We start from the raw sequence: 144,179 nt of genomic DNA, 5'->3' as shown, positions 1-144,179 counted from the left end.
TATCACATTATATTCCAAATGAAAACGGACATGGGCTCCTGTTTGATTCCTAAAACACAAAACAACAAAGCTTTTTAATAGCCATCCATCAAGAAAAACTTCTTCTTAAACTTACTTAAACTAGGCCTTAAATTATCGTGTAATGAGCAATAAAATATTAAATGGACTTTGTGTTGAATCTCACCTAAATCACAAACAAGGCTTTTCTCTTTAGGAAGGACATTAAAGCCACATATTTATATAGCTAATGGTAATGTGCTGGGATGTAACTGTGCACACAGCTATCTTTGACCTAAGGCACAACATTAAATGAACCAGTATGTTCATAATTTGGGTTTAAAAAAACATCAACAGAATAACTTAAATCCCCCCAAAATGGTATTCAAAGCAAAAACTTTAGGCTTTATTTTGCACCTCCTAGAAAAACTATCATGCACCCAGTAAAGAGCTCACTGTGGATTTACTACCCGTTTTTGAAATATTAAGAAAATGAATGCTATGCACCTTCATTAGAATTTAAGTAAATGTTTGCATAATCTTGTGTTGTCCTCCGAGTTGTTCATTGAGCTCACGGTCACTCTCGTCTGCTCTCTGAAATGTTTGTGTGACCTTTTCCAAGCTACGAGGACTGTGGGTCATCTTGGGCTTTGCCAAAATTTGCTTTCGTCCCCAAAAAATGAAGAAAACGCTGTTTTATATAAATAAGTCAGGGCAAATTGATCTAATTGATAATGATTATCCAAATGTAAAATATTAGTTAAATATCAGACTTTCCTATAATGAGACAAATTCTGCTTTGTGGGTAAGACGTGATCAGGCCAATAAGAGGAAACGGAGGATTGGGAAGGCTTTGGGAAATAAGCCTCTGACAAGTTCTGCAATTGCAGTGGATGTATGCAGTACTAATCTCTGTTCAGCTTTGGTTCACCCCAGCACTATAAAACACCCTACAGAGCTCAGGTCATATAATTCTCCTAAAAAAATCCCTCCCTGGGACCCAGAACATGAGTTTAATAGTTATTCTTATTAGCTTGTACAACTGCTGGGAGCCTGCAAAATAAAATAGCTGTTTTTCTGTTGATCTGTTTACGCTCGCCTGAGGAACTTTACAACCAAAAGAGCCAAGCAAAAAAAAAAACCTTTCTCTCTCTCCCTCACAGCCAAAGTGGACTTATTATGTTACTGATGGCAGAATTCCCAGTGTGGAATTAGGACTTTGAGCTCCGATAACGTTCCTGAATCCCAGCATGGCACTGCTTTTACTGGTGGTGGTCACACACTGCTTTCTGTCTTGCCCTGAGCCAAACCAGCCGAGGAATTAGTCATTAATAGGGGGACAACTTCAGGCAGCTACTGTTTCCCATACTGATGAAGAAAGAATATAATTGTACAATGATCTTTGTGATGTGGGGGGTTCAGAAATGTTTCCCTCTGTGTTTTTGAGTGTGTGTGTGTGGTAGGTGAATGTTCTTAATCATATCTCTGCCCCTTTTGAGATATTTTGCATTAGTTTATGTGTGCCTTGGTTCCTGTCTGTCTGTTCCCCTGTCTCACACTGCTTCTATACCAGAAGAGACACCAGCTTTAGCTTTCAGTAACCTCCTTGCCCATTAAAAGCTTCCCTTCGTACCTCTTGTTCCTCGCCATTAGCAGTGTAGCCTCTGTGCCCCTATGTTGCCATGGTAAAACAATAGAGTGCAAATCTTCCAATCTCCTTAATGTTCACTAATCTAATGAGTGCGGTGGGGATATTAAGCAGATTGCTGAGCATTACGTTTTACCATTAGAGACACAGCCACTAGCAATTTCAGCACTTTTGGGCTGTTTTCCTCGAAAGCCCCCCCAAAAAATCTGATTTTACCGTTATTTCTCCAGTTTGATCCTATCGGCCTGCTGCGTCTTGGGTAGATTATGATTTGGCATAATGGAGAGTGTGGTTACTGCTGAGTGTGGGAGAAAGTGAGTGGGAGTATGTGTGACCGTACGTGTGTGTGTGTGTGTGTGTGTGTGTGTGTGTGTGTGTGTGTTTGTTTGACAGTGAGAGAGAAAGAAAATGGCATAATAACAAGCCAAGTTAATAAAGGGAAACAATTAGGACATAAAGGATTGACATGGCCCACAGATTTTAATGTTCTTGTCTGTCCTAATGAAATCCCCTCGACTATATCTGCTTCACACACACATACACACACACACCCACACACACACACACACACACACACACACACACACACACACACACACATATATAGATATGTACACACTCATTATAGTGGTCTCATTGCTTCCCTCAGGCTCTCTTGCCAGGTGTGGCTCCCACACACAGCCACACACAGATAAACATTCGCAAACACACACTCTCAGTCACACACGCAAACCAGGCCCTACAGGGCATTTTCCCTATCCTGGGACTGCACAATGGGCACTTTGTACACTCCCCCCACACCCCCAACTCCCCACCCCAGCCCTTACCATCAACCCCCCACCGGCTTCCAGCACATCCCTCTTTAAATGGGAGATTATGCAAATGAGCTCACACCACTGCGGCTCCCCACATATAAGTGATGTGCATTCAGTGAAATCTATAGTCTGTTTATGGGAGCATGTATGGGAGTCAGCACATGAATGTTTCTACTCACTGAGAGATGGATGTGGCCTTAATACACAGTCGACAACGTCCCAGGTGTTTGAACCATAGAATATTTCTCCTGACAATCACAAGCTGCAGCGATTTATTGCTCCTTCATGTTCTGCCTTTTTCTAAACTTCAAATACATATATATATTGCATATTTCTGCTTATGCCACAAAAAATATTCCTTAAGCTTGCAGGCTGATCTCTAGACTCACGACTGAGGAAATAAAAGAAATTTCTCTGATCTGCAGCAGCTGTGAGTGGACTGAGTGGAAAAGCACTTACAACATGGTGCTCGGAGCAAATTAATTGAACAAGAAGTCAAAAATGTATCATAGCCAAAAGACTATTATTGGTCTTAGAAGTGTTCAGATCCTTTAATGAAGTAAAAGTAGGAACACCACACCATACAAATACTTCATTACAAGTAAAAGTCCTGCATTAAAAATATTTCTTAGATAAAAATAGGCCACAGAAGTAGCCCCATTATTGTCAAAATATATTAAACTAAACCTATCACAAGTAAAAGTACTCATTAAGCAGATAAAAGCCTACGTCAATTATTATGGTACTGGATCATTATTATTGATCAGTTAAGATGTAAATGCTACTGGTTGAGATGGAACCCACTTAATTACTTCATATAGTAGTTAATTCTATGATAATACATCATATTTTATAAGCTGAACATTTGTTTTGCATGTAAAATTTGAATCCAAAAAATATAAGAAGTATAGCAGCTAATTGAAGGAAGTTTACAATATTTCCCTGTGAAATGTAGTGGAGTTGAAGTAGAAAGTAGTAAGATCAATACAAACACAGTTATTTAAGTAAAAGAAAATATAAATATAAGCACTAAAATGTACTTAAAGTATAACAAAAAACATACTCCTTAAGCAGAAAAATTGCTCCTGTCAGTTTTATATATTTATGAATCATATTATTGGATTATGATGAGTGATGCATTGAGGTACAGATCTAATTTGAATGTACATTCTACTAATGTATTTTATAAGCTCATATAAAGCGTTCATTTGCAATTTCATTTTGCAACTACAGCTGTTAAATAAATGTATTGGAGTATGATGAATACTCAAGTAAATACAAGTACCTCAACAAAGAACCTGAGTTAATGTATACTTAGTTAAATTCCACTAATTAATGAATTAATTATTTTGTTATTTACCAGGGACAAGGCACATTAATCAACATGGCAGTTTACACTTCAATGGAAATGTGCCTGAGTTAGTTAATTAGCTGATTTTCATTGCATAGTCCCTGGGCAGGTTATAATAAATTAGGCCCTAACGTCATCAATACAATGCTTCAACAAGTACTACAAAGATAGTGTAAAGGCACTGCCATAGATGAGGTGGTTTGGTTTTCCTTAAGCTATGTCTTACATTTATGTTTAAAGGTTAAGTAATCAGAGCTCTCTCTTAATTCAATAACTAGACAATTCCAGCAGTGGGTGGCTCTGACTGAGAGCACTGTCTGCCCAGACTTGCTACGTATGCGCTGTACAACACTGTGCCCCCGGGCAGATCTGCCATACATATCACTTTGATTGATCATTGATTCATCTTGTAGGCAGAAATAAAAAAATTTGAGGGAGAGATTTTGAGTAATATCTGGGTCCTCCGGTGAAGCCAGGTTAATTTAAGAAGGCGAGTAGGAACCACCCTCACTCCAAACATGAGAACATCTCTGTCAGGTAAAGCACAAGAGATGCAGCACGAGTGTGTGCAGTACAAACACAGAGAGAGACCACTGATACTCACTTAGGGTGCCGATTAAATTAGTGTGTAGACAGAGAAACACTAGAGATGAACATGCGTGTGTACACACAAACACACACCGCAGGCTTGTTACATACAGCAGTTAGGTTCGGGGTCAGGCTGGGACACAGGTTACCACAGGGTTAAAGCCTCGTGCACATGAGAAAAACAGCAGAAACAGATTTAAGAGAGAGGTGGATGCCAAGAGTGCCATCTGCTTTAGTTACCCCCCTTTCCAGTTTCCTCTCTCTCTCTCTCCTCTCCCATCCCTCCCCGGCTTTCTCCATCTTTGTTTCTCTGCTACATTCCCTTGTTCCCATCTCCCACTAAAGCCACATACATATTTTGTCAACAGCTAAATATTACCATTCATTATTTGTTTTCTACACTGCTGAAGCACTGATAATAAACTAAGATTGTATAGATACAAGGACGTGTGTGGGGGTGGGGAGAGGGGGGGTAAGATAAGTCCAAATCTGGCAACCGTCTCAAGTGTAATGACACCTCCATCTCTATGGAAAACCATCCCCTTTTGTCTTCACTTGCATGGGAGCTCTTTCTTTTTACTGTTTTGTTCCCAGAAAAACCCATGGAACATTTGCCAACATTTTTAAGAGCTGCGAAAAGCAGGATTTTTTTTTTCTGCTGGTTTTTTAAGTCTTCCACCTCGCAGGTGTTTCTTTTTAAGGCGTGCTCGACAATGCCAAGCTCGTCTTGGCTCGTCTTGAATGCCGCAGGCCTCAGGGGGGAGAGGAAAAAAAAAACAAGGTTGGAGAAATCTTATTGATTAGCAGTTGTCGCTTCCCTTTTCTTTATCTCACTATGGCTCTTCTTTTCTGCCTCACTCACTCTCAATCTCCAGACCACTTTTTAAGTTTTGATAGCAAAACGAGAAGCCTTTGTAGGACAGGCCAAGAAAAAAAAAAGAAGAGAAAAATAAGTCTTAACTATAACTTAAAACCCTCTGCTCTCTCACAGGAAGTGAATGGACTTGTGTCACAGATCAAAGCTGCAGCTTTAACTGAGAATTTTAAAATATTATATAAAGAGTGTTTATGCATTTGAGTGCGTGTACGTGTTTGTGAAGTCCAACTTGCTTGAGGCCTGAATGTGAGGCTTTTATTAAGTAGTGTCTAATTTCCCTCAGACCTTTAGGCTAAACATTAGTTTCATAAATGCTGTCAAAACTGATTTATGATGCACGCCTACATGTGATACAGGAAATGAAAAGAATAATCAATCTTATCTCATTCTGATGTTCTCATGTTTGTCTGATTAGTATTCTGTGGGTAATTGACACAATTGCAGCCAAAGCTCGGTTCATTAATGTTAAGACAGATTGCTGCTCGTTAGAGCCACCATGTGGTGCAAACACAAACAGCAGCCATCTTGCTGAAAGTGGAGTTGATGACTGTGTAAGCCATGTTTAGTCTTAACAAAATGTCATGTAAAAGTAATAACTACAATAAGTAATAATAAAACCTTGTTATTGCCCTTGAGAGAGAGGGAAAATGATTCAGGTTTATAAATTAGTGAGGGGGGGGGGCCAGAATAAACAGGTGGACTGCCAGTTAGGATCAGTGATACGCCGGCTGGATGGAAAGAAACACAGGACAAGAGGGAAGGGAGGGGGGCTCAGAGAGAAGGATGAAAAGAGGGAGCCGGGAAAGAAGTACCATCTGTTTTTTAGACACAAGGAAGATAAAAATGTGAGTAGCGCTCAGAGGCAGAATGTTAGTATAGGCTCAGGGTGTGAGAGGACTCCGCGTACAGGGGGAGGAAACTACAAGGGGCACAGAGAGGTAAGGGAGAGAGGGCAGATAAGAGGGAGGCGGACAGATGGAAGACAGGAAGATGAGAGAGGGAGAAAGAGTGAGTGAGAGAGGAGGAGAGGGGACCAGAGATTGGGTCTGGCAGCGGTGTGAGCGCACTGGGCACACTCACATCAGGAGGGGACATGACTCGACATGCCGGCTCAGCCCAGCTGGGTCAACGCTCTGCACTGCCATGTTGTTTTGGCTTGGCGCTCACTTCTCCTGCAAACACACACACACACACACACACACACACACACACACACACACACACAAGAGCACAAACTGACAAACACATCCAGTTACCCCAAGCTCGCTCCCTCATTCTCCCTCTCCCTGTCTCATATCTAGACACACACTCACTCACAAGCAAACACACACAAGCTCACACCCAAAATGCCATGGTTTTGGCTAGAGCCGGCCGGGCGGGCGAGGGCCCTGGACTAATGGAAACGCCAAACTCGTTACTCTAACGCTGGGTGACAAGGGCACCTTGGGCTGCAGATGTTCCTGCTGATGACAGATGGAGCCTGGCACTGCCAGGGGACAGTGGGCCAGGCCTGCGCCAGCTCCATGCCACCTGCACCCCTCCTCTGTACCCCTCTACACAAACTCAAACATGCACACACTCCCTCGCTTTCTCACTTGGCCTATCTCTCTTGAACACTGGTGCACTGCTCCCCCTCCCTCCCTTTTCTACCCCCACCTCCGATGTGTGTGTCTGTCTGTCTCTCTCTCAATCACTCTTCCTCTTTCTCTCTCACACACACTGGCATGCTACTCTTCCTCTCCTGCCCACTGTGAGGATGACTGTTTGTGGACAGATATCTATGACACTGGCAGAATGTGTTGGATAAATTGTGTCTCTATTGGTATTGATTCTATTAACAGACAGAGCACAAATCAGTATTTCATGACCATAATTCAAGATGAGGAAATTAGAAAACTGTTTTGTTGTGAAATGTCCACTGCAGCATCCTGATGAGCGCTGTGGCAAAATGAGTTAGCAATGTTTGCCGCACATTCTGTCAGTGCTATCTGATGACTGAGAGTAATCCATAGCCATTTCCACTTTTGAGCAGAAAGTGGATTCCAGATCAGCTAATGCATGATGGAGACTGTTTAATGATACCATTTATCTTCATGGAAGTGGTGACAGGCTTCTGGAGGTGATTTGCCGGCCTGGCTCAAAGAGACAGTCCACCAGGATAATTTGCTTGATGCTGCTGGTCGCCAGATTACCAAAGTGTGCTCAGCTGTAATTTTGATGATGGTGGTTTTCACGAGGCTTCTGAAAAACTGTCTCGAATGTCACTAGTGACGCTTTTCACAGTGTCACTATGTGAGGGACAGAAAATTAATGCAGTTTATCCTGCAAAAAGGTTTTATGGTTTAGTTTCACACATATTTAGTAATGTTTTATAACGAGCCACAACTGCATTTCTCAACGTAAGCTTCTGGTCGAGACAAATGCAGAATTGCAGACAAATAAAAGGGAAATGGGATGGAGTGAATGGACACATGGGGAAAACAGAGGGAGGTAAACCCAGGGTTCACATCAAAGACTTTTTCTCACAGAAAATATGATGAGATTCTGGAAAAGTGTTTGTACTACCATGCCAACTACAAATCCAGGAACATTGACTGTCAGTCTGGGAATCCAAGTGTTGAAAGAACACCAAGACACCAGAGATTCATATGTTTGCCGTTTCATAAATTTTGATAAATCTGACCAGGCCTGGTAGCCAAAGTTGTGTCTCCAGCTTGGCCCGGTGTGGTCTTTCCCACTGTTGGAATTTGTGGACTGTGATATTGAACTACTCTGTGATTAATGTGTATTTTGACATTGAAATCTTCTCAAGGTACTGTGAGTGGAGGACAACAATGTGCATAACCACCAAACCACTTAGCAAATTCCAGTGTTGCGTTGTTGTGGCTGAAGCTTTTTGGAGCCTTTTTCTGTGTTACATATGTCCCCCCCCCCCACATACACACACGCGGCACACACACACACACACACACACACACACACACACACACACACACACACACACACACACACACACACTTTCCCCACTTTTGCATCAATCCCTCCCCCGTTTTGCCCACTTCATCCAAAAACCATGTGTGGTGTGTCATTTCAACTCCCTCCACACTGAAGAAGGGCCCCTAACAAAACAAAACAATTATCTCTCCCCTCGTTAGGACCTGGCTCGTATCCGCTCTCTCTATTTAACTCCCCTCTTTCTCCTGCCGGACCCGGCCTTCGCTCTTTCCCTTCCATAGCTGTCTCTGTGACAATAAGTTGAGCTGAGGGTCTCTTAAGTGCTTCTGGAGTGGAGCAGTTAGCAGATTTTAGGCTTCATGTTTCTTTTAAAGGCCTCAGCAGGAGCAGAGGTGCAGGGTGGTTGTGGCATGAAGGGGAGGGTGAGGTGCCCATGAGAGGAAGATTAAGGGAAGGCAGGAGAGCGAAGTAGAGCAATGGATGATGGCATGTAGTGGTACGAGGTGGGCGATGTGTACTGGTGAAGAGGAAGAGGAATGGATGGGTTGGCAGCAGGCGGGTGAGCAGGTTTCTCCGTGCCAGCTCTTAATTACTTTAATTGGAGTCATTAGCTAAGTGAGCATGAGAGACATCACCTGCATGGCATGCAGGACCGCACCTGCCACAGCGACATTGCTATCATCATCACCCTCCAGCAGAGGGTTTACTGACAGCTCAACACTCACACACTGATGCTTCCATGCTGAGGCTACAGTCAGTACAAGTACAGTCGGACACACGACTGAACTGAACAAATGAATATACAAATATCGTTATATATACATTTGTTATCAAGGCAAGTGGTCAGAAAGTCAAATATCTGCCTCCTAAACTGCCAGACCATTCCTTTGGAAGCATCAGGAAATTTGAATATATAACCCCCAAAGAAAACATACTGTTCACAGTTAAATAATGGTATGTGCATTTAGTGTACTTTTTTGGTTTGGTTTATTGACATCTTTTTAATATAATTATAATAATACAACATATCAGACTCATCAGGGATAGACCAATACAGTCCTGGACTTATTTTCCTTGTTATCTCTATTGTTTACACAGTCCTCCAACCTTTATCAAGACAGAGAGAGGCATTCAAACTCTGATATTAATATTTATTTGAAAATAAGAACTAAGGACCCAGAAAACCTAATCAAACAACTGATAATATTTATATACGGTATTTTAGAAAACACACATGGTAAAAGGTATCATAGATTTAAAAAAAAATTGGATATCTTTTCCAAAGTTATTATTTATTATAAGATTCCCTTTAAAAATACATTGAAAGAAAACTGGATTCATATAACTCTGTTGACGCCTCATATTAGCTGTGGATTGTGGATTTTGTCTCCCATCACTTACACTGAGTGCATTAAGGAATCTTTTAATGACCAGTATAAACGCATGGAATAATTACAGTCAGCAAAGTATGTGAAGTATGTAAAGTAAAGTATGAGGCTCAAGTCAGTCATGAGAAATAACACAATATATTAATCTAAAGTTCCATAACATTTTTCAAACAACTGTAAAAAAGTACAATAAAATTCACAACAACATGCTCTGATTTATCTTTCTTTTTTAACAAAGTGCTTCCTTTAAAGGACCAGTGCGTAAGATTTAGTGGCATCTGGAAATGAAGTTGCAACCAAGTGAATACAGCTTGCCTTCCAAGCGTGTAGGAGAAAAAGGCAAAAAATGTGAACACTCGGATCCACAGCTATTGTTTGCTTTGTCCCTTCTGGGCTACTGTGGAAACATGGCGGTTTAATATGGAGGACGCCACAGAGGAGGACCCACGACCTCTGTGATAAAAATGGCTGATTATTTTATTCAGGTGATTATACACAAATAACAACATATTTATGAATATTATGTTTCATTTCTGCCAATAGATCCTCCTAAATGTAACACACTAGACCTTTAACACATGTTATCAAAGTCCATGTCAAATCTCCAGAGGTTCAACGTCTGGTTATTTATTTCACTCTGTTACGAAAGATAAAATCCACCTTCACCTGATGTAACCTCACATTAAGCAGCGTAGGAGGTGGATAGCCCGGGGGAGACGGAGAGTGGAAGATCGCTGTACGCATATGGATCTACAGGAGAACATCTGTTGTCTTCATTATAGCTGTGATGTGACTGCCAGTGTCCAGTCAGCAAACATCTAACTCACACAAAGACAAAAAGGTATACACACACACACACACACACACACACACACACACACACACACATAGGCCTTAACATTGATCTATTTAATTCTAAACACACTAGTCGTAGTGGTAGTGATAGGACCAGATACTAAAACCACTGTAGGATTATTTCCAATGACAAACTTTGATGTTGTCCGCAGGCTACACCTTTCTCTGTCCTCCTCAGCACCCAACAGACAGCCTGGCAGGCGAGCTGGCAGCCAAGCAGAATGGCAGTAGACTGGCAGGCTTAGCCCGGGGCAGCATCTCCTGCAGAGCCAACTCTGACCAGCTGGTCCAGACTAACACCACAGAGTGGGCATGTACCACCGTATCAGTGGGGAGGTAGATGTTAGCTGTGGTCCAGACACCCTCACACCTAGAGCCTGACACCTACAGCAGTAAACCTGTATCAGTGGGATTTAGGTGAGAAGACTCTGTCTGGTCTATGACTTAACAGGTCGTCACATTTCTCCTGGCGTACCCTGTCACCATCCCAATTTCTTTCCAGGGAGTGCATTATGGACCCCTGTTCGCTCTCACATGCTAATGCCAGATCTAGGAGCCTGATCCGCAGTCCAGTCTGGTCCAATCTACCATGACGGTTTAGCTCCAGCAGAGCCCCAAGCGGCTGGGGAAAATCTGGTGGCCCTTCCTCTTCCAGCACTGTTCAGCTAGTAAGTTAGCTTAGCACTGTTTGGTCCACTTAGCCGTAGCTATAGATACAGAGGGACTCACAGGAAGTCAGGAATGAGAGGTGTACAGCATCAAGATGATGTAGCCTAGGATATTTGTTTTCAAGCCAATTAAGCCACAAAGAACCACAGTAAGCACTTCTCACGGTTAATTAACCGTATTTACCAGTCTAGAAAAAACATTTTTCAAAGAAAAACTTCTAAGGAAATATGCAAATATCTTCATCATACATCCATCATCATTTCAGTTTCCCCTTGATACACCTTGATTGACCTGATATCATTTGAGTCCACTCCCCCCACCTCCATCATGCACACCTCCCAACCATTTCTATGTCAGTTAAAAGGCCTACACACACAGAGAAAGAGCAGGCAGCTCATTGTGCGTTTTAAAGCGCTAACTAGGCCACTTAGCACCCCGTGACGCTGATCTGATCCCCGAGGCGCTGAACTTGGCAGCGGGCCCTCCTCCTTTCGCTCTTTCCTTTACCCTCGCCATGGGAACCAGGCCATCCTTAATGACGCAGGAGTGCTCCGCCGGATCCCACAATGCAAAGGGGGCTGACATCTGTCTTGCTAAGTGGTGCACTCTCTTGTGCACCTTGTTTGTTCAATCAACAACCCCCCCTCCCAACCCCCTCCACTATGCCCATTTTCTTTTTTTAACTCCTTTTTTTCAGAAAAAAAGACAAAAGATTGGAAAAAGAGAGGTACAGAGTTTGGAAAGAATAGACAGTGAGATAGTGAGAACATGACACTCCCTTCTCAGCCATCATCACACGCACAACAGCACAGTGGGTAGATTATTACAGATAGCAAATGCACCATTGTATAATGGCAGAGATGGATGATGAAAAACAGTACAGTTTTACTTATGAATTACTCAGATATTGGTATTTTGCAAACAACTTTCTTCACTATGAGGAACAGGAATTTAAAAAGCAGTCAGCCTGGCTGTATAAGCCTCCCAACCTCTCCACCTTCTGCATATTTAGAAAAAACAAGTGCCTGATTAAAAGTGGCCCCTAATTCCTCATAGTTAAGACCGGGCAAATATTTGTCCCATCAATCTTGGAAAATATAGCCATCAACCCAAGATGTTAATCACATGCTAATGGAATCCAAGGGACTCAATGCACCCCCGTAGCGCAATGAACGCTTTCACTTTTTCAGAAAGCCCACGTGAATGCAAATAGCCATCTAAACAGTCATTTTGACAGCATGCCAAGGCAACGTAAAGAGCCCCCTTCTTTATGCTCCTCTGGGAATGTATGTAGGGATGTGTGGGATGAGTTCACTTTACCAGGCCCAGGTGCCAGGGTATAAATGAATAATAGGTTTTATGGGCCCTAACTGAAAAAAAAGCACATACACACATAATCACACATGCCCACTCGCTCAAGTGCATCTGTGGTGAAGGATGTTCAAATTCCCACAACTACACTGAAAAGAGATTGGGCATGAGAATAGGTGGTTCCTATACATAATTCAGGGGTCCATGCTGAAACAATTATGTTTGCTTACTGCTAAGTACCCGTGCTCAATAGCTCGTTTGCTCTCTAGTTTGGTGCTTTCAGATGTAAGTGCTATGTGCTAAAAGTCGGTGGAACATGGCTTTTTAATAAAATATAGAAGCTGACACTTGAGCGCTTGAATACAAGAGTGGGTTGAAAAAAAACAACAAATGCTCTTCATGTTTTTACTTGAGCTTTGCATGCAAACTAAATTGCACTTGTAAATCTAACAGTGTTGGTAGAAAACTAATTAGCAAGCCAGGCAAAAGGAATGTGGACAAATAGGACATTTTAATGACGGTTTTACAGATTACAATATTTCTGTTTAGATTCATTCATTCAACACATTAACACAAGTCCAATGTGGACATTTCCATCTGTTGCAACAGAAAATTGCATGACTAATATATAGCTCATTTTGTCATCAATCAATGGTGGAAAAACACCAGAAAGTTTTACTCTGAATAAACGCAAATTCAGCCTCAAATACAAATTTAAATACACATACAACTTCATATGTAATACTGGTTACAAGTGTCTAAATAATTATCACACGTCCATATCTTGACAGTGAAGTCAGTCCAAATGGTGTCTCTCTATTCTGTTATTTAAACTGTAGCAAATCACGGAAGGAAATAAATATATCATGTATTTTTGTTACAACAGGTGTGTGGAAGCTCCAGCCTCAGCTCTCTTTTCCTCGCGACTCGTCTCACACTTGCACTCCTCCACCACCATCACTCGTCTCTCCCTGACCTCGGCTCCACAGCGCAGGGGCACGACCACAGTGTGAGCTTTGGATGGGGCGCAGCGGGAGCAGGGGGCCCGGTGGTTAAGGGCCCCCATCCCAGTACTACCCAGACCTGCAAACTCCCCTTCGGATGGGACAAACAGGGAGCTGCACTGGCCGAAACACAGCTTGTTGTGCACTGTTACTGTGTCGCATCCATCGGCTGTTACACGCTGGGAGGGGAACAGAGAGGGGCAAGATTAGACTAAACATCACAGCAATATTGTCAGTCTTAATTTACGTGAGGATGTAAAAATCAACACTTTGTGTTTATGTAATACTATGCCATCACAGCGAATCCTCCAACAGAGCCATGATGAGCTTTATGAGTGAACAGACATGTCTCTTATTGTCAATGAAACAGTTCCTAACATTGCTGTGTAAAGAATCACTCTTTTTAATGGTCTTGCTCATGCATTGCACAGACATCTATTTGGCAGAGAATGGAATTGAAATCCTGGCATTAAACATGATAGAAAAATCTTAGCCTCTTACCTGAATGAAAGGTACCGCAGAGCACGTCTGCTTAGTGTCCTTCAGGTTGACTGGCAGAGACATGGTCATCTTCTCTCCTTTATGTATTGCTTTCTGCCACATCTGCAGGCCTTGCCTGTTCTTTAGTTCCATCTCAGTGGGGCTTTTAGGGTGCAGGTGGTGCAGTGGACTCACTGGGGTCTTGGGGGCAGAGGCTGGACCTGGACGCCCATGAGACAAGAAAGCAGGGAAGGACAATCTGGAGCTGAGGGAGGGGGCTCTTCTTGGGGTCAGTCCCCTTCTGAAGAACCCTGACTGGGCCAGGGCACGAGGGTCCAGCTGCACAACCTTAACTATTCCCCGGACCTGTTCATCCGGTCCGACGCCAGATGATTCAAATTCGATTTTTGACCCTTTCACAATGTTGTCAAAAATATTATGAGGGAATGTAAAAGCTACAGCTGCCCAACTTGACAAAAAGACAAGGCTGACAACGAATGCCATTCTTTGACACAGAAAGGGATGCTTCTCAGAACAAAAAATAGAAATTATGCAATGGATTTTCAAACCCCGATTAAACAATTAAAGAAGTTACAGCAAAAGTTAACAAAAATTTGTTTTGAAAAAATCTCTGGCTGTTGGTATGGTCCAAGGTTCCAAATGGCAACCTTGCTGTCAGTGCTTTGTCAGTCTGATGGAGGGAGTCTTTTATATTGGCAGCTGCCAGTTCTCACCTGTGCCTTAATGCAAAGAAGGTGTCGCAATTCCCACACCAGACCAGACATCACACCAAGCTTATAACTCCAGGTCGTGGATGGTCGCCAGACTGAGAGGATTTCAGTTTCAAGGTGAGCGTTAAAAAAAATGGTCATAAAAAATATATCTGAAGAAGGAATTTGATCCTTGGAGTTCAAAATAATGTCATCCGGGGCTAATTCCATGGATACTGATTACTTGTAGCTATGGATTTTAGTTATCTAGATCACTTTCATTTATTATTTATTTATTTTATTCATTACGTTTTTTAAATCTAGAGTAAATTTTTGAAAAACAGGAAATGAAAAAAAAATGTCAGCCGCCAGAACAGCTTGAGTGCTCCTTTACCTAGATTCTTCCTGTCCCTGCACTACAGGAGGTCTGAACACCATTCTTCCAAAAGATTTTTCCTCATTTGATGTTTTGATGATATTTGTGGAGAGCGCTGCACAACATTTCATCTCCCATTAGTGTTGGTTGAGCTCCTGTGACTTTGAAGACCATAGCATATAATTCACATCCTATTCCATTATATTCATTTCAAGTCACAATCAACAAGCAAACTTTGATTTCTTTTGCATCCTGCTAGTAATTAAAGATTATTTGAAATTTGTTTTCAGCAATGTCATAAAAAAGTAGAATATGCTCAAAACATGCACAGAGGAAATGTTTTACTAAATTAAAACAATTTTGCTATAGCTTGAGGAAGACTGATACTATCTAGTCAACAGCTTCTTATTAAGCAGGTGTTTTTATTACCTTCGGCTGTAAAACAATAATGAGTTTATGTTCTCTGTGTAAACAAGCCATCTCCTGTCCATTTATTCCCACAAGCATCTTCTCAGCCTCCCCCTTGACATCCCATCATTACACCATTAGACTTCAGTGTGCTCTGTCACCCGTGACCTGATCACACACTCGCTACTGGCCGACTGGCTGACAATGTTATAATAGAAAGGGTGTTTGACTTTCTCATAGAGACCTTGATGTTAAGAGGCACTTTTCCTCATTGCCTCTTTCTCCAGGTCTGTTTCCCATCAACCACTTAACATTATGGTCGAGATAGCTGCAAGGATGGGAAACGTAAATGACTCATCGTCTCTAATCTGAAGACTTCCTCATCTACTCTGACCTGGGACATTGACACACTGGTTGCTGAGGCCTCTTCCAGCTTTACTGAGTAATAACAATATTTGTAGTAATGTGCTGAATGCATGTGAGCATTGTGAAAATTACTTTCTCTAGCTGCAGAATAAATGTTTTCCACAAGAGGGCAGAGTTGACAAAGTATTATCTCCCCTGCCTGAATAAATACCACCTTACAGGATTCTTACAGGACAGGTTGTTTCAAAAAAAGACTGTACTGTAATGTTGACTTTTTTCTTTTTACATTGCAAAGCCTCGGTGATAACTTTGGAAACATGAATGTTCCTGCTGCAGTTTCACACTGGGATTTAACACAATTTAATTTGGCAGTTTAAAGGCAGCCTTCAAAATTATGATGAATCCTTCTTTCAGAAAAAGGAAACTCAGTTTATTCAGTCAAATAGTTTGTGAAAAACTAAAAAAGGGTCAAAAACCTTCTTCCTCTCAGAATTATTGACCAGTTTTGCAGAACTACCTGCTTCTGCTTCTGTAGCCAAGAGAAATAAAGTAAATAAAACCAGATAAAAAGCATGCATGGTGTAAAGTATACATTAGTATAAAGGTATATCAGTACAAAACTGATCAGGAAACTATTGTGTGCTGAGCCCCCATTGTCAAAACAGCTGAATGCCAGGCTGAACCTGTGCCACACCTCCATCCAGGAGGTATATTTGGTAATCTATCTGGCCTCCTTCCAACCCATTACTGATAGTCCGGTAGCCTCTGGACAGGGTATGGCTCTTCAGCACACTGCTTTGCAATTATCATTAAGTGGCCCAACAACTAAGAGACAGCAAAGAACCGCAGGGCCATATTTGGAGTACTGTTGCTGACAAGCTGGGCATGTTCTGTGGATATATTGCATTTAAAGGTCGGTTTTGCTCTGGCAAGATGTTCTCATCCTGGGCAGACAGTAAACGGCTGTGAGAATACAACTGATTTCATCAGTCATATTATCTTCACTTCACTTTTACAACACTGCCCACAAACAACCCGACAGTAACACTGCCTAACCCAGAAAAACAATATGACACATAGTCACATGTTCACACTGTTTTATGATGACAGCAAGAGAGACAATATTTCCAGCTTATGACGCCACTGGGGTTACTCATCAGATATGGCACAGCATGTGACGAGAGAACCTGCTGCTTCAGCAGCCAGCAGTGAGCACACATTAAACTTCACTAACTAGACTCCACTAAACATACACACACATGCTGACACACACAATGCACTCTGATGTTAACCTGTTGAAATTATTTTCTTACACTGCATAAGGGAAATTAATCTGACCATATGGGTGGACCATATGGATCACACTCACCTTTCCATTCGCCCACATAGTTTAATAGCTGTTCATTCATATTATTTATTATTGAGGCGTAACCCTATGAACTTTGCAAACTGTACTTATGACCTGTCACGCCTGCAGCAAGCCACTGTAGAAGTATCCCACAGCACACAGGGTGATTTGAAGGAAATAAAACAATCAACAAAAATGAGCCTGTTTGTGATTGGAAGGGTTTATGTGGAAAAAATTGACGGACTCAGGCCATTATTCTTGACCAGAGTTCAGTTTCCACCTTTAAACCTACATTAACATAGTTCACTTCATAACATTTGGAATACTTGCAAATGTCTCTGTGTTGAAAGTCCAGTGTGTAACATATAAACATATATTATTCATAGTTTTCATTAGTGTAGAATCACCTGAATATTTGATATCATTATGATTCTGCTACCTGAGAATGAACCGTTTTTATCTACAGACGCCGCGGGTCGCCTTTCAAGGAACACCCTTTTTCCTACGGCAACCTAGAACAGACAAACTAAACACCGGCTCCAGTTAGGGCCTTTTTTGCGGTTTTTGCGAGTTTCAAGGCCACCGTAGTTTCTCCAACATTTCACATTTTCCTTGTCAAATACAGATGTGAGCAGTGTTCAGTTAGTGGCAACCTGAAACTTCACTGCTGGATGACATTATATTCCACTGGTCCTTTAAGGGTTTATCAAAATCTTAATATAATATTTAGCAACTCAAAAATCCTTTTGTACACATTTACTGGTTCTGAACGCTATATTGTGTAGGAAATCCCAGAGAAAAGCAGTTATAGCCCACTGAAAATGTATGTTTAGTATAGTTTTGAATGCACTTCTTCCAATCAATCAGTCCTAGTGACTTGTAGTTAATACACAGTATATAGGTTCATATAATACAAACATGAAGCTGGAGTGAGTGAATGTATTTTTATTCTTGATGTTGAAATACATTTTCCAGTGGTGTGATTGTTCAGTGCTTAATTAAAATCAAAATGTTTTTGAATTATCATCTACTCACTACAGTTTAAAATTCAGAATAATTCTCATATGTGGTGCTTTTGTTATTTGGTTCATGCTTTATTCAGCTTTGAATCCATTTTTTTGTGGGTAATACATTTACCATTATCATCTGACATAGTTTTACTAAACAAGCATGCATTTGAATATCACATGATGATGTTTACCAAATGAACATATGGAAGCATGCCTGTGAAAATAGGCAGAATCAATGCATAAATAAAAGTCTGATATTTATGATCAAACATACAAAAATAAAATGATTATATTACTGCAGTGAATGTGAGGGACATAAACAACTGACACAACTCATGCAGATTGTTTCTGACCTGTGCATCATTACACACTAGCTATACAGTATGTATCAGCACATACAATTTTACAACAGCCCTTCTTAAAACATAAATATTTCACAGTATAAATGTGTACAGATACAGTTTTGAAACTAAGAACACATCAGCTCCATTGATGAACTTTCTGTCTTTGATTTTAATGCTCATGCCAGTAATGTAGAGCACATCTTAAATCTTAACCTGTCTGTTTTGAATCAAATAAAAAAACCTTATACATAAAAATCTGCTCACAAGTATTTTTTCTTCTTCAATTTCTTCACCTATTACAATTATCTCATCTCAAACAGGAAACATTACGCCTTGTTGCCAATGTTCTTGTAGAGAACCATCGAAACCACCATGGCAGCAATCTGTAAAGACAAAAATTCATCAACACATCATCTAAACACAGTGTAATGGATCTGAAATGTTGCTTATAGACTTTACAAGTTAATACAATTCTGTGAGAAATACTGTATTCTGTAGAATTACAAATTTCTGAAAAGCCATGCACTGTGTCACTACTGAATTATTTTCATGTTTATTAGTTAAATAAATTAAAATTATATTGATGTTAGATTGAAATGTAGGGTTCCAGAGATGATAACTGGACTATTCTTTATTATTCTGCTGTGTTTGGTGGCATTATGACCAATTATAGGTAAAATTGCTGATATGACAACAAAAACAATTTATGGCTTGCCGTTAATTAATATCACTGAAACTCTTTCCCATTCCTCTAGAAGTTAATTCACACTTGAGTTAACACAAGTGGTGTGAATCAAAATCATGATTTGAAGCAATGAAACTTAGTTATGCTTTTATATTTGGCTATAGTATAAACAGGCCATAGTATATAGTCTCTAACAGTGTCTGTCTGCTGTTTGGCGTTGGACAGCTAAACAATGAGCTGAAACTCACTATACAGCTCCGTAAAGGTGATCATTTTCTGTATTGTTGTTGTTAGGATTATAAAAATATGAATTATTGCTACATTAAAGCGCTGATGACAATTCTTAAGATATTTTGTTCAAATACCACTCTATAAAAACAAACTATGTGGCCAGAGTACCCAGCACTCTTCTCGACTGGTGGCTTAAAAAAGTGTTAACAACTTGGGCTGTTTGGCATGGTTTTCTGTACCTCGAGAGCAGCAATTGCTAGAGCCACAGCTGCAATGATGACAGCGTTATCCTCTATCAGGTGCAGCAGCTTTTCAAAGCAGCCATCAATATCCTGGAAGAGAAACAACAGGTTTTAGCAAAGATATAGAATTACTGTTGTACTCACAGTTAACGGTTTTGTTGCATGAAGTTAAACCAAAGGTAACTTAGTCTCATACCGAATGCAATGCGCCTTTTTCACTGCATACATTATCAATGTAGGTTGCATTGCAACAGATGGGTGGATAAGCATTCCCTCCATGTTCAATGTTATAAGGGGATCCTTCAAAGTCTGTGAAGTTCCTGTATCCACAGCACTTAAACTAGAACAGAACCACAAAGTGTTAATCCCAAATCTTACCAAAAACAGCTCAATGGTCTTATCAGCACAAACACATACCTGCTCCATTGTGGCGTTCCAGAGAGAGGTCAGACTTTCACTGCTTCCATAGTCTTTTTGAATGCTTCTTTTAACTTCATCCTCCAGACTTCCAAGAAGCTGATCAGCCTGAGAAGAACAAGTTGACAATCATTGTACTTGTGTGGTACAATTTCAGAAAAGTTCTTTTGGGCTTTTCAAATTTCCAGATCTGACCACTGGCAATTATTGCTGAGTAGATATTGTTTTGCTTTTGAGAGCCACTTACCACATCCTGGAAGACGAGCAGCACCACAGCCCCTGCAACCTCGACGAGGAAGATAATCAGCACGATGCTGAAGAACTGAATGGGGAGAAAATGATAAATGTAAAAGTCACTCACTGTATCCCTACCTAAGTAAATAACAATAACAACAATATATAATAATAATAATAATAATAATAATAATGTTCTGCACATTTGTTCCAAAAATTAAATGGCGTGCTTTATTAAATGAATTAAAAACTCACTGCTTTTAACACGTGATTCATGTTGTGTGTTGTATATTTTTAGTGCGTTGTTTGATAAGGATTTTAACTTATGTAAAGAGTCTTTTTGAGTATCATGAAAAGCACTCTATAAATACAATGTATTATTATTTATTATTAATTTCTTCAGTCTGTTGAGCTCTTGAGCTGAAGCTGACATATCAAACATGGCTTACCGTTAGCAGCATACACCTGCTCTCCCTGACCGCTCCGCAGCAGCCCAGGAAGCCAATTACCAACAACACAGCACCCACTGCAATGAGCAGGTAGCTGACGTTGACCAGCTGGGATAACCCAGATGGAATGTCTTCCACGTTATCCAGTAAACCCAGCAGAGAACCACTGTCCACCTTCACCCACACTCCCACACCCAGGATGGCTGCACCTGCCACCTGCATGATGGATGAGGAAAGAATGGAGAGAATAAAGTAGAGAATGGAAATTGCATTAAAGCGTGCACAAATAATGGTATAATATATCAAATATTGATGATATAGTACGGGTGACATGGTGAAAGGAGCTAAGAGAGATTCTTAAAAGTCATTCTGACACTAAAGTTGCTAAAAAACATACTGATGAAAGTTTGAACCACAGATTTGAGAATTCATTTGCAGGTGAGCAGGAGTTCAGCCGGAGAATTATTTAGAATATGTTGTGGAAATATGCTTCTTAGCTTTCTATCCAAGAATTAGATAAGAAGATTAATATCCTAATATCCGTATGTCTGTACGTTAAATATGAAGCTACAGACAGATGCCAGTTAGCTTAGCTTAGCATAAAGAGAGGAAATAGGACAAAACAGCTAGCTTGGATCTTTTCAAATGTAGTAAAATGCACCTAGCCTCACCTCTAAAGCTCATTAATTGATATGTTATATCTTGCTTGTTTCATCTGTACAAAAACCAAAGTGTAAAAATGATTCATATAAACTAAGTTAAACTATCTGTCTCCTGGTTATAGCTTGATCTCAAGCATGTATATATATAGTCTGTTTTCTTGTGGAACCATACAAGAAATACAGAAAATAAGTAGCTTTCTTTTTTCCAACTTACAAAGATGCCGCCATTGAAGATAAACATCATAATTTTGAGAAAGCTGGAGCAACACATCTTGGCTGTTTTTGTTTTCCACACTGTTGAAAAAGAGAACACATTTTTTTATTAGTTTAGCAGCGAACTAAATTACTGTATAATTATTCACACTTCCTTCTTTATTCGCTATAGGGATTTTAGTAAAATGGACAGGTTTGCATTTTGCCTCATAGGAAAATCAATGGCATGGGGATGGCTTACAACACAAGCAACATGGGTCGAAAGGTATTTGCTTTGGTTAGTCATTAACCACAGTAACTGGCAGGAAAACAGAAGGGGTCTTAATCTCCTTTAAATAAATAAAAAGTGTTTCAAGCTGACGTAATACAAGGTTTCGGTTGGTGTGTTGCTAGTTCATATCCACACTTTAGTTTTTATTTTAATCTTGCCTGAAAGTTATTTAAAGGATTATCCATCCCACATTTGAGTCACATGACACGTTTGCAGGTTTAAACTCATGGGACTACACCTGGTACAGACAGGAAAAATTCACTTCCTCCAGCTCTGAACTGTACAAAGAGTTCAATAGTACTGTGCCAGTTTCACCATAAATGTATAACCCATATCAGTATGAGTGTTCACAACTTAAATTTGCAGTATGCCATAAAATTTATGAAATACAGGTTTAAAAGGAGCCATGTATGTAGGTCATGGACATGTTGCCATAATCTGGCTCCAATTAATCAAATGTCCTCTGATGAGTTCAGGCCTGAACGGTAAAGTCAAGGTAAGGTATCTTATCTACTTACTGTTAATCACAAAAGAAGTAGCCAAGAAGAACAATAAAAAAAACACCTTGTGCCTATCATTGCACAACCTTGCTACTGTCTGTTCTTTGTATAACAGACATGAGTTTACTTTTATAGCTATTGATCTTAGTTGTCTTCCTTATTGCAGCTCTGACTATATCAGTCAGTGGGAACAAACTAGGCAACTGTTACCTTGTTTCCAAAAAGCAATAAAATGCTTCCATAACACCAGCAAAATCACATGATGTTTATTTGAATGCAGTTAATGGAAGCCATGAGGAAGCAAAACAGGACAAATAATAATGCAATTTCAAAAGTCAGAGAAAAGCAGTTCACAGTTCCTTAATCACCTCTGTTACTTGAAATGTAACCACTAAAGGAGCTGGTTTGCTCTGCTGTATAAAGCTTGTATAAAGTTTTTTTTACATGATGGTAAAGAGAACTGAGTTGGATGATATTTGGTTTATTCAGTCTTTTGGTTGTTATAATACAGTGATATTATTACAAGTGACATTACATATAAATATGACAACTACTCAGTGGAATGTAAGTAAATACTTTCAGGTCATTCAAGGTACTTTACATGAGAATTTCCATTTAATGCTATACTTGTGCTCCATTACATCTCAGAGGCAAATATTTTACTTTTTACTCCACTGCATTTATCTGACAGCTTTAGTTACTAATTACCTTTTAGATTACACATTTTCATACCCTCAACATTTGATGATTTTGAAAGGGATTTTTTTCTGATAAACTGAAGGATGGAGTGAGTTGAGAAAATTCTTCTACTTATAAATAAATAAATATCACAAAGCTGAAAACAGGCCTGTTTTTCTGAGCTCTGAGAAGTGGATTTTTTAGAGATAAGTGGCTCTCACAGAACAGCAACGTTACAAAAATATGACGATCTTATAGAATTATGATCCATTGCAGTAAATTAACACTACCCAACACTACCCAACACTACCCAACAGTAAAGAAGTTAAAATTAGTTCATTCTGACACGTTGCTCATAATACACATACTTTGGCTTTAGTAAGGTGCTGAATGCAGGACTTTTACTTGCAGGGAAGTATTTTCACAATGTGGTATTAGTACTTTTAGTTAAGCAAAGTATCTGAATACTACTTCCACCACTGCAACTATATACAAAATGACAATACTGACATGACTGAGTAATGGACATCAGGTAAGCAATTACTACTAAGAACATTAATTATTAAAGATGAACTTCATCACACCTTTGTTAACTTACTTTTCTCTCAGGAAAAAAACATACCACATCATGTCATATGTACATTTGCTGTAATGTGTTTTAGGTGTGTTAAAATTAAAAGTAAAAGGTTTTTAGTTGTTGATCATGTAGTTAATTAAAACTACAAAAAAAGGATGAAGCTCCTACCTGTAGTGCACTGAAGTCTGTCTGTCCGCTGAGGTCTGATCAATCAGGAGTGTCTGCTCAACAAGGCTTGCATGCCCCTTTATCTTCTCACAGGTTTCACACACACACACACACACACACACACACACACACACACACACACACACACACACACACACACACACACACACACACACACACACACACACACACACACACACACACACACACACACGGGAAGGAAAAAGGGTAGTTCATGCCCTACACGTCACTAACTTTGCTCTTCGGGTAAGCGGCACTTCCTGGTGACCAAAGTCCCTTTTAAAAATAGAGCAGAACCTTGTTATGACCCGGAACTTTACAGACAATTCCTGATCAAAATAATAATAAAAATTATGTTCACTAATGACTTACTTTTAGAAAAAAGCTCAAAACATAGAACAATTCAAAAAGAGGAGCCAATCCAAGCATATGAACAATTTAATGTTGGGAACAACTTATTTCCTAATGAATGGAAAAACACTTAGGGAATAAAACGTATGACGTCAGTGATTACTTCAATCAAATGTTATTTAACTATTATTTAAAAGTGCTGTTTAATACAGAAAAATAACATTTAATTACTTCCCACAAATAAAAACCAATAGACATAATGTACAGATCCACATCTTTAATCTCAACTTTTAGAGGAACAGCGTTAACCATTAAAGGTAAAAAAAAAAAAAAGAAGAAAAAAACAACAGAAAAATATAAATTAAAAGCAAATAAGAATATCCCTCCAAAACAGTAATAACAAGTCTGTACTACACACATAGACCTGGAATGACACAGCACCTTTCAGGTATGTTTGACTTTGAACCAAACAGTTTACGAACCTTCTTCCTCAGCAGGATTACATGGGGCAAATTAACAGGAAACACAGTGAGGCAACAAATCAGTGGTGCATTTTCATGCAACACCCACAAGGGGTCAGCATGACTCAAGTAAAATCACAGTGATCCCCTCACCATGCTGATTTGGTTCATTGCTTTTCATTTGCCCCCTCACCTGCAACAGGTGCCGTTCACCCATTAGACAAGAGAGAATAAAGCGGAGGTGTCGGGCAAAAGGCACAGCTGCTCGGTGCAGCTCTTTGGCATCTCAGTGTAACAGTCATATTCAAATTACAATGAAGAGTTGCCACCAATTTGGGAGAAGATCAAATGGGAAAAAAAGGGAGCCAAGCATCCATGATAGTATTGCAGTAACATATGGTAAAGTACATTCACAATGATAGATCTTTGACAATTCAGTTAATCTGTATATGTGTGTCTATGTGTGTGTGTGTGTGTGTGTGTGTGTGTGTGTGTGTGTGTGGGCCTATGAAACCCGCTTTCTATGAATCTCCATTGCCGGCTATCAGCACGCGCAGCCACCCTGGCTGCTGCGGGGCACCTCCTTCAGGTCAGCTCCTTTGTTATTGGCTGACAGACCGGCGTCACCGTTAGGGCTCTCGCTCATCTTTTCACAGATGACATCCACCAGCTTATCAAAAACCTGCTTCACATTGATGTTGTCTTTGGCACTGGCCTCGAAGAACTGGAAGCCTGGAGAGAGCAGAGAGAGAGAGAGAGAGAGTTATGAGTGATTATAAAGTGATGTTTGGTTGTGTGTGTGTGTGTGTGTGTGTGTGTGTGTGTGTGTGTGTGTGTGTGTGTGTGTGTGTGTGTGTACTGACCAAGCTCTGTAGCCAGTCTTTGGGCATCTTCAGTGGGGACCTGCCTGTCTTCTTCCAAGTCCAGCTTATTTCCTACCAGCGCTACTTGAGCATTTCCCCATGAGTACGTCTTGATCTGGGTTGCCCTAGGAAACACCAACATTTTCACAACCAGTTTTAGTTATAGTATTTACATTTTATACTAGTTTAAATAATGCACTTTTTACTACTGCTACATTTATAAGGTAAAGTTACTTTGCAAATGGTAATTTTACATACAAAACATATGATCAACAAAACATGATGCATCCTGCAGCGCAACGTACAATAACAGATCATCAGTGAAGCACAAGCTCATGTTTCTCACTAAATTGTAAGTGCAACTTCAAAAACACATCAATGCTGAGTTAGTGTTATTGCAGGATGACAAAAAAATTGCCAATGGATTCTAAACATTTGAAATGAAGCATTTAAGTGTTTTACAAAATGAATCAGACAATGATGGCCAGCACTGTATTGTACCTTTAGGTATTTTGTTTCTACTAAAAATGTTGTGCGATCATCAGGGGGTACTTGGCTGAAAAACATATTTAAAAAGGGGGAAATTATTGAAAAAGAGTTTGAGAACCACTAATTTTTATAGATTTCACTACCCCCAAGTTAAGGCTAATAGTGATGATTGTAAGAATGAACTCCAGCTAAGACAGTTAAAATGCTGCTTTCTTGTTCATGCATCAGTAATAATATTCCAATAATATGAGGTATATAATCATATACACACTATGTAAGGGGCCATTCTGCCCAACAACTACTTTTACTTTTGACACTTTAAGTATATTTTGCTGATAACACTTCTGCTAATTTCAACTTTTCAAATCCATCACTGTATATGTAGAGCTGTGAGCTGTATATATATTCTATGTATATCTATATATATTTTTAATTAGCTCTTTATACTTTTAACTACAGTAAATGCTTTACAATGACTGAGGTAAATTGTGTGTCTTTACATGAAAAACTGTTAAATGTGTCTGTGGTTATTTGCTATTTTTCTTTTTTGATGTATCCTGTTACTGCAGCAGTGGAACAAGTATTGTCTTGTGTATTAAACACATAGGAAAGGGGCAGCTTGTCTCCAGGTCATAGACACCAACAAAAGCCTACTGGTTTAACAGCATGACGTCACATCTGGAGGTCTACCCACCAGTCCTGTACAGCACAGAACGACTCCTGGCTTGTGATATCGTACATTAGCAGGAATCCCATGGCTCCTCTGTAGTAAGCGGTGGTGATAGTCCGGTAGCGCTCCTGTCCTGCTGTGTCCTGTATAAAACACAACACACCTGAGAAATGCTGTTTTTTTTTTTTTTTTTTTTTTAAACCACATCTCAATCTCAAGGGAACAACATAATCCCAGTTGTTGTTGTTGTTGCTGTTAAAGACAAAATTAAATTCACACAACACATACAGTATAATCCTCGTAACCAACAACAAGAACTTATTCCTTAAACATAAAAGACATGGAAGGAAACAAATGGTTAACCTGGTTGTCCTAAGAAGGGAAGGTAAATCATTAACTCTCTTGCAACAGAAGTTAATCCCTCCCATCATGTGTTGATTGTTGCCACACCCTTAAATACACCAGGATGTGCTCTCTGCTTTGCGGTTACGCCTTAAGGGACAAAAATAAGTTCTAAAGATGTTACCTTTCTTCTTTATGCTCTTGGCTGATTGTAGGAAAACTGTTACAGCACTGAAAGATGACTGATGTGGATACATTTAAATTTAAATAAAAAAAGAAATAAGCCTTTAACTAATCTTTAACAGATCTTCTTTAGCCTTTAACAGTTTAATAGATTTAAATGTCAGCCAGCAGCTGTCAGGTACAATATTAACATCATGCACTCTGAAGATGGAGATATGACAGAAGAGGCCATACTGTGAGAGTCACAGCATGACATGCTACCACTGTCTCAAACTTTGGTGCATGGTTGTGTTGAGCTGGTATTATTGGCCCCATGAAACCAATTCAATTTTACCTTCCTTGTGTAAACGTATGCAACTGTATCATTGTTAAGCAGAGCGAACAAGACATGCTATGCTGAATACATTAAGCTAAAAAAAAAAAGAAGAACAAGAAGAAGAAGAAAATTAAAGGATATATAACTTTCATCTAACAGGAGTGCGGTAGGTGAGTCCTCGCCTTCCACTAACATTTAGTAACAGATCTGTCCTGGTTGTCAGTCTGCGCAGTAAGCACATTCAGCTCTGGCAGCTCAAGCCCATGCATCTTTCATGAACCCTGCCATCTGGGGACGATGTTAAACATCAACTGTCATTAACTCCACACTGTGAGAAATTAGTTTACGCCACAAGCATGACAGGCAGCAGCGTGTAAAGAGGGCAAACTAGGAAACGTGGTGAGGATAAACAGTCTTTCAAAAGCCCTATACACTCTGCCTCTGGTTGAAGCTGCGTTGTAGAAGCTCTCAGCCCCAGGTAAATGCTGTTAATTACCCAGTAAATTATAGCTCTGACACTAAACAGTCTGCAGCGTTTTATGCTCAATTTTGCTGATATATTGTCCGTCAAACTTGTTTGCTCCGTACAGTGTTTTTTTTTCTGTTGTGGGGAATGAAAAACCTTCTTCAGCTTTCTACTGGAAAATATGAGGAACTCTTCAGGCTTCAGTGAGTGAGTGTCACGACTCTTTCTAAACTTACACCTCTGCTGGAGGCTAACTAGACCCTTAATCCTATTAAACTAACTCAACTAGGCACATTTTTGTTCTTCTCAGTCTTGTTTTTGTTGGCCAACATACAGATTTGTGGTTTTTTTTTAATCCTCGTTGAAGTGAATGATAATACAGCCATCAGTGTGTTTTTGGGATTTGATACCCCACTGTCATTTTACAGAATAATAGGGCTCAATTGAGAAACAGTATATATTATATAATGGGTCAATTGTGGCCGTTTGACCAATGCAGGAATTTGTTTCTTCCTGAACACAGACACATAAAAAGTTCTTAATTTTCTTTGCATGTGTATTAATTAAATTTTTCTTTATCATATTTTGTAAATCAATTTGGTTACAGATAATTTTATTTATAACAAAAAAATCCTTATCCCTGTAATAAATGGGAGAGGTGGCTAATTCTGTGCAAACCCACTTTAATCTGGGTATGTAACTGTAAATGTTTTTTGATTGTGGTGGTTTCTATATTGTTTTCAATTCTGCAAACATTATAATATTGGAAAAAGTCTGAAGCCTTTTACTTTACAGAGGCATGAACATAGTCAAATACACAGTAAAGATTTGCAAATACTACGAACAGTGTGTGTGTGTGTGCAGATATATGGCTTTGGTCCAATAGAACTTGCCCTGGGCTAACTGCTCAAGGTGCGGAGAGGTAAATTAGCCAGAAGAGAATATAAACTCAGGGCCAAACAAGGTGACTAATTCTAATGTTTCTGGGCTGTCTGCCATTCATAATGTCAGTCAAAAAAACAAAGCAAGCAACACTACATTGAAACAAAACTACACACATTAGGTTTTACACTCATGTGTGCCAGATTAAATAGAGTTAAATCTGGTCAAACTGTAACACTGTCTGCTAGCTTTTCTCGGCTTCTGCACTGAGCAAACATCAGTTGTGCTGGTCTTATCTGCCAGACTTCCACTCTTTCCTGCTGCAGAGGAGAAACCAGATTATGTGCATGTAAACAGTTTGACAGCATGAAGGTGAAGGAAAGTAGTTTCATTTGTGATTCTTTTTTAATGCCACAACATTTTGCGTAAAAAATGCCCAATGCAAGTTAAAATAAAGGATCCTATTATTCCAAACCTACTGATTTTAAATGTGTTGTTTCAAACTACAAGAGCCATATTGCTTTGTCTGTAAATTATCACTTATGACATATGCGACATATATTTGGGAGGTTTGTTGTTACAATGCCTTCTTCAAAACCTTTACACCTAACACTAATCTAACTTTTAGCTTGTTAACAATTACTACTTTTCTTTCTGGCTATTTTTCTCCTACAAGACTCTTGTTTTCAATTTATTTTAGTTTTTCTCTTTGTCACTCTTACTTGGTCCATGGAAAGAAAACAGTTTATGCATCTGAATAGCTCTACACCAAATCTTCCACCTTCATTAACACAGTCAAACTGTTTCATTTCATTAGAGACTTGTTTGTGTTATTGATGAACTATACGTTGCTGAAATTAATAGACCAATCTTACGTTTTCATCATATTTCAGAGATCAATGTCTCAGTATATTTTTCTATCTCACCCAGATCTGAAGTTTCACCCTCTTGTCGTTCCTGTAGATGGTCTTGACTTTGAAGTCAATGCCCACTGTGCTGACAAAGGCTGAAGTGAAGGAGTCATCTGCATAGCGGAACAGGAAGGAGGTCTTTCCCACGCTGCTGTTGCCGATGATCAGCAGCTTAAACATGAAGTCAAAGTTTTGGTCGGCTGCATCTCTTTGCTCGGGGCCCGCCCCTGGATCTTTGGCTAGTGCCATCTGTAGAATGAAGTAGGACAAGAGGAGAGGTATGTTCTTTCAGACTCAAGTATCCAACGTTATTTTGAAATGTTTCTAACGGACCCTGGGAGCATAAAAGGATTATAAAACAACTAGTGCTGAAACAATTTGGTAATTTAACAATTAGTCGATTGGCAGTAGCAGCAAATATTTCACTGTTCCAGTTTCTCCAATGTGATGTTATGCTGCTTTTCTCTGTTTTACATCACTGTAAATCTAATATTTTTAGTTACAGATTGTTGGACAATGAGACATTTGAAAATGTTGCATTGGCCAAGACATCTTAAAAAAAGTTTCAAATAAAACAAAAACAAACAATAAGCTTTGAAACATTAAGACAAACAACACAAAGATTTCACATAAGACAAAACCAGCAACCGATGACGGTAGTCATTAATCTTGTAAACCACAGTTTCTAGCAATTTGATCACATGAACTCCGGCTGCTGGAGATGGATTATCTGCAGGATAATTTCACTAGATTCTGACATTTTATAGAAACGATGATCAATCAATTAATCTAGAAAATAAATGGCAGATTAAAGTTGCAGCCCTATTAGAAAATAATAAGTCAATCAGTTTAAAAGGCCTACAGTACATTGCCACTGATGACATTATACTGTATAAATATCTTTAAAGGCAAAGAGAAAAAGATGTAACCCCGGGCAGGAAAGGTTGATGCAGAAGTTAGACAAAAGAGCTGCACACTGTAATGATAGTTTCCAATAAATCTAATTTATTAGAGCAATGTTGCAATCCAACAGAGATCATTGTCAAGGTAAACTTAACGCAATGAGTAGAATCCTGCTAACTAACATTTGATTATTCACAATTAAACACATGGAAATTTACAACTAAAAAGCTTCTTGGAAATCACATCCATGCCAGAGAATTAGCCAGTTGTATCTAGTCAAATGTTTACTTTATATTGAATTATGTAAGTGATATCAACTGAAAAAGTGAAGAATAATTAGGAACAGAGCAGCTGGGGCAAGTAGTAGCTCTTGCAAAGTCCAGGGTTACCTCTGTCCCAGTGTAGTATAGAGATACTTGCAACAAGTATACTACGCTGGCGAGAACATGCAGCTAAAGAACTGAAAAAGAAACAAATCTTAGCATTCAACATGAGTAATGAGTGCAAGTTGGCTCCATCACCAACCTCCTTGGCTGATACTGGCCTGATACTGGCTTATTTAAAGATTGCAGGGTTGGATGTCTGGAACAACGATATGGGTAAGACAGTACTCAAGTGTTCGAATGTCAGGGTGAGGAATCTCAGCTATTTGAGAATTCAGGGTGAGCGCTCACATGTCTGGAATTCATCCACACTAATAGCTGGGCAGATGTTGATGTTGGTAAATGGAAGTGTTGTTTTAAAAATGGCTCGTCTTCCTCCCTCATCCCTCTTAGCCTCCTCTCTCATCCCTGTGCTGTGTGCCAGGGCCTGCTCCCTCTGCTGTTTTCTTCCTCTATCAGTCACCCACTGCTCTCTCTGGCCATTTGTCACATGGACTTGAGTTACAAAACGTATGGGATCAGTGGATGCTGAGTGGTGGGCGAGGGGGCAATAGATTCTCCTCCCCTCCATGTGTTTCATCCATCAACCCACCTGACCATTCATCGACCCACCGACACTCCCATTTAAACACACATACGCACATTTATCTTCCTTTACTCCCTCTCTTATATTCATCCATCTATGCATCCCTCCTGTCATCATCCATCCCTATGTCACCCACTCCACACTCTCTCCTTCCTCCATCTCTCTGCATCATGAGGTGGCTGAACCATCCATTCATCCACACATCCACCACCACCCCTCCCTCCCTCCACACTCCTCTGTCAGAGAGTCCTTCTATACTCCTCCCTGATTGCTCTGATCTCTCTGGAGACCAGCTCAGCATTACCGCTTCCAAGACCATAAAGAGGGGATGGCCGGCGTGCTGCTGCACACACTCAGCAAAAGACCAGCATCCACGCATGCGCCTGCACACGAGTATGAAAATAGGTGCAAAATGGTGTATGGAGATTTAAATCGCTGGATGCATTTACTTTAGCAGAGAGGCAACAGGTCATCTTCCACAAAAGCAACCGCGTTTTAACACAAGGTGTGACTTAAAGAGCAGATGTTGACATCTGGAGCAAAGAAGCTAAAGTTAATGGCAGTGGTAAATGAAAATGGGGTGTGCACTTCGCAAGACCGAGCTACTGATTGTATGAAGATACAGGGGATCATGACACTTGTTGACACTTAGTATTAATCTAATTATTCTTGTAATACAAACACAAAGATAAAAAGTTAGTGCTCTGAGATGAAGGGCTGACACTGAACTAACAGTTCGCCTATTTTGCCTACACTGCCCTACCATACGGTGGATCAACTCCAACCGGGTGGCATTAAAACAACTCGCTGCCGTGCAAAGTGTGTGAATGTCACTTACCTTTGGAAGCTGTTTATGAGTCTGTCTCCTCCGTCCTTCCCGCGGTCTTCCACATCCACCAGAAAGCCGATAGGTGTACGCTGCTGTGGGGCGCTCCTCTTCAAGGCGCTCCGCTCCCGGATCTCCACCAGACTGTGCATGTGCCTGTCACCGGGACACCCACCAACCACAGTCAAGTCAGCCAGGATATATACACGGCACTTCCTGTGACGGCTTTCAGAATAAAACCACTAGTTTGCGTTCAAAAGTGTGTGATAATTAAAACCTTGTTTAACACGTCTGTAAATGCAAATATGTAGGATTGTTTGTCTTTGTTTAAGCAACTTTGGAGCAAAGTTGAGTTCTCATTGTTTTAACCTGTATTATGCATGATTATTGCAAGGTTCGGTGCAATATTTACATACATACATATGTATATATGGTATGTAGGAGCTGTTGCTTTTCATCTTTAATTTTGTGAAGTGTAGTGCAGTACATAGCATCTATAATCATTCATGTTAATATGTGAGCTGCTACTAATAATTGTTTTCATTATCCATTAATCTTGTGATGATGATAGGTAGTTGAGACCACAATAGTCAGAAAATAGTGACAAATGTCCATACCATCTTGTCAGGCAACAGTAGCTTATTTTGACCAACCAACTGTTCAAAGATTAATGTTATATTTAATTTAACATTAGTCTACATAAAACAGAGACAAACAGCAATGTTTTACATTAAAGTATCAGGAGACAGCAAATGTTTGCCATTTTTGATTGTTTAATTATTTACCTATTTACTCACTACAGTTCATAAATAATCAAACTTATTGTCCCCACCGCCCCAAAAACATCAACATCAATCGATTAATCATCTGTTTCTGCAAAAGTAAAATGGTTCATTGACGAATTTTGCTCATCTTTTGTAATGCCAATTTTTTAATTTGAAGGTAACTACCTACATTTCCGGTGTTATTCTCTCCTTCACTGGCTACTTGACGCAGTTTCAATAGTAAACTTCAGGCGGCCCTGCTGTACTGTGTGTGTGTGTGTGTGTGTGTGTGTGTGTGTGTCTTGTTTGTTGAATGGCGCAGGCGTTATGCACAACGCACCACAACTCATGACCTCTCAGTTAAATTGGTCACTTACCGTGGATAAAATACAGCAGATGATTCGTAAAGTCTAACATTGCCATTAAGTACGCTGAACTTCAAGATGTAAACTGCTGAAATATTACAAGTCTTCAGTAAGACAAACCAGTTCGGGCCTTTATCAACAAGCATCAGCCTGACTGTTGAGCAATGCAGGGGAGTCACGTACCCAGGCACATTTAATCATGTCCAAACCAGATCAACTCCACTTGTGTTTGCAAACCTAAAAGGGCGGTATTGTTATTTGTGCTGTAAGGCCTTTTCTGTGAGTTTGAGACAGAGTAAATCATGTTGGAGCAAGAGAAAAACTACAGCTGCGAGGCAATGATGCAACAGACCTGCCAAAACTGCAGTGTGAAAGAGGGTTTTTATTGGTGCTTGGCAAAACATAGTCCCTGACACCGCAGTAGCACGCCCTAAACAATACACTGGGTTTTTACAGATAGTTTCATCTAGAATTAAACACATGGTGAACTGTGGATCGTTATTCAAATAAAGATATTCAACTAAAATTCTGGACTAGCCTAGCCTTCAGCCCTTAGTAGTGAGGGGGGAAATGTATCATGTAAGAGATTATTGATTACATAATGACCATTAAGAAAGACACCTCAGAGGAGATATTTCAAAAAGCAAATGTAGTGTAGCATAATGTCAACCTGAGAGAAAAATATAAAAAATTTCGAAGATTAGGCCATTACTTTTGTAAAATATAAAAAAAACTGAATCAAACAGGAACTCAGGAACTCGGGAACTGCAGCCTGTTGAATCAAATGACACACAGTTATCTGTTACATATTTAAAATAAAATATTCAAAATAAACTATCATCTATTATCTTAACAGTAACATTGTCACTTAAACATAAAAAAGTCTTCCAAAAACTAGAAGTAACAGAGCGAAACAGGATCAAATTCTGTAGAGATTTGTGGCCACGCTGATTTTAGCACACATACCACCTACCTCAAAGGTTCATGAGCTCAGACTCAATACTTATCATGGATATTGACGGTTCTAGTGGTAACCTGGGTACTTTAAAGGTGGCGTTGGGCCGGATCATTGCGTGCCCACAACCTGTGGAACTCCTTAACAAAGGGTTGCACCAGTTTTGGCTCCTCAGTGATGAGGATGTTCTCCATGTTGCCCTGCACTGCTTGCAGCGTCCAGTTGAGGGAGCCCGTGATGAGAAGCCGGCTGTCCACCACTGCAAACTTGTGATGCATATACACAGAGCCCACGTCGCACCGCACACAGATCCCTGCGGAGGAGACAGTAGAAAGGAAGGAGGGTGGAGATTATTCTTCAATGCCTCAGAGATGTGTGATCTTCTCTAGTATTCTTCCCACCAATTCTGGTTTGTGCACAAAGAATATCAATGGGATGGGAATGTGGACTTAATACTACAAAAGGTGCTTTGTGTGAATGTAACTGTTGAAAAGTATGTAAGGATCATGAATGAATATTCCCGCACTTTAGTCCTAGGAGCTCCTCTAAGAAAGAAAAAAATATTGTCTTAATGGACCGACCTAACCTGAGTTGTAAGATAGAAGGGTAAACAAATCTAAATGCATTTAAACTTCTGCACTTTTACTATTCAACCCCACTTTAACACCCTCATCAAAAGCTTTCAACACTCAGCACTTAACGTTTAAGGTCACATAAATGTTTTTATCCTGATCTTAAGACACTTATTAATTTCTCTTATCCAGTGTGAACAGAAAAATTGTATTGCACAATAAATCTGACCGTTGTGAAACACAAAACCTGACAAACTATTTGAAACCTTGGCCTTTATATTTATTTCACCTGTCTGGTTTAGTACAAATGTATATTTATTAGGATCACTTTTTGTTTTACGAATAACAAAATAATAATAATGCCAAGCTATAAATAACATAATTTTTTACTAAAACTGCTATCAGATGTGAATGTACTCTTATTGATGGCAACTGGTGAAACAAAAATAAAATCTACTTCACTAAATAACTGCAGCAGCTATTTTACATAAACCAAATATAAACACATTTAATATTATTCATTCTAATACAGTATATGGCACGAATACATTTATTTTCTTCTTTTTTAATTATCCTTTTACAGATCCTCTTCTGTTGTATAGAATGGGAAGCAGCTTAGACAGAATTATTACTTTGGTAAGGTTAAGTGCATGCCCTTTTTAAAAAAAAAAAAAAAATTGAAAAACAATTACCAGAAATGTGTTTTCAGGAGAACATTTTTTGAGCATTTCTCTTCCAAGCACAGGGTGAACATGTCCCCTTCTTGACCCCCTAATTGCTCTGTGTAAATACTTTTTTGGCTTTTTAAAATATACTCAGCTCAACGTGAAGATGGCCAGAAATGACGGGAAAGAGTAAATGCAACTGGCAATTAAAGGTCGATGTGTTTCCACTTTTGACCGTGACCAGTTTTGACAGTCCAGAGCATGTGCCTTTAAGATAATTTCCTCTGCCCTTTCCGACCGAGCCAGTGTGCATCAGTGAATATCTTCCTTATGAGGGAAACATAAGGGAGAAGGGAGGGAAACAAACTCTGGACTATTACAACCAGGGACGGTGAAACAATGTGCTTACGTGCAACTCACATTCAGCTATTTGAGAATAAACGGTGTCTGCAGGATGCAGTATGAAAACCGGAGTTGATTGTCCCTTGCGCCAAAGTCGTTCTATTGAGGTTTGCAGTCCATACACTTGGAAACACTTTGCCTAATGAAATTTGCTGCCAGGTTGCCAATTTCTTACTTACTTAATTCTTACTTAACCATATGCAGCGGCAGTAATTTATTAAATGCAGAGGGCTGAGGGGGAGTGAGACAGTGTGCGTGTGACACGTGACACAAAATCTTTCAGAGCTTTAAGAGCATGATTACTCTGACTCATAGGAGGGCTTGTAGTGGCAACCTCCACTAACCCAGACAGCTCCTATCATCTCTCTATTCACCACTAAGGAACCCAGTGGGACTTACCGACAATGACTCTGGTAGTCCAAGAACACAGAATGAGCACCTTTTGTTGAGTAAGACCAGAGTCATCCTTCCCGTATTTCAAGTGAAATTTGTCGATGATAATGATCCTGTAGAGGCTGGCGTGACTTTATTTTAACAAACTATATCTCTATAAGGACTAAATATGTCCCCTTGGCCTGTATTTGTGTTTTGTTTTGGCATAAACATGCTTCATCACACTGACTGTTATATTAACACAGCATGAAGACATAAATGGATCTCTTTCCCTTACCGGCCTTGCGGAGGACCCCTATCTGGGAGCCGGTGATGGCCACATAGTCCTTGTCAGAGAGGACTCGGATGGTGACGCCCCTGCTATGCAGTGCTAGTACAGCCCTGCTCAGGTCCATGTTGGAGAAGGCAAAGACACACAAGTCCAGAGAGGAGGAAGCAGACAGGATGTATTGGAGAAGAAGGGAGAAAGAAGTTTCTACGCCATGAGGCAACGGGCAGAGACACGAACTGGAAGAGCAGAAAACAAAAGAAAATTCCTACTTATTGTATCATTTATTGGTCTTCCTTGGGCTATACTAGTTAATGTGTTTTCAGATTATATATTTCACCTCTAATCCAGGTTGCCCACAAAGTGAGGAAACCAACTCTCAGGATACAAGAGCTCTATTTAGCAACAAATGCTGTGGACAGTTTTTAAGCTACAAAAATACATAATAATATATCATAACCCCAGTAGTCTTGTTCGTACTTACTTTAAATTTGGTTTTCTCTGTGTAATTTTATGTGAAAAATGTATTCAGTGGATAAAAGAATAGTCCTGTCAAGTGAAAAACAATTGGGATGAAGAATGGTAAATGCACTGCCTAAATCCACTTACTGAAAGCATTTACAGCAGGGGCTTTGAATATTTGCATTAGTGGCCATTATCACAACACACTTGACAGTGATACAGACAAAATCATATATAGCTTCCTTTTATTCAATAAAGCGATTATGTTTCACTTACTGAGGTAAAGAGGGAGTGAAGATGTGCTCCACGCAGGCCATCTCCGAGGGAAAGAAGAGGACCTCATTGAGGATTCTTCCAGGCCTGAGGCGGCGAAGGAGCCAGCCAAGCAGCTCCACACTGATAGAGAGGGCCACCACACCCAGGCCGACCACCTTCACCGTCCACATCACTGACTTTTACTACTGAACAAAATAATGTTAAAGAAAATGTAGGGTAATGCAAACTTTGTAATCTTTATACAAGATCATAAAATGTTTTTGGGAGTTTTGTCTTACATGATTATGGACATTTTCATACAAGACTCATAAATTATGATTATCTGTTTTGCATGTGTGTTTTGTGCCATTTAAGCAACTAATGTTCTCAATTTTGAGGATTTGTTGCTTTTCTCGAGACGAAAAACATAATTTAGATCCATTATGTCCTAAAATACAGAATAATTTATAACTGCATAAAATCCCTTCTAAATGTTGTTATAATCCCGTCCCACAAGTAAACATATAGTTTATTTTATTTTATGAGGCTTAGAAATTGTGTACTTAATCATTTAGCAACATATAATTAACATTTTATTTATTATATATTTCATTTATTTTCAGTGCTGGACTGTAACTAAGAAGTAAATTAAAATTTTGAGGTACTTGTATATTTGTTTAATTGATGCTACTTTATACTTATAATCCATTAGTTATATTTTGGAGGCAAATATTGTCATTCTATTAGCATTTATCTTAACAGCTTTAACTACCATCTGCTTCACAGAGTCAGATTGTTAATACTAAATACAATCAACCAATGAATTATAGTAGGTAACAGTTACATTAAAGTAGGTTAAATTAGCTCTACCTAACAAAAACTACTTACAGCTAAGCTAACACGGTGTTTTCTTCATCGTCACTGGCAACAAGGTGTTGGTGATTTGTAACGTTATCAGACCATATCAACACTAAACACTGAGTAAAGAAGACGACAAACGCCATTAGAACCAAGCTTACTGCGTAAGATGTGTAAAGAGTTAACAACTTAACATTTCCAGCATGTTGGCCATCCTGTCAAAACATCAAACACGAGAGTATTTAGAGGAAACACACCTTAGCTTCTGTCGCCACCACGCGGGAATATTACCAATGGTCGTCGGACGCTGTTTCGTCACTGCCAATCAGTTTAACTGACAGGTCAGTGAGCCAATGGCTGGCCGAGAAGTTCAGACGCTCTCCTCCAATCAGATAACACGAACAGTCACTAGTGCCGGTCGGGTCTTGTGAAAGCCTTTTCCTCATAACAGCAACGTGTATTTTCTACACACAAAGGTAAACTTCTGCTAGATAACAGTAAACAATCGCGACATGTTTAATATCTACGGCAAGTTGAGGGACAAACAAATGTGTTTTCTTCCCAGAGTTCATTTTAACTCGTCTTTTTTTTTTATCGTGAGGCGATTATGTTGTACTGGAGATCAACAACAAATATGCTAACGTTAGCCTGCTAACGTTAACTTTGGTTGCCAACCGTATGGGGCAACGGCTGCTCACTGGAGTAGTTTTGTAGTCCGGTGTTCACACATATTTAGTCTTTGGTGGTATTCAACCATCTCCTTTGTTGAATCTGACTTGTGTTTGTCTCTTTAATCACAGACCTCGTTTAGTTTGTGTACAATGGGACGCCGCAAGTCCAAAAGAAAGCCCCCTCCTAAGAAGAAGATGACGGGAGATCTGGACTCTCAGTTCACCTGTCCCTTCTGCAACCACGAGAAATCATGTGATGTTAAAATGTACGTAAAGTTTCACCAAGTACATATCCTAAGAACATCAAGTTGTATTTGGTGACTTCTGAGGTGATTGTTGTCAACTTTTCTTTTGATTTTTCTTTATTTGTCAACAGGGAGAGGAGCAGAAATACTGGGATAATATCTTGCACAGTCTGCTTGGAGGAGTTCCAGACCCCCATTACCTGTATCCTTATTCACACATGAATTTTAGATAACCTCACCACTTCCTCTTTCTCATACAGTAACACAATAATTTCAACAACGTCTATATAAATACAGGTCAATGACAACAAGTGTGTAATCGGCCTTTTCTGACACACAACCAGTTGCAACTGGGCAGGCTCCACACACACAGCCAACCCGTTATTCAGTCTCCTCCTGCTCGCTCCAATCACCTGTACTGTGTTTTAATTCAGCTGAATTCACAATTTCATTCATTTATGTATGTTTCTGTTTCTCTTGTCTGACACCTAAACACATAGAGAATAGGGATTTAAATGTAGAAATACTACCTGCTAATCAGCAGTAATTTACAAGCTGCTGCGCTTCGGTCCTGGCAAAATCATAGTTTTATGATCACAGCGTCCTCTTAACGATGATTGGTCAGCCCCCATGAGCCCGAGCAGACACCACCCACGGTGCCGATTCACTAGGGGTGCTTTTTATTATGCTAACTTGTGCTTCCTCCTGTCCTCTCTCCTCCTGTGACCCTGAAATCATTCCTCCTCCACCATCATGGAGGACCTTCCAATTCCTTAAATGCACCTTGTGGAGAGGGGAGGCCTCTGAAGGACTTTAAAGCAAGGAAACATAGGTGTATTTTATGTGAAAGGAAGTAGTGTTTATTTGGCATGATTAAGTACTATTTGAAAATATTCAACAAAATTCAGTCATTTATTCACATTTTATTCTTGCTTTACCTTACTTTACTTTGTAAAGTTGTTTTTATTTTACAATACAACCGACATACAGACATTTGGTTCAGTGGAAGTTTGTACCAGTCGGTTTGACAGCTTTAACTTTACTTAGGACTGGCTATGAACCCAAGGATTTCTCATTTGGCAGCTTCAGCTCCTCTGCCCTTACGTCTCTTCCTCGTATCTCTCGCACACATCCTTGTTGGGAGGAGCTAAGACACGAAGAAAGGAAGTGAGTAAGGGAAGCGGGGGGACAGGTTAGCATAATGAAAAGCACTCAATGGGCGGGACTGGATTGTCATCTAGCTTATATGTAATGCCTGTTACAATGTGATGTAATATTGTAATGGAAGAAAAGGCTGAATACAAATGAGGTGTGTCAGGCAGTGCAGGAGCAGTGTTTTCTATGGGAGACTCTCTTTTGGTTTAGACTTAAGGTTTTATCACTTGTCAGACCTTTTTACAGGCACAAAAAAAAAAAAACGATATAACCCATTAAAGCACAGGGAAAACTCTCAAAAGCATAATATGACCTAAAGTTCAACCACTACATCCCCCATAAGGCTTTGACAGCCCTTCATTGTCTGAGACTCATAGAAATTATTGCTGTTTGAATCTAACAAAGCAATCGTTTGAGTTAATGCAGCGCTCAAAATTGACTCGCTTCAGCATTTTAAGAGAGACATGTGAAAGAAATACATTGGTTCTTGGAGGATAGTGACACAGGAACTTGATTTTACTCATGATGAATGATGTATAAATTCAGAATGACATTACTGCTTGAGAATTGCTGCCTGGCCTCAGCATAATAAGCAAACAAGACATTACTCTGGGAGTCGCATTATTTTTTTTCTGTTCTGCAACTTTTATCCTTAATCCATTGCTCTTCAGATCTATCAGAGCCAGTTGATGTGTACAGTGATTGGATAGATGCCTGTGAAGCAGCCAATCAGTAGCCCTCATGGAGCTGATGCCCCTCAGGAACGGGATGAGGATGTGGCTGGTGGTCCTGGGCCCACTACAATCAAGCTGGCCAGAGGACGTTTATAAGACCTTTTTTAATATTCATAGGTTTCCATATGGTCACTTGAGCTTTACAGCTGTGTGAACGGCAGTTTCACTTATGAGGTCTTCAGCACAAAGCGTCTCTGAAGCGTTCCTGTTGTCTTATGATTTCTTGTTATTCTGTGTAAGCCACAACTCTGAGATGTATTACCTAATTTGTGATATTCTTCTGCTTTCTGTTTTCAACATCTGTTTTCTTTTTTTATTCTTTTGGATGGTTCTCAAATATCCTTTAGATGCAGTGAAACCTTTAAGTAGTAGTTGTTGTGTTCTGCTTTAACTGCTATCTATTGTTAGCTGTACAAATATAATTTTATACAAGAGGCATGTAGTGTAAGATAAGGGGCTCCAATATTGGCATTTTTAATGTGAAATCAATAGAAAGTTAAATCTTTTTGGTTAGCATAATGAGAAACAGACATGTGAATATATGGATTTTGACAGAAACGGGTTGAAAACAGAGAACAGTGGGTTTTCTACACACACGCTCTCTACAATACACTTGACACCAGCAGCAGGACCTACATTTCCAGGTAGGCTGCATTAACAGACTTTACAGAGAAGGTAGGAGTGAACTTCTTGGTTGAATGTTTCACTGTGATGTTACGGGTTGTGTTCACAGTAATAATATTTACCCACAGCTCTCCTCATTAAGAAAGTTGTGTCACAATGTTAGGTCATTCCACTGGAGAGAGGAATGAAGCTTAGCTGCTACGTTCAAAAGTTTTAAAGTTTTCATTTAAGTTTAAAATCATTCTTTTTTTTCCTTCAGTTGATTGTATGTTTTTAGCTTACATGTTCCAGAGAGAAAAGTTTTACAGTACAAAATCAAAGTACAAATTGTTTGTTATGAAGTGCATATGTACAGAATCTTGTAATCACTTGTCTGGAAATCAGGCATTGCTATTGGGTGCTGTTTTCCAATGCAACAGCCATCAGTGTTGGCTATAATAGTCTAAAACCAAACTGTTTTTTTTAAACATGAATTCGGTAAGTGTGATCTTGGAAATAAAGAAGCAATAAGTGTTGGTTGGTTTTCTTTTTATTATATAATAAAGTAACTGCGCTGTTGTTTTATGTATGAGAGACAAGGTGTATTATTTATTACACAAAGAATTCCAGTTGAATCAGTAAGCACAAGTTTAAAAACTTGATACACACTGTATTTTTTATTATCTTTTAGTGATCAAGATGATTTTGTTGACTGACCTTGGTTTGGTTTAGTTGAATGTAATAATTCTATTTTTATTTATTTTTTGACCAGGGAATAGGAAACCAAAGATAGTGGTCAGATCTTACAGGACATAAACATGCTGTACATCTGGTGACTAATGGAGGGACAAGCTCAGAATTACAGTTTGAATTTACATGAACTGTCAAAGAAATTGAGATTTAACAAAGAAAATGGTTTAAAAAAAACATCCATGAATTCTTCTACAGGTGTTGGATAATAAGCTTACATTACTATGCCTGGTGCTGAGTATAATGTATATTTAATAGGAAAAGTTCAATAGGGCAAAAAAACAGACTATTTCTTCCAAATTAGAGTTTTTATTTTAGTTTGTACTGTTCCTATTTTGATTCATCATTATACACGGGTGTAGTCAGCCATGAAAAACATGCTTTTTGGTTGAAAGAAAACAGTACAATGGGAAGCCTTCAGGTAGTGAATGAATGGGGAAACAGCAAAAACACATTGCATTAATTACAGCACTTAAACTCAAAGGTGTCAAAGACATTGGCAGTGCCAGTTTCAAAGTAAAATGTCTCTGTGAACAGCTTCTGATCTACTCTCCTGTGGCATCTGTGACCGTGACACATTTCTAGGAGTCCAGTATCCATTCATCCCCACAGAGCACAGGATGTAGCAGATCACAAATGAAAGAAGACACAGTGTAGCGAGGCTATGCACCAGGCAGGGCTGAGTGATAATAGATGAGATGTGGAGTGCCTGCCTGGGCTCTCCACCCAGGAAGAGTGTGTCCATGCATGCGCGCACTGCACTGTGTATTGCGTTTGATGATGGACCCCAGCTGGAGAAGTATTGCCGACGCCTTATGAAACATGCTGGAGGATGATTACAATGGAGAATGATTATCACTTAGTCTCTCATCTGTCTCTGCACGTCCCCTCCCACTCCCTCCCCCTCTCTTCTATTTCTCGCTCCTTCTTTCTCCTCTCCCATTCAGCACGTGAGGTCAAGTGTCACTCCGTCTCCGTTGTCAAGGCTGCCAATCACCCACACAGTGAGTGCGAGGCAACTGTTGCCAAGGAAACAGAGCGATTCGGTTGCTAGGCACCTGGAGCTGTGCTCACAATAGTCATTTTGTTGCTTAGAAGCACACACACATGCATTCACAAATACACACAAAACCACAGAAATGGCTTTGCCCAATCAACAAGTTTACACAACGTCAGTGTGAAATTCGTATAAATTACAATTACATACTGTGCTAATAAATAAGAGATTTGCTTACGCAGTAGTAAGAAGTCATGGAATAGTAAATGATAAGAGTGTAATGTATCATGGGCACATTTGCAAACAGATGCTAATATATTGCTGAATTTGCAATGCAATGTTGATTTTCTAATTTATAATACTTAGCAATAATGCTAATGTACCAAAAATGTAATTCAGGATGTTTTATTCCAACACCTTTGCTACCTGATTAATCAGCATGCCCTGACGTCCAAGAATTCTTCAGACCCACACCTCAACTTGATCAATAAAAGACATAAACATCCATCATTCTGACTAAAAATAGTTACCCATAAAATCAATCAGTCCCTTATTTCCCCACTGGCACATGGACCCAGTGAACCTAGCTGCAATGTTCATTCATATATGTGGGATCTATCTGTATGTTTGTTTTCATAAAATCGATCAATCCCGCATTTCCCTACTGGCATGTAGATCACGTGAACCCTCGTGCAGTTTATATACGTATATATGTGTGTGTGGGTCTGAGTTTCCATCATGACAGCCAGTCAGATGAGCCGAATGCTGAAATGTCAGCAACGGGTGCAAGCCTTGACATGTCCTCATGTGTTACTGTCTCCTGTTGCTGCTACAGGCATCAAACTCTCACACATTTTTAGCATGAGCCGGGGAGTCAAAAATAGGAGTGCAAGAGTAGTTGGTAGTGGAGCAGGATGATGGTTATGCACAGTTATAATGTACCATCCCGTGGCCTCGCAGTCATTTACGTCCGAGGACCCACAAAAAAAAATTTTTTGGCACCAATTTTTGCAAACTTCAGATTTCTGCTCAGTGTGAGGAAAATGTTTGGTGCAGAGTGTGAAGGGCTATGAAAGACACTCATCAACTGATAAGATTATAGGCTCACTTGTGTGCACGACTGACTGACAAGGGTATGTAATCAAGAAGGTTTGGAATTAACGTCTGAGTCTGAAGACTTTTGTGTTAAGCTCCCTGAACTAATGCCTGGGGGTTTAGCTTAGTGGTGTGCTGCGAGTCTTCCCCACCAGCGCCTTCTGCAGGAGAGGCTGAATCTGGCCAGCGAAACAAACTAATTTCCTCCACAGGTGTAAAGAGTGACATGGTTGATAAACCTACGATGATAAAACCTTTTCAGTGGCTGGATTTGATTTGGCTAGCCCTGATTGCGTTCTATTTAAAAACGTTTCTGATTGAACAAAATAAGCCCTTTCCCCATAAAAAGCCACCTCTTGGTGCTTAATTAAAAACCACCCCATGTCTGTGTCACCTCCTCAGCTTGGCTATACATTTATATGTGTCTGCCTGGTCTCTGCCATTGTACTCTACTGAATAGAGTTCTGCTTTTGGTCCCTTGTAGATGATAAAGCTTCCACTCGACTACGCGTATTCTCAAGCAATAACATCCACATCTGTATTATCAACCCAAGAATACCCGTGGTCGAGACCGGAGCAAAGAGGCCCACCTCCTCCCCTTCCATTCCTTTCTCTCTCCTCTCAGCTCTGGAGCTCATTCTCCTTTTCTGCGTGCACCCCCTCAGCTCCTGCAATCCTGAATGAGATTGCAGTGTGGAAGGGGGAGAGGTCCGTGTGGAGGCAAATCTTTAAGGACAGCACCTAGGATAAAAGAGACAAAAAGAGATCATATGAAATGAAACAGCGTTACTCCGAGGTTATAATATACATCTCATGCATGCTACAAGTCACATCTTAGGCTCATTGTTAGACTAGTAAGCAGATTGTAAGCTTTACGCAGTAGCCACACATGTACACACACAGGAGGCTTGCTATGCATCTATACCTAAGCTGCACCAAGTAAACAGATTGTCACTGCCAACAGCTAGTCCCTTTGCTCTCCCTGGTATCAAGCAACCATTTAGCCAAGCGCTGAGGGAGAGGGGAGGCTCACCAATTATCAAATAGGTGTCAGTGTGTGTTACACTGCACTGAGGGGAGAGACTGATTACCAAACAGATGTTCAGCCCTCACCTCCATCCCCTCCCTCCTAACCTCATGTCTTTCTACATTCCATTCCCCCCACCCCCCCATCTCTGTCTACCTATCTTTGTCTTCTCTCCTCTTCTCTCTACTCCTTGGTATGTCCCCCATCTCCTCCCCCACACACTCTTTTCTCTTTTCCTTGGTCTGTCCCATGGAGAATAAGCCTGACTCTTCCCTATCCACACTTGCCAATTAGAGACTCAGTCGTTGTCAATCAACAGCTGAGGTGGAGAGAACAAGAGAGAATGAGAGTCATTGGGAAAAGAGGAAGTGTGTGTGTGTGTGTGTGTGTGTGGGGGGGGGGGTACGAGGAAGGTGGGGGAGGTGCATCAGCACCACAGACAGCTCCCCCTGGAAAACTCAGGCTAGTTCACAAACATGACTTGACTGTCTCTCTCACTCTTTCTCTTTTTTTACTTCTTCTCATTTGTTCCCTCCCTTAACCTTTCTTCTCTAATCACTGTCATCCCTCCATCTTCTTTCCCGCTCTTGTCCTGCGTTTACCCCTTTGCCCCTTTCTCCCCTACTTTCTCATCCTCAGCTCAGCTTGTTTATCCATTCAGACACATGCATAAACCATACATCCTCCTCTGTATCCCTTCAACCATCAAAGCTGCCTCACCACCAAAACCAGACAGTCCCGGAAAGTTCCCATTTGCCGCTGACAATCCTCTCACCTCACTCACACCTGTGATAGTCTACATCCTAACCCGCTGTCATTGCAAGGAAAGTGCCAAAAACTAGCTGGAGCCATCACGTCGAGAAGATCTTGACACTCGTCTCCCTCATTACCTATACTCTTCTAGTCCTCTCTCCTCATCTCTCCCTCTCTCTCCTTGCATTTTGCCTCTTCCTCCATCCCAACTGTCCATGTCTGGGCTGCTGCTGCTGATGACAACTCAAGTGGACGTGTCTTCTGTTCTCACCAAGAGCTGTGAAGAGATGTACGTAGGTGTCAGAGATCTGGTGTAAAAATACACCCTGCTGCTGCCCTCTTCACTACACAGGACCGTTCTGTGTCTGCTCTGTGTCACTGGAATGTCTCCGTCTAATTTGAAGACATGCTTCAGTGTAGTTTTAGCTGTGTGTGTGTGTGTGTGTGTGTGCGTGCAGGGTTTGGCTGTGCTATCGACTCTCACATACAATGGGTGTGCCTGCAGGAGCAGTTGTGAATGTATGGACTGGGCCTATTTTTTGTCACCCGAGTTTTACTTTTCCACCTATTTACAACTATACCTTTATTACCAATGATAGCTGTATAGCTTGAAGAAGAACTTTATTTCATGTCGAAAGACATCTGGTTTGCATTTATAAGAAAATCCATTTCCTGAATTGACTTGATTGAAAGTGGACTGGCTCCAGCTGGAGGGCCTAATGAAAGGCAATCGGTCTGTGTTTCATATTTATGTCTGACGCAACAGACTTCATCAATCCTTTAATGTACCTGGTGTTTCAGATAGGATGCAGAATCACTAGTGGCTGTGCCAGAGGCAAAGACAAGACAGACTTGAGACAGAGACAGAGACTGAGCGGACGGCGGGCTGCAGCTTGCACATTACTGCTTAATTGCTTGGAACTAAAGGCGCTGTTATGAGGATGTTAATGCTTATGCCTGCAACAGCAAATCTTTCCAGTCATTTTGGATACACTGTAAAGTCTAATAGTCACTACCCAGACAAAAATAAATAAATAAATAAATGACCCGACAGACTGTATTGCAACAGATTCAGCCTAGAGTGCAGAATAAGAAACTACCCCTACTGTGCCTGTGGCCAAACTTTCAGTGACAAGCTTAACAGAGACACTCTGGTTTTCTTAATCTTGCTGGGCCCAAATGCATATAGGCTCCAGTTGGCCTACTAGCCCAGATAACCAGACAACCAACACACCACTGTAAAATTGCAGATAGCCAGCACCTGTCTTCTACGTGACAGGCTTGGATATCAAGCTTTCTTTGTTGTTGTAAATACATCCGCTTCCACTCACAAGGAGAACCCAGTTCAGAGTGGCAAGCGTGGATTGAATCGTTAACCCCTTGCAGGGATGTGTGAAAGAGATTTTTTTTTAAACCATCTTTGTCTTTTATCTAACAGGCTACAAAGGAGGAAGACGCGCTGACACGCTGTTGGTTAGATATTAAGCTGCGTGCAGGTGCAATTCTCATCAAGTCATCTCATAGGTAACTTGGGAGAGATGCTGATGGGACCAACCTGTTTAGTTATCAAATCATAAAGCGTGCCAGCGAGAAATTGATCGGGCGTTAATCCCATGCCATGCAATGCTACAACCCGGCTCCCGAAAGCTTAAATCTACAAGTCTTGTTTTCTCCACTCCAGGGATTATCAACAAATATCTCTAAATATAAGGACAGTGTAAAGTGATGGGACACCGAGCAACGCCGCGCTGTAAAATGTGTCAAAAAAAAAAACCACGACCCTAAAACGCTTTTCATGGTTAAATAACAACGAAAGATATTGAACTTACCGCTGCGTCCACCTTTATGTCAGCTCCCATGAAGAAGCCGCTCCATATGCCATACATTGTATCCATGCTGAAGTGTGAGAATAGGCTATACTGTGCAGGGAAACGCCCCCCCTCCTCCTCCTCCCTGCTATCCCTTTCTCTCCTGTGCGCTTCTCCTCCTGCTTGTGGGGGAATCACATAACCACTCCTTGTTTTTTCCATTCTCACCGAGGGAGGGATGGAGTGATGGAGCCTGATGCAGCAGCATCAGCATCCCGTGCAACTCAGCTGCAACCTCTCACCTCTCCTCCTCCTCCTCCTCCTCCTCCTGCTCACTATTTCTCTCTTGTCCATGTCTCTCTTCGTCCAGCCCTGACGCCGAAGAGCATGCCCTATAGTGTAGCGGTTCCCAAGCTGGGATCCGGGGACCTCTACGGGGCCATGATTAAACTCAGTAAGCCCAAAAGAAAACGAGTTTGGGGTTAGTATTATGAATTTCTACTGAAGCTTACAGGAAAATTGTCCAGAGACTAAATCTTTTGGGACTGTGGTTTCCATATAGCCTACTGTCTGTTTTAGATTTCTTTTTTTTTGACCATTTCCATGATGGTTTTTACGCCCTTGGGGTGACATCATGGCATACAATGTTAAAACATGGTGGTTTATGTTACATTTATAGTGTCTCCATGGTGTTACGTGACTACTACAATCTCTCTATAATATTCTTAATAATGGGGTGGACAAACCTGTAAAATACTATGCAATCCTGCGCAATAGCCATGCAATAAATAACCTAAGCCTGCTACCTCCGTGAGGCTTATAATGTTATAAAATATTGCTTCAACTCCTGCACCTTGGAAGTCAGAGTTTCTATTGCTGTTGAAAACCACACGGGTAAGTTAGATGCTTTTGGAATAAATAGCACACACCTTTACATTGTAAAGCAATACAATATGACACTATACTAAATAGTGGCAACAGTTTTCTATCATTTTGTCCAAGAGGTGGATGCGATGAGAATACAATGTAATCACAATAGTGGGTGTAATATAATGCTGCACAAAACAACAACACACTCTACAGAAACCAGCAGTTGTCAAGTTGACAAGACTTTAATTACTTACTTCTGGGCAGTTGCATTGCAACACATTTTGCTGTATAATTTTTTTTATAGTAGTATTATCCATATTTTTATCCAGTATTATATTTATTAATTTTATTTGTTTTTAATCTCTCTTCTCTGATTTCTATATTTTATCCTTTCCTATAAACAGTTTATGTTCCTATCTCTTGCAGCCGTCTTTTTATGTGGGTTGTTATTCATCTTTTGTGGAGCACATTGTGTTGCATTTTTTTGTATGAAATACGCTTTATAAAGTTAAATATGATTATAGTTAATCATGTTGTTGTGTTCATCCTTGTATAGATGTTTTTGTGGTTTAATGTGTGTATATTAATATACATAATAAGCCATGAGAAGTATCACATGCAGAAATAGTCATTAATGCTGAAATCATTATAGACTGAAATGGGACTCAGCTTACGTGTCCTGAATGGTGTTCCCTGCAGAGTCTTAACAGAGGTTTCTACATGGCCTGTGGTGTGTGTGTGTGTGTGTGTGTGTGTGTGTGTGTGTGTTCCTGCTCCTAATCCAGTCTCCTGGGACCTCTGTATCCGGTTGATGGTCTTCCTTAGCAGACATGCTGGATGGGATTGGTGGTAAGGCCCTTTATAATCCTCTCCTCATCTGGTGGCCTGTAAAGGAGCTGCCCCTTGAAACCCAAAGCGTGTGTGTATTTGTGTGTGTGTGTGTGTGTGTGTGTGTGTGTGTGTGTGTGTGTGTGTGTGTGTGTGTGTGCCCCGAATGCTCAGTAATGATCCACACAAGCTCCACACAAGAGCTAAATTGGCTTTTGTCTTTGCTATAACTTATCTTTAATTCTCCTACTGCTCCTCTCTCTTCTCTCTCTTTGCTCTCTTTATTTTGGTGCGAGACGTCAGAGACAGAACTGCAGACAGACAACAAACATGTAAATTTGATGTTTGAAAGCCCACAAGGCTGATGCTGTAAGGCACTGGAGCCTTCAAGGCCATAAAAAACCAATAGCATATTTCCTCAAATAAGCAGCCATAGAGTCTTTCTCTCTCACACACACATACACACACATACATACACACACAGAGACACACATGCACATACACACACTCACACAGTGTTAATGGCTTCATAATTGTCAGAGGCAGACCATTGAGCATAATCAGGAGACTGCAGCAAGGCGAAGACCAATATTTGTAATTTACTATGACAGATAGTACATTTTTATTACCCAGGGGCTGCTGGTTTGTTTTGGGATGCGATAAACCACCCTCATCCACATACTTTTTATCTCTCTCAGTTCACATACTCATTTATACTCACCCGTTTTCTCAGCATTTCTTTCTTCCTTTCTTTTCTTTCTTACACACACACACACAGAGCAGTTCAGCCCCAGACAGTGTGTGACCTCAGGGTCAGGAGCATTACGCCAAACAGACAGACACTGAGTCAGGGAGCAAAGTGCAGCTCATCACAGGAAATCACAGGTACCCACACTAAAGCAAACCTACTCATACACGCAATCACTCACATATTACCCTTTAATACATAAATTAAATGTCTGGTATGGGCATGAGATCATGGAGTGTTTTTTTTTTTTGCAATCCTAAAGAATGAGTTTTTCACAAATGTAATGCTCACAGGAGTAGTCCAACATTTTAGCATTGTAGGAGACAGTTTTTAAAAAAGATGTAGCAAAACTAGAGATATTGTCTTCTTTTATCCAACCCAAGTGTCTTCCTTGTCAAAACCTATTGCCTAGATTACCCACAATGCAATTTAATTGACGACAGCTGGCACAGAGATTCAGGTGTGTTATGCCAGTAGTGGCTAATGTAGCCTCAAGCTGCTAGCCTCAAGCAGAGATGAGGAGTGGGCTACAGAGGTCTGATGAGCTCAGTTTTTTTCTAAGGTTGTATTCACACCACATCAGGCATTGTGGTGGTTACAGCAGCATTGTGTGATGGAGTGGTTGCTGACTCGAGTGACATCACTTTTTTATCAGCCTCTGCACAACTCCCTCCTGGGCCACAAAAGCATTATACAACGTTTTTCACACATGCTGTAGTACTCCCCAGCACCTGTAAACAGACTTAGATTTTTTGAATTGGTGTTATTCTCCTTTGTTGTTCCACACACATTTCTTTCTGAAAAGACAAGTATGTACCATATGCTGGCACACGTTTATGCCATGCACATTACACTGTGTCATGTCCCGTTCATTTCGGTTTGGCAGCACTTAAAGTAAGTGTGGAGGCGACAAAAGCAAATCACTTCTGTCTTTGGCTTTGAAGGTTTAAGGTATCAAATAACTACGACAAAAACATTAAATCACCATAACTGGGAGCAGCATTTATAATTAAAAGCTCATTTTAGGCAAACATTAAATGAATCACCAATACTGAGTTTCTCATTCATCTCTGATAGAGTAAACCCAGCCTGTTAACTTTAGTGACATGACATTTTATGAAATAACTTGTTTTCCCAGTGTGTAGCTTTGAGAGAGAATTACTCATGTCCAAAACATGATTTATCAGTCACAAGCCATTAGAATAACACATGTAAATTATTAAATTGAGTGGTTTTGCACTCTGATGCAGAACTTTAAAATGTCAGAGATTCATACTCTAATTGGAGTGGAGGGATGCTTGTGCTGCTCAGTAGTCAGTTTGTAGGATTGGGAGCGGGTAAGCTGGCAATCAGGATGGAGAAATTGTGTGTGTGTCAGTGTTAACAAGAGAGACAAATAGGACACACAAATAGGAACAGAGAGAGAGAGAGGGAGGGAGGGAGAGAAGCAGGTGCATCACTAATGGCTTTTTAAAAAGGTTACAGCGTAGAGCTCTTCTTTTCTAATGGGGCTCCGGCTGTGCTTGAGAAGCAATTTCCGGAAAAGATAATGTTGTCAAGAGAGTGCAGAGAGTTCTGTGTGTGTGTGTGTGCCTTGTCGTTAACAAGACTGACAAACTCAAAGAGTGGGGCGGGGAGAGATTGGGGCAATTGAGAGAGAAAGAAAGAGAGAGAGACAGAGAGAGGGAGAGAGAAAGAGAGAAATCCTGTGTTTACATTTCAAAGTTATTGTGCCATTTCATTACATTTATTAGCTTGATGACTAATGACTAATGTGGGCTAGCGGAGGGCTCAAATGAACAACATTTTAAAGTGCTCTATTCTGTTTTACCATATTTTTACATACCTAATAATGTGCCATTTCATTTAATACTGGTGCATTTTGAATGCTTCTTTCTTAGTTTCCCCCTGTCTTCAGGTTAGCATGGTAAACGCTGCCACCCTGTGTCCACAGCACCCCCCTACAGCTTTTTGAGCTGAGCTGGCCCAACATCTCTGCAGGTTTTCATTCATTCAAGGTAGTCCACAACCTCCTGCCATGTTGAAAGTTGTACAAGTACATTTTTACAGAGCTTTCCACGACTGGATTAACTGCAAATGTGTCCCCTTGACAATCAACTGAGTCAGAGCAAATTAAACACAATTATACATACTACATTATACATTATTTATCTCTAAGGAAAAGTTGGGTAATGGCCACTAAGGGGCAGTACTTTCCCATTAGTGTGTCCCAGTTCCTGATTCTAGTGCGTTTACGTTGGAAAAGTGACAAAATAATTTATACTTAAAATGTCATTCAACCAAATCTGCTTGATTTTTGAGTGATTTATACAATTTGTATTTACTGTATAGTAGTGTGAAACAGCTCCAATGTTTTAGTTCTTCAAAGTCAGACATCCTCAGCCCAAAGTATGTGGGTCTCCCAGCACACACAGGTCTTTTCCACAGGAGACATTCTGACATGCCGCAGTAGGAAGAGCACAGTAGTAAATAATAAAATGAATGATGGCTGAATTCAGGGTTTCAGGGTCCTGGTATTGTGCATGCAGGCTCACTGTCACACTGTCATGGCTTACTGGGACACTTAAATGTTATTAGTAACACCTGTGCTTTTCCTAATATGTCTGCTATGAAAACTATCTGTTGCTCTTAGTCTGACTGATTGTCAAGCTTAAGTTAATTCACATACACTCCCCCAAAATGTACAGTGTTCATGGATACTGTGTGTGTACTGTGCATGATCCTTACCGAAGTGTGCAAGGAATTACAACAAATCAAGTGAAAAATGTAATTCAGGCAGCAATGTGTGGTAATTGCAATTTATTTTGGTAAATAAATACAAAACAGAGACATTTTAACATGAAAATAACATTATTTGGACAGTTATGTTGTTCTCTACCTCTTCAGTTGTTTAAAAAAAAAAAATCTGACTGAAAAGTTTTACTGTAACCTTCTGCTATAACAGGCATTGTTAGGACGCCTTGGCAGGGGTCCTTTGAAGGCCTGAAGTTACACACAAGCACAAGTGTGTAATTATAGCAGCTACTTTTGACAGTTTAACTTAAGAAAACAGATTGCCAAATTAACAGTTATGCTGCCATACAATGTGCTCATTATAAACATACACACAAATCCCAATAAGCACACACACACGCACACACACACACACACACACACACACACACACACACACACACACACACACACACACACACATGTACACTCACACCTAATAAAACCATAGCAATGTCTTCTTTATATAACCCATTGCGAACTCTCCTACTAGTATACTAACCCGCCTGCAGTGTCTTTTTGAACTGAGCAGAACCAAAGCAAGTTGTGAGCCAAACACACCGGCTGTATGCTGTTAGATTTCACACATTTCTCCACTGCGCTACATTCCTGCTTAAGACCAGGCTACTACTCATGTTCCTGCAAGACAGCCTCAGGTAGCTTCACATTGTTCACACGATTTAAACATAATGTAGTATATACTGCGTAAAGAAACCTATATACTGTACAAAACTATACAAAACTCAGAGGTCTTACCTCTGTGTTACACACTGGTCTGTGCCATTGGTTTTCTTAAGTCAGTGTGAGAAAAAGATGGTGGACTGAAACAGAAAAATCTGGAAATAATAGGACAGATGGATAAACAGTAGCATCAACAACTGATGCCATACTAGTCTTATAAAACGTTCATTTTGGAAAGCAAAGGCATACATGAACATTTAGATACAGTCATTTAAATAATAAAAGGAGGCATGAACGTGTTGAAGGGGTAAAGGAAAGAGAGAGACTTTTGTGCAAACATGAACAAAGAACTTCACACAGGAATAGGCAGTAAGTCAAATGATAAAACTTTCCAAATACTTCACAGCATGGACGTAAAATCTACAGACACTTATAAACACACACCTGAACAGTAAGTAGATAAAATATATTTGGAAAAGTTGATGGATGAAAATCTAGTTCAGTTCACTTCAGGGATGAATTAACTGATGCCCCAAAACAAATGTGGTATCACAAGCACAGCTCTAGAGTGTAGAAATCTCTTCTGTCACTTCACACGATATACAGCAAGAGATCAGACCCATATTCCCCAAAACAAATAAGATACAACACAGTTTACTGAACACTAAATTGGTTCAACTGTGCTATAATTTACAAAAGTGCTTTCCTCTTTGACAGCGTCTCTTTAGTTAGTTTTGAGGACAGACAAAAAAAATCTCTACCATAATACTTGACGGTGCCTGCATTTTGATTACATAAAGGTCTTTAATGTCGTTCATTTTCCCATTGTATTGTCCTGAGTGTTACAAAATGGTCTTCTGAGGACGATCCACCAGTGATTGGGATTTTCTTCGATCATTTAAAAAAAAAAACGCTCAGCTCCACCGAGGTTTTTGTTTTGATCAAGTGTTTTGTCAAGTCATCACCAGCCAACAGTCTTTAGAGTCACTGTTGGGTCTTTATGGAAAACAGGACAAGCAAATATTATTGCTTCAACAGCTCTGGCTTTGGCGAGTCTTTCATTGGTTCTTTTACACCTGAAAGAAAAAGGAGGCCATCTTGGAGGACAAACAGGACAAAAAGGACAGAAGGACATGTATCCATCTCCTATTGTGTCCTTAGCGGATGACAGGTTTCAGCCATGCTCGCCATGTGCACTTGTTGCTGTTCTGCCTCCTGTGATTGGACAGTTCGGGAGTGGACCGTCAGACCTGGGTGGACTTGACTCGTCGGAGAGGATGTCGTCCTTCGGGGTGGGCAGGGCAGGGTCGGGGGCATTCAGAGGGCAGGTCTAGACTGCGCTGGTGAGGCACCGCCGTGAGGGGAGGAGCACATCGGGAGGGGTGGGGGACGGGATTGGCTGATGGTCATGTGATCTCAGAATACGGTAGCCCTGGAGCCTAACAGGCAGGAAAGGTACAGAGAAAAGATTAGGAGAGGTAGAGAGGGAGGTAGCAGTAAAGAGTATAACACTTTTCAAAACAGTTGCAAAGTGAAAACTTGAGGGAATAGAGCAGATAAACTTTACTTGACTGAGGCAGCGAGAGACAAGAATGCAAAATGATGACGTCTAGACAAGAGATAGAGTATACACAACAGAGATATCAGTGTCTATGAAACATCCAGATACAATGAGACAACCAAGGTTATCAGTGAAGACAAAAAGGGGTAAAATATAGCACCATACACATTTAAAAACAAGACTAAGAGCCTACAACCTTGCTAGCAGCTCTGGGAGGCTGTGTTACTCAGGAACAGAGATGCTTTGATATGCTAACATCAGCATGCAGGTATAATATTTGCTCACTGTCTTAGTTTATTGTGTCAGCAAGTTAATATGTCCTAATTATCTCTAATACAGGTATTTGGGTCATATACCAAATTGAAATTTTGACCTGATGATGGCACTAGAAGTTTTAGGATCACCATAGTAAAGTAATTACAATTCAACCTGAAGGGGGATATGAGTATATGCATTAGTGGACCAAGGGGGTGGCAGGTGGGGCAACTGCTCAAAGAGATGCAACAGAAGTGCCCTCTTGGATGCCCCTGTGGTAGATGAAACATGTTAAAGTGCCCTCTAGGATGCCCTTCCAATGTGTGTGCCCCTAGTGTACCTTTCCAGTGGACAAAACATAGTAAAGTGCCCTCTAGCGTTCTAATTCTAACCCTGACTAATTTGTGTAACCATTAATGCTTCACAACTTTCTGCGTGCTGGGGTGCCCTTTTTTTTATATTTTTTGCCCGTGCCCCTCAAACAGCCTGAGACAACCCCTGAACTCCTGTACCAAATTTTATGACACAATTTTTCAATAGTACGTGAGATATTTCCACCGTGATGCTAGCATTGCCAATAAGTATTTGCCTCACCAAAAGACACCTTTCCGTCAAAAAAAAGGACACTTGCAGTCTATTGATTATCTCAACTATTTTGTAGTCTTGCATAATGATTTCCCCCATCCCTTACCTGGAGGCCACTTAACTTTTCGAGTGGACTTTCCACGCGGGGCAGGCTGAGAAGAGGCAGCCCCATGGGGGGTTCTTGACGCTGTGGGGGTGGAGGAGTCGGTATTGCAATCTGGGTTGGCTGGAAATTGTTGATCACACATGACACCTGATGGAGAGCAGAGCAATGAGGTAAAAGAAAAAGGAAGGGAGGGATCCACTCCGCTGCACCACAGAGATGGAAGATTTTCTGGTTCAAAAATGCTCCAAGTGTCCATGGGAACAGATAGGCTAAGACACTTACAGTATGAGAAGGAGAGAGACAGAGAGATAAAAGAAAGAGAGAGAATGAAATATGGAAGAGGCCCTGAAAGAAAGCTACAGTCTTTGGGATGAACCACAGGAAATACTTTGATCTCAAAGTTTACGCCGACCCTGGAGCTTTTTCCAGAAGACTGATTTAGGCCAAGAGGTCCAAGACCAGATGACATTATTTGACTGTGCTATGGTAAAGATTCAGATCAACCCATTCACATTTATAGGTGTACAAGTGTGTGTCTGTGCTCTATCACACAGGCTCTTTTACCTCAAGCTTGCAGCAAATCATCAGTCCATCCTCCCACCGTCTCTCCTGCACCCACACTAACATTCAATCCTCCCCCTCTCCTAAAACACAGTAACTACCTACATATTTGGTCAAAGTTGAGTTACGATCTGAAGTTGATTTTTACCATTTTAAAAATATGAAAAACTACAGTAACACCTAGAAATCTCTGAGCTCTGAAAGCCACACGGCATTACAGCTAGTGAAGTAAAGCTAGGCTATATATAAGTTAAAACTAGAGATAGCCACAATTAAACTTTTTTTTTAATAACTTCCCCCCAGCTTTTATCTGAAAAAAAGTCAAACATAATCAGTAATGTATTTAAATGTATTACATTGTAAATTAATGTACTGTTAGGCCTATTGATTTCAGTAGTATATGAACATACATAAAGTAAATACTTAATCCCTATTAACCATGGACTGTAAATAATAAAAATAAAGTTTATTTTCTTAAACAAACTAGTTAAAATGGACAAGAAAGTTTATGGAACACATTTATTTGAAGACACTGTATTCCCACGCTTTCCCTGAAGATCATAAGAAGGTGGTGCAGTATTTTAGCCTATTAGATTATTCTATGGCATTGATCAGGGTAACCCAAAATGATATATAATGAAGACATGATAAGCTTCCTATCAGTTACATAACTCTGTCAACCTCACTGCTTCTGTAATATCTGCTCTCTGCCTTTGCGAGGCATCCTTTCTTCTAGTCTTTTCCTCCTGTCATTCTACCCTCCTCCTCCATCTTTTCCTGATACCTGAAATTTCACCCATCTCTTCTTTCACCCTCCTTTCCATCCCCATATCTTGCCCCTTCCCTCCTTCTCACCAGGAAGGCAGCGATGGCTCCTCCGGTAACAAACCCAGCCAGTACATCGTTCCAGTGGTTTCTGTGTTCAGTCACCCTCAACACCCCCACCAGCACAGCCAGAGACAGCAGCACCAGGCACAGAGTGGGCTTAGTCAGACGGGTCCCTTTGGTCCTGAACACCAGGGTCACGTACATCTGGAAGACATATATATTTCAAATAAAATGTCATGTTATTTGTTCACAGTGAGCTGAACCTGGTGCTGAATCCACAGATCTTCAATCAGCCAGCTGAGATAATTCAAACAGTGCTTCAGCTAGAGTAGCTTAATGGGTTAAAACAGCTTGAATTAGCCACAAGAGGCCGCACTCTGCTGTGATTTTAGAGCATCTGAAGGGTTTAATGGGGTACAAAAAGAAAGCACCATGAAAACACTGCCATGATTGGTTGAATGCTTCTAAAAAATGACAGGAACATGACATTGTAATTAAAAAGAGAACAAACGCTCCATTAAAAGTATTTTTTTTAGCAGTGCTTGAATCATATGTAAATGTCTCTACTAATGCAATACTTTAGAGGTCCATAATGTACATGCACACATTATACCTAAGTACAGGAGGTCACTTGGTGATGACTATCACACATTTCACACACATTTTATTTTAAAAGTAACATATTAAAGCAGATTTCTATTTCAGTAAGTAAAGTCAAAATGTGGTTTATTCTCTAGAATGATTTAAAATGTTCAAATATTATTAATTTAAAAAATGTCAAGATATCCATTAATTTTGATGATATGAACTTAATGAATAACATTTATGTTTAGCTTTCTGTCATTGTTGGTATTTTAATGTATGTACATGCCTTAAAAGGTCATCAAAATGGGAAAAATAAAAATGGGAATATAACATTTACATTTACAGTTACAGTTAACACGTCACTTTCAGTATTGTATTGTTCTTCTCTAGATTAAATTGTAATTGCAGATTTTGTATTTGTAAGCTATTCAGCAGTATTACATAAAGTGACCAATCAGAAATAAGTCAGCTATGAAGAAAGTAGCGGTGGGTTGGGAGAAATCACTTAATAGTTTTCTTCTTTTTGAAGAATCTAGTTTCATTTCTGTCCTCTCTTCATTTTAGGATCCAATAATATTATGTATCTATAATATTGTTTGTTATAGACTTTGGTACCACTTGCTAATAAGGCAACTTTTATAAAGGACTGAGAAGTTGTAATTTATTACAATACATTAATTTATTAAGGGTAAATAAATAATTATTCAAAATAAGACACGCTTTTAGGCTGCCAGGTTGTGTGCTGTGCTGACAACCCAAAAGTTATTATTTATATCATCATAATTGATCTATACAGCATTAGTAGATGGTTTACTAACTATTATTAAACATTTTAGTTAACACTTTATACAGGGTTCCTTACTATGAAGTATTGCCAAAACTGATTTTTCTTCTTCTTTTTACTTGACACATCATCATCAAATCCCACAGTTACCCTTGTGTGTCTTCCTTCACCCCATTGTCCCCAGAAAGTTCCCTACCACTGTGTAGATGGCTGAATAAAAGCTGAGTGCTGCGTCTTTGGAGGGGAAAGATTTGCGGGCGGACACCACTAGGTATGGGTTTCCTGTGCAGGCTCGACGCTCTGTGATGTACTGCAGCGGAGACTGGCAGCCCAGAGCTGTGTAGTTTGGCTTGCATGCAGACAGGAAATGAGGCGTCTGATTTCCTGTCACAACTTGACCTGCATTGGCAAAAATGGTGGTGGTGAAGAGGCCGAAGGAGTAGACACCTGTGTAAAAAAAAGAAGAGAGACAAACTGAGAGAGAGAGAGGTGTATGTAAACTCAAAATAAGTAAATCAATGAGACTTGTAAAAGTCAGAAACAGGCACTTGAATGGGAATTAAATGGTTACGCTGACTGCTATCTGTGTGGGAGTGAAAGGCCAGAGGGACATAGCCTTTGCTTTTATGCTTCAGATCTACAGTCCATCACTTTAAAAGTCTCATAACTTAGATAAATACAGAGATGATGAAAAAGATCACAGAGCATCAACAGAACAGAACATGGAGAGAAGGCCAAGCAAAATGAGTACACAGGAGACCTAAACTAAGGATGAGGGCTCTTTCTGGCCTTATGACAGAGGAGTACTGGTGTAAGTCTTAAAGAGCCTTGGTCCCTGAGTACAGAGGCTCTATTTAGTCAAAGCCAAAGAACCCCTGATCTTTAGGATAACTGACCCAGAAAACGTACGATCCTCCGGAGGAGAGGGTTGAAATAACAGCAATCAGCGGTCACTATGGTCTTCTCCTGAGCACCCTCTGTCTTCACGAAGAAGCTGGTCACTTCCCCGATCAGAATCTGGGACACAGAGTGAGACAGGGAGAAACCACAAAACATATTAGTCAAACAGAAAGCTAAAACTGTGTGGTTAAGGATTGATCATCTTCACTGAATATTCTGTCAGTTAAATATGGTGTGCAGCAAAATTATTCATGAGTGTCCCTCGGCCTTGCAAAGATTACATTTTTCCTTGGCCAGCCTGCTTTATATTTCTCTCACCATTTGGCTGATTTTATGCTGCTTTCCTAAATCCCAACATTAACACCTCCCATTCACTCACTCTCATCAGTGGGAGTTTGTCAACCTCAGTGTCTCATAGATCTTCTATCTTTCTATTTCTCTTCTTTTCTGCAGCTCCATAAAACTATGACTATACTTTATAATGTCATGCATGTTAAACACCTCAAAAGTAAGGATTTGGTTTGCCAGATAACATAAATCAAACACATCTTTACTATTTCCATGAAATATTTGAAATGCATTAGCTAATGTTTTACCCCCACCCTGATCACACCTCAATAAAACCTCCATTATATTTTTACTATTATAGCCTTAACACATTTTAAACACGCATTTAAAGAGCCCACACCCCAAGCCTCTGGCAGCCGTTTGAGATGTAGTTTTAAGAGTTTAAAAACTAAGACATATCAGTAGGACATTGATTTCCTTTGACATTAGAATGAATTGACTAAACACCATGTAGCACATTCCTGGACATCATTACACCCGACAGTGATCCTGTCTGATCGGGGGACCCCTGCTGACAGAAGCATGGATAGATGTAGGTTACATGCTCATACAATATTCATGGCCCAGAGCCAGGAGCGTGGGACGAAGCTAATGCACCAAAGCTCAGTGTGCTCAGTGTGACAGATGAAGACTGAGGTTTACACTAGCACTGATGTTATGGACTAAAAACCAAGAGCAGGAAAAATATGTTGCACACTCTAGCTCCTATCTCTCTCGCCAATGTAATACAATGTTGGAATCGTGGGGCTTGTGTGTCAACATAAATTATGTCTTTGGAGGATGTCGTGACCTGAGTGCTGCAAAGCTATGCAGCTCTGAAGTCATGTTTTGTGGGGGGGAAAGAGGTTCTGGGCTCCTTAAGATGTAATTTAAAGATATGATGGCTCTGTGATTGTCACCTTTGAGCTTTTGCATAAATTCACAGTAACACAAAGTTCTTGCACTCCAGAAAATCTGACAGGTTTGTTGAATCATTTACTTTTACTCTGTGCATCAATTTACAGCGAATAATAGTTGATTCAGCAGACATATATTGACAGCATACTTCAAACTAAATTTTGATGGGTTTGTAAAGGCTGTTTCCAAACCTGATTCCAAAAACTGTGCTACAATAATGCTAGTATACTTAGGCCGCAATAAGGAACTTGTTGTTGATACTGGCCGTTCTGTGGTAGTGTTTCCGCTGCCTCTTCATTTGATTTCAATAGGAATCTGACCGAATCAGAGCCTGTGGCAAGCATTAAGAATAACTACATAGAAACAGCCAATTATTTCGCTGATGGTCTCCTGTGCTTATGTAGGTCATATGGAGGCATCAGTTTTAAATTGAGACTGTTTCATAACCAGTTCAAAACCCCCTGTAGTAGGATTAATTCCCTTGCTAATGGAAGAGCAGCATCATGATGGAAAAACTGCAGCCTGTGGCGAACATGACAGAAGCAACCAACAATATTACATTGTTGACCGTTTGAAGGGGATGGTGCATTGGTGGCCAGCAACAGGCCAGTCCACACAAACAGCAGAGAGAGCAGGGCAAGGCAGGGCATAGATTTTTGTTGCAACCTTTCCATTGTAACAGCTGTGTGAACAAGCCTAATTTGATTCTGCAGGGGTATACGGCTTGGTAGTGGGCTTTATAAGTAAAGAACAAGAGACAATGTGTAACATTTGAACCTGTTTAAACAAGTGTCAAGATGTCATTGAGCAAGTCTCCTATAAGGTCAACTACTGGATAGCTTTGAGGTGAATGTGTAGCAAAATACAAATGAATCAAGGTAACACTGTGAAAATGTAGCAACCCTCAAAGAAAAGAGAAGAAAGAACTTTTTCTTTTACGAAAAATTTAAATGTTCAAAGTCTTAATGTGCATGATCACACGTTAGCCTCACGTTCTTCAAAAAATAAAAAATGTCATGAACATAAGAATCAGCTTATCTTGGGCCTGCTTGAATATTCTTCACACCGAGCAAAAAAAAGTTTGACTCCTTTCTAGTAATTTCTGCAGGGAGGTTTGTGTGTTGGGACAGCCATAAATCATTATCTCTGGAGCTGGTGGAGGTTTGTTAGCTTGCTGCAGGCACTTTGGTAGAGCTGGTGGGAACCAAAGATTAGACAGCTGGATTATATATAGCACATTTTTACCTCCAGGGTGCTCCAAAATCAAATCACCCACTTCCCACCAACAGTACAACTGAAAAGCCTTAAAAATAACTAGACGAATGGTTATCGGTTTAAATATTAAAGTTAAATCAGTGTTAAATATAACCTATTGATTGTTAGGGTATGACGTTGTTTGTTGACATTGATGCTAAACAAAAAAAAAAGAAATTCTTAATCTATTACACCTTTCATACAATAATAATAATAACATACAATAATAACAACAATAGAGCAGCTGACAGCCGTTCAACAGCTCTAAAATGCATGAGACCCAACTTATTGTTTGGAACCTGAATGTCACATCCACGTCCTGCACTCAGGCTCAGTCAGCATCACTTTTATAAGCCTTTTCTTGGGTCAGCCTTCTTTTTTTCCCCAACTTCTATTGGGCGGGAGCTCATAGTGTTCAGCCATTCAAGAATAAGCATTACAGATTTCACCATGTTGGTTTCAGGAAGAAATTTGTGTTCATTCACGTTTCCTGCAGAGAGTGAGGTGACACCTATCATTCCCACAGTGCAAGCGTTCTGTTATGTTACAGAGACAGAGATTCTAACTTAGTACATGAAGGCCTATATGATTTTCAATTTAAGTGTACACTGATCAGCCATAACATCATAAGCACTGACAGATGAAATGAATAAGACTGATAATCTTGTTATCATGGCACCTGTCAGTGGGTGGGGTATATTAGGCAGCAAGTGAACCTTTTGTCCTCAAAGTTGATGTGTTAGAAGCAGGAAAAATGGGCAACATGAGGATTTGAGCGACTTTGACACAGGCCAAATTGGGATGGCTAGACGACTGGGTCAGAGCATCTCCAAAACTGCAGCTCTTGTGGGGTGTTCCCGATCTGCAGTGGTCAGTACCTATCTAAAGTGTTCCAAGGAAGGAAAAGCGTTGAACCAGAGACAGGGTCATGGGTGGCCAAGGCTCATTGATGCACATGAGGGGTGAAGGCTGGCCCGTGTGGTCTGAACCAACAGACGAGCTACTGTAGCTCAAACTGCTGAAAATGTTCATGCTGGTTCTGATAGAAAGGGGTCAGAAAACACAGTGCATCACAGTTTGTTGCGTATGGGGCTGCATAACATTATGATCACCAGGGTGCCCATGTGGTCATAATGTATGGCTGATCAGTGTATGGAAATGCTCAAACCTGTCTGTGGTAATGCTTTAGAAGTATGGGCACAATCCATTGCGAAAGCACTACAAAGGTAGGTTTTGAAACACAGTCCTCCTTTTCAGAGAAGCCTGGCAGAGCTTTTGGCCATAGGAAATCAGTCTTCCCTCAGTTCTTTGAACTGGATTTAGGTGTGGTATAAAATTGAATCAGAGCTTCTGTGAATTGTGCCAGAACATATGCAGTGGGGTGATTATACACCATGGGAACAAGAGCATGACAACATCCAAACACCATGAAGAAAGTGTTTCTACAACAGAAAATTATGTAGACTAACTTTAGCATAAGATTGATGTGTGCTCTCATCTTGGCTCATGTTAAAACTCTGGTAACAGTATTCTGAATAAACTTTTATTGTCTTAATGTATTTCTGGGAGATGCTCTTGTGAAGTGAGTGTGAGGGAGTAAAAGAGGATGAAGAGAATTGGAGACAGCCACTGATGATAGTCAGCTAGCAGTCAAAGGGGCAGAAAGCATAAGAGACTTGTAAATGGTATTGTTGGCGATTAATCACTGCGAAACCGAGATTACAGATTAAAGAAAAGAAATTGATTGCAACATAATTAAAACTATCAAAGGCTAATTCTGAACTTGACAAATTGGCTTCAACAGCTGTCCATGCAGTGTGGCCAAAACAAGGTTTGTTTTTATAGCAACCTGAGGGAGTTTGCCAATTTAAGTTGTGTGCATTACAGGAAGAGGAAGATGTATATAATAACTGAAAAAGGAAGACATCTCTGCAGGGCAGCAGGATGTGAAACCAACACAGCTGCTGCAGCCACAGAATAATAAACACACACAAGTACTAACTAGCTGCAGCCCTTTCACATACAGTGAACAAAAACATAAAATTAGTGATGTTGAAAACTGAAAAAAAGAAAGGAAACAAATAGTAATATCTAAATCTGCGGCTAAATCTATTCTAAAGTTCATCAACTAAACAGCTTCATTCTGATTTATGTGAAAGAACCAACAAAACTTCCTCTAATCTGCCAACACCTGCTTCATTCTACTAATTTCTTCAAAAAATTAGGTAACAGGTTTCTTTCTGAAATAATTGTAATTGAAATAAACTGTGATTGAAAGCTTATTCATATTTTACTGATAATTCTGATTTGTATTTAAATTATTACCACTCACCAATCAATGTTTATATGGTAATTCAACACACTTCTTCTTCTTCTCATACAGAGGTAGAAACAATCTGACAACATTAACTGTTTGGAAAAGGGGTTGATGACTCAATTCATCTCTATACATTGCTTTCGACTAGATTCTCAAGTTGCAATAACAAATGTACAAGAACGAGCTTTCTTCCATTCTTTTCACATCGTATTTTCAACAGCATGGAGTCTGAGTTCCTTGAGGATTCCTTACAGGCAACATCAAACCAAAGTAATCAAATTCAGAGAGACTGAAGGGCATGTAGGAACAGAGAGGGAGAGACCTTTGACATCTGCACATCTGCACATTTGTAAATAATATGGGAGCTCCTGGTGCTGGCTCTGACTTGTTGAAACATGCATTTTCAGGGTTTACATTTGAAAGAATTGGTAATTTTGGATGTGACAGTAGTGCTGTTCATCACTTGTGTTGTATCTTATAAAGCGGCAAGTACAGATAATCACACCAGACAATAAATGGTCGTATTACTTCTTATCTAACATGTTCTCTCACTGTGAGGAAGAATAAAGTCTACATCCCCATTAGGGAAGTGCTTGCCATGTCCACTCCTTTATCATCTGCTCAATTACTTTTTTCAACTACTCCCAAGCTAATGTGTTCACATCAACTTTTGATGATGATGGACTCCCACTGAGTTGTTATTTCTCCCACAGCCATGTATTCAAAAGTATCTAGTGTCAATACTAAACCCTTTTCATCCTGATCTCACTGAAAGGTTGATTCCTGATGCCTCCCTGAGCATCCATTTTAATCATAATAAAAGGTCTGTAATAGAGAGAAATATAAACTATAGTGATAGCAGTAGGCTTTGAAGTAACCTTGGTTCTATCCAACAACTTCTAATTCAGAAGTCTCACATTCATGCAAAGACTACAAAAAAGCTACAAACTCTAGGTTTTTACTGAATGCTAGTACAAAGCCGGCATATTTAACAGATGTTTTCATGGCAGCTCTGTGATACATTTTCTGTGGTAAACAGTCAACAGACAGAATGAAGGCTGCACTGGAAGCTCATATTGCTCATATTGTTTATGCTACCATCTTAAAAAAGTTTAACAGACAAACAAATAACATCTGGGATAGGATTCCTATTCTTTTCACTCTTGAATAGAAATCTTACCAATGTGTCACTGGAAAGTGCTCTTGCTTTTACAAAGCATCATTCTTACTGAGTGAAGTAAATCAGTTTGTGGCATGATGGGAATATATCTAAATGTGTCACACTGTGTCTTCAAAGCCGCACTAATCATTATCATGTCACAATGTGAAAGGTGCTGCTCGTGGTGACAAACCCGCAGAATAATTATCACCTGACTCTGGAGTTCCCATTTGACATCGGCCACATAGTAACTGCAATCCATAGATTCTACTGTCTTCTTATCATCATTGTTTTTAAACAATAACAAATACACAAGCGCAAGGATACACCCACAGACATGCACAACAAAAAGAAGTGAAATTACGCAAATTGAATACCACCCACAACATCACGCCTGGCTGAGAAACACAAAGCAAAGAAAGGTCTGACACACAAACAAAGGGTCATGTGCACTGTAATTGAAAGTTAATGGAAAAAAGGTAAGAAGACAATAAATAAATGATATGTGTATGGATGAGTTTGTGTGTATGTGTGGGGAAAGGAGGAAAAGTATAACAGGATAGGACAAAAAGGGAGACAGACTGGGAGACAAGCCACACTGGCGAGGAAGAAGATGAGATGGACTGACATTCAGCAATCCTGAAATACAAAACACAAAAGATTTTCCACTGCATCAGTCTGCCTCTAATGGAGGGGAGCATGGTGAGGGAAATTCTAGCGTAATTTTTAAATTCAGTAGATTTTTTTGAGGTTCTGTGTAGTGCAGATGGGGACTGTCAGTGTGTCACTGCCAGCATGTAGCCCACATGTACCTCACAACCAAATATACCCTCCTATCCATATTCAGGCGTCTGCTGCTATCCCTCTGTATGTCATCAAACCATTTCATTCAGAGCTGCCGTTCTTCAGAGGGTTGATTTAAAAGACAACTAACAATCATACAGCCGCCCTCAAGTCTTTCATTCCAAACCAGAGCTTTTTCGAAAATAGTTACACACTCAAAAAGGGTCACGATCGCTGTTTGAATTCCCTGATAAAAACACAAAACATATGAGTCACCAGATTGTGAACTAAAACACTGATATGTCAGCGTTGACAGCTCCTGGTTGATACAAAGGCACTTCACTCCGAGTAAGACTTTACAATTGATTCAAAGCAAAAGTTTCAAGATGAGAATGAGAATTATGCAAGACAAGGAAATATGTTTAATATCTAATATCTAAGTGCAGGTATGTGAGACAAGGGGGGTTAATGTTAAAGGTCCAGTGTGTAAGGGGTAGAAATGGAATATAATATTCATAGGTATGTTTTCATTAGTGTATAATTACCTGAAAATAAGAATCTTTGTGTTTTTGTTAACTGCAAATGAGCCTTTTATATCCACAGAGGGAGTCCTCTTCCACAGATGCCGCCATGTTGACCCATCATGTTTCAACAGTAGCCCCTTTAGCTCGGACAAACCAAACACTGTAGAAAGGGCCTTTCATGTTTTTGCAATCTGCAATGTTACCGCTAGATGCCACTGAATCCTACAGTGGTCCTTTAACTTTCAAACTTTAATTTCTTAAACTTTTCTACTGGAAATCATCTGGAACAAGGTGAAAAACACTTGGCAGCCAATTAGTTTTGAGCAGATGTTGACTTTGTTCGGGAAGTGCTATGTTTTTTTAGGCCGCATTTATTTTATCCAAGGCAAGTCAGAGGGATAAAGAGAGATCTCAACTAGTCAGAGGAGGTCTTATGATTAAGATACAGGCAGACGTTTGTGCGCAAAACACCTAAAGAGAGAGAGAGAGAAAGGGATGAGAAGACAGAGAGATGACAGGGAAAAGGGAATAGAGTATGAGAGAAAAAATGGAGTTGCTGATGTAAATGACAAAAAAAAAGAGAATAAGAAAATGGCAGATGAAGAGGGAGATGAAGAATGACTGACAGGAACTTCTCCTGCCTCAGAGAGCAGAGATCACATTGCCTCATTTGTTGAGTGTGTGTGTGTGTGTGTGTGTGTGTGTGTGTGTGTGTGTCTGTACTGTATATGCTGTTATTAAGACTTTTTTGTCAAGAGGGTAGCAACTCATAAGTTGAAAGGATGTCTGCGGGAACAGAGGTGGCATGGAGAAGAGCACATGAACGTATCTGTGGGAGATTTTGATGGGAAAGACTCTGGAGGTTGAGTGAGTCTTAATTGGATTTCTTTGATTTTCTACCTATTGTGACAAGGTGACAGTCGATTGTAGGATGTTAACTCTAAACTGTGTGTGTGTGTAGGGAGTGTGTGTGAGGAAGTGCACAGTCTTGCTTGACGGAAGTTGACTGTGAGAATCAAAAAGAAAAAGAAAAAAACGTGACAAAAGAAAAGGTTGAAAAGTGAATCACAACACATGGGGGCACTTCAGAAAAATACAGTCAGTTGAAAACCTTTTCCAAGAATGCGTAGTGAGACAACAGAGCAGTCAACGGGGATCTAATGATGAGCTGACTGTACAGACAGGAACTGTAACCTGGTGGATTTTATTTTAACAAAAGATGTAACCTGGATACTCGTTCAACCATCACTTTCAATTTACAGCTCCTCCACAGAGAAATACACAAGTGGGTTCAAAATATAAAAACATCAACACATATTCATGTTTACTGCACATACAGGTATGTATGTATACGTGGAAAATACAGAGATGCACATTTCCACTCTGTCTGTATACTATGAGTAATGCTAACAGCAATCAGAATAGGAACAAGTGATGCAGCATTAAATACCAGTTTGATGTCACAACATATAAAAAGCATCTTAAGCTTAAGGGGGAGTGTGAAAATTTACGCTAGTGTATCCGTGCATTTTTTTACAGATGTGTTTGTGATTTTTTTGTTCATCATTAACAGCTCAGGGATATTGTGAGAAAACACTCAATTGAGCTACGCATTAAAACCACACACTGCTATATAGTGAATCATATCTGGTGCAATGTTTAAATTCCTAATCTCTGTCTTTATGGATATATAATGTGTGTTTCAATGGAAGTCCTTTACACCCACGCACCGTCTAAAAATGATGCCGGCTAAAAGCAGCTCTTTAGTAGTTATTGTGGAAAGAAACACAAAAACCTTCATGAGGATTACACCAAGTCTACATAAAGCTTCTGCAAATATCACATGACATTTGTTGACATTGCAAGCCCAGTGCTCTACTTTAGACACACACACACACACACACATACGCAGGCAGCCTTCTCACACACCAGCGATGGTAACCATGACAATTTAGCTGCTTCAGCTTCATCATCACCCACACTCTTTCCATCCATCTCCTTCTCTCTCTATCTCACCCTGCTTTTATTCTGTTTCGATCATTGCCGGGCAGCTTTCCCAGGTCTTTGTGGAGGAGAAACTAGGCTACCAGAAACATCTCTCTCTTTATTTCTCATTTTTCTTCCCTGATTCAAATATAAATTGTCCTTTCTTGCCTCCATCTTGCTTTCTTTCTCTCCCTCTCTCAATATTCAAATCCTGTTTGTACTCAGTAAGGGTTTAGTGGTGGTTTGAGGTATGACCCCGTTAGTCTTCTCTCCTCCACGCTCTCTCACTTTCTTTGCTTGTCTCTTTGCATTTTCCTCTTTTTCCTACAGTCTCTCCCTCGCTGTCCTTATCCTGCTCAGTCCTCATATCTCTCCACCTCCTCATATTCTCCTTTTCTTCCTATAAGTTGAGTCGCTTTCAAACTGCCTCTCCCTGTTAAGAAGAAACAGAGGGATCCTGGATCAGTGTGGGACGAGACCTTATAGCTAATCTACCAGAGTGAGAGTGTGAGTGTATTGCTGGATTAGGGTTCTCATCTATGGGTTAGAGCATGTCTTACAGGCTATCACAGTGGGAGCGGATAGCTGGTCAGGCGCATCGACATGGGGCTACATGGCCTGCTGTCTTCATCTCTCAATCCTCTAGCCAGTGTGATTGGCAGAGACGGATAAAGCTGTGATTATCCCTTATTATCCCTGCCCTTTTGTCACTGCTCTGTCTCATAGGCACGACTGCTGACGCACTGATCTGTCTGTCTGCCTGTCTTTCGGTCTCTGACTTTCTGTCTCTCTTTTGCACATACACAAAGAAGAGGAGGATATGGAAGGAAAAACACATGGTGATGGCAACATCAATTGTACCACCATTGTTAGCATGGGTATTCAGTTAATTTAGAATAATAATACATTTATGCCAGCAATCATGAGAGTCACATTTCTAAAATTCTCATGTGAGAATCCTCTCACAGTGAGCTAACTTAAAACATGATATAATTAGCATTTCCTGCCACTGTCTTCCCCTGTGGATCCAGACTCTCACCCTCCAGCTGTTGCCTTCCTCATGCTGATCCCAAGTCACTGGATCTCCACCTGTATACACACATCTGCCCCCCATTTCCCTGAAGCTGGGCTCAGACTACAAGGGTTTTAAAATCCTAACCAATTGGGTTGCATCACACACATAAGGAGAAACTTCACATCTAATCTCAAACATACACACACTTCAAGATGTTATTAAGATTATCATGCCAGAAGGAGCAACGCACCATCTCACGTAATCTCATGGGGAAGCAGATGTAAACAAAGTGGAGAATGGCATAAACCTGCTTTAGTAATGTTCATGTTTTGCAGTAAGACAAAAACAAAAGTAGAGGATTAAATGAATCTGAGAAAATGGTTGGGAAGATGAGGTCAACACAGGTTGTATAAGGTCCTCGACCAGATTTCTCCTCCGATTGTCAAGAGGGATAAATCTGAGGTAAATCGGCCAAAAACACTGTATTCTGCACCCTGCTTTATCAGCTCCTGGAATATATACACCAGCCTCTTTTCCTCTGTTTCCTGTAGTCTTGTGCCTTAGTGGCCAACCATCCTATTCCCTACATGCCTGTTAGGACCATTTGCCTGTCTAGCTGTTTTTGTCCTGTTTTCCTGTTTGGAGTGATCTCACAATAACAAACTTTTCTACTGTACTTTGGTCACTTTTGGTCAGTAAAATTTCCTTTAAATAAACCGGTCTTCCGTCATGCCCATATGCAAAATGTCTGTTTAACAGAGTGCTTTTAAACTCTAATTCTAGCAACTAAGACTGGTTTTAATTCAACCTAACTTATATTATTTATCTTAAATTGTTTTTTAGTCAAGCTGCTTAAAATATTTGCACACCATTGTACTGCACATTGCATATAGTGTATATATTTTTCATTAATAGTTCTATATTTTATATTATATTTTGTAATATTCTTATTTGTGATACTATTGTATGTACACTGTACTCTTTTCATTGCACTATATTCCCCAATGCTGCTGTGTGTTATTTGAATTTCTCCTACAGGGGATTAATAAAGGTATATCATATCTTATCTTATCTTATCTTAACTTTTTTTGAAAAACTACATGTCAAATAAAAGAGTAGGTGTCTTCCTCTGTCCTACATCCTTCTTGATGAGGATCTTCAAGGGAATTGCTGTCCTCAAAATCCATTCTTTGGGACAGAGAATGATAGAAGAGATTCTCCCGCTCAATGGCTCTTCCCAATCCTCACATCTTCTGCCTGTCATATGTGACTCCATTATTCATGAAGGATTGTCCTGAGGCTTAACAGTATGCAAACTTCTGGCCAATTTGCAATTTGGGCATCAGACTGATGTGTATGTGCGTGTGTGTATGTGTGTGTGTGTGTGTGTGTGTGTGTGTGTGTGTGTGTGTGTGTGTGTGTGTGTGTGTGTGTGTGTGTGTGTGTGTGTATGAACCCTCTTTCCCAGCATGGCTGATAAAATACACGATGGATGACAATTGCAATCAACTTGAAAATGTCAGGAGAAAAGGATGATTGCACAAATTAACTGCATGAATTCTCCATGATCTATGAAGACGCGTACTTCAGCTTTACTTTACAGTGCATTATGTGTGAGTGGGTTGCTTGTCAAAGATGACAACTCTGATTACAATAACAATAGAAGGTAAATATAGAATGGAGAAAGGGAAAAAAATGAGAACAGGAAAAGCCTGGATTTTCTGCTTTTGCTAAATATTAGCATAACAATAGAGCAGTCAGGGAGCATGATGGGAGCCATCTTAATACAGGGGAACCTACCATTTGAATCATATGTGTCTCAAGCTCACCTCAAGCACGTAATCAAGGAGTGAAGCAAGCAACCAATTTCCACATCCAGGTGTTTTGATAGAGAGAGAGAGAAAGAGTGTGGCTCGCAACGGTTAGAACTGACATGTCCATCTTCTAATCAATTTGGAATTTGTGATATTGCTGCATGTTACCACAGCTGGAAGGGTAGCCTTGTGGTTAGAGAGGAGGTGTGCCACCTTTGGTTACTCTGTATGCTATTTTTTAAATGAATTTCATGCAATTGCCACAATCAGTGAAGGGGAAGAAGGAGGGGGACACATGAAGTGTCACTTTTGACCTATAGCAACAGTGCTGATCTTTGAGAGAATTTGAGAGAATTTGAGAGAATCCATAATGGAGATTTCCTTTTTGTACCAATGGTAGCCACTGCAGAACACACAACTAGTCACTAAGCTTCCATCACCTTTTGTTTCATGAGGATGCACAAATTAATTTAGCTAATTGTGTGACCTGGTGTTTAGATTGCAACTGTATGTGTCAATCATTTTGTGCCTACTTTTTCGTTTCCCAGAATGAGTTAGATTAAAACGTGAGTTATACAGGTAAGAGCAAAAGCAACAGTGATGGTAAAGAAAGAGCAACACACTGAGATTCCATCCCTAAAAACATTACATCTTATGGCCGTTTTGCCCTCTGATCTCTTGAAGCTGTTAGTGGAGAAGCTAGTATCTCTGCCTCTTCTTCAGTGGATTTTTACCAGCATGATTGTTGAAATTAGGTCTACAGCAGCGTCACTCTTCACACCAAAAACCGGAAGTTTGCTGTTAATCTCATGGATATCAAAACTATTTTTGGCAGGCTAAACCCATTGTAATAGATTCTAGCAATATCTCAAAATGGCCTTGGGGCATCTATGTTTGGCCAGTTATCTAAAAGATAAACCACAAAAGAACAAAATCAACATATCTTAAAATAGAGCCATATTTAGTTTCCTTCCAGCTCCATGCATCTTTTCTGTACCTCACCCTAACCTCTGACCTCTAGAAGGCAGAGATAATTGCCTTCCTTAGTGTCCTGCAATTATCAAAAATTGCATCTGCTTTTCTCCTCTTCAACCCTTTTCATCTCCTCACACTTAGGTTGGAGTGCATACAGACTATTAAAACGTCCAAACACAATGTGCCTTTGACCACATTCAGCATCTGTTTTTGAAGATATGACAGCAACAACAACACAATGCATTTTTTTCACGTATCAAGAGCTCTCACTTAATAAACTCTGGCATGACTGGATGATATGGTCTGCCTCCATGGTTTGCCCCAATCCCCATCTTTCTGTCACATGGAGCTGCATTATGCATGAAGGCTCTTCCCAAGGTTTAACAGACAGCAGCAAACAAACTTGGCATCGGACATCGTGTAGCCTCCTTCCTCTCCTTCACTCCTCATCGTTTAGCTGCTCTATGTCTTCTTTTTTTGTTGTTTTCTCTTGTTTCCTCTCTGATACCTCTGTTTCTTGTGTTCCTTATTCTCCCTCTTCCTCAACCCATTTTGAACTCTCACTGTTTTTCCTCTCAAAGAGCGCCCGCGCTTTGCCTTCCCGTTCTGTTTGAGAGGCTTATATTTAGCAGCATTAGAATGGAACTCCCTGGGGCAAAAGTATTTAGCATTATGCTTCTGACCCACATAAGAAAAGGTAGAAAAATAAACCTCTGCATTCAAAACTTAATTCATTCATAGCCTCATATCCTCTTGCTTGAGCTTACGAGTGTGTTTGTGAGGCGCAGTGTTAGTCTCCACGTGCTGTGAAGGCTCACACTGTGCCACATGCATCTTAAGCCTACAATTACTACTTGATCCTGTGATTGGTCACAGCTTAACTGTATCGACTGATGGGTGGGTTGCAGTGTGCAATCAGCACGGTGTCCCTTACACAATACACACCCTCACATACATCATGTGCAAATAATTAGCTAATGGTTCACATAGCACTTTACCCTGCTCTTTCAGCCAGCTTGGCATAATAATTGGCATGAGAACTGAAATGTCACCTGTACTGCGTCTGGTGAGAGTATTGTATTGAGGCTGTGCATGGTATGTGTGCGTGAGTGCGCGTGCTACAGTTGTGGATAGTCATAGAGATCGCCTGTGGCCACTCTGACTAGTTCTCTGATCCCAGCACTAGTCAGACACACACACATGGACTCCCACCTGCACACGTAGCATCCGTTTTCAGTGGCAGTGGAGGAGAAGATGTGCGCCGTCATCCACCCACACACTCACCTTCACTGATGCACTGAAACTTACAGCATATTTGCCAAGTACCACACGAGTGCCTCTATTTCACTCACCCTCTCACTTCCTCTCCCGCTTTGTCTGCCTCACACACACATACGCAGTATTCTGCTCTAATTCTAATCGAGTAACCACATCAGCACTCAAATGTGATGAACACATGCTGTTTAAATCTTACAGCTTCAGTTTGGCACGAAAGCCCCAAGAGACCACTGCTGCTTTTAAACATTGCCAGTTTTAAGAAAGCCTTTTTGATAAGGCCCAAGAGACGTGGTGGATTTTAGCCTGCAGTGCTGCATTTAAACAACCCAAATCCAATCATAGGTAAACCCAAATTTTCATTATGTCAAGCTGTTGCAGAGTTTAAGACCTTATGTGTTTGTTTGTTTTATAGTAGTTGATTTATATTAACCTGACTGCACCTGATGATTTGTTACACAGAACTATATGGGAAGTCATTGTTGGAAAGTGTCTAGAAAAGGGTAGGCACCTAACCATCTATCACAATTATTCATGGGCCGCTTCAACCAATCAGATCAACAAACCTTATAATGTAGTCAAACTCTGAAGCCAGTCTGGAAAATAACAAAACCCATTTTCCATTGAGGAAAGTGCTGCTCTTCTTTAAATGAAGAAATACTCTCCAGTCCTGATATAATTGATGCTAGCAGCATTTATATTAACCTCTATGGAACCCACCATTGTTGTTTAAGATCAGTGTCTGCTTGCTGCATCACACCTTGTGCACATCCCCGCAGTTGCCTGTACTTTATCAAAGGACGTTGATTGGTTCGGTAACACTGCGCCACAAACGCATAGACTGAAGCCTGGCAAGATGGATCCTTGTGTGATTTTGTGACCTCACAAGTCCAGCTGCCTCGCAAGGATAGATTTTCATACTGGCATCAATGAACAATATCTCACCACTGCAGCTGACAGTAACAACATAATTGTTCCACCCAAAATGTAACAACAAGAAATCACAAACAATGTTTGTGGTAAAAATTCTGTTCTATTTCAAAGAATGGAGCTTGCTCAGGTATCATCAAATGGCCTAAGTACCGGACATTGGTCATGTGATAACAGGTGATCATATAATCTTAATATAGTTTAGAAAATCTACCAGAGATAATATGTGTCCCCGAGAATGAAAATATAGACAGGGATAAAGGCATAAAGGTATAATAAAAAAAGCAGCAAAAGTAAACTAAAAACTAAAAAAGTAAACAGAGAATAAGTCACAAAAAAGAATCAATCAGAAATGATTCTTAAATATGCCTCGTGCACATTGAGTCTTTCCTTGAATTTTAACAAATGTGTTGAATTTCCTTTTTCATAAAACATTGGCAACAGCGATTTTAAGGATTTTAAATCCTGCATTGTTTACATTCATGTTTACTAGCTTGCAGTCTTCTTCTTCACTGCCCTTTTTTGCCTGGTGCATTGTTGCATATTTCAGCTTCCTGTAGATCAGTGGAATATTGTGAAACCATTGGCAGGAATGTCTATAGTGTCATGCACACATGCATAAGACAAACAAAATGGGGACCAAAACCCCCTCTTTAAGACAAATTCAATAATGGTGAGAGGTGTGAGGTAATTTAAATGATGTTAGAACTTGCAACAAAGATTGTAGGACATTAGGAGTCATGTCTGATACTGTCTCACCTCACTGTGTGCAAACAGCCATCTACCACAGCTGATCAGGTATAGTCATGAATTTACACATTAAAGTAGTATGTTGTAGATTTTGCAATATTAAAGTAGTTACAAATTAACTTCCATTTAAGTAACTTTGGTTCTCTTTTGAGCACTTAAACTGCTTGGAATCAAAGCTCTACCTCTACAGTGCAATGTACTCTATCGTATATGTGATAAACTTACAAGTAAGGGCAGCCATATAAGTAACATAAAAGTGGCGCCTGCCACAGTCTCATTTTGGAGTGGACTATGCTCAAAGCACTCTACAAAGATTTAATAGATTTACTTAAAAGGGGAAGACATTTCTTGGGGAACTCCACTGATTTTACTGGTCATGGGGAGTAACCTGTGAAAACTGTTATCTTCTCTGGTATTTTGTCAAGTCTGAGAAAACAACCATCTGGGAGTGTGGACTTGTTTATCAGGTAGGGACCGTCTAATGAAAGCTTTTGAGTTGCGTGGACCTGACCTGCGTTAAGGAAGAAAGGTTAGGATATCTCTCTGTTGCAACAATTTAACCACTGTTCTTAAAAGCACTAACACTAAGTTTTAAATGTGTCAACTTGAGCAAATAACTGCACCTTTTATTCTGAGTTGCATGCCTCCTTATCAATATACAAACAGCAGCAGACAGTAGCAAAAAGAGAGAGGTTCTGGAGGAAAAATACCTGTGGAGTTTCTGGTAAGTTTAAAAAACAGTTGAAGCTGTCACACAAACAGACCGAATGCATACATACAAACACAAAGTTGGTATATGTTGTTACAGGAAGCGTCTGTACTGTCAGTCGCAGAACTCGTCCATTTTTCGTTTGTGGCTGAAAGTCTCAGTGAAAATTGAGAGAAAAGTGATATGAAAATCAGTTTTTTTTTATTGTGTCTGAACAGAGGCTCGTGGGATGGAGCGGTATCTTGGAGCGAGAGAGAACACAGATGCTCTGACTTTCAAAAAAGCCGCTTCACACTCCAGGCAAAATCACGCCACTCGGCTCCCACTCTGCACAGCTCGCATACCCTGGTGCCTGCAGCCCCCATCCATTCCAGTGTACGTTAGACTCCAAACAAATACAGACACAAAGTGCACCTGTGGATATATCATATGAGTGAATAAGTGCCTGTGCAATTGTGTTAGATAAAATCATCAGAATGTGTGTCTCTTTATGCACAATCTGTGGAAAGATGAATGATGAAATTTCAAAAGACAGGATGGGAACCCCCTGTTAATCCTAAATTGCCTCAGAATAATACCCTAGAAAACAAATATGTTATTATAATTTCCATTGTTATTATTAGCAATGCTTTTCAATTAAGAGAGTCAAATAGGCCTTTATGTTCAATACAGTAAATTGAGAAAATACAAAAATAGGGTGACAGAGGAAGGGACTGAAGTAGTCTCAACTATACAGTCGTAAATGACCCAGGAGTGCCTGTATATGTCTGTGCGTGATTACATGCACCTGCTTGTGTTTATGCTGGTACTTGTGAAGCACGTGTGTGTGTGTGTGTGTGTGTGTGTGTGTGTGTGTGTGTGTGTGTGTGTGCACGCTGCCCTAATATGTGGCTCAGAGGCAGCCATGTCGTAATGCCACTTAACTATAGGACATCAAAGAGACAAGCCCTGGGGACAAGACAGACAGTCATGGAGACAGAGCTTTGATGAGGATGCGAAGCTATGTTTCATTATTAATAATGTCCCACTGCTGTACTGACAAGAAAGTATGGCTGCTGTAATGGAATTCAGTACATTTTAGACTAATAACAATAATTACTGTGACTTACAATTTTCATTATATTTAGATAGTGTCAGTGGAAATGCACTACATGTTACTACAAATAATTGAAAAAATAAAGTAGTTAGTTGTTTTTGATTCATTGCATAAGTGTGCACACTGCCAAGAATTCATGACCTACAAATTGCAATTCTGTACTGATGTTTAAATATTAATGATGCTTCAATGTGCATTTTTAAGTCCTGGATGAAGACGGTCTGGTGAAAATTATAAAACTGTGCCTCCTCTTGTGCAGGAATAAGGGAAGGCATTTAGAGCTGATGTTTCATTCCGTTTTAGCACTGTGCAGTCTTGAAATAAGGACAGACTCTCTGTACACTGAAGCTATCTCTGACTGCTCTATGGAGGACAAATATAGTGCCCGTTGCCATGGTTATGACAGAGAACGCATCCACACAAACAGAGCAGTGAGACCACGAGGCTACACACCTACACACCTCTCTTCTCTTTCAATCCACAAACACCACGTGTAGATGAGTACGAACTAACCATTTGTGTGTGTCTCTCACATGTTGTGTGCGCATGTATGTGATTGTCATGTCTGTTTGTGTGAGGTGTGTGTGTGTGTGTGTGTGTGTGTGTGTGTGTGTGTGTTCATGATGAGAACCTGTGGAAGTGTTGTTTTTAACAAGTTGAACACAGACTCACCGTCACAGTGGGGATGGCGGTGACAAGGGAGTAGACGAGGACAGGCGGCGCCTTGCTGTTGTCCTCTGGTCCTGGGTACGGCTTGGAGTAGGATTTGTCAAAGCAGAAGAAGCCCTGGATGTGCACGGGGAACGTGTCCGTATACTCAAAGTAGTACGCCAAGAGAACGGTCCCTGCCATGATGACCAGCTGGAAATAAAACATATTGGTTCCAGCTTTAGGATTGGATCCACAGGACAGTGTAGGAGTTGGTAAAGAAAATACAGCCGGAGAGAGAAGAGTGGAAAATATTATCACGGATTAAAAAAAAGGAGAGATTTTTCCTTCTCAGAGCAAAATGATGGATGCTTCCGTAATGTGTAAAATGAATCAAGTGTGCGTGGAGAGATAGTGAGGCATGAGGATGAGAAGCAGAGGGAGGGAGGGAGGGAGGGGAGTAGAGATAGAGACAGAGGGAGACAAATAAGGAGAAAGACAGATAGAGAGGGGGGGAAGAGAGAGCAATGATAGAGATACAGAGTGAGAGAGGGATCCCTTCAGCTGTGTCAGTATGCAGAGTGGGAGGGTAAAGAAACAAATGGAGACCGATCAAAGAAAATAACGCTGTATGGAGGAAGAGAAGAACTCCACAAGGATGGGAGAGAGAAGGGGGAAGGGATGAGACACGGATGGAAAGAACAACCCTAAGAAGAGCATAGGGTAGGAGAAGAAGAATTATATGTGTGACTCTCTAAATAACTTATGTTGTTATTGTAACACACTACTATAATACCAGCTATATGCAAAGCACAAGCCATGAAGCAGAAAATATGAACTTCATAACTATTTAAGAATTTGATAATAGAAATAAATTAGCAATTCAGTACAGACTATACGCCTAAGAGAGAGAGATAGAGTAAGCACAGATGAGACAGCTGCACAAGTACTAATTATTCATTTATACTCCAGTAAACAGCACACAGTAACTCCTTTCCCCAGTTCTCTACAGGAAAACAACACATTTCCAACTGCATAGTAAGCTTAACTGAAGCTGTAACTGAAAACTGGAGGTTTTGCAGTGTTTGTTCGCCCTGCGGGAAAAGGCCTGAAACAATAACTAAAAAAGGAATGTGAGTTTAAATATAGCGAGCTGCTGATTAGCTTCATCATAATCTGCAGCCTAAATGTTTGCCCGATTGACTTCTATTGTATGTGAAGGACAAATTTATCAGCAGCAAAACATGAGGAGCCCCTACTGGCAGGACAAGCCGGTTTATAGCTTTAGGGACGTCAAGGCAGTAAAGAAACAGCCGTTTGGTGGATGTTGGTAACAATTAGTTTTTTTTTACCTTCGAGGGCTTACAATATGTGTAGCATTTGAAAGTTAAGAAAACATTACCATTATTAACTAAACAAAAAAGGAGTGGTGAGAAATTGTTTCTCAACCACAAAAGGATTGGGTGCTAACTAATACGTCAAAGCCAGCCCTGAAACAACGATGTGAGCTGAAAGTTAAAAGCTGAAGTTGGATAGACCTTTGTAACAGCAGACGTTTTGACTTGTCTAATACAGGTGAAACTAATTTCATTATTAATCGGTTCACCTTTGCTTTTCATGTTTTGACAGGTCAGAATGTCTGCTGTGAAAATGACTGGTGAATATGATTCATTTGCCAACGATAAAGTAATAAGAGGGCTTTCACGGTAGCTCAGATAGCAAGTTTCAGATTTTAGTCAGAAAGCAAGACCAGGATTCACAGTGTTTTGACATGGTGGAAAAGATAATAGTTTATCAGCAAATAACATCAGTCAAATACAAAATATGAAGAAGGACAATGCGCGTAAACATTTGCAAAAGACTAAAGCTTTGGGGTTTTTAAAAAAAACATTTTGCCTTTAATGGATAGCAACATCTGGATCTAGAGAGAGCGCAGTAAAGGGCCACAGGTTGGAGTCAAACAGTTTTAGGAGGCAGAGGTCTGCTGACAAGATATTAGACAACAACTACAATGAGCCTTGAAACACAATATATGAATGGAAAGGGAGTGTTTGGCGGACATTTGCCTTAAAATGCAATCAAGTGATATCTCCTGTGAGTAAAGCTTTAAAGGGACAGCTTGACTATTGACAAGTCAACTCTCATGTGTTTGCATTAACATAACTATGAAACAAGTGCCGGGAGTCAATTAGCTTAGCTTAGCATAAAGACTAGAAGCAGGGGGAAACAGCTAGTGTAACCCTTTTTAAAGGTGAAAAAATCCACCGATATACCAACACATCTAGCTCACTCCAAATTACATTTTGTTTGTTTAATCTGTGCACAAACTGAAAGGTAGATTTTAAGATCACAGCGGCAGATGGCTGAACAAGTGAACAACTGAGAAAACCTCCTCCAACATGTTTATCCTCTTCAGTCCACACTTACACTAATGTATAGTGAGGGGAAGGAGGGGGGGGCTTGTTTGACATAACATGTTTCAGCTTTATTACAGTGTGACAATAAACATTGGAGGAGAGGAGGTGACCTAATTCAAACTCCTTACAGTATACACTTGGCTCCACTGTCAGATTTGATTCTCTGCAAGTTTGTCTTTCCTGTTACCTTTACAGTCATTGAAAATCTGTGGGTTCCCTCCATGAATTGCAAAATCAAATAATTGATCTGTACGTTCCCATGGCAATGTTCAAACTTAATCTACTTCAATCTGCGAAGTGTTTGCACTGAGGGCCCCTAGTAAAGAGAGCATCACTCTAGGGGGATAATGTATTCAGTGACAACACACGTGCCCTAAGGTCCTTAAAAGCAAAATTATAAGGAACACAGAAACACACACATACATGCACACACAAATCCACACATGCTGGCAAACTACAAAAACACCTCCAGCCTGTAGTTTATATATAGAATATCAAGCAGCTCCTTGTTTTCTATGTTTGTTACCATCTACATGAGCTTTGTGTGTTTGAGTGAGTGGGAGTGTGTGTGTGTGTGTGCGTGTGTGTGTGTTTCCATGTGCAGATTGTGTTTGAATATGTCTGCAGGCATGTGGGTGCATTCCCATGTCTGAGGAGGAACTCTGACACAAGCACGCTGTGCTGAACATTTCTTTCCATCATCCATTCCTCTCTTCTTTGCCGAGCTACAGAAGGCTTGAGGGAGGGAGCGAGGGAGGGAGGTGTAGAAAGGTGGGAGGATGAGAGCGAGGGAGGTCTATGAACACCCATCAAAGTTTAAACAAACATTCAAAGACAACAGCAGAAAAACCTCCTTGGGAGATTATGCATGTCATTTTGCATCTATACTTTTGCACTACATAAGCACTAAAATTTGCTGTGTTGATTGACTATACTGTCAGTTTGAGAGATCTAACAAGCATGGGTGCGGAATAATACATGAGAAACACAAGTTGTTGAACACACTTTATATTCATTCTGGGACAAGATTATAGCAGTATAAATTCCCCCAGTGTGACTGAAATATAAAAGTTACGGTAAATAGAGGCATATACCGGAAATACAGCCAACTGAATACAGGCTTTACACCTCTTATATGACATTTCATCTCCCTTCACTCCCACATGAACAAATAACCAACTCTCTGTACACTCTGCAGCCACAGTTAGTTTGTCTGAATATTAATAAAGGTCAAAGCAACTTCAAGTTGATGGTTTCTAATTAGCACAGAGACACATCCTGCACAAGTCACCTTGGAAAATTAATTTGCATAAAAAAATATCTCTAAAGCATTGTGTTCATGTACAGTGTGAAATTACTGACAAACTTCCCAGGAGGGTCAAAACAGGCGGAAATGTCAGGCTTTTTAACCAAGGTTGTCAGCTATCTTAAAGTGTTTATAAGTCAAAGATAGTACTTTATTGTCCCCAAAAGCCCCCAGTCTTGCAGCTTTTGATTCAAATAAATTACAGAAAGTCCAGCCATGGATGATCTATAGGTGATGGATTTCGAGGTTCTTGTCTGATAAGCCACCAGCCTCAGTCTGTCACCTGTTGCCTCTACTTGGAGGACTGTTCTCCTTGAAAATCCTGAAGTCCCGACCTGACCCTTTCAATCTCTTTCCTTATTTTCATTCAGTTCAGACTTCATATAAGGAAACAAATTATTTAATAGCTTTTTAAATAACTGTTTTTCTGTTAGTCTTGCAATACTAAACAATGGGAGAGATCTACCAAGTGTCTGGTGAGCAGTGGTGTAGTGTACTTATTTTTCAGTCGACATTGAGTATACCCACTTCTAAATCCCCTCTGATGTGCATCACTGGCTAGTGTTCTGCGAGCTGAATTTTTTCTTCTCTGGATGGTAAAGGCATTGTTAGATTAAGTAAGGAATAAGGAATACATCACTCAAAAATAATTATATATTTCTGTGGATACGTTTGATTTAATAATGTTCCTTATTGCCTGAAGTCAAGCAGCAGAAGTTAAGTTACAATTTGTACATACTACTACAAATTGGCCAAATCAATCAATTAGCTGAATTACAAGCATGCCTTAAGGACATAAAAACAATGATGACCTGAAATTTACTGATGTTAAACCAGACAAAACTGAAGTTCTTTTACTTGGCCCCAAACACCTCAGAAACCCATTATCTAAAGATATAGTTTCTCTAGATGGTATCACCCTGGCCTTCAGCACCACTGTCAGGAATCTTGGAGTTATCTTTGATCAGGATATGTCTTTCAACTCCCACATAAAGCAAACTTCTAGGACTGCCTTTTGTCACTTACGTAACATTGCAAAAATTCGACATATCCTGTCACAAACAGATGCAGAAAAACTAGTCCATGCATTTGTTACTTCTAGGCTGGATTACTGCAACTCCTTATTATCAGGCTGCTCCAATACATCCATTAAGGAACTAGGAAAATAGATCATCTTTCTCCTGTACTAGCTTCTCTGCACTAACTCCCTGTAAAATTCAGAATCGAATTTAAAATCCTCCTCCTTACCTACAAAGCTCTTCATGGTCAGGCCCCTTCATATCTTAAAGAGCTCATAGTACCTTATTACCCCACTAGAACACTACGTTCTCTGAATGCTGGGCTACTTGTGGTTCCTATAGTCTCAAAAAGTAGAACAGGAGCCAGAGCCTTCAGTTACCAAGCTCCTCTCCTGTGGAACCAGCTTCCAGTTGTGGTTCGGGAGGCAGACACCATCTCCACATTTAAGAATAGGCTCAAGACGTTCCTCTTTGATAAAGCTTATAGTTAGGGCTGGCTTAGGTGAGTCTTGAACCATCCCTTAGTTATGCTGTTATAGGATTAGACTGCCAGGGGACTTCCCATGATGCACTGAGCTCCTCTCTTCCTCTCCATCTCATTCTGCACACATTCATGTCCAATTAATGCCTATTACTAACTTCACTTCTTCCCCGGAGTTTTTGTGCTTTCTCATCTTGCAGGTTCTCATGGATCCTGGTGGTGTCTACTGCTATGGTCCTGCTTGACCCCCACTGCTAATACTGCTAATATTACTGGTATTATTTTATTATTATTATTATTCATCCCCTATAATTGTGGCTGTTATTGTCGTTGTCGTCATCATTAGTCATTTCTACTAGTATAGTTGTTGCTTTTGTTGTAGCTGTGCGCCTTTATCTCTGTCTCTGTCCTCTCTTTACCACCCACTCCTTCCCCCTTCTACCCCTCTACCTTCCTACCCCCCCCTTTAACCCCAACTGTTCGAGGCAGTGCTGTTTGAGGTTTCTGCCTCTTAAAAGGACGTTTTTCTTTGCCACCGTCGCCAAGTGCTTGCTCATGGTGGGAACTGTTGGGTCTCTGCAAATAATTTTATGAGGAGTACTCTATTTGAAAAGTGTCCTGATATTTTTTTTATGAATTGGAGCTATACAAATACAATTTAATTGAATTCAACTGAATTGAAACATATTAAAGCGGTATGTTCTTGTTCTAATACCAAAGTTGAAAGCAAATATAACTGTGCTGGCCTTCTGGTACCTTGTTCCAGATTTACCCTCAGTGATCTCTCAGCTCAATCCAAATCTTTAGTGATCATTTTGGGAAATCTGGCTTGCAGACAGGGTATAAGACAAAGCATGTATGGTAAAAAAACAAATCACCACAAATAATATAATTGACAATTGATAAAAACAGCATCAACATTACATCCATACAATGCAATGACAAATCTTCCAGATTAAACAACAAATAGATGTAATTTGTCTATGTCCTCTACAACAACCCATAGAGGCGTTTCTGATCTGACATGTTATCTGCAGGTAGACATTTGTCTGTGCCTTCCATGATTACAAATCACTGCTGCTGCTGGAGAGCTTTGTTTCCTCACCAGTGTGAAGAAAATACTTATATGTGGAAAGGGTAAAAAGCTCTATTAGACAATATTTTAGATTTTGATACTGAATGAAATGACTAATGTGACTGATTGGTGGCACTGCTAATCCCACTGATAATCAACACCCTAAACCTGACCTTTTTGACCAGTGTTCACATATTGTTTTCATATTCATATTGGAACACTGTGAAGACATAATGATCTGGAAATATAGACAATATCCCAAGGCTATGACTTCCAACACAAAATGATTAAGTAAATAATGCCTAACTGATGTATTATATATAGTAAGCTAAAGACCCAGATGTTCATAGACTCTGAATACCTACAATTAAAATAGGTCAAATACAAAGTTTGTTGTCATCTCTTACAGGGTTGGACGATTTGACTAGTCTGTCGTCTGGTTATTTCGACTAGTTTGACAAAAGGGAATACAGTAACAAGGTCATTCGCAGAGGCTCCAAACAAGACTCTTACTCTGGGAAAGATGAGGACACAGCAGGGATAGGAGAGGGACAGGCTAGGACAGGAGAGACGTGAAGTAGGTAGAGGAGCAAGACATTTTGGCCAACCCTAATCTGTGAAAATGTGAAAATTATCGGTGGGAATAGTTCAGTGGAGTAAAAAAACAAATCAATCAATCAGTTAATCAGTTCCATCAGTTTCTTTCAGAAAATGACATGTTTCAGATATCATATGAAACTTTGGACCTCACTCTCTCATCTCTAGAGATTTGTCAGTTTTTTTTTTTTTCTTTTAGCAAATCTCATACTTTTGGAAATCAGTGGTACATACAGTGAGGGTTCAGAGGTTTAAGATGATGGCCTCTTTCTTGCTGACCCAGGAAACTAAAAAGACTTATCAGGCCATGTAATTAAGGCTCATACGTCTACACTTCAAAGGGAGTAAAAGCAAGAAAATCAAAGAGACTAATATGACACTGCTGTGACAGAAACAGAGGAACATCTCCTGCCCTTAAAAACCTTTAACCAGAAAGGGGGAAAATAAAATGTGACAATAACAATGTGTTATGGGTAGGGAAAAGGGTGGTGTGTGCATCACTGATGTCTCCTGGGGCCAAACTGTGAGCTTGCACATAAGTGGTGCATGTCTACCCTCAGCCTGTGTGGAGCGGCCAGATGGCAGAAAAGTCAACCGATAAAGTCAAACATGTTTACAGAAGGTGAGAATGTGTGGATGGAGGCTGGTGTTGAGATGACAGCACCCTGCTGGGAGAATACGAATGTCACACAGCTCAGGATGAACTGGAGACAGGCTGCTTCGTTCTGCTCTCGAAATGTCTGATATGTTTTTGAATGAGTACTATAGCATGAATGAGTCCTACTGAGCATGCAGGAAGCTGAGAAATGTTGTTGTTTAGTGTTCTTTTTTATACTGTGGTGAGAGTTGTGTCACTGCACTGCAGTAGACACATTAGAAAAAGGAACACCTACATTTTGAAGGATTTCTTAGTTAGTTACAGTTATTTTATACTTCTGTGGCCTGCCAAAAATTTGGCCAGTCCCACATGAGATTACAAGACACCGCTATTTATCAAACACCAAACAAATATAACATGCAGCTTTATATACAAAACCTGATGAAAACAAATCAGTTACAATATTATATGTTCTTCTATAAACTTTCAAATAACATATTTATGTGAACATTTTCAAATAAATTGTTCACTGAATAAAAAGAAGAAAGAAAATAAATGCTTCAGGGGCTAACATTTATCCTGATTTAAGGGTTTTGTTTCTCATTTCCAAGGCCTCCTCTGAGTAACTGGCCAATTTAAATATTTCATGGCCGACAAATCTTATGTACATCATTTATGAAAATCGATATCTGTTTTATATTACAAAACAAAGGTGTTGTGTAGTTCACTTCAAACAAACAATAGGAAATAAAATGGATCATATAAAATATTTTTTTTTATAAGAGACAGGAATTGAATTGTCTATATTATTGAGATGACACATTGGACGAATCCATCCAGTTTCATCATTGGGTGACACTTTATTTTAAGTCCCATCAGTATGAGAGCATTTAATAAAGGGTTTAAAACACACCATAATGTAGTTGTAAGCAGATATAAGGACATTCTTAAGTGTTTATTAATGTAAAGTAACTTCTTCTGTGAAGAAATATTATATATTATTACATCAGATGTCATTGATTATCTGTTAACCAATGTCCAACATATGAATGCCTACAGGAGAAGTTGTATAGTCGTTAATAAAACACATTAATACACATAGATATATCTGCCTACAACATTATAGTGTTTTATAAACTGTGTATTACATGTTCTGATTATGAATGGGGGACTTGAGTGTTGCCAAACACTGAACTGGGCGCATAAGGATCTCTTCTTCTTAAATAAGTTGTACAACATAACCCTCCCTGCCATATTTTACAAAGTGGGCACATCTATTTTTAAAGTGTGCTCATTAATCAGCCTCAAATTAACTGACAAAAAAAACCCATTAATTTGATGAAATATGGTGAAATAAACACCTCTGACGAAAAACCTGGCATCATCAAGAGCAACACTTTTGTCATTAGTTTCAGGTTGGTTTCAGACTTCACAGAGTTACTATCCTTGTAGTGTTTGGCACAAAAACCTCCCTAAATTAGCACAAGACGAGGCTGTAACACCTCTCCTCCTTTTCGTGTGATTTGGTTTCCTGATGAGCTCACATAATCACTCGGTCACATGATTAGAGCCGGTGAATATTTCACAGCAACTGAGGCTTTCAGCAGATTATTAAAAAAAAGCCAAGGTCTGATTTTAGACCACACACACAGTCAGAATGACACACACCACTGCACATAAAAGTCATACACAAACACCCTCCTCTTACTCATACCCATCTGCATAAATCATATGTAAATGATTGAGCAAAAAGCCAAAAAACCTAGGAGGGCATATCATAGAATAAACATGGATGACAAGCAAATGAATGGGCTTGACTGCCGCCTGGTGTCACCAAATTGTATTACAACATGCTGAGCAAGACAAGTGCAAGATAGATGAGCCGACTGATAGAAAACAGTGGACAAGCCAGAGGGGTAGAGCCTTAAAGAGCGGACTGGGAGAAGCAGCATAGGGAAAGTGGAAGAAGATAAACAGACGGATAAAACCGTTAATGAGACATTAGTATATCACAGAACGCGCCAGGGCAAAGCAGAGTGTGCCACTGGGAAATAAAACTGAGAAAGGCAGCAGAAAGAAGAGAAAACAACAGCGAGAGGAGGTGAAAGAGTAAATCAGGATATATGAGAGACTGGAAGGGGGTGAAGTAAAGGGAAAGGTAAAATACAAAGAGGGAACAAGGGAAAGGAAGACAATCAAAGCAGGCATTCATCTTTTGGGCAGCCACATGCCCTCCCCCTTCTTCCTCTCTCTCTGCTTCCACCTCTTTTGTTTGTCTGATTACTGGGTGTATTTTATCACCATGCCTTGTTTATCTTAAACTCATCCGTTTTTTTCTTGTCTTGCGTTACCTGTCAAAAAACATCTTTGCTCAATCATTTTTAAACCCACGAGTCCTCCCCCACCACCTTCTTGCTGCATTTCCTTCCATGTCTTTCAATCATCCTCGTTGTCAAAAATCTCTATATCTGCTCTCTCTCTCTCTCTCTCTCTCTCTCTCTCTCTCTCTCACACACACACACACACACACACACACACACACACACACACGCACTGTCTCTCTGCATTTACAGTATTGGCTTCACTCCCTTCACCCATTCCTCCTTTCTTCCACTTCTCCCCCTCTTTATAGCGACAACAATTACATAATTCTACAAAATCCCCAGTCCTCAAGCAAACATGCCCCCCGCATCTTACAAAAAAGAAGTAAAAGCACATGCAGGCTCACACATACAAACATGTTCCTTGAATAAGACCCTGCAGTGCAATTAAAAGTCTCATTCCAAAGCGCTTTAGATATGTAAACAAGAATTGCACTAATCTTTAAAACAAACTATTGCTGGATATGCATTCCTAATTTTTTATTTTAAATAAAGACAATTTAATCTTTTTTTGATGACTTTTAATTTATATATATATTGGCACTGCAGGCAATGGAATCATTTGAGTTTGATGTAATGTGTCCTTGAGCCAAAAAGGATGTCAATTTCAATACTGTGAATATCTCGACTGTGGACTGGAAATGTATTTAGCTGACCGCATTCTTAGCAACATACAGCATGGGCAGCAGCGAGAATCAGTCTGCATTTTTGAATCCTAGAACTGCTTGTATCTCAGAAAGAAGCAAGAACGAGGGATAAGATTATATCTTATATAAGCAATTTTATTTAAGAGACTTACTCCAGCGAGGATCTTATATCTCTTTTTCTGATAAGATCATTTGGCCTCTGTGCTACAGCCTAGATAGGCAGCTACTCTATTCAATATTCGCAGATGATATGAGCCTATATGGTGATAACCAGGGTCTCTCATCCCTCCCTTCCTCAGTAAAGTGATAACAGGTGGGAAGCAGCCAACTAACAAGTGCTGAGAAATCCCAGCGCAGCAGACAGGCGGGCAGGTGCTATTCATGGAGTCTGGAAGATAATGAGGGGGAAACTAGGGAGAGAATAATATGAGAATGAGTCTTTGTGGTGGTGTGTGAGTGTGTGTTGAAAAGGGAGGGGACACATACAAAAAATGTGAGTATTTATATAAAATGAGCACAAAAACTACAACCAGAGAATTAATCATTAAAATATTCTAGCATAAGGTAATGTGTTCAGGGACATGATGAAAATTGAATAATTTTCTCATGCACCTTTGCTGTCTCTCTCATGCGGTAATAAGAGATGTCGATGGTATATAAATTGGCCATGAGGAGGTTAAAGAGAAGGTAAATATGATTCAATTTAATCTTATTAGAATCATTAGGTGTGTAAATGGCTTAAAGGGCTGAAGCAGGGCTGAAGAAGTTGAGCTGCTTCTCTATCAAGATTTAAACTTTGCAAAAACTTTGAAAATGAGCGCTAATGGAGTAGTTTAGTAAGCGTATTTGGTGCTTAGATATGGAGAAATTGTGAGTACTGTTTGGTTGGGGGGTCTTGGTCTTGGCACAAGTAAAGCTCTGGAACAAAGCATCTTTAGAAAAGCGTAAACACATACAACAAATACGTTGCTTGGAGGCAGAAGATGTACTGAGGCACTGTCAAACCCAGCGGGGAATGTGGATGAAGTAAGCTCATGCAGAGAGGAATAAGCTTTGTGGTAGGGAACTGTAGGCCTGATGCATTTAGGATGTTATCCATTATTGGAGCAACCTCCGCTGTGCTGGCTTCACACCTAAACCAGAAACAGTGAAAGATGCCAGAGGCCGTCCGTGCCCAGACACAGCAACATATGTGCTGTCAACAAGCAAGGTAACTGTTTACTAAAGTTGATGCACTTCAAAATCAAGCACTAAAAAGCTTATGACAACTGTAAACATTAGGAGCAACCCTGCCTCCTAGAGTTTTTTTTTAACACATATTTTGCCAAATACCTCATGTTGGAAATGTCATTGGCTTGTTGGCTTGTTGGCCTATGTTTGTGTGCTGCACACAAATTGTACGTAGCATATATGTCAATGGAAGGGAGATGGTCAGGTCATTTACAGTCAGTATCAACATTTTGGTACTTTTCAGATATGCTTGCCAATGTTTTCTCAGTGTGTTGATAGAAAACATAGTTGTGCAAGGATTTTGGCACCGGTGAGGTTTGGAAAACAAAAGCACGTTAACATGTGTCGTGTGCTGCAAGTTACATTTTCAACATTCAACCAAGACCACCAGTTGTTTTTTTTTAATGATCAAAATTGATGCAGCAGAACTAGAGATACCTTTTCCCACATTCTAGTTCCTAGTCCAGATCTGGCACCTACATTACCCACAATGCCACTTGATGACAAATAGCTCAGCTGGAAATGCTGGAAAAATACTGGAAATCGGGCTGGCATCACGTCATCAAACGCCAAGGCCACACCCCCTTTTGTGGGAAAGAATAGCTCTTTCACTATGTTAACGTAAGAAACTACAGTGAAGCAATGGCACTAACCAAAGCTTTCACAGTGAGGTTTGGCGCAGATAAGATATATAAATATTCACTGTCAGTATGGTAAAAAGCTAAATGATGCTGGTGACAGTTACTACTGATGAATAGCTGCTTGAGTGGGAGGCTGCTGTACAGTCATAGGCCACAGTAAAACAGCAGCAGTAAACACTGTCTCCAACTGAATCTCAGCCCTGATTATACAGTTGGTTGTTAACAGGTTGGGTATTCAGAGACAACACTTAACGCTTACCTGGTGATTCAAATATGTATATATGGACAAACACTGTCTGGCCACTGTGCTGGTTGACTGATCCATTTGGATGGGGAAAGACTGAAGAAGCACGACGGCTGACTGATCCTTAATTTATTAAGGTATCATGAACGTTCAGGTTCACGCAAGAGCTCAAAATAACTGTAATCCAAACACACATCAAATTGCACTGACATCTATACAATTTTCTGTTTTTCATTACCCAAACGGGACACACGTTTTGTGAAGTGCCCATATGTGTCTGATGTATTCGGCTGTGTTATACTAGTTCATGTCTAATGTCTGGAGTCACTAGCCCTAAGCAGAGATGAGGTGCAAACTACAGAAGTCTGGTAATCTTCATACTTGTAGTCTCGTAGACCCACACCAAGCTGACACAAGTGACATCACTTGACTTTTTGCAGCAGTACCTGTAAACAGACTTTGATGTGTAAACTTGAGTTCTCCTTCAACTGAGTGCTTAAATATAACCATAAAAAAGTATAATTTTGCTTTAGTTGCTTCAAGCTAATGTTGTAGTAGTGTATATATAGTGTAATCTCAGCATTTTGTGACCATGTTTAACAATGTCTCATTTATAGAAAATGTAGTTGAGGCAGAATTAGATTTCCTCTAAAACGTTATTTGCTGTTGAAAATTAGTAGGATATAAACTGAGACAGAAACCTATGCGTCACAATTTTACATTAAGCAAAAAAAAAATGATGAGAGAAATATTACTGACTAGACAGAAATCACTGAGCAGGCACAAATTAGGGTATCTACAGGGGAGCTAGAAAATAAGAGATGCGAGCAGACATGAACCAACACCTTAGAGTATCAACAGAGACAGCACAGGCTGTAGACCTGAAACATTATGTGGTCTAATGCTCAACAGTCTGTTTACTTTACAGAACTCGCTGTGCCACAGGAGGATGCAGCCAACGAGGCATGAGGAAGTAGCGGAGAGGAGGAAGCTCCACTACTCTGAGCTGGCAGTTGAGCCTGATCAGAAAAGCTGGAAAGCCCAGATACACACAGCAAAGGCTGGGTGCCATGAATTAGCAGCTACAGAAATCCACTAACAGTTAACTAATGATTATCACATAGTACTATTGCACCAGCTGATACCACACAACTATAGTCACTGGAGTAAGTTGTACACTCAGTGTGATCCACTCAAAGAGTCTACTTGTAGTCACTGTGAGTACCTTGTAACTCAGCATCAGTACAGATTTTCACAGTAGGCTTGCCTGGCCTCGATGACACGAACTCACAACCCTCCTCCCACCCCACCAGTGTCTAAAGCAAGTCCGGAATCAGTGGAATGAAAATGATTTTTTAAAGAGGGCCTTTTGAAGAAGTGCCTCTGTTAGGACCCAGACCAGTCTCTTGTGTGGCTTTGCAGCGTGACGGCAGTGACAGCAGTTGCATGGAGTGAAAACAAGAGAGAGGACTGAAAGATACACAGACAGACAGAGAAAGAGAGAGAGAGGACGACTTATCTGCTTTCCTCTATGTTGTTTCTATCCCATGCAGCTAAAAGTGAAATTGTGTGAAATCTCCTTCATTTGTATAGGAAACTGATAAGGCCAGTTCTCATATTTAATCTGGTAGAAGAAGAAAGCAATGGGTAGAGTGACAGAGGGAAGACAGTAGAAGGAAGAAACAGGGAAAATGGGAAGAGGGAAAAGAGAGATACAGTATTTAAAGTTAGAGATGGCAGACAAGCCTTGAGATTAAAGGAGGAGGACAGTAGGACTGACCGAAAAGGGTGATAGATAGTGATAAAGGAAGAGGAAACAGAAAGAGAACCAGAGAGTGAGAAAACAGAAAGTTGGATTGTGAGAAAAGAGGTAAAGAGAAAAGGAATCAGTAACAAGATCACAAGAGAGGAAGAGAAATAAGACTGGGCGTTTGAATTGAAAAGAAATGGATAATGAGATGCTAATGTAACAACAAAGGAGTGAGTGCCCTCCGGGGGGAGCTATGCTACAGCAAGCTGCTTCAGTATGAACACAGCAGAAGGGGGAATTGAATTTAAAAATGCCCTTTATTAAACTACTGCAATGTACACAGATTCACTCAGGTGCATATATAGTCATTAAAGTCAAACTGGGTTTTCATCACCTACCTCTGGCCATGTTTGAACAAAATAAAAACAATAGATGCACCCCTGGGGAACGGGGCAATTAAGGTGACAAAATGGGAAGAGACTGCAAAAAGCAGAGACAGATTTAGCTGCACATAACACCCCCTCCCTAGGATGGTAGATGTTCATATCACCCTCCACTCTGTCATGTGAGGTGAGCATGAGGACATGGTCTACTTGCCCTGGAAAGGAGGAACGGGTGAACAGAAACAAAATGAAATGAAAAGAAGAAAGAATCATGGAGACCCCAGAGGAAACATGAAGCTGGAGAGATGCATTGAGGAGAAATGAGGAGAATGGAGGTCTTTGCAATAGCAGACAGGCTTTTGAGTGGGAGGAGGAGATGAAGCTTTACAAGTAAAGGGGAATAATGGAGAGATCCATGGTGCAAAAGACGTAATTACTCAAGGGAATAAGTGCTGGAGAGGAGAGATGTGGAGGATCTGTATAAAAAGAGTGACTGGGCAGTACTCAAGAGACCGTCAAAGAGAATGCTGGAGATGGGGAGGAGCACCACTGACAGATATAAGCCTAGAGATATTATAGACGCACTATAAAAAAAAATTAGAAAGCTGGAAAATCATTATAACAAGTCCTCAAGAGGATGCTGAGAATGAGCCAATACCAAAGTACAATGAAAGGAAATAAAGGCAAGATTAAAACCGTGCGTAAACCTGCAGGGATTGTGGGATATTTGTGCTATAAAGAGATGCAACGGCAACAGAGGTGTGTTGAGGAGTATTGTTATGTGGAAAGGGTGTAGGATTCATGTGTTGGATAAGGCACAAAGAGCAGATGAGAAAAGCAAGTATGATCTCAAGAGGATGTTGTGAATGAGTGAACGAGTACAAAGAAAGAAGAAGAGCGAGGTTGGGGAAAATCCTTCAGGAGAGGCTGCTGCAGGTTCACTGAAGAAAGAAGCAGTTTGCTAAAGCCAGTTCACACTAGAAACTTTTTTTCAAAATGCAACAAGACCAACTTTTCACAAGATCTGTGTTTACTTGAGTTTGTCTCAGCCGGTGGGACATAAAAACGTCCATATCTATCCTTAGCTCTGTTGTTTGCCCGTAGGCTATATCTGATATTGCAAAACCTGAACTTCTGACTTAGTCAACTCTCTATGGCCCCTTTTGACTCAACCATTATCGCCAGCCTCAAACTTTAATATCTTAACCCTTATAAGAATGCAACATCACATTTTTAGGGTGAATTCAAAGAAAAAAATGTGGTTTAATGAAAAACAAAACTGCTCATTCAGCTCATCGTCTCTATAGCTCGGAGGACATGCTGGCTTGGAGCATGGTAGCGTTGGCATGGGCTAATTGGGTTTCCGTTCTTAATTAGGCCAATTAATTAGGAAATGCAGTTGAGGCCATGAGCGCTCCACCAGGTCATTTAGGGATTACAGGGAGAGAAGAGTCGTGGGAAGAGTGGAGGAAAGGAATCAAGGAGCTTATGAGCAAAAAGGTCACTCGAGAGGGCCTTTGTTGGGAGAAATACCTCCCACTGAATGTTATCACTAAATGATTCATGGACTGAGGGTAATTACCCATTTGTGACAATTTAATCAAATCAATCACTTCTTTTGGGAGTCAGTGAATTGAAAAGAAGCCCGCTAATTCGCACAATTTCCCAACTGACGCTCATTGTTGTTAATCTGCCGTGAGAGACATGTGAAATGATGGAAGAGAGAGATGGCAGAGAACATTCACAGGCAGAAGACTGTAAAATGTGCTTTCACGTGTCCATCAGTTTGCTCTGTGTGACTCCAAGTTCCCAGAGGTTTCCAAAACCTCCAATACCTGCAGAGTAGACAGCTAGCGCCCTATTTCAATTCACTTTCACAAACAACCATGCAGCATTTGCACATATCTGCCCACCGTACAATATTAGATTTTAGAGTCTAGGTTTAGGTTATGTTATCCCAAATATGACAAATATTGCCTTGAGTTGTTAGTTCATAACTACCAAAAGCAAGGAACAAAGCACTTTAAATATGATTTTCAATGTTTAAGTCAGATCAGGCTCAAATATTTAGATGTGAGTCAAGTGACAAAGGTACTGTATGTTCCCTTTTGAACATGTCCAAACACTCACCTCCACAAAGAGAAAGCAGGGCACAATGTAGGTGCTGGTCTTCTGCAGCTCTTTGTCATCAGGAAGGTTCCTCATCACCCTCCTCTGTGCTGACAGCTGACTGCCAATCATCTGTAGGGTCAAAGGTCATTGCAAAGCTTTGTTCAGTTTGTTTCAAAAGGATATGCTGGGTATACAGCTGCTGTGCAGTAGAAAGACAAACGACTTCATGTTTTGCATAAAAAATGCATTACCACACAAGCACATACAAACATGTAAAGTTCATTAAGATGGGGAGCAATTTTTAAATGTTTTTTAAATGTTCATAATACTAAACTATAAATAAAGCTCTGGCTGACACTGTGAGAGCAGCCTGGGTGATTTGAGGCGTAGTAACAATAAGAACACAATACAAAAAAACAATACAGGAGAGGCACTAAAATTCAGGCATACAGCATTTGTATTGAGACTTCGAACTCATCCAAAGTCAACCTGTACTTTAAGTCTGGCATAATAATTGGCTTGACTTGTTGCAGGTAAGTAAAGAGACGTGATTGGCAACTAATTTTAGGGGCCGTCCACACGAATATGTTTTTTTTAAATCCGGATAAATACTTTATCGTATCGGCCTCGCGTCCAGACGGATACAGCGTTTTCGGGGTGTGTCACTTTGTTAGTGTTCGACTTTGTGAGTCACTCAAAAGTCGTCTGAGTTCCAGACAATACAAGGGTGTAAATAGTAGTCTATTTATATTCAGTGCCTGGCTTAGAGTTAATCTCAGGGTGAGAGTTTCTTACTCTGTTGAGTCACAGCTAGGAGGCAAATCATTTCTTGAACAATTTATTTTTCACCGGGAAGTTGAGTATCCATGAGTCACATTGATCATGTTGAGCATTTGTCTTAAAATAAGCTGCAAGCTTAAAAAAAAAACTTCTCTTACATTTCTGTTGCTCCTGTGTCTGTCAGGTGATGCACGGAAACACGGTTGTGTGTAAGACTCACATTACTATTAGATAAGTCAACTGCATGCGATTTCTTTCAATGCCAACGTTCAAGGTACGAATTCAATTTAAAGGTCCAGTGTGTAACATTTAGGAGGATGCATTGGCAGAAATGGAATATAAAATGTATAGGTTTGTTTTCAATAGTGTATCATCACCTGAAGCTGTTCTTATCTACAGACATCACGGGTCGCCTTCCATGGAGTCCACCATGTCGAACTGCCATGTTTTATAGCCAGAAGGGACAGACACCGACTCTAGTGGCCATGTTCACGTTTTCCGCACGTTTTACAGCCACGGTAGTGGTTGGAAGGGGAGGGTGAAGCGAGTGAGTTGTGAGATTATTTGCAGATTATTAATACAAAATTAACTAATAAATAATGATATACAGTATTATTTTAGATTAAACTACCTAACAGTACAAACATAAGTCACATTTAGCCCTACATTTATCAACATTAAAGTGATCTTTACACACAGATGCACCCGTAATTATAATCCAATAATATACGCAAGTGTTTTTACTTTTGGTATTTTTGATGCAAACAATTTGGAAATTTACTTAAGTAAATTGCAGGTTTTTTACTTATGAAAAGAGTATGTATTTCTACACTGTGGTATTGCAGGTACTACAACTATCAGATTTTTCCTTAACTGTAACATATGTGATATGGAATCAAACCTGGGCCGTAAGGAATAAAAAAAACATGTGTCCAACGTCTTAAGATATTTTATCGTAATTCATCATACCACACTGCTGATAGCCCATGTGCTTTATGTTGTCAAATTTACCGATAATCACATCTGAGCACAAAAAGGAAGTCTTTTTATTATCTGTCATCAGATTAAAAACAACTATTTTTTTGTACAGACCTACCCTAATACTCATACACGACACACCCAAACTCACTCACCCATATGCAGAGATGCCCACAAAGATACATTTTGCATGATACATCAAGAATGCACACATGCAGGTACACACACATATCCACAAACCAGTACGGGTAGGCAATCAAAAGTGTCGGGGGGGAAATGAGGTTGAAAGGAGGAGAAGTAGAGTGGAAACAGAGGAGCGATGATCAAAAACAAAAGCCTGACAGAAAGAGATAAGAGAGAGACAAAGTCATGATGCAGACGTTCGGAGACTCTTCAGAAGTAAAGAGGGTGGGGTGAAAGCCAGCAGACTCAGCAATGGGAAATAATAGCGATTGGGGGATAATAGGTAGAAGTTGAAGAAAAACTGTTTCAGTCCCCAAAGTGAGAATAGGGGGAAACAGGGGAAGAGATGGAGAAGATAGTTGTAGTAAGAAGGCCAGCTTGTGAAATGCTCAGGGCTTTTTGACATGCAAAGGACTGCACTCATGTTAATGACGCTTCAAAAGGCATTCAAAGACATTTGAATCAGCAAATGCAATAATTCTAAGAACTGCTAACTTTGAAATCATGACTTTATCAATCATAAAGCAAATGCCTTCAGCAGTCTTCAGTATAATTTTATTGAATCAAACACCAATTGGTTCTCCTCTCAGATATCGAGCCTGTTCGCTCATTTCCTTGACAACAATTATCTCGTTGACTTTATGGCTGAGGGAAAATCTCTGCTGCCGTGTCAGCCCTTTCCTCAATCAATGGCTGCTGTTGGTGAGAGAGGAGGGAGCTACTTCACAGGGTTGGAACACGTCCATGACTTCATAGTGCTGTTGAACACCTTTCAATGATAACGGTAAAAAGTTCAACTTGAAACAAGAAACAAGGATGGGAACAAAAAAGTGAATCCTGAAAGCATCTAATTCTTCAAAGCACTTTTGAAAGTAAAACATAAAAGAAAAGCTAAGAGATTAATTCATGTTTACACAGAAACAAAAAACCAAAATACGAAGTGTATATTTGCACAGAAGTAAAATGGAAAAAGATTCCTATTGAAGCTGGAGAGCAGAACTTTTACAAGCCCTTACCAAACGACTTCACACAATGCTGATGATTGAGCGTATCACCACCAGGCTTAATGGAGACATTCCCATGTGTATTTGTCAACCAGCAATACTTGGTTTGCCAGAACTGAAGGGGACCACAGCAACTGTAGTGATGGAGTAGACTACAGCAACTAGGAGTATGGTGGAGCCGGTAATGTTCCACGGTATTATGATATTTGGGAAAGCACAAATAATGTGATGGAAGTAATCAGTAATCAGTGAGGCTTTAGAATCACATTAGAAACGAATTACTGTCTCATTTGTGTGATGAACAGTAAATTCATCAAATTCAATGTCTCATATCGGTATTGTCCAAGCTAAGGTACTGAAGCTGTCACGCCATTGAGCACACACTGGAATGAGCATGAAGCGTGTTCACAAGCACTGGGTGCAGCTCCTCAGCAGGCGTTCACGAAGTTGGTCAAGCAGAAGAAAGTGGGCTGTAGTTTATGCCCACCCGAGGGTAAGTAAGGCCAAGATGTGGTGAGCAAAGGTGGATGATTTAGCACTGACAGACTTTCATTTATTTTTTTCTTGTAAATAACATCAAAAAACTTCGAAGACATACTCAGTATAAAGCATATCAATCGTTTTACATAAGAATTTGAAATAAATTATTATTGTTATGGAATTCGGGACAATTCGTAATAATATAAATTTTGCAATATCAGCCAATAATTTATCTGCCCCGATAATTATTGTGCATCTCTAATAATCAGTAGTATACACTGGCTGCAAGGTCTGTCTATACAAACAGAATTTATTGTTAAGTTAAAGGGGAACTTCGGCAGATTTTTACCCTAGTCTTGATCACTAGAGGTCACCGAGTACTGTTGATAGGAAAGAGAACGACCAGAATTGGTTCTAGCAAACTGGAGATCCTGCAGCTAATGGCCAGAGCTCCCAGTTAGTTATAATACGCTTCTTAGGGGCATAAACTAAAGAGTGCGTGGGATTTCACTTGTAAACGCAGAAGAAGAAATTGTTGCAGGAAGTGTGCAAATAGGAGAGTAGTGTGTGAAGACATGGACATTTTTGAGGGGGAAATAAACTTTTTTCCGTCGCGAAGGCATTATCTCTGTGATCGATTATTCTGGGCTTTCGGTGAAGCGAGCGGTGGAAAAACAGGTAGGCGACAGTACTGTTTTGTACGGTTTCTGCACAACGTATGAGTTGAAAAGGCATGTTGTTGTCACGTAAGGGCCCTGATCATGTTGCACAGACATTTTAATTGCATTTTGTGTCTTTTAAGAGGAGCAAAAGGCACTCTTTAGGATATGCCCCCAAGAAGTGTATTATAACTAACTGGGAGCTCTGGCCATTAGCTACAGGATCTCCAGTTTGCTAGAACCAATTCTGGTCGTTCTTTTTCCTATCGACAGTACTCGGTGACCTCTAGTGATCAAGACTAGGGTAAAAATCTGCCGAAGTTCCCCTTTAAGACATTAGGGCTCTGTGGTGTGATGCTGGTCCACTAGTGTTGCTGGATTGACATTTAATGCAATTCTAAACCTAATTTCATTGGACTTTAAGATGATTCCCTTTAACTGAAGGTATTTTTCTATACTGGTATATCTTTACTGTAAATAGTTTCTATTTCCAATATAAACATATTCTTTCGATTTATAAAATTGTTTTTTCCGTTTCAGATTGTTCAGTGTCATCCAGTTAATGGGGGTTGGTGGCCGGGTACAGACAGTTAATAAAACTTACATGATTAAAAGAGAGAGAGAGAAGTACAGTATGAGGATGTGAAATTACTTTTCATAATTAATGATATGCTAATTTGGAATCAATTTGATGCTTTGAAGGCACAACAGTTGGCACTGCCAATGAATATTAGATTAGAAAATAAAAAGTTTGCCTGATTTGAGGTAACTTCCCTATAAACCACACCCACTTTTGTCGGAATACAGATATAGAGACACATCATTTTGTTGGTTGAATGTAACACTCCCTGAAACCTGAATTCTCATCTGGAACAGCTTTAATAACAGAAAATATTTTTTTCAAAGACTACCAGACCTCCAAAGCTAACAAGCTGAGACTGAAAGAGTCGTAGACATCCTTTCAGTGTGTATGACATTTGTACACGTCAGGAATGCACCACAGCGACTGAATGATGGTCCCTTCCATTTAAACATGCAGGATTTGGGGGATTAGAAATCACAGTTTCTGCAAAATCACAGTGTCCACAAACTTGAACTTCAATTGTCTGGCATTTGGCAGTTTCTGTTCCCCGTCATAGATTTATCATCACAGCCCTTTATTTATAGCTTCACATGAGGCTTGCTTATGGCTGCAAACGGATGAAAAAAAATCTGTATTTGCACAAGCCACACACACAGTACATGTGTGTATTTCTGTCCATGCATTGTGTAATGTTTGGCTGAATGACACACACACACGCAGCAGTACAGACTACAATGTGTTCGTGTTAATTATTCATGCTTTGGTTCATATACTAGTTTTCACTCCTCTTTCTCCACTCCCGCCTGTCTACCTCATGGGAAACGCTATCCTATTATCTCACTGTTCCAATAGAAGTTTCTATATTCGAGCCTCGTTTATAGCATGAAGCGTTTTGATTGGTGAAACAGCATTCATTGATGTTAAGTAAAGAAAGAACAGGTTATACAAGTTGTAGCAGAAGATAAAGGGATAGTAAATATAAATACTCACATACACACACACCTACACACACATGCAGGAGGTTGTCCGCTGTAAATACAGTATTTGGGTCTTCCTTTATATTCCCATCTTCTAAAGCAGTGAGAAGCACTCAGGCATGAGGTTGGCATGACTGATTGTCTCTTGTGTTGCTGTCCAATGTCGTTCGCTATGATGTGCATCCTTAAGCTTCACACTGGCACCACGGCAACAAAAGACCCACTCACTATCTCGCTGGCGCGCACACAAACACACACACAAGTGACCATCATCCCAGTATTAATTTTATGTCAACTTGGATGTCAGTCCAACAAGTGGTGCTACACACTGATACCTATGTATGTGTGTGTGTGTGTGTGTGTGTGTGTGTGATAGACAGAAAAAGAGAGAGCATCCTGCACAGACTCCCTCCTGTGCTGCACCTAAGGTTCAACAATGTGGGTCATAGAGATGCAAAATCACACACACACACACACACACACATTCAGGAACAACCCACGTCAAAAAAAAGGAGAAGAAAAAGCAGGGCAGTAACTGGTTTAAACTCTCACCTTAAATTTCTGTATCTTTGAAGCAGTGCTGCTGCACAGTGACTGCTGCCTCCCTCCAAGTCTCCGTCTCTAGGAGGATTTGCTCCTGCAGCGGACTCCCATTCTGTGGTTGCGTTGTGGTCTCAGCTTTGCTTTTTTCTCTGTTCCCCCTTCTCGTCTCTTTCAAAGCAAAACCACCCTCACTTCCGCCGCTCTGCCACTGAGAAGCCCTCGGCACTGAGTGTGAATAGAGAGAGATAGAGAGCTTGCCACACTGCCAGGCACCCAGCCTCCAGTCAGCCTAGTCTATATCTGTCTGCACTCTGCCGCTAGGTCGCTAAGCTAAATATGATGATCTTCAACAGCACTTCAAGGCTAATTAGTCAAGTGAAGGGATCCACAGGCTGGTGAGGGAGGCTCCTCAGCGCAGTTGCCGGTGGATACGAGGAGAGGAGGAGAGAGAGGAGATGTGTGTGTGCATCTGTATGCTTGTGTGTGAGGGGAAAAAAAGAGAAGCAAAGAGGAGGAGAAAAAAACAGAGTGGGAAGAGGGAATAAGAGAACGAGACAGCTGGAGTGGAGACTGAGAGCAGAAAAGAGCCAGAATGTGTGTGTGAGTGAGAGAGATGCAAAGAGGGAGAGAGTGAGGGAGAAGGAGGGACTCTATGTGTGTCAGAGACTGAGGCAACCCACTGGCTAAAATGGTAGATACTGTTCACTTTAGTACCCCAGGAAACCACTTTGATACTGGTAGACACCATGGGCTCTGTGAGAGTGCGGGTGCAAAGGTGTGTGTGTGTGTGTGTGCGCAAAATTATAGGAACATGGAAAGTCAAAGCAGGAGCGTAAACCATAAGTAATTGTCAGTATAGGTGTCAGTGTTTTGTGTTTGGGAGCAGCGTGTCTCTATATTCAAAATGAATGACAATAATGACAATGTAAGCTCAGGTGACCCGGCACCAGCTCAGCCCTTTGGACAGTAGACAGGGGGTTAACGATGCATCGTCAAGTGAAAAAGTAGGACGCATCCTGCGCATGGGCCTATGTGGGTCAGAGGCCCCCAGGTGCAAGCTCACCAGCAGCTTTTGGCTGTTTGCATTGTGTGTGCATTGGTGTATACTTGCATAATGGCATGAGTTTGCACACAATATCTGCCTCCCTCAGGGCTAAAACAAAGACAGTGTGTGTTTCTGTACAAATGTATAAATGATTGTGTTGATGTGTGTTGTTACATGTTTAGACCTGCTACAATGGCACCAGGGGACAGCTGGACACATTTCCCTCAGGCATTGCCACACAGGTCTGTACTTAGTGTGGACAATATTATTGTTATTAAGGATGGAGTTTTTTTCCCTTAATATTGCACTGTGTGTGAAATTTTGTTCGACATTTTTTTAATTACCACTAGAAGCCATTTAGCTTAACTTAGCTTAAAAGAAAGACTGGAAAAATGGGAGAAACAACCTGTCTAAAGTCAAAACCCGCTAACCAGCACCTCCAAAGCTCACCAATTAGTATGTTATCTTGTTCGTTGAATTCATTTCTTCCAGACTTCACTTCCTGGAGTCTCAGCAGGCTGACAAGAAATACCACTTAACCCGACGATATAACATGTTGGTTAGTGAGTTTAAGAGGTTCGGGTAGGAGGATTTTGTTACATTTGGACAGTACCAGGCTAGCTGTTTCCCTCCAGATTTTATGCTAAGCTAAGCTCAGCTAACCAGCTGCTGGAAGTAGTTTCATATTTACCATACAGAAACAGGAGTGGTATCAATCTAACTTTGGGCAAAAATTAGAATATTTCTCTATAAATCTCAAACTATTTAGGAAAGTAAATACTACCATCTCTCATATTCTCCCCAGAAATGTAATAAAACCGCGGATACGACATCCCAATCCCTCTGAAATCTAGTTTGAGAGGGGAAATTATGGTAAAGTGCATAGTCAGAAAAATAAAATAGGAAAATAGCCGGACAAAGACACGATACGGCATCCCTTTTGCCAATACACATTTCCAAATACCTTTCTTACAAAAGAGTTTGAAGGTGAATACGTAAGGAACAGTATTATAAAAGCTGCCCACTCTTTTGCGGCACTCAAACAAATCACTCACAGCTGGAGAGGGACCATGGACCACTCACAGTAAAGTGTCTTTTTTTTCTGAGAATGATGGATAAAATCACGTGGCGTCACAGATGTCATAGTTCCCATGGCAACTCGCTGCATTCATAGAGTGGAACGACAAGTGAGGAAATGCTCATAAATAGAAATACACACATATTTAACAGTGCACATACAATGTATATGAATCAAGTGCAGCTTAAAAATGGCTTTGCTCACAACTCCCATACCTCAATGACACCCCCCACTCACAAGCTCTCACAAAAACACACTTCATATAGCTACTCAGTGCTGTCTGGGGCAACAACAAATTCATTGTACAGAAGTTGAGGCCAAAAAAGACATAAAAAGAAAATAAACTCAAACAGCAAAAACTAAAATTAAATGACTCAGTAAATGATTTTTAATTTCTGACATTGTGATCAAAAGCTCAAAACATAGGCAGTTCTTCCTCTTCTTCTTTTTCTTCTCCTTATCATCATTCTCACAGTCACTTGAAAAAAAAATCTACTTCACTAAGGCCATCTCCCAGTGTACAGTTTCAATAATGTGAAAGCATAAAAGGCAACAGAATCGCCTTTAAAGGGTCTTTATGTAACAACAGCACCTGGTTGCTGCAAGGACAAAGAAACAACTGCAGTATATTTCAGTGACTATATTAATATCTGTCTTTTACAGCCTCCCAAAGGACATCTATATTATCCGCCCCATCACTCCAACTCATACTCTGCAGGTATGAAGTTTTCAGTAGCATCTCTTCCATGACGGCTGATGCTTTTAGATGCCTGTCTAGTCTTATAGAGTGATGTATGTATGTAAAGTAAGTAGCATCATACATTATAATAATGTAAAGAGTGAGGGGAGTTGTCAAAGTCAAGGATGAAACTGGGAAGGTAAGACGCCGTAGGACTCTGTAAATAGAGCAAGTACACAGAGGTGGACATGTACAGCCTACAAACAGTTAGACACACACAAGTGCAGCCATGCATACACACGCACACACGCACACACACATGCAGTACACCTGTCCTCTCTTGACTTTCCTTTTTAGATCCTCCCTTTAGCCCAGTATCCCTGAGAGAACAACTATATTGGACAATTCTCTCATCTCACAATCTACATCTAATGCCAGTGCAGTAAGTATTGTGCCCTATATGTAGTGAGCAGGAATCTAAGGGTGTAGTGGTTCCACTGTGTATTGGCATATGGCATATCTGACTTACACACTGAAGACCAGAGTTTATCTTCTGTCATAGACCAGCATTTAACGCTGGCATTTTTAGGAATCATCAACAGAAACGTGTTTTAGTTGCCTGACCCTAACCTAACCATTCAGTGGCTCTAATCAATATCTCTATTTTGAAAAAAAAAGGCCACACATGACTGCTTGTATGTGAGACAGTGACAAACCAAAAGAGAGTTTTAGGTGTTTTGAGGAGTGTTTTAGCATCTTTCAGCTCTTTGTTTTAGTTTTCCAACCCACAATTTTACTGTTTTGGTTCACTCTCACAACTCTAATCAGCGCAGGTAGCTGTTTTATTAGTTTAAAATGGTTTAAAATGTAAGTGCTGTGTCAATGTTATCTTACCAAAAACCATAACCTTTTTAGTTGCCATAACCTAGTGCTGGGCAGAATTATAAAAAAATTTGTATCACAGCATTTTTAAAGGTTCTGGATTTAGTGTTTTTGCTTGTTTTTGTTGCCTTTTGAAGAGTTACAGCAGTTATTTCAGCTATGCACCGGTACGGTGGTGTACAAAAAATGTATATCATACGTGAAATTAAAACAGGTATCCACTTGTTTATCCGGTATATCGCCCAGCACTACCATTACCATGATTTATTTCTAACTTTAACCCCTTAGCACGTATTGCAAAAGAAAGCATTTCATTGAACAGAAATCAACAATGACGGTCTTGACGTCATAGGGTTGCAGTGCTCCTTCACACAGTAGGCATTCACATGAAGTATTTTACACTCACTGACATGGCATTGGGGAGGCTGAGTGTTTAGACAAACTGTCCTTCAGCTGGTCAACACAAGCTCATGGTTTTTTGACGACAAACATCAGCCCTGGTAATGGTTACCATTTCCTTCTTGCTCACGATATGTTGTTGAAAAATACATGCAACCTAAATAAACCTCAGTATTGTATGCACAAAAACACAGACACACAGACACAAATGGTGCTCTTCATACAGTATGCTACACAAGCACATACAAGCTAACAAAAGAGCAGTGTTTGGAAAGTGCTGGTACTCGTATGCATGAACACACATGTACAAAAGCACATGCGCACTGTATTGTTAAGGAAAGGTTGCTGTACTAAGTATATTAACAAAGAAGGTTGGAATGTTTTGTCATTTTGTTAAGGGAAAGCTGTGTGATATGAGCTTGTGTGCTCCCACTATCTGGCTGCTCGTGTGAAGACTCCCTCTTGTCTTGGGGAATCAGAAGTAGGCCGATGTTCTCATTTCATACACCATCACTGTGGATCACAGCCAAGGACATTCTTGCTTCAAATTGCCATGCTAGGGAATTTCAGCCATAAAGAATTAATCAGATTTTTAGCAAAATGGGATTATAAAGAAGATACAGCACAGGTCAGCTAAGCTGTAATTTATGTGGTTAAAATACTGACCATCTCTAAAGATGTTGTGTCGCTAGTATTTCAGGGGTTCATACCCTAGATTTAGGCACATTAAAAAAGCAATTAATAACGAGAAAATGAGCCTCAAGTATATTGTAGTATGAATGAAATATGAGTAAGCTATAATAAAATATACATAAAAATAGCCTGGCCTAGTTTTATTTCATGAAGCTAAAGTAATGACTGATGTCTTTGGATTGTCCTTGGTGTCACTCATGAACAAAACTTTGTATCCTTCCCACTCTGGGGTCAACCTGAGGTAATATAGGACACTACAAGAAAATGTTACTTTTTTGGGTCTGAACAGTATGAAGGCAAATTTACACCAGTGTGGTTACAGTTACATGCATATACTACTAATGAACTACTTCAAAACAAATAATGCAAGGGATCTGTGTCTTCAGTGCAAAAGACAATAAACTGGGCTGTGCATGAGCAAAAGTAAAACATTTTAAACAGATCAAGTCATGCTATTCAAAGGACTTCTCCGAGAACACAAAAAAGCAAAAAGGCTCAAACCCAGCATGGCATAGAGAAAAACATCTGGCATCTTAGCGTACCCAAATGTATGTGTTGTAAATTCTCCTGAGCTTTCAAATTAAAAAGGGACACCCCACAAAAACCTGTGTTAAAGGATATGACACCTATCTACCCATTAGCTTCGAAAGGTGGCACTGAAAAGTTAGGAGCTTGACGCCTTAACAGAGGACATCCACAGCAGCCAACTTGGATTCACAATGGTAACCTGAAGCATAATCCACAGCTTCTAATCTAGGTATTTCCCAGTAACTCATATTTTCATCAAAATATGCCGTAACACGGCTAAATACACAGGTTTTGGAACACTGTACATCATAAGTTTACCCAGTGGCCAAAAACTGTTTAATCGAGCTAAATACAACCAATAACTATCTTAGTAGTCAATAGATAGTTGTATTGTCCTCTGAAGTGTTGTCAGTACTTGAGAGCTTTCAGCCTATTTAAATTCCTTCTTTCTTTTTTCTTCATAAAAATAAATGGATGATTAACTTCTTATTGCCGCTCTGTTTTTAAAATGAGTGAAATTGTAGAAGGTTGGTGGTTCAAAACCACCTCGAAATACACAAGAGAGCAACCCTCAAACGCACTGTATTATTAGAAATGTAAGGCGACCGTTTTACACCCATTTCATTTTAGAAAGCAGGATGTGGAATCCCTCATTTGAGCTGAAAGGGACTTTACACTTTTGAGGCACTTCTTTCTTTTAGTGAAACGTTTTACATCACATGTAATAGGTTTTTGGTTTGACTTTTATTCATGAGATGAGTTGCATGCAAATATTACCTCTTTTTTTTTTTTTTTTTGCACAGATGCCTCATTTCATCAAAATCCCCTCTGATAACGTGACCTGCAAGAAACACACCACATGGTGAGAGTAGATGAATTCTGAAGGTTGAGCAGTTGCACCCAAACATGCAAAGAATATTATGTCCGCCCATTAAAAACAATGTTGTTTTAAAGCGCAAATACAGGGAGTTTAAAGCTCCGTTTTTGTCTGCTGTAACCTTGAAGGGAGCAAATATTAAAGCAAACATAGTCCACTTTTAAGTTTCCCTCCATGGCACTGTTTTTATGCTCACCAGATGGCATGTCATGTTGGTCGCTAAATGAAAGAAGAAGGCTTCTCAACCTGTTGCTTTCAAGGAGGAAAGCTGTTTATCTGCTCTGCAGTCATTCCGAGCGACAACAACAGGAAACATGAGGCTGCTGCTGCTGCTGCTACTGCGAGGAGGGCTGGCCTCACGGTAATGACTGGAGTCAGGTAACCACCGCTGGACAGACCGACTCTATTCCTCCTCACGGACGGGTTCAGGCACGAAGGGAGGCGGTGAGAGCGGCTTTCCGGGACGGTTTCACGTTTTTTTTTTAAACAAATGCCGCGACTTTCTCTCTAAAACAAACTTTACAGAGCTGTAAAAGTTTGATATAAGTAACTACGTGTGGCCCGCTGTTCATGAGACGAGCGTTGTGTGTTTTGGGGGGGGCTAGCTTATCGCGGAGGCTACTCAGGTGTTCACCTACACGGCGAAGTTTGTGTCGTATTTTATCCTCCTCGTCACATAATTCATTTAGGTGGAAGGAGGATTTCTCTCTATCTCCCTCTCTCCCTCTCTTTTTGTCGCGTGTCCAGTAGGCTATCTCTCCACTTTTCCTGCTTGGTTTCGTTTTCCTCCTGCAGTGTATTGGACCTAAAATATCAAGTGGCCAACTCTAAACAGGTAAGTGTGTTTTGCATTATTTCGACCAACCATGTTTTCTGCATGAATTTTAACACACGTCTGGTGTACGTGGTCGGTTGACACCTTTTGTAACCGGGCCAAGAGGTGGAAGTGAGCCCAGCCAGAGTTGGACAGCCCCAGCAGCTTTTGACTTGTCTGACCTCTGTTAAGCATTTCAAACCAAACCAAGTCATTTATTAATTGAAAACTCCCCTTGACATATAATTTGGCTGTATAAACACAGCTATTGATGTTTTCTAACACTCTGCCTTCTTAAATCCTGACCCAACCTTACTAAAAAATACAATTTTCACTTGGATAAAGACACAGTGGGTTTACAGTAACTGCCTTATCATAGTTCTTGTAGTTTTGATCTTAAAAGATATGCCATGGCATGCACAGTAGCCTATGCCTCCTTCAGAATGAAGTGTAACACTAGTTAGACTAGTAGTTTTGGTTTGTTTATTTTTTTTGCCTGTTCCGTTTTTTTGCGTAACTGTCAAAAAGCCTCAAGTCTGCAGGGCATTTACAACAGTTTATGATGCACCGGTTAAGATAGTGGGGCTATATTTTAACACTTCCCTAGCCGCCGCTGCAGCTGCATTTAACAACCAAAAAACACACACACACACACACACACACACACACAACACTATGCACACACACAACATTACAGTCAAGATCTCAAGTTCAGTATATGAGATTAACCACACATCTATGTGTGACTCACCTACTTTACGGCAAACCCCACTGCTGTTTCATCACTTTTAACCACATCTTTGCTTGATCTGTGCTATAGCTTCATTTAAAAAAAAGAAAAAGCATAGTTCTGCCCTACAACCCATCAAACAAACGCTGCTTAGCATGCAGCTGAGCATACTGATTTACAAGCAGAACCCAGCAGGAGCTCCTGACATGGCTCTGTCAGGCTGACGAACTGAGGGCCTTGAGGCCATATCCAGGGGGTGTTACTCACCTCACCTCTGGCTTAATTTGACTCTCAGGAAAATAGTTACTTTCTTGGGGGTTTGTTAACAAGCATAGCCTACTTATGCCTGAGGTTTCAAAGAGAAGCTTCACATAAAGGATCACTGCACAGGACACGTGGAAATGTAAATGTCACAGCAGCCAAAGAAGCTAGCTGATTACAGATCAGCACTGCTGTTTTATGACACAATAAAAGAAGACAATCACCGTCCTGGGATGATAATGAGATAAACTTTAGCTGCTAGTATTCTCAGACAAGCTGTTCTGTTGTAAAACATGCAGTGTAACGATGTATAAAACTTAAAAAGAAAGCAGTAAATTATATTAGTGTTACCATAAGTGATCTTGTCAGCTTTGTTGGAAGTTTGCATAAGGTTGTGATACATTAAGTTGATGTCCATATGTTACTGGTTCTGTCAGTCTGCTGTATTAAAATGATATATTTTAGACCAAGTTTGACTCTGTCATGCTGCTGTCCCATTTTCAGCTGTTTGACTCTGTTAAGTGTTGACTGTTTTTGGTCTTAATTACTCATAAAGCTCACAGCTGTCTTCCATGATTAGTCAGATAACAGATCTACTCCAGTCTTTCATCTTTTAAAGGAACTGTTTGTATTTCGTGGCATCTAGCTGTAAAGTTGCAGATTGCATTCGACTGAACCCCACTCACATCAGTATTTGATGACCTGGGAATGAGAACAGATTGTGTAGATAAAAGCGTCTCATTCTAAGGAAACAAAAACATAACAATTCTTATTTTCAGGGGATTATAGACTAATAAAAACATACCTATGAATATTATATTCCATTCTGCCAATAGAGCCTCCTACTGGTACATTCAACATTATCTGTAACTTATAAAATATCATTTTTTTTACTGTCTTTGGCTGTGGTGTTGGAAGTGTTTCTGACTTCATAAAAATCATCTCCGGTCAGTACATCGGCTCCTATGAGCTCAATGCAGATATTTTGTTATCAGTGTATCTGAGCAAATGGATGATATGCTAGCGTGTTTGTTGCTGTTCAGCTGAAAAGTTTCTTTCTGTGGTGCAAACAAAATATAGAATAGAGCCCAGGTTGATTTGTTACTGTAGTCACTTGCAAAGCATTTTGGTTTTGATATGAATCTGCAGAAATCTACCCAGTTGCACAAAGAGGAAGAGAGACAAGTAGAGTGGGCATATGGCTGGTACAGACAGATAAAAGAGCAGGAGAAACTGTGTGGTCGTCAGCACCACCAATCAGCAAGAGCTTTATCTTTTCAAATCGTGTTGAAGAGAGCCGGAGAGAGTCAGACTCTGACAAAGTGGAGCGAGATTAAAATACAGAAAGATTAAGGGGAGGAGACAAAAGAGTAGCTGGGAGTGATGAAACCCACCACTTTGCTTGGCAAACTGGGTGATGGATGAGTTTTCAGCAGGAGGGAAATTCCTCACTGCCGCCTCGCCCCCAGCATATCTCTGTGCCTGTCTGTCCATCCTCAGTTAAGGTGATATTGGATTTCCACATCTCTTTACCTCTAACGTAGTGTAGCATTGTCATCAGAAGCGAACACCACTGTGACTGTTAGTACATTTCCATATTTCAACTAAGCTGTTTACATGGGTTGTAAAGCACAGTGTGATTAATAATCTCCCATGAGCATTACGTTACAATGTCAAGAGTTTCACAGCTCTTTCTCGTTGTGTCATGTTGCCAGCGCTATGATTGTCGTGTGCAGATTGCACAAACGCACTGTGCTTCAGGCTCTTGTTATTATGGCTGTACAGAAGATTAGACTCAGGCATCAGGTAAACAAAGGTGGTTCACCTGGAAGACGCTGGCCTCACAGAAAGTTTCTTTTTCCTTTTAGTGGTAAAGAGATCTCATCATTTGAGTGAAGAAACAATGGAGGTGATCAAAAATAGTTTGTTGTCAGGTACATATGTGTATACATATAGTATGTAGCATGCTTTCTGTTAATGCAGCTAAAAGTGGAATATTCAGTAACTGTATTATTATTATGCTTATTCCAACTATGACTTTTTTCTGACTAGGATTATTAGGAGATTCTTTTTCTACTGCAGTTTCTATCTTAAAAGGCTACTCCACCAATTTAGTATTTCACTTCTATAAAATTCAGAGACATGTGAAGAGAGAGATTAAAAAATGAAAGCTCAAATTGCACCAGAGGCTGAGCTATCCTAACTCATAGCCCTGAGTATGGGTCAAGCTTAAAGCATGCTACATACAACACCTCCCACAATGCAAGTAGATAGCCTCTTTAATTAGGCCCTCACGGTCTGACAAATGCCCACTTCTGTCAAATGCCATGCCCCCCCCCCACCTACAGCATGTTTCTGCATTATGTCACCATGTCAGTCCCAACATACCTGAGATACCAACCACTCCCCAACATTCAAGTGAGAACTATAGTCTGAAATTCTGTGCCTCGTCCTCTTGTTTGTTCTCTTTTTCTTTTGTCTTTGTGTCTTGTTTTGGCACAGAAGGCGGTGTTGTGACGGCGCTTTTTTAAATCATTCTGATTTGTGTGTCACTGTGTGGTATTTCTTTCATTTGTAATAATCTGTTGACTGAAAAGCCTCAGAGACTCCATCTGACAGTCAGCGAGAGAAAGAGGATAGAAAAACATTTACCATCTTCAGTTTATTTTATGTCTGTTGTACACAGTACACATGCCCTTCGTTTGACACCGGCAGCAATGTTTTAATCAAGCAGACAAGGATTAGACAGTTAAGTAATGTGTTATGGTTGGGAAGGTAATGGTCTGAGGAGATAGCAAAGAAAGGCCTGAGCTGCCTCTGACAGGATAATATTTTAGCTTCTTAGCATCCCAGAATTTACCTACATCTTTCTCATGGATTTCTTTCTCCAGTCTAGTCCTAGATTGCAGTCTCCATTAAGAAAGCTGTTCCCTGCACTTTAGTTGCTTGTGAATATGAGTTCCAATTAATCTGCATGAAGGTTATCATTTTCAGTTTTGGTTGAAACTTTGGTTTATGGTGCTGTACAGAGAGGTGTTTCAGTTATTTTGCCTACCCCAATTAATATAAATTTGGTGGACAAAATAATATAAACACCTATTACTTTAACACAGTGCAATTCAACAGTGTCACAAACTGCAGTCTCCAAAACGTTCATGAAGTTTAACACCTCTCCAAAACAGTCTCAACAAAACCTGAACATTATAACCTTCATGAAGGGAGGATTTATGTCTTGTATTAGACTTCTGTTTAGTTTTAGCCAGTGGTACCTAATAAACCGATTGTACATCTAATGTACTATACAGAACAAATGTTACAAAACAGCATATAGTTCAGTCTGGCTTTGGTACCCACATTCTACAATGGTCTGTGTGCAAATGAAACCAAGAAGACAACATAAATAATGTAACCTCAAGACGTCACACAAAAACAAATACACATGGATGTGGTTGCAAGGTTACGATGTCTGGTCAGCCATAGAGCACAGCAGAGGTAACAGAGGAATCCCACTGCTGTACACTGTAGGAAACAATTACCTGAAGGATGTGTCGGTATGTATTTTAAATGCTGCCAGGGCATGAGTGCACATTAGAAATGGGATACACTCTAGGTTCTAGATCACTGCCAATTCACAACTAATTTGGAAGTAAAAATCACCAGTTCCTGAACTGCTTGTGTGGTTTTGGTATCTGTGATTTTGTTCTCAGTCTTGGTGGAAATGCACAATGCATATAATATAATTGTCCTTACCATCAGAGGAGGCTTGGAATTTCATAAGTTTCTTTTGCTGCTTAGGGGCATGCTTTTTGTCTGGCATTCCGTACTTTTGTTGCACCGCTTGACAATGTAGCTGTATCTGCACGAGTTGCCATTCTCACAAGCCTATCTAATTAATGAATTTGTCAGTCACACATCAAAGGCAGTGTCAAGGGAGGAGCCGTAGTCCATATTTGGAAGCCTTCCCACATTAAGATGTGGCATTGTCAGACTGTGTAAGATCACTCTTTTGCACTAGTTGAGAAGCAGTGAGGTGTTTTATGTTGCTATAACCTCCTTTTATATAATAGTGACCTTGACATTGATTTTTAAGAACTGTAGATTAGCCTTTTCTCTGTGATGGTTTGAGAAACCTATGCGTCATGCCTACTGTTATCTTGAAGTGTGCTTTAAACACTGTTTGCTTTCCCACTCTCATTGTTTTCATTTTATTTTTATTAAATGGTGTATGCAGTGTTATATCCACATCCAGTGTGCATGCTGTAGCTGTATACCAGACATACAGCTTGGGAATTAGACTTTTAGCTACTCCTACATCAGAAAGTCAGTGTTGCAGTCAGCTTCATTCTGTATCTGTGATTATTAAAATGCCATCAGTCCTGCCATCAGTCATGATGCTCTGAACAGTGGAGGACAACACCCATTATTTACCTGCCCAGGTCAAGAGAGTGTACATTGAGTTTCCTACATGTGTTTATGACCTCAGTGTGTTGATTAAAACCTGAAGAGCACATGATGTTGCCGTAGAGAGGAAGAATTCCTTTGTACCAGCCTGTTGACCCTGGTTCAACCATGGTGGTGTTCAGTGTTGTCAACCGAGTTTTTATTAAAACCCCACAGTGTTGGGTCCTGGGAACCGTTCATGATTTTTCTCCCCCACAGGTTTGAGCTTGGTAGGCAAGATACTTTATTTAAAGTCCCCCCTCCAGACACATTTTAAACTATGTACGAATATTTTCTTATTATTAATATTTTGTTTAACATGGTTTGGTAAAAGAGAACTCCGAAAATAGGGCTCGAAGCACATCTACTCGTTCTCCCTCATTGAGAAATTCAGGATCTATGAATGCTCCACCCACTACAAGGTTGTGCTAGGTTCATCGGCAAGATTCAGCCATAGCCTACACACTGAGCCTCAGTCAGACTCTGATTAAAGTCCATTGTGCGCCAAAATCTGCGACTAGCAGACGTATCTGATGAGTATTGTTATAATCTTTTATTTGTTAGCCAGCAGTAGCCAACATAGTAGCCTTATTGGTTGTGAAACATATAATAATATCTGCTACAGTGTTACTGTGTGTTCACATTGTTATTATGCAATAGATAGTGGAAGGAAGCTCCTGGGTCCGGTTTACATCCAAAAGCTGCACGCTCTACCATGTTTGCTGTCAAAACCTTCCCCATGCTTCTGAAAACTCTCACTCTAGATATCGCTAACTCACTGACATTGAGCAGAGGTGAAGTCGAATCATTGCACAGCTGATGTCTGGGTCTGACAATGTTTACATTATGGATGGGATTTTAATCGTGTCTCTTAAATCAATATTCCTCAGTGCTGTTTTAATTACTTTACATTTTTCATTGTTACATTTTTCATATGTCAGTTTGGCATGAATTCCTCCTTCATTGCCTTCACAACTATAATCTCAGAGATCGTGAGCAGCTGCTGGTTGAAAGATGGGTGTATAGTCTCTAATTTCTTTAATGATTGGCTGCAGTTCAGTTTGTTTGTCCACGGTGATAATGAGCAAGCAGGAAAGTTAAACATTATGTTGCCTGACTAGACATTTACAAGGTGACTGGACACCCTTGCAGTATACAAACTCTATGGCTCAGCATTGCAAGGTCTTATCAGCTGGTTGTAATTGTTATATCTCAAAGTTGTTTCAAAGTAAGAAATGTGATGGTAAATCTTTGAGAGTTGATCTTGATTGCAGTGCTGTACTGTCTTGTCCTGATATGGTTTAATTGTGATTTAGGCAGCAGTGTGTTATGTGAGATGATGTGTGTAATCGTGACTGAGCTACTAGGCCCCGCAGCACACAGGCCTACAGGCTTTTGACTCCGTGACAATAGCCAAAATGAACCGAGACCGGATTACACCAGTCCTGCATTCCTCTCCAAACCTGTTTGACACACACACACAAACATGCACTAATCCTGCACACACAGACAGAAAAATCACTGAAGCAAGCCAGTACATGTCTTACACATGCTCGCGCATTTACCAACAAGAATAGTGTCTGCATGTGTGTATATGGGGAATCTGAAAACTCATTAGTAGTAAATCCTAAAGTAGTTATATCAAAGAGTCATTGAAAAGTATCACAATAAGAGTTTCCATGTGGTTTACCGGTGCTGCTCCTGTACTATTGTGTGCTAACCTCTGAATAAAAAAAGTCCTGAACCAATCTGCATTAACAGTATCACCAAACAAGGCTATTTTTTAAAAATGAATTGGTCTTTAAGCCAGATCCACTTCACACCCTTTGTTCATTGTATTCTATTGCACTGTGGGAACACTGCCTATCAAAAACTGCTTTCCATTAACACAGTTGAGTCTCTTCCCAATGCGCAGCATGGTGAGTGATTAAACCACAGAGCACGAATAACCTGCAGCCAGCGGTTTCAATGAAGATCCGCACTGACAGCGTGTGTCAGTGAGCAGAGGGGGCAGAGCCACTTTGGGTTAAAAAAAGGTCACTTTGCCTGTGTTTCACTGACACTTTGCAGATGCACGGTGCCTCTAAATTGCTACAAAATCGCACTTGAACTGTTTTTTTTGTCATTAAAGGGACAAACTGCATCTGTTCAAATCATATCTACGCCTTCCTGCTCCAGAGTGAGTCCTATCTCTATGGAACCTAAACATTAAACATATGTCTTTCCATTATCCATTATTATGTCAATTACTTGTATGCCTACGTGATGAATTCAGTAGCATGTCCATGGTAACATGTTCAAATTGCCTGTTCGTTCAACACTCCAGATCCCAAAGATATCCAGTTGTCTTTATTCAATTTATTAGTATTTAGTTATATATCTCCCAATTCGAGAAGCTGGAACAGAAAATGTTTTGATAAGTGAATAATAATTGATCAGTTATAAAAATTGTGACAGTGTTCTGATGTTTTAATTAATTGATAATCAACTAATCTTTCCAGCACCACGAAAACACCACTTAAGCCAAGTGGTTAAGCTGGTTATATTCTCTCATTGCAGAACTATCAAGCATTTTTATTGATCATTTAATGACCTGATTGCAAAATCTTTTTTACTTTATTTTTTTATGCACAAATGTCACTGACAACGTTGGGAATTTAGGTGCACAGTTGCGGTTAAAGTTACTGTCACACCACCAGTCTTGTGAAACCTCTGTGCATGATAGTAAGATACTGACAAAATGGAGACTGGCACATATTGTGAGGTGTCTCAGTGTGAACTTGATGTGTGCCTTTTGAGCTGGCTTTTGCTGGAGATGCAGGCAGAATGTTTATATTGTGTCACAGCCTTAAGTGTCTTGTCAGGACTTGTCAGAACAGGTGCCTCAAACTTTGATTCCCCTCTTCACATCGCTTCCTCTAGTTCATGCGCTCTCATTCGTTTTAAACCTTTGGTTCCTGGCAGGATTTAGTGTCTTATCTGTCTCTTGTTCACTTGTCACCTGTAAGGTAGGTGAGGTCAGTCATGAAGACATAATCTTGTGTCATTTCATGTTCTTGAATTGGGTTTTGTTTAAACATAGAGTCTATAAAAAAAAGTCCACTCTATTGACATTTTACTTCTTTTTCTGTTTATCTTTTTTTGCCCTCTCTCCAGTTTCATTGTCATTTGATGCCATCACACAGAGACTTTGCTTATTTCAAACTTTGAGATTGGCTAAAATTATGTTACATGTGTCATGCATGACACTGGCACAGTTTACCAAACATAAATAAATTGTAAAACAGCTGTAATGACATTCAGTTAGTGGCAAAAGGGAACTTTGCCCTCAGTCACACTGTCTCTTTCCCATGAAGTCTCAGCTAATCTGTAATCTTCACTCCTCTGCAAAGCCTAACACACGCACACCCTCTGCATGCCACCTCAGGGTTAAAAACCGGTGTTCCCCCCCCTTATCATGACCGCTAATACCTGCCTCAACTGTCTGTGCACAATGTTAGGGGAGATAAAGCTGTAGATAGAAGAGTTCATGAATTCCAAAACATTGACACCGCTGTGAGTAGGTCAGTCTGTGTCCTTCAGCGTAAGGGCGACAGTTGATTACCATGCAAGGTCATGACTGAGTGCAATATATGCAGAGCTGGGCAGTAAAAACCAACAATTTGCTACTACTGCCATGTTGGTATGTTTGGTACAAACCTTTCCAGTGCTTTTAAGGCCTTTTCCCTTGTTCTAGCTGATATGATTGAAATCATTGTCATGATATTAATAACTGTATATTATGAGATTTTACTAACTCCAATTCCCATCAACCCTTGTGTATATGAAGCATGTGAGAACCTGTCGTGACGTCACCCATTGGTTTGTGGAGTACCATGTAGAAGCCTCGGGTTTGGCATTATGGCCCTCACCATGTTGGTGTTTTGCAGCCTGCCCCGGTGACGTACTGCTAGTTGAGCTATGCTCATTGGTTGCCTTAAATTCTGATTTATCTCTAAATGGGACCATAATTTACAAAGTAAACATCATGCTGTATGGAAGATAAGATTAAGTACTATAAAACTTATTTTCAGCCAATGGAGCTGCCTTCTGCTGGCCATTAGAGAGAATGCAGGTTTAAGACCGCATTGCCTTCATTTAATAGACCTGGAAGCCCTGTCAACGAATGATATGCTGTCAATGGTGTGAAGGCAGTTTAAATCCATGTGTGAATGATGGATTCTGCCAGTAACGATGAAAACTGAGCGGTAATTACAGAATGTATATTCAGTGCCTACTGTAGAAAAAATGCAGAACATAATTAGTATCAAAAACTGAGTTTGATAGAGTGAAAATCTTAACAACAAATGTATCATGTATACAGTGAAAAATGTGTCAAATCATTTCATCACAATATGATTTATCTCAGCCCTACTTTCCGCTTTAAAATGTAGAGTAAAATCCAAACCTCAAGCAGATCATATATAAGATGTAATATGTAATTTAATACATACGATTATTATGGTATTCATTTAATTCATATAGCTCAGGCTTTGTAGAATAGCCCAAAATCACAAATTTGTCAGATTTTTATCCCTTGCCCCCTAATTGCGGGCAGCCCTAGTTATTACGTATGTTTGTTACACTGTTGTAATTTAACTGATTGACACCTCCAAAACTAAGCCATTCTCGGAAATGCATACAGTTAGACCGATGCAACAATGTGACTTCTTCACAGTCAGATTAAATAGATAATCCTGCATGTTAATCATACTCACTGAGCCAAGATGACTCATCCATGTTGCATAGCACATTATTCCTTAGCTTCACCATGCTTATGTATGTTCAGGATGACCGTGTTAATCTCTGAAGCCCCTCTGCTGATTTGATGAGTGGATGACAAGGTTTTATAAAGGCTTCACCATGCTGTCACTTTTGATCTGCTGCTCAGCGTAATGGCTGTGGAACTGATTTTCTCACCCAAAATCCTTCCAGACATAATATTTTAAATGTGTGTGGCAGATGGTGATTTTGTCATGGCTAGTGATCAGAGGCATGCCCATATTGGGAACCACTCAGAGGGCAATATCCAGCAGCATGCAGTCATATACAATATTTAGCTTCATGTCAACCATCTGTGGGTTTGGCTGATGAGATAACGGCTGCACAAACTGTGTTCTGACAGCACAGAATATGTCAGTAGACACAGTAAATCTGGTGAGTAAAGGTAATCAAGTCTTAGCAGGAATTCAATAGCTAAACTACTATCAAATTGATCTGCTGATGGGAAGTTTTTAGACTTTGTTACGTGAAGTATTTCCGCTGTTTACCTGATGATTGTCTTGGGAAAAGATAAAGTAACTGCAGCCATGATAGTTGTAAAATACTGTCTCAAAGTATTAAACTATTGGGTAACATTTTGGGATCTGGTTTGCCTTCAAACTCAGTGATCTGTTACTCAAACAGGCCAGGATAATATTTCATGTCTCACTGGTACCTGAAACAACAATGCCCCACCAAAGCAGCCACTTGCACTGTTTTAATGCAGAGCTGTTTTCAGTCTAGACGCCCTCTAAAGTGCATCATGACTTGCTGTCAGTCACTACAATTAGATATTGCACACATGTAGTCAGAACTGTCCAATGAATGAGTGACCAGTCAGTCCATATAGTATCATTTTACACATTGTTTGCCAAACTGCAACCAAGGTGTGTGAATTGCAACTTTGACAATTAAACATAGAAATTTTATGTCTCATTACTTCCTGGATCATCAGCCCAAATAGAGATCAGATGGAGTGCTGTGGGTGTGAGTTGTGTATATAAGTGTTCCTTTAGCACAGTAGGATACTGTGGGCAGAGCCGGGCGAAGGCTAAAACCAGCCTACCTCCTGCTGAACAGATACTCTATTGTGTGTGTGTGTGTGTGTGTGTGTCTGTGTGTCTGTGTCTGTGTCTGTGTCTGTGTGTGTGTGTGTGTGTGTGTGTGTGTGTGTGTGTCTGTGTGTCTGTGTGTGTCTGCGCGCGGTACCTGATGGAACACCATTGATCCTCCTCAATCCTCTTTATGGCTGTATACCGTAGAGACAAAATGAGAGCAAAGGAATTTGCTTCTTTGAGGTGCTGTTGTTTCATCATAGTCTTCTCTCTGAACACGATTTAGTCAAATTGTCAGCGCATTAAACTTGCTTTAGTCTAACCACTGAACACAGGGACCTGTTGGAAGATTTCTTTTGATATTCCCTCGCAGCGATTCCTTTGATGCTCTCAAGCGAATGTGTCCCGTTGTGATCATTTGTGCAAGCAAACTGTACGTATCTGCAGAGTTAATACCCTGATAAATATGGAATTGGTAGGTTGATGACATCTTTGATTCTTTGAAGTGCACACATTATTTAAGCCTCTGTGTTACTTCAGAGGTTAGGCTGAAGTAGGACTGTCATGCCTGTGAAGTGCAGCGGTGATAAACGACTTGGAGTAAATCTGTGATGTATGTTGTTGACTTTGATAATCCCCAACACGCTCCAAAGTCTACTACACTGTTAGCTCTGTGACATAGGCGGCACACACATATCACACATTAACCTTCCATCCTTTACTGCTACACACACACACACACACACACACACACACACACACACACACACAGCAGTAGAATGCCGTGTTTTCATTGCCCCGACCTGGACTGTCAATCAGAGGAACTTGGCTGCATGCTGCTGCAGCAACACCATCCAAGCTACACAAATTTCACCAATACCACCTACCCACACACAAACACACACACAGGACCCACACACACACACACACACACACACACACACACACACACACCCTCCCACTGTGTGTCAGATTTATTTCTATGTAGATAAGCAGGATATCCATCTCCAATAATGCCATTTTTGCTGCAGAGTCTGGAAGGCAACTGAAAATCAATAGCTGATGAAAAAGCACTTTACAACAGTTCTCTCCATCCATCCCTCAAGCTGGAGAGTGATTGCCTCTTTGATCACTCTGTCTCCGACAGAAGTTCTATCTAGGAATTTGTTTTACAGTCAGTTGGCTGTCTGTTTAAGTCAAGCTCTTCCTGAGCAATGGTCAGTGACGACAACAGAGGATGCGCAAGTTCAGGGATCAGGGTCGTTGCGATTGCATGTTCTGTCTCTAATCGTCTGGAGGACAACTATGTTTGTACTCTTCCTGTTCCCAAACACACGTGTGGAAGGATATTTTCAAGTTAGTGGCCTTGGGATGCTCTTTCTCTGTCTCATAGGCCCGGAAATGTGAAACTGCCCAAATGAAAACTTTAGTCTCAGTCTAAGTAAAATTGTATTTTTTGAACAAAAAACGTTTTCCCCTCTCTCATCCAGTTCACCTCTTTTCAGTCGTGTAGTTTACATGTTAGATGGTGCTGCACTATATTAGCAAAGACTAAAATGGATGAAGTCCAGCCATGTTGAATAGAAGCAGGATAATAGGACACATAGATGTAGCACTGTAAATGAGCCTCTAGCAGATGAATTGTTCTTCAAACCGAAGGCTTAACATCACTATCACAGCTATTAGAAATTAATAAAACTGTTAATGTTAGGACTCAAATACTAACTGTAATACACTATGTAATTGAGGGCACACATACTCCAACCTTAGCTCTGCTTCCCAGTCTCTCTCTCTCTCTCTCTCTCTCTCTCTCTCTCTCTCTCTCTCTCTCTCTCTCTCTCTCTCTCTCTTCTGTCTTTACTATAATCATTCCCCCCCTCTCTTCAAGAAATGGAGCAGAAACTTCAAAGTGCAGAGGAGCAGGGTGGCCAGCGGTCTAACAGCAGTGTAATTGCATCATCACACAAAAACAAAATGTCACTGGGTGGCCTTTTAATGACTCCCTCTGCCCCCCTCGCCCACCCCCTATAGACCCGAAGCATTTTTAGCAACTCGTTGTGTGTTCAGTGGCTTGTATTTACAGAATCAGCCAATTCAGAAGACTGTTGCCCTTTGATCTTTCTACATGCCTTCCTGACGTAAAGTGCATCTTAAATAGAGCTGAAACGATTCGTAGATGAATTGCTTGGTTGATTGACAGGAAATTACTCAGCTACTCTTTTGATAATTGATTCATTGTCTACTTATTTTTCAAGCTAAAATGCCAAACACTGGCTTGTTCTTTTTTTTTATGTGATATACTGTTAGTTGAATAAAACATCTGAATATATCTCTTTTGGCCGATGGAAATTATAACACTTTTCACTACTTTCTGACATTTCTAGACAATGAATCTAATGAAAATACTGCTCTGATGAAGCCGATTCTCCATCAGAAAGGTTTTGTCAAGTCTAGTGAGAGAGTCTCATGACCGACAGTTCACAGCTTTCATGCTCCAGTGCAGCCCATGTCCATCCCCGCGAAGTCAACAAAACCTGTACTGTACTCATACCTTTCTAATAACGTGTACCCATATCCAGCACTCGTGTCCCGTTGTCATGGGGACAATAAAAATAGCACCTGGGACTCAATGATACAGTCTGTGGGACAAATTCAGAGACAGTAGAGAAATTCATCATCACAAATTAAATTATTACACTTATGCATCATGGAATATGTATCATTTTAACTGTAAGGTGTTCAAATTCGAAAAACGTGAGTGGCCCCAGCACATGCGGTATGCTGCATTACAGACAAAATCAATCACAGAGGGAGACCAGTGGAGCCAATTAGGCAACGCTCGACCTAGCAACTTTTTAGACCTTTTCTGTGACTTTATTTCTAAAAAGCAACAACAGCCTGCAACTTATTCAGACCATCGGGGAAAAGGCAAGCCATACATTCCAGTATATTATTTTGTAATCATCCCCATGCATGCCGCTCCGATTATTCGGCTCTTCTGCTAACATCACCAGGGTCTCTGCCTCTCCTCTTGCTTCTTCAGTACACAGGCAGTAGGTGGGGCACATTTGACCTTCTGTCTCACTCTTTCTCTCCGGATCTCCGGATTAGGGTGTTCCTAAAGCCTGTAAATATGTAAATAGTTAGTTTGACCTTCTCTCTCACTCTTTCTCGCAGGATCTCTAGATTAAGGTGTTGCTTTAGCTTATATGTAAATATTTCATTTCAGCTTGTAAATATTTAAATAGTTTGTTTGATCTTCTCCCTCTCTTTGTGTATGTTTTTGACTTTTCTTCAAATATATGATGTCCCTGTAGTGAGTTTGTGATTATTTGGCTAAATAATAATAATAATAATGTATATGATAATCTTCAGAGTAAATTTCCATCGTGTCCAATCAGAAACAGGTTTGCATTCACACTGCAGTTTGGAGTAATGCATTAATTGGTCAAACAAAAAGTACATTTCAAGCCCTGCCCCATCCATCCATGTTGTAGTGTTGAAGTATTGTATTTCAATAAACTTGTTCCTCCGGTCAGATATTTTAAAATGGGATTTAAATTCCTGAAACATGTGCTTTGCATAGAGCACTTATCTACATGTCTTCTGGTGTACCTACTGCATGCCACCACTATCATTATATTCTACATGCCATTTAATACAGAGCAACAGGAGGCATTGGCGGTATGTACGTGCTACCTATCAGATCACACTGATTGCCACTCCCACAGTCTTTTCAGGGCCCTTCTTTTTAAAGTATTTAAGACTTTTCTAGATGAAAACGCTGAAGTCTCTTGCGTTGTTGGAGTAGTACTGCTCATGATTCCCATTTATATTCTTATATACAGGTCATTGTATACTGCCTGTGAGTGTGTGTCAGAGAAATCCATCAGCAGTGAATTGTGATACTAAATGATTGTTATAGTTTTTCATTCCAGACACCCCGCTGTTCTTCCATCTGTTCCCACAGAGCTAATGTCACTACACCAGCACTCAGCATATAGACTTCATGGCACCCCACTAGGCAAATATACATTGTTATATAAACATGCATACGTACACTGAAAGCAAATATACATTCTTTTGCACCGGGGCAGGAGGAATGTTTGCAAAGGAACCATGCTGACAGTTTGCTGTAAGACTGAATGACTGAGAGGCAGCTTGAGTTGCTAGACCTTTCTATACACACGTACACTATTAAGTTCTTTTATTATCCAATTTAAAGCTGAAACAGTCATTTGATAAATCGATTAATTAATAGACTGAAAATATGTTGGCAACTGTTTTGATAATTAATTGTTTAAGTCATTTATGAGGCTGGGTCTGAAGACTACAAGTTCGAAATTGGAAAAACTCTGGAGGTGTGGAAAAGAAGTGAGCCCCTAAGGTCTGCTCGAGGCTACATTTGCTAGCATAACACACCCAAATTTCTGACTGAACTGTCAGCAGTTAGAGTTGCACTGTTAAGTAGGCACCACATTTTGTCAAGGTCGAAGTATTTTTGGTTATATCTCTGGTTCTGCTTAGATTTTGATCATAAAAAAAAAAGAAAACCATTGTGAGTCAGACAGTGTTTAGTGAAATGTTACATTGGTGAAGTAGGACATGAACTAAATCTCATTGGATTTTGAATACTTGGTTGTACAAAACAAGCAATTTTCTTTTCACCTTTGGTTGAAATGTCAGAAAATAGAAAAATGCCCATCGCTATCTCTTATTTCCTGACATTTTGGACCAAATAATTAATAATTACAGTAACCCTAACCCAATAAATAATTACTTGGCAGTAGAGGTGGGCGATATATATCGTTTGCGATAATATCGTCATTGTTGTTTTGACGATGTGCAAATTTCCATTATCGAGTATTTAAATTACTTCGACAAAAACAATGAAACACACGCGGAAACTCCTCACATCCATTAATACACGGTGCAGCAGCGCTCTCTACAGCATGGCAGGATTCAGTCACACAACTAGTGGGCCTACGTGATCACATGACGTGATCACGTGACCTCTCGCTAGCATCATCCTTGCAACAGTTTAGCAGCGCGTTGTGATGGTAGAGAGAAAATGCAAACACCTCCAGTCCCTGAAGCTACCAGTACTTCAGATGATTTAGTGCCGAGACGTGGGTCCTATGGGCTTCAGTGTTCAGAGCGCTAAGCGCCTTCAGCGGTAAAAAGATGTCAGCGGAGACGGGTTTTTTTTAGCGCAGCGCTCAGAGCGCTTCAAGTTGAAATCTGTTCAACTTTTAACACCGCTGGGCGCTCGGAAAATGAGTTTTTGAGCTCTCTCAGCGCTGTAAACGCGTTTGGTGGACACAAGTCCAGCTCAGACAATTCTAATCACATTTTAAAGGATATCGACTGATTATCGTTATCGCCAAAATCCCAAAAAATATTGAGATATTATTTTTTGCCCATATCGCCCACCCCTACTTGGCAGATTAGTTGATGATTATAAAAACAATAAAATAATCATTAGTTGCAGCTCTAAATCAGTTAATTAATCTGTAACATCTGAAAATACCAAAAAAGGCCCATCACATAAGTTTTACTTGTTAAAAGGAAAAGCACATGTATCTTTCATTTAGCCGATTCAGTCAGGGTCCTGGTATTGTGCATGCTGGCTCACTGTCACACTTACTGGGACACTTGGTTAAAACATATACCTTGTTATTAAAACACCTGTGCTTTTACTACTATGACAAATAGAAACATCTGCTGTGAAAAAGGCTTGTTGACTAATCAATAAATTAACATTATCATTGCCGCACACATATACAATGTAACCTCCTCTCGCCAAAAGACTACCATTGCTCCTGCTTCTGTTTCTCTCTTTTGTCATTGTCCATTGTATGACTAAGTGTGAGTGGGGTATGGGGAGGGAGCGAGAGACTGTAAACTGGGCGACAGTCTGTGTTTGGGAGGTCATACCACTGAGGTCAGACAGCCTACAACTCGTGCATCTGACAAGTGTTTGTGTAAGACACAAATGTTTGCCTTGAATACCAAAAAACTGTCAATTTTAATCAAACTTCAGTCATTTCAGCCATCTGGGTTGTCATGTAACAGGTGTTACAGGTGAACCGGTGTCTGTAATTAAATCCTGTAGCAGCCGAGCTGTGTTCATGGCCATGTGCCATATTGGTGTTTTACTGCTGCTGTTTGATTCTGAGATGTATTGGATATGGTGTGCATTAACAGGCAAAGGTGCAGTGAACAAGTCTAGTTTTTGTGTTTGGTCCCACAGCACAGTTGTGGGTTGCTGTGCTTTCTGAGTACCACAAGAGGATTGTGGGAGTTGTGTGAAAATTCACAGTTAAGGTGCAAAGATTCACAAAATGATTAAAGTAAAGATTTCCCATTAATAATACTTCTGACTGGTTTTATAATGTGGATGCTGCCCAATACAGAACAGATATGATTTATAATAAATCATGAATGTTTATAAGTATCTATGATATTGTCATCCTGGTTTTCCATATTGTAATTTTACTATTGTTATTTTGGTCTACATATGTCTGCCTGTTCTGGAAGAGGGATCTCTTTTCTGTTGTTCCTCCTGAGGTTCCTTCCAAGGGGACAGAAAATAAGTCTAAGGGGGTCATAAGATGATTCAAGGAATAAGAAATATAAAAAATGTCATTCATTTTTCTGACTTTTCTCTATTTTTTCATGTGAAATACCGGATATTTTCACCTTTATGGGTGAACAACAATTCTTTAAATGCATTTTTCTTAGGGACCAGATTGACCTGAGTTTGATTGATGATTATCAGGGTCTTATTGGAAACAGAGTTGATTTAATATACAATTTCTCTGTTCTTCCAATTCTTGAACAGTCTCTTGTTTTCTGTTGGTCCTGTATACGATTTTTTCTTACGTTCGCATTCTCCCATTATGTGGATATTGAGGGATGAATCCAAACCAGTGGCTACGTTTTCCTGTCACCTTCCCCTCTCGTCTTCGTCTTCCTTTGTCGCTCTTCTCTCCAACCATCTTGACTTTCTCTGTCTCTTAACTTTTTGACTTTGTCAGCCTTTCCTTTTCTACCCTTCTGTATCATGTCTAATTATCGAAGTCAGTGTGTGTCTACGGGGAGCTCCTCAATACCTCCTCATCAAAGCCTCTGTTTGTGTTTGCTTGTTTATCTCTGGCTGCTATTCTCGGCGCTCTCCTGGAGCCCTGATGAGACACAAGCCTCATCTCCCTACGGGGACTTATACTGTAAGCTGTCACTGCACCTCCAGTCATTCAAAACACTGCCAAAATGAGATTTTTTCTCTTTATACTTTGTCTCGTCTCTCAATCTCTCTCTATCTATATTGTATGTATGTATGTATGTATGTATGTATGTATGTATGTATGTATATTATATATTATATATTCTCATGTCTGTTTCTGCTAATCCTTCCTCTCTGGCTTTCCACCTCAGTTCTTGAGAGAACTCCAGTGTAATGAAAAGCATGCTAGAGGTGTTTCCCTACCCAATTTTTTCCTCTTCCTTCTTCTTCTTTCATCCTTATGTTTTCCCCTCTATCCACAGTACACCTACATTTTCACATTATTTTATGTGGACTCTTTTTTTCCCCCCTGTGACTCCGCCACCCAACCCTCACCTTGAGGGTGCCAAAGGAATCCTTTAGGTGTTTGTAAGGAGAAGTTTTTCTCTGTGTTAACTTACACCCCTTAAGGCCCTGCAAGATCTACCATATTAAAGGTGCAACAATAGCATCAGCTCTGCTGTGTTGCCTTCTGGGCAGAAATGAGAAACCTCATTTGTAGAGCATATGAGTGTTTGATGGAGAGGGAGGTTTGGGGAATGTAGCTGAGGGTTGATGTGTCAAAGCTTAGTCTGGTAGTTTGAGCTTGACCTTTTTTTCTCAAACTAAAAGTCAATGTACAGTTGTATTTTGATGTAAAAGGTGAGTTGAGGGTTAAGTTAGATCTTGTTTAGGAGGTTTTGCAGGTTATGCATCTGGAAAGTGTTTTGTGTGTGCGTGCATTGGTATGGACATGTCTAGCGCTTCAAAGCTCTCTTTTTTGCTCTGATCTCCCCCAATGTAAGATCTCAGTTGCTGTGATGGCTAAATGTGTTTTTTGGTGTAGGACAGAACTCTTTATACACCACACAGGATTGTCAGTAATCGGAAGGATTACTGCTGTCCTTGCATCAAAACCCCACATTTTAGTTTCAATAACAGTGTTTTCACTATTCTTTATTATAGATTATTCTTATCATATAAGTATTTTGTATGAAGCACACCCAGTGCAGAATTACATGTTGGACAAAAATAAGTGTTGTTTCTCTCCTGAGAATTGTTTTTTTTTGTTAAAGCAGAGTTATGGCTTGTGATGGCAGGAACTCACTAATGACTGAGTGGCTGTGAGCTGGTTGCTATGTATGACTCTAGTCTATGCTCTCTCATGTAACTGAGTTTTAGGGAGCTCAAATATTGTCCCATTTAGTGTCAGCTGCAGGGGAAAACAAATGCCTATGCTCATTTTCTTTGAGATGCCTGAGGCTGTGTCATGATAGACACAATTGGCTTATTAGGGATGCGGGGGAGATGTTTTTGGTGAAGGTGGGAATGGATTGTGGGTCATGCTGGCTCTGCAGACGTATGTAGGTTTCTGATCTTGCCCCACATGCTTGTATATTATCATATGTAGCAGGGGTGGGACTCAAGAGTTAGTTGTTTTAGACCACAGACAACTTTGACATTTGTAAAGACCAAAAAAATAAAAAAAAACAGACCATACAGCACAAACAATGCCATCTCAACAAGAAAATGCTAAACAGGGTTGTGTGTGTAAGTTCAGAGGATACATTTAAAATAATGGCCTGGGTTCATTCTCTCAAACCACTGAGCACAGTCATTTCGGGGAATAAATGGATCCAGTCCACTTGTTTTGACTTTGTTTAATCTCTGATCTCTAACTTTCAACCCTGTCTTGTTGTGTCACAGGTGCCAGAATGGATGAGGCGGACAAGTACAAACAGCGACTGGAGGCCATTGCTGTAAGTCTTTGCACACTGTACACTGACTGTGGAAAGATGTTTAGGTTAATTGTGGTCAGCATTTCCCTCCTCAGACAGATGAAGGAAGTCTACCTGAATGTGGAGGTCTTAAAGTACTAGTCTTTTGGGGAAATAAATACATTATTGTACTGCTTCTGTCCAACCTCCACAGTCAAATTTAAATCAGCAAATTCTTTGATTCCATGTATTTAATCAGAAGAAATGCATCATTAAATAGAAATTGAAACACATAATGTTGTAAAAGTTTCAGACCGGAAATATAGTAAAAAGCTAGCAGAGTGATGTTTCACCATTGGCCCAGTGTTGGCAGATCCCCCGGTCTTCAGATCTTTACCTCAGAATGCAATCAAAACATGAGGAATTAATAGAGATAAGATATGTAAGTAAAATTAATTTTTTACATTCCCTTTTTTCCCTCTTGGAGTAGCTCCACAGCAAGGATGTCTCGCTGTCTGTTAAAACTGGATGACGTTAACATTTTGTAGATTAGAACCTTTATTTTAATGGAATTTGACAACTACATTTTCAACATATAACCAATTCTACAGGATCTCCTGGACAGTTTCTTCACACAAAAAAAAGAAATTTACACATCAGTGTGTAGAAGGTTTACAAGTGAAGTGCTACTACAGTAGTGGCAGCTTGTCTACTTCTGCCTTTATTTCAGATTTGTCTGTACAGAGAAAGAGAGGATAAAGAGACTAAGCTCTCTGAGCTGTCCGTAACTCCTAAATAATTTACTGAATGTGCAATGTGGTGAGCCAGGGTGTCCCTGGTCCCACAAAAACAACACTGAGTTGCCATGGGAACAGCTGCTCTGAGCATTATGGGATATAGAGTATACCTGATGTCTGTGGTGACAGTGTCCTTGTGACAGATGGTTGACCAGGTGTTTTACTCTTTCTCAGTGATGTTTTATTTACTGCTGACGTCTCTTCCTTTTCTTTGTTTCTGTTGAGTCATTAACATCAGCTTGTTGTGTTTGTGTTTGGCTGCTGATTTGAGTCCATCGTTCTCTTTATTTGAATAATAATAATGATTTATTGGTACTCTTCTTGCTCTCACTCCCACTCTACCAAACTATCAAAATGTCTACATTCATTCTCTTTCTTTGCCATCTCCCTCCTTTCCTCCTCCTTTTTTTCTCTGTCAGGAGAAGCGTCGGCTGCAGGAGGAGCAGGACAGAGCCAGGAGAGAAATGGAGGATGAGAAGCTCAGACTACAGCAGCTCAAGGTCTGACACACATATGCAGGATGATTAAACCTGTCTCATCCATTCACACACATAGTCAGACAAATGCAGCCTTAATTTCATTCAGCTAAAGGCCTCTGCAGACCCATTCCAGCTTGTTAGGAAGCAGATAGCATCCAAATGTATTTCCTCTTCTCACACACTATTTACACATACACAGAGATGAACTGTTCAACCTTCCACACTTCCTGGTTCTGCCTGTTTCTCGCGAGGTTAGAGGCGAGCCTTCCTTTGCTGAAATCAGTTTTTATGTGAGTGTTAACTCACTCTGCAAGTCACAGAGCTGCTCTATTGTTTTCACATCATTTCCAGACTGGCGTTCCCACTTCCTACTCCACTGTGTTACACTGCCCTGGGGCACATTCCTCAAATTGTGAGAAATGTGTGCAACATGTGTTTGCGTGCACGCAGGTATGCATGCGTATACCAGTGTGGTCATGCAAGAGATGTTTGCATGTATGCTCACCATATTTGTGTGCGCATGTCAGTTTGTGCACAATGCACCAAACATCAGTCGTGTGTGTGAGATTGAAAATCAGGCTGCAAGAGGCTTCAAAGATTAATTTTTAATGATTATTTCCATATTTGCTCTCTCACAGGAGGAGATATCATCATAGCATTTAATACGTTCATTAGCTTTGACATTGACTGTAACCCCAGAGTAGATGTAAGGATGTGATAAAGCAGACGTTTTTGTAGCGCTCCTTAACCTGCAGGAGAGTTTGGCTGCGCCCAGCAGGCCAAAGGCACAGGGAGGGGAACAGAGCAGGGCTTGTTCTTCACTGCGTGAGAAAACACAGAGATGTTTTTGTGACGCTTATAGTTAAGTAGGTAGCTACAGGCTAACGGTTGCCACATTTTGAAAACATGGATGCCATGGATAGTACGGGTTTTCAGATGTTTTCACCTCAGTAGTAACCTTGCAGACATCACCTGACATGAACGCTGTGTACTGGATTTTAGTGCATATGGCCATTTAATTATGATAAAAATAATAATCCTGGCTATTAGATTAGATTCACTAAAAAGTTCCTTGCAGGCAGACTCTGTTTATTTCTGCCTTTCAGGGTCAGCTTCAGACCGGAATTCCTAGAACTGGCAAGAGTTTACTGTCTGGCTCAAGGGCACTGTAGCTGCACAGATGCTTGCAGAAATACGCACTTGAACCAAGGACAATTGGTTGCAACCTAACCCAGCTGTCATACTGACTAAGTCACCATGCAGCCTCTGTTATTAGTCCTGAGGTACAGGGGAATGAAGTTGGTTTATTATATTTTTGAGTGAAAATTGTTTCTCCTTCCTGACAGTTTCCTGATTACAACTATCTCCGTGAAGTGTTTAATATATATATATATACATTGTGTAACCATGGACTTTCCATTCAGTTTTGGCAGATAATTTTTTGGAATTTAGTGGAATTTATTTGTCTGTGAAGAAGTTCTGCAAATACCAAAGGAAATACATTTTTGGAGTAAATAATAGCAGACTTGGTTTTATAAGCCTGACAGATGGCCCTGTAACCACTATCATCATAACATCATTTTCATGTCACTTTCATTGCCAGGGTTTACTTTCTGATTGTGCAGTAGTATCTCACCAGATTTGTTTTTGTTGTAATTTATGAAATATGGCCAGCATTGTTGACACTAAAGGACAGTATTACATTTCCAACATTGTTCCTTGTCAGTACACGTACAGTAATTTACAAGCTATAGTCCAGCTCATGGAAACTTTATAATGTTCTGGAAAACAAGCTGTGAAGGTGAAGATTTCATGCCATTACAGCATACTTTACACACTGTATTCCTCTGTGAATCTCAGAACTAAAATTAAAGGTAAACAACTTCAGTTTCTGACATTTTGAATTCCATTTAGTCAGATCTATAAAGGTAACACTAATTAGTAGTAGCAATTAGTAGAGAAATCTGATATACTTGTGAAATTTGTGATAGCTTGTGTAGTTTGAGATGTACTGTCATGTTTGCAATGGACACTCATGCAGTGTATACACCTGTGAGGGATGTGGCACTCATTTTCACATTTACAAACACACACTTAGAGCTTTTAAAGGGTTTGTACTAGATGTCCAGTGGGTGCCTACTGAGAATTGCACTCCTGCTTGTGTAAAACTTGAAAGCATCTGTACTTGGTTTGGTGTACTGTTAAGAGGGAATGGTAAGATTGCCTCAGGCTGCTTTTGTTCACTGGGTCAAGTCTATTTACTGGAGTGGTATATAATAAGATGAGAATGAAAGGTGCACACATGCTATAAATTCATGCTAGTACTTGTATTCTCCCTGTTGGATAGCTGAGAGGAAGACTGGTGGCATGGACTTACAGGTGTTTCTCTCTTTCTGTCTCTCACCTTCTTTCTCACCTTCCTCACTCACATAACCACACTTTGCTTTACCTTCTACCATTTTATTTCTCACTCTGGCCATCACTGCTCCACATCTCTCTCTTTCTTAGAGAGAAGTCACATCACTTATTTACTATTCCCCAATCAATAATGATCTATAGTTTACTCTTTAGTGAGTAATACATTGAGATTTCTGACATTTTATTATCATCAATATGAATTGTAACTAGTAAGTCTAGTATCGAGTTAACTGTAATCTAATAATGCATCTAATACAACACTGCATTTTCCGATTGTTAGTAAAAAGGTAACCTGTCCCAGTGCCATACATGTACATACTACTTCTAAGCAGATTTTGAGTAGAGGAGAAGTGACAAATTCAAGTATTGATGTACATCGTTTTTCTGCAATCCAATGTAAAAAGTGTTTCCTTGCAATGTTAGTAGCATTTTAAAGTCATACTTTGGTTGACGTGAAATGTTTAAGTATGTGGATTTGTTTAATACTCAATTTGATATGCAAAAACAAAAATCATTACTATAAAGACTAGTATGCTAGTAGACTAGTATATTATAATGTGGTATAAATATTGGACATACCACATACTGGACTAACTGCTAATTCATTTTATTGTGGCCATTCTTCAAGGAAACTATGTAGTGCATATATTATTTTATGCATTGGATACTCAATTAAAAAGGTGGAGGCTGAATATAGTGCACGAGGTATCAAATCAGGAGTGATTACAGTCTGCAGTCTCTCTCTTTCACTCACCATTCTACCACAAGCAGTTACTTTCAGTTGAACATTCTGTTGCTACTAGCAACCGTTACTGACACAGTTCTGTAGCAGTTGGCATTAAACTGATATTGTTCTCTTCATCTAGCTAATGTTAGTTAGGTTAACTACCATTACCAACTACCATACAGGTGTCTGTTATCAGTAGAGCTGTTTTGTTAAAGTTCAATTGTAATCATTCAAGTGTAATTTTAGTTGTTAAGCTAAGCGCTAACCAGGCTAGCCGTACTGTAAGTATCACTGTAGCATTGTACTGTTGTTAGCTAAGGCTAATTCAATATTTTAGTAATTTTGATGTTACTGTTAAAATACTGTTGGGTTACTGTTGATGGTTTGTATTTTATTCCTCTTGTGGATGATCACTAGATTGATATGTGGTGTGTAATGTTTCATTACAGAGGTTAGTGTTGTGTAATTTGACAGTTAGCCTATAGCCTACTTTTGTGAATCCAGTTAGCTAAGTTAGTTAGCAAACGTAAGCTAGTCGTTACTGATACCAGACATTGTATTAATTTACTGCAATGCTTAGGATGTGTTACAGGTCATTTAACTGTATTACCAGTGTCAACATTATATAGTTGATTCACCATTGACAGTTGACAAGTTATTTTATGTCATTTGAAGGATCCTTATCAAAATATTTATGTTGTTATTTATGTTTGAAATAAAAATCAACCTGCATATTGTTATTAGCCTCAAATATCAATATTGGTATTTGCCTCAGATACTGGTCAGGCTGTCACTGAAACTGCTGAGTTTATAATATTGCTGTTTTTACAGTATAATACTCTTAGTAGAACTTAAGAGTCACTCACACTAGAACTGGGTGATATAGTTGAAATCAATATCCGTTTATCTAACGTTATATGGTACATATCAAAATATGACATGCATATGAAATCTTATGTACAATAATCAAATTGATGTTTAGTCCAGATAGTTTGTTCCACTGTAGGAGTGGGCGTTAATGATAAAATGTTATATAGATCTATATGTAATTGAATGTCTTGATATGGATATATGTGTTGTGATATATAGTAGTATGTATTCTGGAAAATTAATTGCTTAACATTTTATGGGTAAAATAACCAAACCTGTCTGTCAGTTTTTGGGTTATCCAGTAAATGAAGTACCTCATAACTCACAATGACAGCGATCCAAAAACATATAAAAATCCAATTTGCCTATAAGCACTTCTGCTCATTGATTTGTAGTGCTGGTCACAATGCCATAATACAACCAGAGATATTAGAGGGATAGCTACCGTTGTGTAAACGGTACTGTATAGCAAAATCTGTGAATGTTGACACATTCATCCTACAGCACCCACTGGAAATTGTGTTTAAATTACAGTTTGCTTGGATAACACAACATAATCACATCACCATAATAAAAAGAGTACTAGAAGTTGAGTTACTCTCCTCCTTCCTGTTTCTCACCTCATTTTCTTCACTCCAGAGGAAGTCTCTGAGAGACCAGTGGTTGATGGAAGGAGCTCCCTTGTCCCCGACCTCCCCGGATACCGAGAACCCTCGCTCGCCTCTGTGGGGCTCCCAGGCCCAGGAGATCGAAAAGCACATTGACAAGTACAGCCACTGTGTGTGTGTGTGTGTGTGTGTGTGTGTGTGTGTGTGTGTGTGTGTGTGTGTGTGTGTGTGTGTGTGTGTGTGTGTGTGTGTGTGTGTGTGTGTGTGTGTGTGTGTGTGTGTGTGTGTGTGTCTTTGCAAGATAGAACTGGGAGACGAGGAGACAGTTTGTGACTGCCTGAGACAGTTAGAAAAGCTGACAGAGCATGAGAGAACTGTCACATTTTTTGTTGTATTTGTGTAGTTGAGACTTCATGTATAATTAATAGTGGCAGCATTCCCTTTTCTATTTTTGTTTTCTTGTAATTTTTGCTGTTGTCGTACATTATGTATGCTTTGGCAAAGTTGACTTTTAATTCCGCCAGCACTGAACTCACAAGCAGAGTGAGAAGACGATCCAGCCTGCACACTGGCCAGACAGGACTAGACTAGACTAGACAATGTTGTCAGGTCCCTGAAGACTACACTCCAAGATCCCCATCTTATTATTGCGAAGGTCCACAGCTCTGCCTCTTTTTTCAAGAAGTCTCCTCACACACACTGTACATGGCCTCTGGGGGGATTTAAACCTAAAAAAAAAAGCCTATAGTAGTGTTACTTAGATTGGGATCATAAAATAAATACAAATAAACATTTAAGCATCAAATTTGAATATGTAATAGCATCATAATGTAACAGTTCATTGTTTGTATAGAATTAATGTGTTTGTTTTTGTGTGTGTCTGAACGACTGTGTGTCCATCTCAGGTTGCAGTCCAAGAGCCAGCGGTTGGCAGAGGAGGAAGAGAAGCTGAGGGAACAGATGGAGGACGGCCAAACGGTGAGGAACTTGAACGCACGCACACACTTGCCCACTCTCTCTGTAGACACAAAGGGGGTTGGAATATGTGTTGAACAAGCTTGCTCCATCATCTTCCATTAGGCAGAAAATGTCCCACAATTTCTGTCTGTGGCTTTTTGCCATGAATAATGCATTTCCTTTCTTAATGTACCTTTGATGTAGCACCTCTTGTTCAAAAGCAGGAACTTTATCAATGTAAGCAGCTCCGTTACATAAACAATTCAGCACTTGATCGGATCTGGAATTATTGTTTCACCTCAAGCCAAGCGCAAGTGTGTTTACTTTACCTCACTGAAGGTCTTTATAGTAGAACAAAAGAGTTGTCCCCTTTTTTTGTGAGGTTTTTTTTTTTATAGTTATCATATATTCATCTTAACCTTGGCCTTTGGAGCTGAAATCAAGATAAACAGAGGATTCCATTGTTAATAGCTTTTACAGGCGATTAGCCATGCTGGCTGTGATGGAGGAGACTTTTATGTATGACTCCTCTGTGTAAAAATACAGCACTTTAAAAAAGGCCCTGCAAGCACAGCTATGGTTTATTGGGCAGACTGAGAGCAAATGACAGCTAATAATATCTGGCAACTCAAACATGTACAGGACATTCTTTTAATTATTTTGTTTGCCTCATATTTTCCGATGAGACTAGGGATGTGATCATATGTTCAGGTCCTTGAAAGCTGGCTTTTCATTTTAGAGTACACACATATACATGGTTACTGTTTATCTATGCAGATCTCTGGTTAGTACAGGCTACACCAATTTGGACAGGGGTCAACTTTTCAAAGGTCAGGTAGGGCTTTTCAGCTCAATCACTCCCCCTTGTGACCAGGCAGAATGTCATGGCCTTTTTAACAGCTAAAAATGATCACTATCCTCCATTTGAGAGACTGTAGCAGACACATTAAGTAGTTCAGCACAGGCTGTGTCTGTCTGTCTGTGCTGTTTGGAGCATAGGATAGATGCTAATTTAAACAACATGAGGAAAAAAATATTTCATAGAAACATTCTGGACTGTCTGTTTCCTCAAAGTGTTTGATGTGCCTGTGTTTGCATTTCATTTGTTTTTTTCTATTTCCTTCACAATACACCAGAGGTTCAGGCAACACAACATAAACAGTTTCACCAGTTGAGTCACAGTAAATTTAATTCCTCCCCTGTCCCTCTTATCCAACAGGAGGCAGTGAAAATGGCTGAGGCTGGAGCAGGTAAGTGGGATCAGATAAACCTTTTGACACAGAGAACTGTTAAAATTACAGTGGACATTTTAGAAAATTGCATTTCCATTAGCTTCTTACCAGAGAAAGTGACACATTGTTGCAGATTTCACACTGCAGGGGAGTTAACATGGGTATTTTCAAGCTAGTTGACAAGTTCTAGCAACTGCAGTATGTAGCAGAAGCAATGCTGTCATCCATCCATCAACACTATATTCTGTCCAATACATGTCAACCCTGTGACACTTTATCATGTTAAAACCACTGTATGTAGACACACTGCATTTCTGGCTGCCACCACCTATTAGCCAAAGTTGCACTTCTAATGAGACTTCTCTTTAATTACATCTCTTTTTCCTGGTAATGAAAATAATCTGGTTACTACCTACTGTATAGAAAAGAAGCATGTTCTTATTCTTGTTGTCTTGTAGTGTTGCACTTTTGCATCCATATTATGAAAACATTAGTTATCCAAAGAAGCAGTGTGTGATGATTAAGCCACATTGTAATTCAGTCATCAGTCTGCACCTCACAATACATTTGTTTACACGTTTATTTTAGTCTGAATATTTTAATTTAAAGATACAGTATACTTAATCGTGTCATTTTCATGCATGCATGTCTGAAAAACACTGCTACCTGCTAACGCTGCAATGAATATAAATTGTTTCTTCCTCAGAAATAGTCCATGATGCTGTTGTGCAGAATGGAGAAGATGACGCAACAGGATTGGGTGGGTACAGAGTTGATTCATGTGTCATAAAATGCACAAAGACATACACCACAATACTCTCATAAAGCTCATGTGCAGAGTGTAAAACAAATTCTGCACACTTTAAATCAACCTAACTGATGTCAACCTTATCTTATTTCCTTATTATCCCAACCCCTGAGAGACCAGGAAATAGAAATACTTAACGCATAGTATATACTGATCTTGAGAAAATTTGCATTATAAAGAAAGGAGTGGCATGGGCATACCTATACTTCATAAAAAGTTCATACATGCTGTGATGAATATTTATGCTTGTTGAATAAGGTCTTGCATATATATTTATGCTAATAGGCCCTCAAGTGCATAACTTGCATTTTTAGAGGGCAGCAGGTACATTGACATGTCCATGGGAGATGCTATTTACACTGTTGAAGTGCACAATAAAGTTCTAAAAACATTATGAAATGAACCCATCTATTGGTATTTAAAGCATCCAGACTGCAGAATCTATATTTGCATGTAATGCATGCTCTTTGCATCTTGTGTCTAACTATGATGATTGCGTGTTTCAAGATTCATAGATGGCAGAACCTTTTGTTGACTGCATTAAATTATATCAATTAGCTGTATTGAGCGCTGACATATTGGTGGCAAAGCAACCTCTTATTGCAATCAAGTACTGGTGCATCTCAACTAACTACAATGAAAGCTAATAATCAGTGTTAATGACAGTGTGGCATACTGATTGCAAATTCACTCTGCATCATTTAAATGCATGAACAGCACTAACTATTCAAATGAATGCAAATGCACAGAAGTCTCCTCATTTTCTCAGTGATATTTGTTTGATATTTTTTCTTCAGAAATAACAACTATAGATGAAGTGAAGACAAACCAAAACCCACTAGTGGATGTAACTGCAGCTGTCCTAACAAATGGTGGAGGAGACTCAGAGGCGCACATTAACCCTGATGCTTCAGAGCAGAGTAATCAGTCCACCACCAACGGACCAGTTTTAGCCTCTGAGGGTGTTGTTAGCATGAAGTTGGCACCAGAGTTGAGCACGGGTGTTTCTGAGGCAGAGCCTGGTCAGGTTCCAAATGTCAACATTAATGAGGAGGAGGATGAAGGGACTCTGGTGATGAGAGCAGAACGTGTGATCATCACAGATGAAGGGGATGATATACCTGAGGATCTTACGCCCCAGGAAGATCAGCAAGAAACCATTCAGTCAGAGGAATCCCCTCTGCTGAATCCAGAAGCAAGCCAAGGCCAAGAGGGAGGGGAGGCTGTGGAGGAGGTAGTAAAAACAGAAGCAACTCCAGATGCGTTCACACAACCAGAGAAGAGTGAGGCAACTGAACCCACTGCAGAGGCACAACCAGCACCCGCTGATGGAGAGGTGGAGGGTGGCGTAAAGACAAACGAAAACGGCGATGAACAGGACAAGCAATCAGAAGATCCAACCTCTGTGCAGGTGCAGTCCCAGGCCAATCCCATAGAGGGCACTACAGTGGCTTCGGTGCCAATCTACTCTAAGTCCGCTCTCGCCCTCGAGCTAGAAGCCGAGGGTGCAGCTGCAACGTCACCAGAGGAAGCTGAGGCAGCATTGAAAGCCCAAGACCCTGCCACTGTGCCTGGCCAGTTCCAGGAGGTGCCCCTGGCTGATCCTAAGGACAACCAGAGGACAGAGGCAGGGCCGGGGGAGCAGGAACCCCTTCTTTCGCAGGCCAAAGCCCCCGACACCCGTGCAGAGTCAGCAGCAGCTAACAGCCCCACCAGCACAGAGACACAGATCACAACCAGGGCTAACCAGGGAGAGGAAACAGAGGCACCCAAACGCAAAACCTGCCAGTGCTGCTCTGTTATGTAAATACCCTCGCTGTACATTGACTTCCTCTCCCCCTCTTCAGCCTGCCAGTATCTTTCAGTCTGTCCCTTCGCTGTTCAATTCACAACACGCTCCTTTCCTCGTCTCTTTGTTTTTTTGCGCCCATCCCCATATTGATGTGTCCACAAGCTACTTCCCTTCCCTCCCCTCCCCTCCCCTCCCCTACCCTCTGCCCTCACTCTTTGTATTCATCTCGAAACCTCCTCATCCCACTCGTGAGTTTTGATTCTCCAAGAGAAAGTGAGCTCTCTCCAATGTGAAGACACAGGAGGTATGGACTGGACTTGTCAGTGTTTAAGTGCCTTGAGTTCTCTACCCAGGGCTACACTTTTAAATTCCCTTCGCACAATGTGGACCAAAATATGAGGCGTGTTTTTTTTGTTTTTGTTCTTTTTTCTTTCTTTTTTTATTTTTACACTGTTTGAGTTTTATTTCATTTTCCTGGTTAGCAGATGAGCCAGCCAATCTATATAGGATCACACAACCCACATATTAGATGCAGTTAAGCAAACTAAAGCAGAGTAAAGATGTATTTTTTAAACTGTTGTGTCTACATGTATAATTCATTGGGTAAATTTCATCATCTAAATATGAGATTTAACTGGAAAATTCCAAAGATCTGGAGAGGTTAAGAGAGGATATTGTTCTAATTTAATGACTTTAAAGCTGAAATATTTTATTGATTTTGGTCTTTCATTAGAGATATTTTTAATCCATATAGGGCCTGAACATTTTTATTCATTCTGTAATACAGCTTTTGACAATACACAGACTAATAGTATGAAATGGTCTAATTTATAAACAACAGCTTGATCCACTGAATATTTTGTGGGCCGTTGTCAGTTTTAAAAGAGCAATTATTTTGAAATACCTGGAAGTATGAATTTTGTATTTTGACCAGATGAGCTTTTGAAGAGAAGCTCCAGAGCTCCTGACGAAGCTCTGTGCATGGATGTATATACTGTATACAGAAACATGTGGAACTGAGAGTGTCTGAGATGTCAGCTTTGAAATGATTGATGAATGATTTAATGATTAAACTGACATTTGTGATACATTGCCTGATGTACTTGATATTCATCCAGCATTTCTGTTCCAAAAAACACAACATTGCTCAATGGAAAACAAATGCTGTGTAATCTTTAACCACTTGTTGCATAATGTTATTTCTTACTTATCTTATTACAGAACCAGGGGCAACTGGTTTAGGACAGCTCTCTCTCCTAATCTTTCCTGTCATATTTAACAAAATGGGAGTGGGAGCATGCAGTCCCCCCTCAGATAGCTGGTATATCTATATTTATGCAGCTTTAGTTGTGGTAAATATCCCCCTAAAGAGAAGAAGGGAGCTAACAGGATTTATCTTTGAGATATTTTACAGAAAGAGCGGGATCACAGGGGCTGAGCTCATGAGAAACCTGCAACACCTCTCAAAAATAGAGCACCCAGCAGTGTCTCTACCAGCTCTTGTGGTAGTTCAGTAGCTAGAAGCACAGTCTTCTCAAGGGCCAGACTAAAGCCTGAGTCCCTGTAGAAAAGGGATGCAGCAATGGGCCATGTAACTGTGAAAATAAGTCCTGCTGAGCTGAGAGCTCTCAGGGGGTCCTGTCCTCTCATGAGGAACCAGTACCTCTCTATACTAGATTGGTGCTCGTCAACCTGCTCTTGTGAAAAGAAAATTATCAGTGAGAGTTAGATGTGTAGGTGCTATCGCAGTATGGTGTGCAGAGCCGCCTCACAGTTTATTTGTCTTAAATTAACAAACCACATCACATATCACTTTACTTGGTGAAAGCAACACTATGTAAGATTTGGTATTTGTTGTAATTTGGCACCCCCATTTCAGAGTGCAATATCTGTCGTAAATATGGACAGCTGTGCATGTGCATTTGTTACGATTCCATTACTTGTGATCAAAAACAAGCAAGTCTTTGCTAACACAACATCAAACAAGTGCAACAACACAAGACACAGCAAGCCAGCTAAAATAACTCAGTAGTCCAACAGCAAGAAGGCCAGCTTGCCAACAGTCTGCAGCCTTTTATTTCACAAAGCTCTCGTCAACGACTAAAAGCCAGTCCCAGATTTACCCTTTTCTGGCCAGCTTCTCTTTCCTATTCTCTACTTAGCTTCCTCTGTCCATGAGAGAGCCCGGTTACATTGCCTGCTCGTCATCTCCGGTTCTGGTATGATGCCAGACCACCTGGGCTTCCCTGGTGGTCATAATGTTATGCAGCACCATACGCAACAAACTATAATGCACTGTGTGTTCTGACAACTTTCTATCAGAACCAGCATTTTTCACCAGTTTGAGCTACAGTAGCTTGTCTGTTGGATCGGACCACATGGGCCAGCCTTCACTCCCCATGTGCATCAGTCCCTGGACCACGTTTGATATGCACTGACCACTGCAGACCAGGAACACCCCACAAGAGCTGCAGTTTTGGAGATGCTCTAACAGTCATCTAACCATCATAATTTGGTCTTTGTCAAAATTGCTCATATCCTCACACTGCCCATTTTTCCTGCTTTTAACACATCAACAACAGACTATGAGTATAACAGTATATGTATAGTTCATCACAGTGTTGTAAGAATAAAAGCAATGAGTCTAAAGGGGCAGCTTGTGTGTACTGTTGCAAAGGTGATACTGGTGCTTTGACTGGAAACAAACATTGGTTCACGGAATTATTCCACTAAGCTGAACTTTCCCAGAAATCGACGCTTGCTGTTTCAGAATTGCTAAAACAATATTAGGTATTGTGAAACAGAAACTTTCCGATAGTTTACAGTGTGAAATGTAATCATTTTACTTTAAAGCTACAGTGCAACTGTGACGAGGTAGAAGTATTCTCAATGCATTTAACAGAGCATATTAGGTTTTATAGTGATTTCAACAGACACAATACATATATTGAAGTTGTAGCTCTTTTTCTGAGCCAATAAGATTAAAACAATTTTATTGGCTGCTATTTACAAAAGGAGTCACAGTATATTCACTACTTACATGTAAGACAGTGTAAATAATCAAGATTCACAGCATTCAATTCATTCTTATTTTACTGTCACAGAGAAGACAGGTGGACTCTGCTCTCGGTATTGTGAAACTTTTCTGATGCAACTATAAAACCACAAGGCACTATACTGGCACCACTTTCAGGGAGACGCTGCATGTAACTGAGTCTAGATGTACAGTCATATGACTTCCACTTACAGAGCCATGTTTGCTGTGTGTGCCATCACTCTTGTCTACTTGATGTCTGTGAGCCAGTCAGCTCCTCTGGCCTGTTCAGACTTGCTCAAGCCTTTGGATCAACTGAATGTTCATGATTTTGAGGGCAAATGGGTTATGGTTGCAAACAGCATGAAAACCATCAAAGGTCAAGTGTGGATTCAACCATCTGACAGCATAAGTATTGATTTCTTCAACTCAACTTTGATCAAAACCCATCGTTTTGGTGAGCGGTGCTCTTATTCTTCATACAACGTCTCAATACAAGGTGGTAACTATAACTTCAGTGTTGGACAGATGTATAACTTCAGTGGGACTATATACCAAACATCCTGTTCCGACTGCGTGGTATTGAGTTTCAAAATGGAAGCACCAACAACAACGACAGAGGAACTGTGCCTGTTCAGCAAAAGGAGGGAGGTGGAACCGAAGGAGTTGGCGGAGTTCATCGCTCAGGTGGATTGTCTGGACATGCCTCAACATGTGGTGATGGATCCGACCAAGAAGCTTTGTACAGTCACCTCTCACCACAGTAGGTCATGATGAGGAAAAACCAGAGAATCCAAAGGCTCAAGAGACTGTGTTACATGACATCTGTTGACAGTGTACATTAAAATCAATGTCACACAACATCTGTGATTGCTTTTGTGCATATGGTAAGAGTGACATTTCTGCTGTGCCTGGCAGTCAAGATAAAACAATAAAAAATACCCAAAACCTTTGAAACTTCTGATCACCATCCATCCATCACTACACACATCTAAATACACGACCAAATACAGCCCAGAAACCACCCAGTTCATTAAGCGAGAGAGTCAGTGCTATGGAGACAATACACTGTCTCGTGTAGTTGCATTGGTGTGAACTGGCAATAAACAGGGTGAAGCCCAGCTAGAATGTGAGGGTTCTGAAATTTCGATTTTCTAACATGTATTTGACCTCTGACTCTTAACTGTTCGTGTTTTACAGCGGAGGATCTGTAGAAATGCTGCTTTATAGGCATTTAACATCTCCAACATCAATGTCATGTTTCACAAGGTGGGCGGGATATGG

General features: G+C 40.1%; 7 protein-coding genes and 1 long non-coding RNA gene across 14 annotated transcripts; 3 read left to right on the top strand and 5 right to left on the bottom strand.

Annotated features, from left to right (window-relative positions):
* The first annotated feature begins 10,242 nt into the window (after positions 1-10,242).
* On the top strand, positions 10,243-13,488 carry LOC127354176 (uncharacterized). 2 transcript variants are annotated; one of them, XR_007881484.1, is made up of 3 exons: positions 10,243-10,460; positions 10,627-10,891; positions 13,341-13,488. It is a non-coding gene; the product is annotated as an uncharacterized LOC127354176 (long non-coding RNA). The 2 variants fall into 2 exon arrangements; XR_007881483.1 differs by lacking the exon at positions 13,341-13,488 and adding an exon at positions 10,977-11,124.
* dand5 (DAN domain family, member 5) lies at positions 12,965-14,537 on the bottom strand. Its single transcript, XM_051383887.1, has 2 exons — positions 13,960-14,537; positions 12,965-13,637 (listed from the first exon to the last, which is right to left on the bottom strand). The coding sequence occupies exons 1-2, from the start codon at positions 14,440-14,442 to the stop codon at positions 13,332-13,334; spliced, it is 789 nt and encodes a 262-aa protein (XP_051239847.1). The 5' UTR covers positions 14,443-14,537; the 3' UTR covers positions 12,965-13,331.
* A 3,539-nt stretch (positions 14,538-18,076) lies between these two features.
* tspan34a (tetraspanin 34a) lies at positions 18,077-23,986 on the bottom strand. Its single transcript, XM_051383888.1, has 8 exons — positions 23,828-23,986; positions 21,635-21,714; positions 20,759-20,974; positions 20,323-20,397; positions 20,076-20,183; positions 19,855-19,998; positions 19,656-19,748; positions 18,077-18,883 (listed from the first exon to the last, which is right to left on the bottom strand). Exons 2-8 carry the CDS (start codon positions 21,689-21,691, stop codon positions 18,827-18,829), a joined length of 750 nt encoding a protein of 249 aa, XP_051239848.1. The 5' UTR covers positions 21,692-21,714; positions 23,828-23,986; the 3' UTR covers positions 18,077-18,826.
* A 475-nt stretch (positions 23,987-24,461) lies between these two features.
* On the bottom strand, positions 24,462-32,658 carry rab3da (RAB3D, member RAS oncogene family, a). Its single transcript, XM_051383889.1, has 5 exons — positions 32,493-32,658; positions 29,798-30,031; positions 26,707-26,825; positions 25,524-25,648; positions 24,462-25,392 (listed from the first exon to the last, which is right to left on the bottom strand). Exons 2-5 carry the CDS (start codon positions 30,029-30,031, stop codon positions 25,205-25,207), a joined length of 666 nt encoding a protein of 221 aa, XP_051239849.1. The 5' UTR covers positions 32,493-32,658; the 3' UTR covers positions 24,462-25,204.
* Positions 32,659-33,971: 1,313 nt separating this feature from the next.
* pld6 (phospholipase D family, member 6) lies at positions 33,972-38,785 on the bottom strand. Of its 3 annotated transcripts, none has more exons than XM_051383890.1 (4): positions 38,697-38,785; positions 37,603-37,787; positions 36,874-37,103; positions 33,972-34,877 (listed from the first exon to the last, which is right to left on the bottom strand). In XM_051383890.1, exons 2-4 carry the CDS (start codon positions 37,770-37,772, stop codon positions 34,654-34,656), a joined length of 624 nt encoding a protein of 207 aa, XP_051239850.1. In that variant the 5' UTR covers positions 37,773-37,787; positions 38,697-38,785; the 3' UTR covers positions 33,972-34,653. The 3 variants fall into 3 exon arrangements, with proteins under 3 accessions (XP_051239850.1, XP_051239852.1, XP_051239853.1); XM_051383892.1 differs by having other exon boundaries at positions 37,603-37,784; positions 38,697-38,770; XM_051383893.1 differs by lacking the exon at positions 38,697-38,785 and adding an exon at positions 38,601-38,621.
* A 29-nt stretch (positions 38,786-38,814) lies between these two features.
* Positions 38,815-42,383, top strand: LOC127354171 (transcription elongation factor 1 homolog). The gene is made up of 4 exons (XM_051383897.1): positions 38,815-38,915; positions 39,240-39,376; positions 39,487-39,557; positions 41,182-42,383. The coding sequence occupies exons 2-4, from the start codon at positions 39,261-39,263 to the stop codon at positions 41,244-41,246; spliced, it is 252 nt and encodes an 83-aa protein (XP_051239857.1). The 5' UTR covers positions 38,815-38,915; positions 39,240-39,260; the 3' UTR covers positions 41,247-42,383.
* Positions 42,384-53,528: 11,145 nt separating this feature from the next.
* Positions 53,529-102,554, bottom strand: plppr2b (phospholipid phosphatase related 2b). 4 transcript variants are annotated; one of them, XM_051383872.1, is made up of 8 exons: positions 101,920-102,554; positions 95,742-95,852; positions 78,867-79,055; positions 60,359-60,479; positions 59,659-59,909; positions 58,121-58,297; positions 56,721-56,851; positions 53,529-55,636 (listed from the first exon to the last, which is right to left on the bottom strand). In XM_051383872.1, exons 2-8 carry the CDS (start codon positions 95,850-95,852, stop codon positions 55,528-55,530), a joined length of 1,089 nt encoding a protein of 362 aa, XP_051239832.1. In that variant the 5' UTR covers positions 101,920-102,554; the 3' UTR covers positions 53,529-55,527. The 4 variants fall into 4 exon arrangements, with proteins under 4 accessions (XP_051239832.1, XP_051239833.1, XP_051239834.1 ...); XM_051383873.1 differs by having other exon boundaries at positions 56,705-56,851; positions 101,920-102,548; XM_051383874.1 differs by lacking the exons at positions 95,742-95,852; positions 101,920-102,554 and having other exon boundaries at positions 78,867-79,398.
* A 5,831-nt stretch (positions 102,555-108,385) lies between these two features.
* Positions 108,386-143,852, top strand: palm3 (paralemmin 3). Its single transcript, XM_051383867.1, has 8 exons — positions 108,386-108,926; positions 129,163-129,215; positions 130,390-130,470; positions 135,104-135,231; positions 135,978-136,050; positions 137,249-137,279; positions 137,968-138,021; positions 138,867-143,852. Exons 2-8 carry the CDS (start codon positions 129,171-129,173, stop codon positions 139,874-139,876), a joined length of 1,422 nt encoding a protein of 473 aa, XP_051239827.1. The 5' UTR covers positions 108,386-108,926; positions 129,163-129,170; the 3' UTR covers positions 139,877-143,852.
* The last annotated feature ends 327 nt before the right edge of the window (positions 143,853-144,179 follow it).

Source organism: Dicentrarchus labrax, unplaced genomic scaffold (genome assembly GCF_905237075.1).
Source record: "Dicentrarchus labrax unplaced genomic scaffold, dlabrax2021, whole genome shotgun sequence".
Lineage (NCBI taxonomy): Eukaryota > Metazoa > Chordata > Actinopteri > Moronidae > Dicentrarchus > Dicentrarchus labrax.
The sequence above is the reverse complement of the archived record's forward strand: the minus strand, read 5'-3'. Positions and strand labels throughout refer to the sequence as shown.

What these genes read in the sequence shown, in the direction of transcription:
- dand5 (XM_051383887.1), bottom strand. Translation starts at nt 14,442, where the DNA reads ATGGCATTCGTTGTCAGCCTTGTCTTTTTGTCAAGTTGGGCAGCTGTA. An exon ending in CTGCGGTACCTTTCATTCAG is followed by an intron (nt 13,638 to 13,959) that starts GTAAGAGGCTAA and finishes TTCCCCTCCCAG; the next exon opens with CGTGTAACAGCCGATGGATG.
- tspan34a (XM_051383888.1), bottom strand. Translation starts at nt 21,691, where the DNA reads ATGTGTTGCTCCAGCTTTCTCAAAATTATGATGTTTATCTTCAATGGC. An exon ending in TGCTCGTCTTCCAGGATGTG is followed by an intron (nt 20,184 to 20,322) that starts GTAAGTGGCTCT and finishes TGTTCTTCTCAG; the next exon opens with GCTGATCAGCTTCTTGGAAG. An exon ending in GGAACGCCACAATGGAGCAG is followed by an intron (nt 19,999 to 20,075) that starts GTATGTGTTTGT and finishes GTTCTGTTCTAG; the next exon opens with TTTAAGTGCTGTGGATACAG.
- rab3da (XM_051383889.1), bottom strand. Translation starts at nt 30,031, where the DNA reads ATGGCACTAGCCAAAGATCCAGGGGCGGGCCCCGAGCAAAGAGATGCA. An exon ending in TTCTGTGCTGTACAGGACTG is followed by an intron (nt 25,649 to 26,706) that starts GTGGGTAGACCT and finishes GGTGTTTCCTAG; the next exon opens with GGCAACCCAGATCAAGACGT. An exon ending in AAGACTGGCTACAGAGCTTG is followed by an intron (nt 25,393 to 25,523) that starts GTCAGTACACAC and finishes TGCTCTCTCCAG; the next exon opens with GCTTCCAGTTCTTCGAGGCC.
- pld6 (XM_051383890.1), bottom strand. Translation starts at nt 37,772, where the DNA reads ATGTGGACGGTGAAGGTGGTCGGCCTGGGTGTGGTGGCCCTCTCTATC. An exon ending in TTCACTCCCTCTTTACCTCA is followed by an intron (nt 37,104 to 37,602) that starts GTAAGTGAAACA and finishes CTGCTCTTCCAG; the next exon opens with TTCGTGTCTCTGCCCGTTGC. An exon ending in AGGGGTCCTCCGCAAGGCCG is followed by an intron (nt 34,878 to 36,873) that starts GTAAGGGAAAGA and finishes TCTCCTCCGCAG; the next exon opens with GGATCTGTGTGCGGTGCGAC.
- LOC127354171 (XM_051383897.1), top strand. Translation starts at nt 39,261, where the DNA reads ATGGGACGCCGCAAGTCCAAAAGAAAGCCCCCTCCTAAGAAGAAGATG. An exon ending in AAATCATGTGATGTTAAAAT is followed by an intron (nt 39,377 to 39,486) that starts GTACGTAAAGTT and finishes ATTTGTCAACAG; the next exon opens with GGAGAGGAGCAGAAATACTG. An exon ending in GTTCCAGACCCCCATTACCT is followed by an intron (nt 39,558 to 41,181) that starts GTATCCTTATTC and finishes ATTGCTCTTCAG; the next exon opens with ATCTATCAGAGCCAGTTGAT.
- plppr2b (XM_051383872.1), bottom strand. Translation starts at nt 95,852, where the DNA reads ATGATTGGCAGTCAGCTGTCAGCACAGAGGAGGGTGATGAGGAACCTT. An exon ending in CCGCCATCCCCACTGTGACG is followed by an intron (nt 60,480 to 78,866) that starts GTGAGTCTGTGT and finishes TCTGTGTCCCAG; the next exon opens with ATTCTGATCGGGGAAGTGAC. An exon ending in GAGCCATCGCTGCCTTCCTG is followed by an intron (nt 56,852 to 58,120) that starts GTGAGAAGGAGG and finishes GCTCTCCATCAG; the next exon opens with GTGTCATGTGTGATCAACAA.
- palm3 (XM_051383867.1), top strand. Translation starts at nt 129,171, where the DNA reads ATGGATGAGGCGGACAAGTACAAACAGCGACTGGAGGCCATTGCT. An exon ending in ATCGAAAAGCACATTGACAA is followed by an intron (nt 135,232 to 135,977) that starts GTACAGCCACTG and finishes TGTCCATCTCAG; the next exon opens with GTTGCAGTCCAAGAGCCAGC. An exon ending in AATGGCTGAGGCTGGAGCAG is followed by an intron (nt 137,280 to 137,967) that starts GTAAGTGGGATC and finishes TTTCTTCCTCAG; the next exon opens with AAATAGTCCATGATGCTGTT.